At 37.5% G+C, this 113,437-nt stretch overlaps 3 protein-coding genes across 3 annotated transcripts; 1 reads left to right on the plus strand and 2 right to left on the minus strand.

Annotated features, from left to right (window-relative positions):
* Positions 1–10,435: 10,435 nt before the first annotated feature.
* Positions 10,436–96,715, minus strand: LOC123670400 (cytoplasmic dynein 2 heavy chain 1). Its single transcript, XM_045603898.1, has 77 exons — positions 96,679–96,715; positions 96,071–96,207; positions 95,837–96,001; positions 95,624–95,723; positions 95,425–95,554; positions 94,772–94,905; positions 94,253–94,497; positions 92,926–93,025; positions 92,672–92,811; positions 91,898–92,119; positions 91,246–91,389; positions 90,381–90,587; positions 89,254–89,439; positions 88,796–88,924; positions 88,565–88,710; positions 87,938–88,090; positions 84,610–84,822; positions 84,187–84,439; positions 83,724–83,867; positions 82,933–83,123; positions 82,064–82,179; positions 81,836–81,981; positions 81,591–81,758; positions 80,857–81,000; positions 79,896–80,008; positions 58,493–58,706; positions 58,126–58,371; positions 57,500–57,870; positions 57,117–57,258; positions 55,803–55,922; positions 54,743–54,922; positions 54,220–54,452; positions 53,691–53,873; positions 52,593–52,716; positions 52,413–52,520; positions 51,441–51,597; positions 50,486–50,693; positions 49,745–49,919; positions 49,430–49,582; positions 48,478–48,647; positions 47,869–47,971; positions 43,211–43,312; positions 42,023–42,162; positions 40,926–41,046; positions 40,735–40,848; positions 40,376–40,583; positions 39,497–39,582; positions 38,216–38,405; positions 37,578–37,743; positions 37,076–37,274; positions 36,564–36,778; positions 36,399–36,495; positions 35,513–35,649; positions 34,656–34,865; positions 32,286–32,499; positions 31,621–31,721; positions 31,343–31,499; positions 22,906–23,057; positions 22,302–22,489; positions 21,951–22,060; positions 21,337–21,612; positions 19,605–19,757; positions 19,381–19,500; positions 18,771–19,051; positions 18,403–18,416; positions 17,866–18,008; positions 17,334–17,474; positions 15,839–15,937; positions 15,357–15,501; positions 14,749–14,971; positions 14,153–14,400; positions 13,720–13,844; positions 12,037–12,159; positions 11,590–11,725; positions 11,041–11,166; positions 10,801–10,961; positions 10,436–10,594 (listed from the first exon to the last, which is right to left on the minus strand). The coding sequence occupies exons 1-77, from the start codon at positions 96,713–96,715 to the stop codon at positions 10,436–10,438; spliced, it is 12,330 nt and encodes a 4,109-aa protein (XP_045459854.1).
* LOC123670213 (laminin subunit beta-1) lies at positions 64,674–70,134 on the minus strand. Its single transcript, XM_045603722.1, has one exon. It carries the CDS (start codon positions 70,100–70,102, stop codon positions 64,751–64,753), a length of 5,352 nt encoding a protein of 1,783 aa, XP_045459678.1. The 5' UTR covers positions 70,103–70,134; the 3' UTR covers positions 64,674–64,750.
* A 631-nt stretch (positions 96,716–97,346) lies between the features above and the next one.
* Positions 97,347–108,049, plus strand: LOC123669902 (succinate dehydrogenase assembly factor 2-A, mitochondrial-like). The gene is made up of 3 exons (XM_045603418.1): positions 97,347–97,533; positions 104,082–104,215; positions 107,519–108,049. The coding sequence occupies exons 1-3, from the start codon at positions 97,516–97,518 to the stop codon at positions 107,787–107,789; spliced, it is 423 nt and encodes a 140-aa protein (XP_045459374.1). The 5' UTR covers positions 97,347–97,515; the 3' UTR covers positions 107,790–108,049.
* The last annotated feature ends 5,388 nt before the right edge of the window (positions 108,050–113,437 follow it).

Here is a 113,437-nt window from a genome sequence, read left to right on the forward strand (position 1 = left end):
ATAATACACTGACTGTTGCCCGCGACTAAGTTCACGTGGTTATGAAGACATGCATTACTATTAAGATGTTTATCGCAAATTATTTTTTAATTTCAGTCACTTAAAATGCTTATCACACTGAGTAACTTTTTAAAAGGGACAATTTAGTATAATTTAATAGTTATTTTTATAAAACCTCTCTATACACAACATTTTTAGTTTTATTTTCAGACTGCAGTATAAATAACCTATTAGGCGAACTTATAGCTGCTGTATATGTTTCATACCAACTACCAACCCCAATTAAACCCTATTAGCGGTGAAATATCGCAATATCCGTTCTTAGCGGACGTCTACTAACTATAATCTACCTCCCTGCCAAATAATGGATGGACCATCCAGCGGTTTTTGAGATCACGTGATGAGTGAGTCAGTGACCTTTCTTTTTTATATATATAGGTAGATTAAGATGCATTATTTGGACACCTCCTCACCATCTATAGACCATACATCTTAAATTTCAAGTCTCTATCTTCAAAAACATAGGACTTTCATACAAACTTCCAACCCCCGTTTTATCCCCTTAGAGGTCGAGTTTCGTAAAATTCGTTCTTAAGAGATGTTTACGCTCTATAAAGAACCTACCTGCTAAATTTCAAATTTGTAGCTGTTATAGTTTCGGAGATTTTGTGATTAGTGAGTCAACCTACGATCCCCCGTTTTAACCCCAAAAGGGATTTGATTTCTAAAGATACATTATTTGGACACCTTCTCACCATTTATAGAGCATACATTTTAAATTTCAAGTCTCTATCTTCAAAAACATAGGACTTTCATACAAACTTCCAACCCCCGTTTTATCCCCTTAGAGGTCGAGTTTCCTAAAATTCGTTCTTAACCCTCCAGTGCGCGCGCAACTTTTTGTGACACGAACAGTCGCGCGTGGGTCAAAAAGACCCGTACTTCCAAAACATTTTTTACTATGTATTAAAGGACTTTTCGTTTTTTTTTTTTTAATAATAAATAAAGAATGTAATAATACAATGCTGAGATATATCTTCAATTCTCATCTTCATTTCTCATATAAATAATTTCAACATTTTTTTACAAAAGTTGAAATATTTCGGAAAAATACATGATTTTTAACATGTACTAACAATTATCATAGAGAAACTTTTTTTTGCTACAGTAATAGTAAAAAAAACTTTATTTTTATAAAAAGTAATCTACATTACCCTAAATAGAGTAATAAAATTAAAGTTTTTACATAACAATATTTTTTTTTAATAAGGTTTCAAATTATCGTAAAAATCGAGATAAAAAAAATATTATTTATTATATAATTAATCTTATCACAGTCTAATGTTAATTAGTACTTAGTTTCTGACTACAGTTACTGCATAGAAATGAAGTGTGGTCCCCACAAATATAAGTATGACAATATTTGCCTTGGGTTTTAGACTTTCTGTTCTTTCTAGTAGGGCAGATCGAACGCCGCCCGCGAACACTACTAGGCCCTGGGACAGCAGAGGTCTCTGGATTATTTTCTTTGCCCAATACTTGAAACATTCTGTTTCGGAGGTGTCTGGTGTAAAAATGTTATAGAAGCCCTCTTTTCTGTCTGGTTTTACGAGGGTCAAAGAAAGTTCCTTTACGTTTCTTGGAGGCTCCTCAATATTCCAGTAAGTAGTGCCGTTCCTGCCTAGAAAGTATCCTTGACGGATGTAACTCAAAGGTATATCAACGAGATCAGGTCTTCTATGTAATAAACCGTCAGTCATATTTCCCCTTCTAGTAGGAACAGGTTCAGGAACATCGTCTTCACCACTTTAGCAAGAATCCGAGTCGTGTTCAAAGTCTTCTAAATTGTCCTCTTTTTTGGATGAAATTTCTCCCTCTATTTTATCTTCTTCCAAAACTTCTTTGGTCATCTAAATGATTTCGCAACATTTGCAAGCAAAAATAAAATAAATAATAATATGACAATAGTAAATAATTTACGTACACAAGACGTCGCACGTGGGTCGAAATGACCCATACTCACTTTAGACGTTATTATACTCCGAGTACCGAGCGCAAACTGGCTGAGGCGGAGTTTGTGGGCAGACTTTATACTAACTTGAAGGTACTGGGAGCGACAATTAGAAGTAACTAAAATTTAAAAAGTTATTGAACAAAAATCGAGGTACTGGGTCTTTTCGACCCACGCGCGCCCACTCGCGGGTTAAGAGATGTTTACGCTCTATAAAGAACCTACCTGCTAAATTTCAAATTTGTAGCTGTTATAGTTTCGGAGATTTTGTGATCAGTGAGTCAACCTACGATCCCCCGTTTTAACCCCAAAAGGGATTTGATTTCTAAAGATACATTATTTGGAAACCTTCTCACCATCTATAGAGCATAGATTTTAAATTTCAAGTCTCTTAACTTCTGAAACATAGGACTTTAATACAAATTTCCAACCCCCGTTTTACCCCCTTTAGGGTCGAGTTTCCTAAAATCCATTCTTAGTGGTAGTTTACGCCCTATAAGGAGACGACTACATGCTAAATTTCAGGCTTGTAGGTGTTATAGTTTCGGAGATTTCGTGATCAGTGAGTCAACCTGCGATCCCCCGTTTTAACCCCAAAAGGAAGTTGATTTCTAAAGATACATTATTTGGACACCTTCTCATCATCTAAAGAGCAAACATTTTAAATTTTAAGTCTTGTGCTTCAAAACCATGGGACTTTCATTCAAATTTCCAACCCCCGTTTTATCCCCTTAGGGGTCGAGTTTCGTAAAATCCATTCTTCACGAATGATTACGCCCTATAAGAAGCCTACCTGCCAAATTTCAAGCTTGTAGGTGTTATAGTTTCGGAGATTTCATGATGAGTGAGTCAACTTACCATCCCCCGTTTTAACCCCAAAAGGGAATTGATTTCTAAAGATACATTATTTGGACACCTTTTCACTATCTATAGGGTATACATTTTAAATTTCAAGTCTCTTACTTCTAAAACATAGGACTTTCATACAAACATCCAACCCCCGTTATACCCCCTTAGGGGTCCAGTTTTGTAAAATCCATTCTTAGCGATAGTTTACGCCCTATAAGAAGCCTACCTGATAAATTTCAAGTTTGTAGGTGTTATAGTTTAGGATATTTCGTGATCAGTGAGTCAACCTACGATGCTCCGTTTTAACCCCAAAAAGGAGTTGATTTCTAAAGATACATTATTTGGACACCTTTTCACCATCTATAGAGCTTATATTTTAAATTTCAAGTCTCTTACTTTAAAAACATAGGACTTTCATACAAACTTCCAACCCCCGTTTTACCCCCTTAGGGGTCGAGTTTCGTAAAATCCGTTCTTAGCGGATGCCTACGTCTTATAAGGAGCCTACCTGCCAAATTTCAAGTCTGTAGGCGTTATAGTTTCGGAGATTTCGTGATGAGTGAGTGACCTTTCGCTTTTATATATATTATAGATTATGTATATTCACCAAAATATTCATTGTTTTGAAATAAATAGTAATTTATATAAATAGCAGTTTAAACACGGTGGCGCTGTATTTTATGCAACATGTTACTAATTTTGTACTAAAACACAGTTTATATATTATTTTTCAAAAGAGTAACTGCGGAGTTTCTTGCCGATTCTTCTCTGCTGAATCTACATTGCGAATCGGTGGTAGCTTTACTTCTACAAATATAATAGTTGATTTTTAAAGTTTTAATTTGTAAAATGACCATTCGAAAGTGCTCTTGGAGCCTATTTGAATAAAGCTGTTTTTGATTTTAATTTTGATTATTTTTTATCTCTTAATGCAGAATTATTCGCCTGTGTTAACATACGTATTAGATAAGTATATTTGAAATTTAACATTCAATAGTAACTTATAAACATAGTTTTGTTCATATGTTACTGCTAATGAGTTTGATAACATCTACACACTACCTTTGAATAGTAGTAGGTATGAAGCATCATATTCTAATTTTCTTCTTAAACAGACACATACAAAGTTCAATATTGACTGTGGATGTAGAAAAAAAAGTAAAATTACCTCTTTGTCTCAGTTTTGAGTATTTTGTCCCATTTTTCAAAACGTAGGTACAACACGAAATATTTTCAAGTTTCAAACTTTTTCAGTGGATAGGTACCTAAGTTGTTTGTTTTATGTATCGATATTGTTTATGTAATTTTATTTCTAGAAACGTTCAACGTTATTTATACTTATATAACACATTATTATTTACTCCACAGTCCTCTGTGATCACGGCGCTTGCAATAGTGTCAAAATATCGGAAACACATAAATTTTTTATACACGACTAGGGTAGTAAACAAGCGTACGGCCCAACTGGGGGTAAGCAGTTACAATAGCTATAGACGCCTGCAATACCCGCAGGATCGCAAGCGCTCATCCAAGCCTACCCATTACCCGCCTTATGAGCTCTGGCCACTTTATTCACCACAGGAATATAAATTAGAGAGTAGTGTTGTTTAGCTGTGATTTTCTGTAAGGTTGATTTACTTATCCAGTTCCGATTCTAATAAGGATATTTCCCGTTGAGCCATACCTCAATAAAAAATCATAGAAATAATAAATAAATGGCTCATACTAAACAACCCTCACTCTAGGATTTATTCCTGTGTCGGGGGTCCGGAAACACATAATACACGAGGACAAACAATCAGAACACGGCGGACATCTGTATGGCCAATACAAATGTATGTCACGGTCGAACTCGTAACCGCCAGCGCACCGGCCATAAGCCGGTTCTGTGACCATTGTCCCAATGGTTTGTCAAAGAAGAACTGTTAATGTGGTTCGTAGAAGTTGTGTAACGATTACTCCCATCGACCAAATATCTAGTCACCACAGGAACACAATACTACTTTAAATGACGATTCAAAAGTGTTCATGGGGGCCTATTTGAATAAAGCTATTTTTGATTTTAATTTTGACAGTGTACCTACTCCCGTCCGCTACCTCCATATGGTCTAAGATCCCGTTATAAAATGACCTACACCGAGATGATTATTTCATGAACCGTTTTAAAAAAAAATAAAAAAAATAATCATATCCTAGACTGAAATTTGCTAGGCAATCCATATTCAATATTTATTGACATATTAAATTAAATATACGGTTCACGAAATAAACATTTCGGTGAAGGTCGTTTTAGATCCTATAATAATAGTAGGAGTAAATAATGGGTCTGTTGTGTGCAGAGTCGTGGCCGTTCATAAAGCGCGCCGCGGCCGAGCCGGGCGGGCAGGCGCGCGAGGCGGCCGGCCGCCAGGCGGCGCGCGTGTTCCACAACCCGCACTACGTGCGCGGCCCGCTGCTGCCGCCCGCGCCCGCCTCGCCGCCCGCCTCGCCGCCCGCTTCGCCGCCCGGGTCAGTCCTGACTTCATCATCATCATCATTCCAGCCTATTGCAGTTCACTGCTGGACATAGGCCTCCACAAGTTCGCGCCAAAAATGCGCGAACTCATGTGTTTTGCCCATAGTCACCACGCTGGGCAGGCGGGTTGGTGACCGCAGGGCTTGCTTTCTCGCACCGAAGACACTGCTGCCCGTCTTCGGCCTGTGTGTTTGAAAGCCAGCAGTTGGATGGTTACCCCCATCGGTCGGCTTCTTAAGTTCCAAGGTGGTAATAGAACCTTGTTATTCCTTAGTCGCCTCTTACGACACTCACGGGAAGAGAGGGGGTGGCTATATTCTTTGGTGCCGTAGCCAGACAGCACACTTCATCACATACTTTGGTTTTTACAACTAGCTCGACAAACATGCTTTATTATTTTACTGTGATCTTCTTTAAGGATTTTGTGTTAAAAATGTATACTTGCGAAGATTACCATGATCTTTTCGTAGGTAGTTTGATAACCTAGTTAAGTGATAATTGTCAATTAACCAAATGTATATTGTAATATCTTTATAACACGATACAATCATAGGGAAAGATTTTTTTTTTGTGTTTGATAAACTTTAAAATTAAACTATTTTTTGTATTCATCCCAGAAATAAAGGTTTTTCGAAAGCAAATGGAAAACAAAATGTACTACAAAATATCCCGCTAGATACGATTCATAAGAAACGAACGACTATATTAATTTGGCGATTAAAAAACATACAAGGGGTGAAAAATTATTATTTTTTTCGATTCGATTTTATATTAGAACCCGAACATTAACAAAATAACTACAAACCTACGTCGGACACTTTTATTTACATCTAGACGCACATCGATATTTCATTAGTATCAGCTACCGTTCGGATTAAAGCGAAATGTTTTAAGGGCCATGTCACGTGAAGCCAGAGATATGTCGTAACGTATATAAATCGTTAGCAGTTACTCGGCGGCGGGCGAGCAGTCGGACGCGGAGGCGGGCGCGCAGCTGGCGGCGGCGGGCGAGCGCGACGTGTTCGCGCTCGACGAGGACACGGCCGAGAGCACGTGGACGCCGGCGCCGTTCGCGTGAGTGCCGGCACAGGCCTTTGTCTGTTTCGCGGCTCGTACTAGCTTGAGAGTATCACGCTTGGTCACTAGGGCGGAGCTTCACGTACTACATATGCTCTAGAAAAATGTCACATTTTTTCGAGATATATTCAAATTTGGCACGCAGCGTTTAGCGCTTTTTAAAGTCACCGTAGAACAAAAAATGTAATAAACAAGGTGGCAAGTTTTCTAACAATGCGGTGTGTGTAGCGCGACGGCGGGCGGCGCCGGCGGCGACGGGTCCGCGGCGGGCGCGCTGCTGGCGGCTCGCGGGACGCGCTGCGCCGCGCAGGTGAGGGGAATTACATTTGCGTGCCTTTTTGTTATTGTCGGTAGATTATAATCATTTATTTTTAAATCTATTAATAAATGTTTGACTTGCTAAAAGATTTTTTCAAAAATTTTTGAATAGTTCGTCGCAGTAACTTTTTTAACATCTCTGTTAGGGCACCGATAGCGGCAGGAGTGCGGGTGAGCCGCTGCGGGCGGGCGAGGGCACCGCCCCCGGGGCCCCGGGCGCGCCCTCCTTCATCATCAACGTGCTGCAGAACATCAACGCGGTGCAGCAACAGACTAACGTCACGCTCTGAGCGTCACCGTCCAACGTCTCGTCACATTGCTCAAGTTTTAATCATCTCGACAACTTTTCCGCAACAGCGATTGACTTCAAGTCTATTTTTAATAAAATTTACAATTTTCAGAAAAATTTACACGAAAACTGGAGATATTATTTTGGAGTCAGTCAAATGCGAATTATGTAGAATGAGTTAAGCAAATATTTTGGGCTACCTATCAGACTCGGTCATCGTACAAAATTAGCTGCTTTGTTTGTTGTTAGGTGCTGTGCAATTATTACGTCATCGAGATTATAAGCATTTACTAGTGCTTAGTGCGGAGTGTAACATAGGTTAGTGGTATTATGAATTTTTTCTTAAGTTTTGTACGTTTTACATGACATACTGTTTGCATTTAAAGTATTCTTTTGCCAATGTTATGTTGGAGTGACAGAACACTCATTTGATATGTAAGTCTCGATACATGTTTATTGTTTACTCAAAAGTTATTACTCTTATTTAAAACTAGTTAGTTTAAGTAACATTATATTTTGGTACAATGGAGGCTTATTCAAACGGAATACTTGCTGTTGTAAGTTTAGGTAATCGTACATACACATATTTAAAAAAAAAAATTAGCAATTCAAATTATGTTAAGTCACAACCGTTTGAAAAACCCATTGTACAATGTAATGTTTATATAAATTTTGTATTCTTTGTTACTATTAGATTTAATTATGTTTAAAAAATGCTCAAATCTTGCTGATGATTAAATACTTGTTAATAAATTGCACATTTGATGAAGAAAGTTCTATAAAGAACAATTTGTAAATATAATCAAAAGTAAGAAATGTACGCCATAATCGTAAAACCAAATTGATAACAACAATTTTACATTTCATAAGTACTCAGTTTTATTGCTTAATATTTTGAATAATTCTAATTTGTATAGAAAGGAGTGAGTCGCAAAATACTAATTTTAATTTTTAATTTCGCAACGAAACCATTTTGATTTGTTTTTTGTTAAGTATTACGAATAATTGGTAACTCATTTAAATTCTAATCATTTCAATTGAACCATTTGAAGTGAAAAAGAACTGCAAATGTAGTATTTAGGTGGCAAGAAATAAAAATATAAGTTTTGAGGAAGTGCACTTGTTAAATTTTGTATCACTTTTAAGAGCAGTGCCATACAATAGCAATAACTGTATGTGGTAATCAATTTATATCACAAGATTATGATGTAATGTTATTTTTTAAGATTGCTCATAGACTGATATCCTTCTTAGTGTGCCTTATTACTTACTAGATGGTCACTTATTTACATTTCTTTCTTGAGAAATATATCAATTATAATAACTTTATAATTTTTATAGAAACCACAATAAGTACTTGGAGAACAGTCGAAATAATGTTTTTTAGCTTTTTGATGTACAATTTTACTTTGTTTCAAAAATTACAAACACTAGTTTTAAGGTTCGCATGTGATTTATAACAATATTTTAGTGTTAAATATATTTTTATTATTTTATACTAAGCGCAACTATTGATCTTAAAGACAGACAAGTGAGAGTTACATTATATGTTTGAAATCTGAGACAGATCTGAAATGTATGTATTTTAATGGTTACTTTCAATTACTTAACTGTTTGTGATTTTTCGAACATACAATTTAGTATTGTGACATAATTTATTTTGCATTTTATGTCAAGGTTGTATCTTAAGTAGCCGAAGTTACAAAAAGATGTAGTGGAAAGCATATGTGAAAAACAAAATTTTAAAAGTATAATATGTATTAATAAATATTTAAGTTATGAAAGGTTCATCCTGTATTCAGAGATTTTATGCATCTTACGGCAATTATAACGGTGTTTTACTTCTCGTAAGTGTAATTTTTGTCTTCCTAAATTTACAAAAAATTTGAAAAGTGTATCTTATAACATATATTATAAGTTTCGATAATAATTATAGACTGCATGCAGGTAAACATATTTTTTTTAAAATAATAATTAGCATAATGCTATGCCATTAGTAAATAGCGCCTTCCTAGTGTTATTGGTGCCTCTCTTTTAAATTTTCTCTAATCAGCAATTCATGTTAATTTAAAGTTGAGGCTCAATAAAACTTCATAGACATTTATTTACAATAATTGTATCGATTGCGGTTACGAGGTGCTTCGTTCAACTAATTAATATATGATCTCGTATGCTAAGACCAGTAATATTTTTTTTACAAAAACAATTAAATAAACTATCGGCCCTTATGCGGTTTCGTAGGTACTTCTTTTTGATTTTTATCACGGTCGTAAATTCGTAATACATATTTTGTTAAAATTTCATGTGTTCGGTTCCAAAGATGCGTGTGACAGACCGACAACGGTGTCTTTGTAATAGGTGATACACCATTTTGTAACAACTTAACAAAATATGAAAATCCTATGCTAATTAATATTAAAATCAATAAATTATTTATGAAACTTTATAAATTATATGGATATGACTTATTTTTTACGAATGAAGTTACTTGAGCCACGAAATTCAGAAGCTATAAATTAATTTTGTTTAATACGATACGATCACGATGACTGTATGACTTTAACTTATGATGGTTAAATGACAAACATTTTCAAGTGAAATAATAAATTCGTTAGAAAATTAATTAAATTTGTAACATTAATTCTCGGGGGCTTAATATTTGTTTTAATGGTATTTTTTATGGCCTTTCTTTGATAAAATTTATTTTTAGATATTTTCAACATTAATAGAAATGATAACTATATTATTCATATTTTTTAAATTGAAAACTCATATTATAATGTAATTGTTTTAAATGATATATAGTTAGTAACGCAACAAGAACGATTCTTCGATTAATGATAATTGTATGATTGTAAATGAATACGGTATGAACTAAAAATTTTCAGTATTTGATACAAAAGTACATTTATTACGATTTAAAAATACGTAAACTATATGAGAAACGAGTGCCTCAACGCAATGAACTGTCTGTGATGTACTTAATTAAATCGTTGTTGTTTATATTGTTTTAGTGTTAAGGATATTTTAATGTAAAAGGAATCCTTAGTGGTCGGTGTAAGTTATGAGCGAGGGCATTGTCTCTAGTCACGGCTCAGTAAAAAGATGAATGTATTGCCTTGTAAGGATTGTTTTTTTACAAATAAAACGATATTTCAATTCACACTTTGGTTTCATTTTATTTTCATATCTAAGTTAAGAGCAAAAATAGTAATAGCATTCACAAAATTAGTGATATTCGAGTGATTTTTGGTGTATTATCATGAAAAATCGTAAATAATAATAACTATAATCACTGAATAATCTATAACGCAGTGCTTTTACGTGCAAAAAGATCTGTCGCGTATATCTCGACCAGTGTAGTAGTCGGCAGCGGTCAGAGGTCGAGCGGCGCGACGAAGAGCGCGAGCGCGTGCAGCTGCGCCCGCGGCGGCGCCAGGCCGGCGTGCAGCGGCGCGCGCACGAGCGCCAGCCGCGCCTCGCGCGCCTCGCCGCCGTACAGCGGCACCGGCGCGCCCCGGCGCTCGCACGCACTCTGGCGACGGCAACCATATTGATAGTGATGAGTAACTCGTCATTTTAATTTGAGGATGAGGAAGCTCTTCATTTTAGCTTTTGAGGCCTCACCAGGTACCTCTCATTTGAGGCGACTTGAGTATCTGTGTAATTTTTTTTATTGCCGCCCGCCGCCCCGCACCCCGCCGATAAACAAGAGGAAGGCGGCACGTGAGCGCGACTCACCTCGGGCACGTAGCGCAGCAGCAGCGGCGGCGCGGGCGCGTGCGGCGGGGAGCGCGCGCGCGCGGCGCTCAGCGAGCCGCCCGCCGCCCCGCGCCCCGCCGCCCACTCCGCTCCGCTCAGCCGCAGCCCGCGCACCAGCACTGCGCCGTCCGTCGCCTCGGCTGTCACACGCGACTAGCGATTAAAACTTAGGTACTTTACAAATAGACGGCAATAGACTGACTGAGGCCAATGACGTACCGAGAGAGCAATCCCACTTGACAGACAGCGCGAGTGTCCGCAGAGGGCAGGCGCGTCGCTCGGCCGTGCGCGCTTGCAGTGCGCACAGCAGACGCTCTGGTCGCAGAAATTGTCGCAGGTCTACCTCTGTTTTAAATATTGAGTTAATGTTATTTAATATTTAAACTGTGTTCTGTTCTTAATAAGTTTTATTTCGAATTATCCCCAAAGATCTAATTTAAGAAAAAAAAAAAAAATTACATGTTGCATCCAGTTCCCAAAATTATGAAATAACAGCACAGTGATCTAAAAGTATGACACATCTTGTAAACCTGTCAAAATATTATCAAATCCTTAATTTTATTACTGTAAACTTATCATTTTCAGACAAAAAATCGTTATATTCACAATGACAGGCGACTGCAGAAGATACTAAGTCTTGAACTGCAACAACTAAAACAAACTTTAGTACTCTGGTCATTTCATAGGTATTTAAATTTAGGCTAGACCTTAGTTTGTATAATCAATAGAAAAAGTTAAGCAGTTTTACGAAAAATAAATAAATGCAACCTGCGGGCATATAATCCTCGCTAAATTCAGGGGCATTAATTCTATCGACAGCGGCACGAGCTCGGTGACAAAATTCCTTAATGTAAGCTTCCGGAGCACTCGGTCCCGACCACAACAGCTGCCACTCGTCTGGTACCTGTTCGATTGACATTCCCAACCGTTATTATTATCTTAATTATTATTTTATATTAATCGTTTAATGCTTTACAATTTTCTTATTAAACTTAAAGAAGCGTCAAAATAAAAAGTATGTGTATCAAGCACCGACACCCGACTAGTCTACTCCTTAAGTACGATTATCATTGTATTTAAAAACTATATTTATCTCAGGGCAGGTCAGCTTTACTATTTGACTCCCGACATTTTTTTAATACCGAGGGGCCTTAGATAGTTGCTAAGTGAACCGCAGTACAGTGATCGGTACGAGTGCAGGCAGTGAACACTTACCGCGAACAGGCGCGCGCCGGGCGCGTGCGCGAGGCGCGCGAGCTCGGCGTGCAGCGCGCGCGCGGCGGCTGCGGCGTCGCGCACTTCGCTCGCGCTCAGCGCGCCCCACCAGCCGCGCGCCGCCTGCGCGCACGACGACACCGTACATATAGGAACAAAATTATTACATATTGTTCAGTTCGCAGTTCTAAAAAATAAAATAAAAGTAGCTTTAGTTACTCCTTATAACATCAGCTATCTGCAAGTGAAAGTCCCGTCTAAATCGGTCCAGTCGTTTCCAAGATTAGCGGGAACAAACAGACAGACAAAACTTATAAAAAACGTTATTATGACATATTTTTTTCACTGTGTCGCCCGTTACTGATCAATTTATACAAACAAAAAATATACAGATGGCATACGCGACATACGTAGAGCACCGGTATGTGTAAGGCTACTTATGTATGTACTTAATGAAATAATAATAATACTCTTTATTGTAGACCATTAAAAGAAACAACAAAAAAAAAAAAAACATAAAATGCAAGATGTACAAAGGCGGTCTTATCACTGAAAGAGCGATCTCTTCCAGACAACCTTTGGGTATAGGACACGAAATAGAAACTGCAGTTAGGAAGTAAACAAATAATTGGTGTGCGAATTAAAATATTTGAATAAAGTACAAATAAATAATATATAATAAAAAACATACATAATACTTACATATATAATAAATATATATTATATTATCAAAGACAATATAGGCGATCATGACGTTTTCGGTGATAAATAGTGTAGTTTAAGGTATTTTTTGAAGGAGATGAGAGATTGAGATAGTCTAATAGGAAGAGGGAGAGAGTTCCAAAGTTGGACAGCTTTAACAGAGAAGGAATTAGAGTAAGAGTAAGTAGTATGAGACGGAGTATTAAGGATTAAATTGGTGTCAGATCAAAGAGAACGATCATGGGTGTCGCAAAGAAACTCGAAAGCGTTCCTTGAGGTAACAAGGTTAGTCAGGACGAAACAGTAAGAGGATATGAGTACTCCTGCGGAAGCGGATTGGGAGCCACTTCAGTTGATTGATGAAATTGGAGACATGGTCATATTTACGAAGACCAAATATGAACCGTATACAAAGATTTTGGAGAAGCTTAAGTTTATTTAATTGCTCCTCCTTAAGGTGAAGAAAGCAAGTATCAGCATAGTCAAGAATTGGTAGAAGGAATGACTGTGATAGCGCAATTTTGGTAGGTAGTGGAAGGAAATATTGTAGTCGACGAACTGAATTGATTGCAGCAAACATCTTACAGTTTAACCCGTTCAGCTGAGTTGACCAGGAGAGACAGTTATTAAAAATCACACCGAGGTTTTTTACTTTGTCACAGAAGTAAATAGCAGTTTTGTTAAAGATGACAGGTGGAACAAGTGACCAATCTATTCGACAAGCTAGTTTTGGACTGCCGATTACAATTACTTGACATTTTTTAGGATTAACATTTAGTCCATATGAGTTACTCCAACTATAGATTTTGTCCAAGTCATTGTTTATCTTATTTATACAGATAGGCAGATCACTCAATTTAGAATGGCAGTAAATTTGAAGCATTGATCATCTGCATACAAGTGGTAGAGAGAAGATATTTGGATTTTTTATTGAATTTATGAAAATTGAAAATAGGAATATGAAATATTTGAAGTTATTACCTTTTCAATACGATAGTCAGCTTTAATAAGGGGACATCCGGACATCAACCTCTTCCACAAAGATAAAAACGTCTTTATTGGTGTTGTCACATCAGCCATGTTCACATTGGTGGTTGAGTTTAATTCTGTAAATTAAAAATAAAAATTCTTTGTTAATTTATTTGATCGAGAGGACGGTATACATATTTTTTAAAATTACTTTTACCAAGTAATCCTTAACCGAACTGAGCTTCAGTCACCCAGTTTAATAAAACTAGTTTGTTAGTATGTTCAGCGATGAAGAAAAATGTCGAGCAGAAATAGACATGTTTTAGAAGAATTTCTACACACACAAAATACACGACTATCCCCACACGTCTGTCTACCCGTAGCAGTTCAGGAATCTTAAACTTAATAGCCAACGATCTCCTTTAATGATCGAAGAGGCACTTGCTTAGCAGCGGAATATTACTAGTAACTAGTATAGAACCTCGTAGGCCAGTCAGAATGTTATGCGCGGCGTTGTCCTCCCACGCCGCGCGGCAGTTGGCGGGTAGCTCCAGTAATTCTGGCGTGTCGATATCGGGCAGAACTTCCAGAGCCGTTATATAGTCCTGTGGAGACAGTTTGTTTATTCTCCTCGGTTCTCTGATATATTTCGTATTTTTTGTGAATAGAAGTTTTATATTTGAGTTTTTCAATCTACAATTTATAAAGTGAACTATATTTTTATCTTTTGTATTGAAACTCATTATGTGACTTTAGAACATTGTAACGGGTAAATAATAAATACACAGTAACCATAAAAACAAACATAAAAATAAGGTGCCTTTAAAATTGGGCTGGTCGTTTCTCATACGGCGACAAGCAAAGGTAAGGTTTGAACGCGTCGCCTAGAAAATATCTATTCACATTATCCAGGTAATAACTAAAATGAAACACGAATACTGGCAGGTTATTTTATATCTTAGTCGCTCTAACAGAAACGTGTTAGAGCGAGAAAGAGAGAGACAAGAGCGTGAGAAGCGCTGTCGTCAGGTGGAGCAGCGCCGGGCGACCTGTATGTGCTCGCTGGCGGGCAGCGGCGCGGGCGCGGGGTCCCGCAGGGCGCGCGCCAGCAGGCCGTGCAGCACGGAGCGGTCGGCGGCGCGGTCCACGCGCGCCGCGTACAGCGCGCCGCACAGCTCGCGCGCCGCGGCGCCGCGCGCCTGCCGCGCCACGGCGCCGCCCGCGCTCACGTCGCCCCACTCCCACTCGTACCAGCGGCTCCAGCCTGACGCAATGAGCCGTCAAACATTCCACTTACTTCGGTCAAATTAGACTAAAATATTAATCAAGTAACAAAAACTCTGACAGAGCTGAATTTTACTAAGATCTTGCCTACACCAGTAGAAATAAACTGCCAAAAGTCAACATCGATTCTATGTGTGCTAGAAAGTTATTAAAGGTAAAAGGTTAAACTTTCGATTTTTTAGTTTTTTGAATGTTTTCACGAACAATCGCTGCCACGGCTTTTAAAATTTGAACCGTTCTTATTCTTTTACGTTCACACTTTTTCATTTACGTTTTTTTTCATATCAGTGGTGACTTAATTTGTTTTGGTGATTGTGGACGAAACAACAGCTGACTCGTAGTCCTTTAAGAGCTAGTGGTCTCACCTTGTGGGATATATGCGCGGCGCTCCTGTGCAAGGGCATGAAATAGCGCGAGGCCGACAAGAAAACGCGCTACGGGCACTGGTTCGCGCGTGCCTGTCCACGCGCTCAGCGTGCTGCATGCGTTGCGCTTTACACCCTCCGGGGACTGTGGAGTGAGAGAGCGGGAAAGACTAAGGGTTAGAGCAACAGTTATGTCTGAATATCGTTCACAGCAGGACTTTGTCAATATTGTAATAACGGTAAAGTGTAGATGTAACGTTATAAGATCGTTAACAAGATTTGACCGGGCAGTATAACAATAGGAGAAAATAGTTTGTAAGTGCCTCCTTAGTTAACATTTTGTAATATGAATGAGACAGCCGACAGCCCTCAACCCCGCGTTTTTAATAGCTGTGATTCTCTCACAAATTCCATTTTCGTTTATAATCAAAATAATATAAATTTTCAGAAAACACCAAGCTCTATAAAAATGTGTAACTTACTTCGAGAACGACATGAACGCAGGTATTGGCCAAAGTTGAAGGAATCTCACGATCTTCAGCCAGTATCCAGAGTCGGAATTCATCATCGAAATCACTCGCCTAGGAATTTAATTAAATGATTTTAATAAGAAAACATACACGTACACAAATAAATACACTAAGGACATAATTAGTAATTCTCAGGTCATTAGTTACGTTTTAACTTGATCATCATCATCATTACAGCCTATACAGTCCACTGCTGGACATAGGCCTCCACAAGTTCACGCCAAAAATAACGTGAACTCATGTGTTTTGCCCATAGTCACCACGCTGGGCAGGCGGGTTGGTGACCGCAGTACGGGCTTTGTCGCACCGAAGACGCTGCTGCCCGTCTTCGGCCTGTGTATTTCAAAGCCAGCAGTTGGATGGTTATCCCGCCATCGGTCGGCTTCTTAAGTTCCAAGGTGGTTGTGGAACCTTGTTATCCCTTAGTCGCCTCTTACGACACCCACGGGAAGAGAGAGGGTGGCTAAATTCTTTAGTGCCGTAGCCACACAGCACAACTTGATATTTATGTATAATTATCACGTCAAATAGTAAACGAGAGAAGGTTAAGAGCTTAATGCACCACGCTGTTTTACTGGGGATTGACGGATATATTCAATAGTATGAGTAACGATCGCTATTAGGTATATAAATACTGCGCTATATGTAATGACTACGCTATTAGGTATATGATGACAATCGGAATCGACAGCTTCATGTACTCAGAGGCACGGTGGTAAACCCACAAGGACAGAAATTCAAACCGGAAAGAAATATTTGTACAAATACAAATATCTATCCCAAGCGGGAATCGAAATCGCACACCGTCGGTGTGAGGCGCGTCCATGGCACATGTATTACTGCGTCAGAGCGGTTGTTAGAAATTTAGAATATAGTCGGCGGAATTCGCGTTAATACAATTTGGGTTTAATAGTTGATATTGTAACGCACGTTGCTTATTAAGGGGCTACACTACCTCAGCTCGAATTCAGATTTCACCCGTACTAAATAAAACACATGAGAATTGAGAGCGCTTGGTTGTTCATCGCGCGAATGATATGTATTTTCTTCCCACAAACATTACCAATAGTTTTTTTTTTTTTAAAACGCAATATATATAATGTTCTTTATACTTATTTCAATTACCATGCTTAATCTCAAGTCCATAACTTCTACATTTACTGAGATATTAAAAGGTTTTAATACAAAAATAGAGGTAAATTTGCGATTTTTTGTATCGAGAAAATTTTATGGAATCGTGTTTTCGAAACATATGAAAGATAGTTTATGTCCTGAACTTTATCATACATAAATTTGAAACTTAAATATTCAGTAGTTTGGAAGATATGGACATCCTGTCGAGTGGAGACTCTTAACTATATATTATTTCCAGACAAACCAATTCTATTACGTAAATCGTTATATTATGGCACGTTAATGTAGACTATGATATTTTGTCCAGCCTTACCGGTCGCTCGGTCAGCGCAGCAACGAAGGCCAAAAGCTCCCTCGTGAGAGGCGCGGCGCCGACGGCGAGCGCGAGCCACGAGCCCGCGCGCGCGCGCTCCGCCGCCGCGCGCCACGCCGCGGGGCCCTGCTCCGCGCCCACCTGCGGCAGCAACCGGGAGCTATCGTCGTACAGTAATAGGTGCACTCTGCGCCATCTGTCACGCGCCTTTCGTTATCGGTTCCCATCCCTTGCTCCAGGGCCGCTAAAACTAGTAGGTACTAAGTAGTAGGTACCTATATGATAAATCTCTTATTTTATTGAATTAATGAGTTCACTTATGACAAAATGGCTATCACCAATTCCAATAGAATTCGTATTTTCTGAATGCAGATATAGGAATTTAACAATTTTGATTTTTGTGCAAAAAAAAAAAACTATTCTCTGTATGCGGCTACCTATTATGTGCGACACCGGCACGATGTGAAAAATATTTACATGACAGACAAATCAACGTAGTGTTTCTGGTCAACGAGCGAATACGAGGCGGTACCGTGAGGAGCGTGCGCGCCTGAGCGTGCGCCAGCGCCGCCAGCGCGTCGTGCGCGTGCGCCGCCAGCAGCAGCACGGGGCGGCGCGCGCCCGCCCAGCGCGCCGCGCGCTCCGCCGCCCGCCCGCCGCCCAGCGCGCCCGCGCCTGCACACGCACCAGCTGGCACTCAGCGGGACGCATCCTGCCCAGAATCTAGGCCAGCCCCACCCCTGTTTATCTCGACCTCGCAATACCGAGTGCATATATAACAATTGGAAACTGTTTTAGTTATTGATATTAAAATGTGCTTTGTATATAATTTAGTATCTACTGTTTGTTTCCATAAATAGGATTAAATATATAAGATAAAATAAATAGTAATAGATGATCACAGATCGCTTTACACTTCTCTCAAGTAATATTGCATTCCTGTGGTGTGTGAGGCGACCAGAGCTCCTGGGGGGGGGGGGGGGGGGGGGTCAGCAGAGCGCTTTCGATGCTTCTGATATTGCAGGCATGTATAACATGCGGTAACTGTTTATCATCAAATGAGACCTACGCTTGTTTGCAACCCTAATACAAAAAAAGCATATACACATAATTTATGCTTAGTTGTTATTCTATAACTTATACATAGATTTCAATGGTTATTTAATTCGCTGTATTAATAACATTTAAATTTTCCATGTTGACTATATTACTGCCTACATAATATTTTTTATTTAATAGTTTATTACATATTTAGAATTACATTGAAGAAAATAACAATATTCTAATTCAAAAAAGAGATAACTATCAATAGAGGCAATTTTATAACATTAATATAATGTGTATATAACACGCGGCAGCGTGTCCATAGAAATATAGGTAATGGTAGCGCATCACATGTATATATGAACCATTTCGTGCTATTTTTTACCTCTTCACAATTCATATATATCATGTGTTATAAATATATCACGAATATCCTTGAATTTAGTTGAGTGACATAGTACGTAACGTAGGAGTCTAGTACCTAAGACTTGATCGACAAAGCCGACTATAGCCCGGTACAAGCTGGCCGGCCGCAGCGCCATCACGGCTACGACACCCTCAAACGGTTCCAGGTTCAACTTGCTAACGAGGTGGAGGTCTCCGGATTGTTGAAACTCTATCCACATATCAGAGTTGTCGAGTGAGAGTTTATTGAAGAAATTTTCATCTTGAACCTGAAAAAAAAAATGAAATTTATTTAAATCACAAAAAACTTATTGGGTTTGCTTTGTCCGTACATTATTTAATAGCTTATCGTTCTAAAACTAAACAACTTAAAAATAAAGTATATGATATTTTAATTTCAGAACGAGATTTGAACAAATTTCCTTTATTGACAGCATAACCTACTACATTGATGATTATGTAAAAGTATTTATTATTTTCTTTTCGAAAACTTTCAATTATATTTAAATTCTATATGATTTACATAAAAAAATATTCTGACGTAAAAATCAGGGAGCAGTTAATTACTAACAGTGCCAAAAGTATGGTACACGTTTACCTTTATTTGTGCAACTTTTCTGATGCAAGCGTCGTCGATCCATTGGAATCGTTTTCTAATATCGTTAACCACACTCGTATCTTCAATAATATTTACGTCTCCTAGGAAAATTTGCCAGAGCTAGAAAAAAAAAACAACAAAAATCATAACTGTTCAATAGCGAATATTAGTCTGAGAACATATTTGTTTAGACATTAATCTTTTAGAATGAAAAACCGATATACTTTTTTCGGGATCAGATTGTCGTAGACCTGGTGCAGTAAATGCATAACAACGATATATTTATCCTTTTTGTGTAGGCTCAGTAGCACACGTTCTATTATCCTTCTCGTGAAGTGTTTCACAATCTCCTCATCGTTTATTTCGTTCGAGTTGCTCTAAAATAAACCAAAAATATTGTAATAACCTAAAATAAACTAAAAATATAAATTTATATTATATCAACATTGAAAAATGCCAGTGCATAACGTTCACGCGTAAATTGAATCCTATAAATTTCTTCTATCATTTTGATGGTAAAATAATTGATCGTACTAACCACATAAGGGACCTTGGTGTGTATTTTGATAGTAAAATGACATACTCGCTTCACAACTCAATAATCACGCAAAAAGCTTTAAAAAATCTAGGATTCGTTCTGCGCGCATGTAGGCCTTTTGATGACATGAATGCGATTATAACTGTTTATATCTCGTATGTACGAAGTGTTCTCGAGTATGCGTGTCCTATCTGGTCCCCACAATATAAAATTTATATTGATCGTCTTGAAAGGATCCAAAAAAAATTTATCAAACACATTCTGTACCGAAGTCGACAACCGTCCCTATCTTATTCTGAGAATTGTCACCTAAATAATCTTCTAACACTGGAGGAACGTCGCAAAATGCTTAGTCTTTCTTTATTGTATGACATTGTCCACGGCCGCGTGGATTGTCCCGAGCTTGTAGGAGCAATATCATATTGTGCACCCAAGCGTCGTACCCGACATACACCACTCCTATATGTGACCAAATGTAGTACCAATTACTCAGCCAATTCTGTTCTGTCTAGACTGCCGCGTCTGTTTAATGAGATGTGTAAGAATATGGATATTTTCGTAAACTCGAAATCTCAACTAAAAAAAAGTTTAATAAAAAATTTTAAGGAGTAAATTAGGAATCTCATATGCAATCATTATAAACGAAATAAATGTAATAGCTACATTCAAGTTATAAGTCTGCATGTTGTTGTGTTTGTTATATACTACAAAGTTTTGTTATCTATACAGATGAATGGAATTGCAATGTCTGTTGTTAAGTATAAATAAAATTATGTTACATTGGCTATTTGTATACGTTTGGACTCACTGTACTTATTCTACGTCTTGTTGTTAGTCTTTGATGCTTAGTGTGATGGGTCATGTATCTTTTATGTTACTATCATTTACGTGGCTATCCTATTAACTTAATTTTGTTTTATTTTTTAAGTCGTTTTAATATCGGCTCTTAATACTGCCCTTTTGTAACAGTACTAATATGTATAGATAGGAAAACCTATTACTGGCCTTATTATTGTTAGTATTGTGTTAAATGTCATATATATACGAATTGTAACGCTGTTGGTTTTCGAATAAATAAATAAATAAATAAATATTATTAAATCTATATCAATATATTAAAGAAAAGGTGAACGTATAACGACCGTACATATATTATGTCAAAATAAATTATTTCATACGTTAAATTTTTCGTTCCCATAGTTTCCCCTCCCATTTACATTAAATTTTTCATTTTAATTTTATACTATTTTGGCAAGAACCTTTTAAGTGAAATTCGATCCGATCCTTCCAATGGAAAGTGGCTCAGATTGCTGTAGAGACGGTTTTGTGTGGAACGATAGTGCTAGTTTATAAGATTGGGCAAGATTGAATATGGTCGAATGCACTGTAATCGGACGAATGCGGCTCGGCATAGTTACAGCGGAGTGGCGCGCGGCGGCGGAGGCGAACTCCTCGAGCAGCGTGGCGGGCGGCAGCGCGGCGGCGCGGCGCGCGGCCAGCGCCAGCGCGGCGGCGCGGCGCGCGCTCGCCTCGTACGCCGCGCACGCGCCGCGCGCCGCTCGCTCCAGCTCGCGCGCTGCGCTCAGCGCCGCCGCGACGGTGGCGCCCGAGCTCTGCGTGCTCTCCAGGGCCGCCAGTAGGCTCTCGTCGTGTAGGATGTCCGCCTTACCGGACAGATCGCGCAGCAGGTTCTCCTAGTGGAAATATTCGATCAGATTCCGACGGATTTTTATTTTTTTTTATACAATTAGGTCGGCAAACAAGCATACGGCTCACCTGAAGGTAAGCGATTACTGTAGCTTATAGACGTTTGCAACACCAGAAGAATCGCAAGCGTATTGACGACCCTACTCCCAAATCCCCACAGGAACTCTGGGCACCTTATTATCCACAGGAAAACAAAACTGTTTGAAAGTGGTACTATTCAGCGGTGACCTTCGGTAAGGTGGAGGTACATACAGTCAGGGAGCTCCAGATTTTAAGCAGGATACTTCCTGCTCAGCATTTCTTTCAAATGGGTTAAATAACTCACTTGCAACTCGTGGCGCTGCTTCTGTAGCGTGGCCTTCGTCAGTTTGATTTCCTTCAATTTTTCGGTCATTTCGGGGTTCTGCTTCTGCATCACGTAGTTTACGAGTTGATCTGGAAAAATACCGACCAATAACCGACCAGGTGGTAAATAAATTTCATTAATTATATTTAATTATGTAGTTATCGAATCACTTACGCTTGAGCCTGTAATATCCCATTATTGGGCATAGGCCTCTTTCCCCATGTAGGAGAAGGATCAGAGCTTAATCCATCACGCTGCTCTAATGCGTTATCAGTCAGTATAATCAATTATCGAATACTTAAAGTTTAATATTTATCGGAAGGTCCTTACCGATTAGCGTGTGCAGGCGCGCGGCGAAGTTCAACGGAGCTAGCGAGGCGCGTACGTACGGCGGCACAGTGAGCGCGTCCCGCCGTGCAACCAGCAGCACGCGCCCGCGACCGTTCGCTGAGCTTACTGCGCTCCACAACCACTCCTCGATGCTCTCCACCTCCGTGATCACAAGCGTGCGCCCCAGCCTGCACTCGAGATTCATAACATTTCTTGTAAAATTACTTAACGAAACTATCACAATTCGGGTTCTTGAATACTTGAAAATTTGCTGCCTGCTGTGAGAAGTAAATCCGAGACACTTGCATCCAGTCTACGGTAAAGTGGCCTGTGGTGTGGTTTCCTAAATAAAAAAAGATTGAGATATGCCACAACATAGAAGATCTCTGAACAATACTGTTCTCTGGGTAAAGGACCAGAGCTCCTGGGGAGGGTTGAGGATAGAGTCGGCATCACGCTTGCAATGCTTCTGGTGTTTCAGGCGTCTTTAGGCTACGGTAACCGCTGACCATTATGTGAGCCATACGTTGTTTGTCAAATTTAGTTGTATATAAAAAGGGTCAAATACATTATAGAACAATAAAGAGATGAGGCGAGGGCACACCTGAGCGCGCAAGATAGCGCGGTGGCAAGGCGCGGTGCATGTTGTGGCATTATGTCTGCAGGTGCGTTTGCTAGCGAGGCGCGAAGCCACGTTTCCGCCTCGCCGTCCGGGTCCAGAAGCAACGGTGTCAACGGCGTCAAACGTTCCAAGTACTACAACCGATATTATCGATCATCTACGGCGAATTGTTTTTACAGTTTCGCTTTCCTTAATTGAGGCAGGGCACAGCAAGAAATGTCCTGTTCAAAATCTGGAGCAACCCGACTGTAGAAATACCTTGACTGTACAGAAGATCACGACTGCGTTCAAGAATTGTTGTGTTTCTGTGGCGAGTGAGGTGACCAGAGTCCTTAGGGGATTGGGGGTATGGTCGGCAACATGCTTGCGATGCTTTTGGTATTGCAGGCGTCTATAAGCTAAGGTAATCGCTTATCATCAGGCGAGGCGCACGCTTATTTGTCAACCTAGTTGTATAAAAAATACCTACACCGTACATGTATACTGTGTGGTTACGGCATCAAAGAATATAGCCACCCCCTCTCTTCCCGTGGGTGTCGTAAGAGGCGACTTAGGGATAACACAGTTCCACTACTACCTTGGAACTTAAAAAGCCGACCGATGGTGGGATAACCATCCAACTGCTGGCTTTGAAATACACAGGCCGAAGACGGGCAGCAGCTCTTCGGTGCGACAAAGCCAACCCGCCTGTCCAGCGTGGTGACTATGGGCAAAACACATGAGTTCACGTGTTGTGCGGCGTGAACTTGTGGAGGCCTATGTCCAGTAGTGGACTGCGAAAGTCTGCTGTGATGATGATGATGTGTGACGATGCACATGTGAATGCGTGTAATCCAGTGCTTCGTAACCTTTTAGTGACGAGGGGCCATTTGTCAAAATGTATGACTTTTCAAGGGCCAACAACTGTTTTTGGTGTATTTATAGCCTAGACACACTCTGCTCCTCGCTTTTGGGGACCACTTCAGGTGCTTCAGCGGACCAGCAGTTAAAAACAACTCGTCTATAGTGCGTTCAACGAGCCCAGATACCAAACGTAAACAAATCAAATGCGAGGTCATTCAACTACGCAGGGTTTTGAAACCTTTTTTTACTTACACAAATTTTTAAAATGTAAAATATAGTTATATTTTGATAATTACTTAATTAAATATAATTATTTATATAAGCTTTGATAATTCTTAAATAATAATTATCAAAATATAAAAATCACCCCCAGCGTTTCAGGATACGGAATGAAATAAAAATAAATCATACAAAATCAAAGGGCCGTCCGCGATCCAAATGTTTTCAAAGCCAGTTAAAATATAGAAAGAGATGGACTGTGTCCAAACAGATTAAAATTTTGTGTTGTATACCTATAGACATGTTTATAGAGAAACTATCTATACGTGCATTTGTACAGTCCACTATGATGAATGATGGTCAAATCAGTCGCAAATAAACTTGCATTCAAACTACACGTCGTTTTCTTAAAACCAATCGCCGCAAGCAAATATCAACCTTATTCAAATGAACATTTGGTCCATATTCGAACCGGATCGTATTAAGATGCATCGAGCCCGGCCGACCCGCGAGAACAAAAGATTATAGCTTGTGTGCGATAGGAAGTCGTATAAAACGTTTTTACTTGTTGTTAATAATTATTCAAGTTATAGTTTTATAAAAGTTTGTTTTTAAAAAAGCGAATTATTACAGTGAAATCGATTGATGTGAATTTGTTATTTATTTAAAAGTTATAAGGTGACTTTTGGTGTAAATCATTATAACAGTACTTTGAGTGAGTGTTTAAAGAGATTAAAATAAACTGTTACTTTACGAGAACCAATTACCTAAAACAAGGGATCGATCGAAGTATTTGCTGTGATTGCTGTGCGAGTTTATTTGTTTTTACAATGGAGGCGCTTCTTTCGTTACAAGATGAGTTGTTAGATAATTTGATTAAGGCTGAGAGAAATTTCAAGAAAACTTCAAAAGAAAGAATTAAGCGTCAGTACTTAGAAACGAGATTGGAGTTGTTAGAGCAACTATTTAAAGATTTTAAGGACGGACACAAGGAGGTAGTTGCAAGGGCGAAAGGTAAGAAGGAAACATATTTTACTGAAGGAAAATATGAGATGTTTGAGGAGCTATATGTGCAGTATAAATCGAGTTTATTAGAAGCTTTGCAACCTTTTTTACCGTCAGTATCCGAATTACCTAGCCCAGTAGTTTACAATGGCGCGAACAATAATTGTAGTGATATAAAACTACCTCGCATACAATTACCTACTTTTCAAGGCAGATATGAAGACTGGCCAACCTTTTACGATATGTTTTCCTCATTAATACACAAAAATAAGAATATTTCATCGGTACAAAAATTACATTACTTGAAGTCTAATTTAAGTGGAGAAGCGTTAAATTTACTTAGTAATTTTTCAACGACTGATGCAAATTATGAGGAAGCATGGAAGCAGTTAGTTCGGCGATACAATAATAAGCGTTATAACTGTAATGCTGTTATGAGGACTTTATTTAGCACAAAGAAAATTCAAACAGAATCAGCCAATGCAATTAGGAGTTTGTTGGATACGACATCTACTTGTCTTAAATCTTTGGAGAACTTAGGCATTAGCACTGAATCTAGTTACGCTAACGCGTCTGTCGTTTACTTAGTCGTCTCAAAATTGGACACGGAATCTGTCAAACAATGGGAACAGCAGTTAAATATGAAATGTGATGAGTTGCCCACTTGGATACAATTGAGGGATTATTTAGAGTACAGATTTAGGACATTAGAAATGATAGATACAAATGGTAACCGCGCCGCGCAACCATCAAGGTCAGCTGCTAAGTCGAAATCTTTTCACGCGTCATTAGAGAAGGAAAAGGAGAAGAAGTCAAAAGCTAAACAAGAGTGTCCGATGTGTCATGAAATTCATTATCTCAACCAGTGCAAGCGTTTTAGCCTTATGACACCTAAGCAAAGACAAGACTTTGTTCAAACTAGCAAATTGTGTTTTAATTGTCTGGCACCAACTCATGCGGTTGTTAAGTGTCGTCAGTCGTTCAGCTGCAAAAAATGTGGGAGAAGACATCACACGATGCTACACTTTGAGAGAGAGAACCAGGAGCCAGCCAGTAACCTGGAACAGGCAGCCGCAGTGTCGTCGAGTGAACCACAACAGGAGAGGGCGAATACGTCGCGAGGTGACACACACATAACTACTGCATTTTCTAGAGGAGAGCTACAACCCGACTGCGTGCTACTTGCGACGGCGAAGGTTAAGGTATTCCATTCTAATGGTTTTAAATACATAATTCGCGCTTTACTTGATCAAGGGTCACAAGCATCTTTTGTGTCTGAGTCAACTGTGCAGTTATTGGGTCTTGTACGTAAACCGGTAAGTGGCTGGGTGTCAGGACTGGGGAATGGTCGTATGAAGATAAAAAACACGGTTACACTTCGCTTGGAATCACGTCATAATACAGCTAGTTACATCCTAGTTAATGCTTATGTGTTGCATTCATTAACGTCACTGCTTCCTTCTACCAACGTGAGTCTAGTTTCTAAATGGTTAGAAATTGATAAGCTTCCTTTAGCGGATCCTACATACTCGACGCCAGGTAAGATTGATATTCTGTTAGGTGCAGAGGTTTATAGCGAAATATTACTCGATGGCGTTATGAAGCATCCTGATTGTAATTTAATAGCACAAAACACAGTGTTTGGATGGATTTTGTCAGGAAGAATGTCAAAGGGAGATCGAGCGTTGGCAAAAGATAATCTCATTAGCATGCACATACATATGAAAGAGGATGAGTTACTTAAAAGGTTTTGGGAAATGGAAAATGAGCCTAATTTAATAAAGAAAGAGATGACTAATAGCGAGAAAGTATGTGAAGATTTGTTTGATTCAACTACAGTGAGAGATGACGAAGGGAGATTTATAGTGAGATTGCCTTTTGCAACGGACGATCCTAAGTGTCGATATGGTAATACAGAAGTGAGAGCAGTGAATAGGTTAGAAAGGTTAGAGAGAAAGTTATCGAAAGATTTAAAATTGAGAGAAGAATATAATAAGGTTATGAGTGAGTACTTGAGTATGAATCACATGAGAATGGTTTCTGAGAGTGAGTTTCAGAAATCAAAGGCTGTCTATCTTCCTCACCACGCTGTGGTGAGAGAAGATAAAGACACTACCAAGGTGAGAGTCGTCTTTGACGCTTCAAGCAAAGGTGACAACGGTGTATCACTAAATGACGAGCTTCTTGTTGGGCCAAGGTTACAACAAGATTTAAGGCACATCTTGATGAGATGGCGTCATCATAAAATCTGTATCGTAGCCGATATTGTCAAAATGTATCGAATGGTGAGAGTGGCGGACAAGGACACAGATTTTCAGAGAATCGTCTGGAGATTCGACCCGTCCGAGCCTATACAACGTTACAAATTGTTACGTTTAACGTTCGGTACAGCATGCGCGCCATATCTAGCGGTCAAGGTTTTGCACAGACTTGCTGAGTTAGAACAGAAAAGATATCCATTAGCTTCGGCAATAACAAAACAGGGCTACTATATGGATGATTTGATGACTGGTTCTGATACGGTTAGTGAGGCAATCAAAATTTATGAGGAGATGAATGAGTTAATGAGGAGTGGAGGTTTTGAGTTACAGAAATGGAACAGTAATAATGAAAGGTTTTTAGAACAGATTGGAAAAATTGAGACAAGTGAAAGGCAAATTATTAAATTAAATGATTTAATCAAGGTGTTAGGATTGAGTTGGAATAGGAAGAATGATAATTTTGAATACGTAGTAGACTTACCTGAACCTAAGGATTCAGTCACTAAAAGACAAGTATTATCGGAAGTAGCGAGATTGTATGACCCATTAGGTTGGATTGCTCCAGTGGTAGTTAATGCTAAGATTTTAATTCAGAAACTGTGGAAGTCTGGTTTGGAGTGGGATGAAAGTTTGACGGACGAATTACATGATGAATGGCTAAAATACAGACAAGAGTTAGTGGATTTGAAGAATCTCAAAATACCTAGATGGTTAAATTTTACACAAGAGTGCAAGAGAGAGTTACATGTATTTTCAGATTCTTCAAAAACAGCCTTTGCGGCAGCAGTTTACATACGAGTGATTGATAGATCAAATAGAGTGTACGTACATTTACTGGCCGCGAAGACACGAGTTGCCCCGATCGTCAAAGAAATTTCAATACCCCGACTTGAATTGTGTGGTGCCACTTTAGCAGCCAAGCTTATATGTGAAGTATCACAAGTTTTAGATATTCCTAAGAAACATCTCTATGGATGGACCGATTCCACCATAGTTTTAGCGTGGCTCCAAGGAGGATCAAGTCGATGGGCTACATTTGTTGGTAACAGAGTGTCCACTATATTGAATATAATGGATTACCAGCAGTGGAGTCATGTTTCTTCCGAGACAAACCCCGCGGATTGTGCTTCGCGTGGTCTGCAACCCAAAGAGTTGAGAGAGCATACGTTGTGGTGGAGAGGGCCGCAATGGTTATCAGAAGCTACTGTAAAAACAGAGAGCATACAAGTCGACACACATGAAGAGGAACGAATCAAGTCTTTAACCGTTTTATCTAACATTGAGGAAAATTTTATTTGGTCTAAATATTCATCTTTGAATAAACTATTAAAAATTGTTTCCTATTGTAGACGAGTTTTAAATTATAAATTAAAGAAAGATAATAGACCTAAATTACCTAAATATATCACATCAAGTGAAATGAACGAAACCTTATTAGGATGCATTAAACAAGTTCAGGAGCGCGAATTTTTATTTGAGATAAAACTGTTAAAGACTGAAGGATGTGTGCCTAAAAAGAGTAAATTACGATCTCTTTGTCCCTTTTTGGACCAAAAAGGGATATTAAGAGTAAGTGGACGCATAGCACAATCGGACGCGTGCTATGACATGAAGCACCCGATAATTATGCCTGGTAAACATCATTTTACCAAGGTTTTAATTGCAGATGCTCATGCCAAAACATTGCACGGTGGCCCACAGGCTATGTTAAACTTAATAAGAACCAAGTACTGGATCTTACGTGCTAAGGAACGTGTTAAAAAATATTTTAGAGAATGCACTATTTGTCTGAGATACTCAACAAAGAAGACTACTCCTATAATGGGCCTGCTTCCAGAGGCACGGTTGAAACCCAGTAAGCCATTCAAATCTTCTGGTGTTGATTACTGTGGTCCTGTCTTACTAAGATTTTCACCAGGCCGAGGAGCTAAGTCTTATAAAGGTTACATTTGCATATTCGTGTGTATGGTTACACGAGCAGTCCATTTAGAAGCAGTAACTGATATGACTGCCAAGGGTTTTATTGCTGCGTTTAGGAGATTTATTGCTCGTAGAGGCCATTGTCAGGATATATACAGTGACAATGGCACTAATTTTGTTGGCGCCGATAAGCAAATGCTAGAAATGTTTAATAGTGCCAAATCTTCTCTTCCTGGAGAAATAGCAGAGCTACTTTCTCTAGAAAGAACCAACTGGCATTATATTCCTCCCCACTCGCCTAACTTTGGCGGGCTATGGGAATCCTCGGTGCGTGGCACCAAAACCCATTTGAAAAAGGTAGTAGGGAATAGTACACTTACTTACGAAGAAATGTCGACTGTCCTGGCGCAGGTGGAGGCGTGTTTAAACTCGAGACCGATTTCTTTGTTAAGCGATGACCCAAATGATCCTTTACCCTTGACACCAGGCCACTTCTTGGTAGGCGAACCTCTGCTAAATATTGCAGATGAGGATTACACTAATTCTAATGTTGTTGGTTTGGATAGATGGCGCTTAACGCAAAAAATTGTAACAGATTTCTGGAATAGGTGGTATAAGGAATATCTAGTTAACTTAAATCAGAGGTATAAGTGGAACACTAAGCGTGATGAACCAGAAATAGGCGATATTGTTGTTTTGAAGGAAGACAATGTACCACCAGCTAAATGGTTACTTGGTAAGATTGTTAAAAAGTATCCTGGACCCGATAATGTAACCCGTGTCGTATCCGTAAGATGTAAAACAGGAGAATATAGGCGTCCAGTGAGTAAAATTTGTATTTTAACAAAATGAAATATATCTATTTATATAAATAAAAATGAATGTTGTTAATGGCATTATTCGAGAATGGTGCAACTAATTTGGATATTTTTTTTGTATTTATATTGTATTTTTGTTAGACAAAAAAAAAAAAAAAAATATATATATATATATATATTTATATTATCTTGTACTATGATGAATTTTCCCAAACCTACTCTTTACCTGTGTTGTTAAGTGCAGTGGAGCTATGCTCCTGTATTGCTATATCTAGTTATATTCTAATAATGTATCTGTAAAACCGGTTTGTTGTCGATATAACTAATTTCAATGCGTTGTCGACTGAAACGAACGCGTTTTGCGTTGATTTAATGTATTAAGTATTTATTTACTGCAATTAACAAGGATACTTGGGCAGGCTGTTATTCGATTACTTAAATTGTTTTTTATTAGGAATTTCTTAAGAGTTTGTATTTACAGTTAACACTTATTATGTTTTAAATTTGCGTTTATATTTACACTTAGGTATGTTTTAAGTTTACGCATAAGTATTTTTGATTTTATTTCGTAAGAGTTTTTGTTTACAGTAAATACTTATTACCTGTGTTTGAGTTTACGTTTGTGTTTGCACTTGTTATGTATTAGTTCATGCATAAGTATTTCTCATTTTTGTTAGAATATTAGAGTTGGATTGTTTTGTTAATATGTAGTTTAAAGAACTATGTTCTTTGGCGGGCGGAATGTCCAAACAGATTAAAATTTTGTGTTGTATACCTATAGACATGTTTATAGAGAAACTATCTATACGTGCATTTGTACAGTCCACTATGATGAATGATGGTCAAATCAGTCGCAAATAAACTTGCATTCAAACTACACGTCGTTTTCTTAAAACCAATCGCCGCAAGCAAATATCAACCTTATTCAAATGAACAGACTGTATTTTGTTTGTTCCGTTGTCTCACGAAAACATGATAGGCTTTGTTTACGTTTGGTATCTCTTCTCGTTGAACAGACTTTAAGCGGAATATGAGATCACGTGAAGTCATACTTAAAATTGCATTATGCAGCTCAGAAACGGTTCCGGTTGGCGGTCAGATCAGTTTGTTTAAAAGACAAAATAGACTGGAAAGACGACGCAGCGTTTTACTTCATAAACGGATTTTACAAAAAGAAAAAACGCGCGAACAAATATTACATCTTTATTTTAGAACACAAGAGCAATATACGCATTTTGAAATAATATAAGTCAATAAATAGCATACGCGATAAGCGTATAAAGCGAATAATTTTAAAAACCCATTTGTAAAAAATAAATTAACAATTTTATACACATTAGAGAAGTCGCGTACCTGGTCGATGAAAATGGCATTCTTAAACGCCGAATTATCTGATGGAAGGCCATCCGCTTCCCACTTTAATTGCTTCTCTGGTGTAGACAGAAAATTTATGATAGAAAATGAAGTATCTTCGAAGTTTATCAACGAGCACCATTTTGTCAAGTAGTCCCTGTAAAAAAGATACGATAAACAAATATGTACAATTATACGATCAATATTAAAAAAAATTTGTTAAGTAAACGTATGAATGAAAGTGACTTGACAATAAATACGGTAATGGTAATAATAACCTGGCTTGTAGTTCGGATAAATCAGGAAGAAATGTAAGGTAACCAGCCGCTAATAGTGAACGTTGATTCAGCTCCAGTATTTCTTGAGAAATGTTTTGTAACTGTAATAAATTTTGATGTAAGAAGACGTTTTTACTGTAAATGATACTGTGATGATATTTCACCATTGGTAAATAATTATTTAATCATTTTTTTGTCCAGGTTGTTCATGTTCCAATATATGTATACGTCGATTTCACTCGAATAGTTACGCATTAAAGAGCTAGTCTATTAGTCAAGTGGTAAAAATAATTTACTTCTTAGTTATGGGTTTTTAAAAAAGGTCCGCATTATATAACCTAAAACGATTAAGAAGGGTATTCAGTAAAAAACTATACAGCAACAATAGGCAATAATTTATCATCAGCCTATTACAGTCCACTGCTGGACGTAAGATTACCTAAGAGTTCAAAAACGGACGCCGCACATACAATTAATCTTTGAGCGTTACTCGAACAAACCGCGTTTCTCACAAACAACACAACGATATTCGTCTATATTTATACCGGAACACTACTGCCCGGTACACATGAAAATTATCAGAAAGTTACTTAACAGGTTGAGAAATCGTAAAAAAGTATTAAGTCCAAATAAATAATGAGCTGAATTGCTTGGAAGGGCCTCACATCGGCCTCCCAAGAGGCGTCCTCGTGCGCGAGGCGGCCGAGCAGCGCGCGGGCGGCGGCCAGCGCGCGCGCGGCGGCGGCCAGGCGCAGCTCCAGCGCCGCCGCGTCGCGCGAGTGCCGGCCCAGCTGCGCCTGCAGCGCCGCCACGCGCTCGCCCACGCTGGCCAGCCCGCCCTGCAGCGCCTCCGCCTCGGCCTCCGCGCGCCGCAGGTTGCTGACACACGCGCGCCGTTAGTGCCATGGCAGTGCGGGCAGAATACTAGCAGGGACTGCTATCAAAGGGTTATAAAAGGTATCGGTAGGCTCCGTCTCCTTCCCTAAAAATATATCCGAGGCCTAGGCAAAAAAGACTGCTGATAGTGTAGTCTCATGTAGTATCTGGTATCATCATCATCATCATTACAGCCTATACAGTCCACTGCTGGACATAGGCCTCCACAAGTTTACGCCAAAAATAAACTCGTATGTTTTGCCCATAGTCACCACGCTGGGCAAGCGGGTTGGTGACCGCAGGGCCGGCTTTGTCGCATCGAAGACGCTGCTGCCCGTCTTCAGCCTGTGTATTTCAAAGCCAGCAGTTGGATGGTTATCCCGCCATCGGTCGGCTTTTTAAATTCCAAGGTGGTAACGGAACTGTGTTATCCCTTAGTCGCCTCATACGACACCCACGGGAAGAGAGGGTATCTGGTATACGGACATGGATTAATTTTTCAGTTTCTTTTTATTAACTCCTGGCGCAAAATAAGTGGTGTTGTAAATTTGACGCTGTCTGTAAGTGGCATTGTAGATCTCGAGCGGATGGACCGATTTCGATGCGGTTTTTTTACGTGGAAGTGAGTTGTCTTGCGGCTGTAGATGTAGCAATATTTAGTAAAAATCAATTTAACAGTTTGAAGAATATCAATAATAACTTTTCAATTTTTAGGTATGGGAGCATGTACGAAGCAAGTCGTACATTAACCGATTTGCGGATCAGCGAATTTATTAAATAAATTGGTTATTAAATATAATAATTATTAAGTACGTTTAGATCTATCAAGGCAATCGCGCGTGCTCGCACACTGGGTCATTTGATCATAATCAAGAGATCAATAAATTAATTTATTTTAATTAATTGTGATTCGGGTTTATTTCCTATTAGCAAGTAAAAAGTGTGTAGAGTCAATCAAGGACGCTACGATATCAGTGTTTTTTTTTTAAATAGCATAGGGTATTTTCGATATAAAATTGAGCTATTTTTTAATTTCATGAGGGGTATTTTAACTTAATTCAAATATATTTCAGAAATCACCCTTTTTTATTTTTTATTTATAAAGCCATACACCTATAGAAGGTTAAGTCGGCTCGAAAATCACCTTCGAACTCGTTAAAAGTTAAGTTACCACCGATTCGGAATGTTGGCGAGAAACTTCGCAGTTAATCTTTAAAAAAATATGTTTTTAGTATAAAGTTAGTAAAATCCTGCACGAAACGTGGGGTCGGTCGGTGGTTTGGGTTTCCGTATAAAATGTAACCGCAACGTGCGCGTGCCGTGGGAGCCTCACCTGAGCAGCAGCCGCTGCTGCTCCTGCAGCGGCCGCACGCGCGCCAGAGCCAGCGCGTAGTCCAGGTTGGCGCGCACCCAGGCGGAACCGCAACGTGCGCGTGCAGTGGGAGCCTCACCTGAGCAGCAGCCGCTGCTGCTCCTGCAGCGGCCGCACGCGCGCCAGAGCCAGCGCGTAGTCCAGGTTGGCGCGCACCCAGGCGGAACCGCAACGTGCGCGTGCAGTGGGAGCCTCACCTGAGCAGCAGCCGCTGCTGCTCCTGCAGCGGCCGCACGCGCGCCAGAGCCAGCGCGTAGTCCAGGTTGGCGCGCACCCAGGCGGAACCGCAACGTGCGCGTGCAGTGGGAGCCTCACCTGAGCAGCAGCCGCTGCTGCTCCTGCAGCGGCCGCACGCGCGCCAGAGCCAGCGCGTAGTCCAGGTTGGCGCGCACCCAGGCGGAACCGCAACGTGCGCGTGCAGTGGGAGCCTCACCTGAGCAGCAGCCGCTGCTGCTCCTGCAGCGGCCGCACGCGCGCCAGAGCCAGCGCGTAGTCCAGGTTGGCGCGCACCCAGGCGGAACCGCAACGTGCGCGTGCAGTGGGAGCCTCACCTGAGCAGCAGCCGCTGCTGCTCCTGCAGCGGCCGCACGCGCGCCAGAGCCAGCGCGTAGTCCAGGTTGGCGCGCACCCAGGCGGAACCGCAACGTGCGCGTGCAGTGGGAGCCTCACCTGAGCAGCAGCCGCTGCTGCTCCTGCAGCGGCCGCACGCGCGCCAGAGCCAGCGCGTAGTCCAGGTTGGCGCGCACCCAGGCGGAACCGCAACGTGCGCGTGCAGTGGGAGCCTCACCTGAGCAGCAGCCGCTGCTGCTCCTGCAGCGGCCGCACGCGCGCCAGAGCCAGCGCGTAGTCCAGGTTGGCGCGCACCCAGGCGGCCAGCGGCGCGCACGCGGCGCTGGCGCGGCGCGCGGCGGCCGGCTCGAACGACGCGCCGCGCCGCTGCAGCAGCCGCTGGACCGACTGCAGCGCCTCCGCACTTATCTGGCTCGCATCCAGGCAGCTGTGGGTGTTCGCAGAGACTTTTATGAATCTTGTTTTTTTTTTTACACAAACAATCTTAGGGCCCACCTGATGGTGAGCGGTTACCCTATAGACGCCTATAAAAGTAGAAGCATCGAGCGCGTCGCCGACCTATCCCCGACCCTCCCTAGGAGCTCTGGCCATCTTACACCTTATATAAAATTGCATGAAAACAGTATTATTTAGTTGTGATCTTCTGTAAGGTTGAGGTGCTTCCCCAGTCGAGCTGTTTCAGATTATGTGCAGGATATGCCCGACTCCTACTGTGCTCGACCTCAATGATGCGCGAACTATGGATACGACTACATTTGGACACAGTGTTCACACTCGTAGCTATTGACATGGTAAACACATGTGAGAAAGTTTTTCTTTTTTCTATTTTGCTCCTTATTTGCGGTAAAATTGATGCTGCGAGTATTTATGGGCAGCAGTGGTAACTTAACGTATAGTGGAATACGCATTTGCTTGCCCTACCATATAGATATAAAAACAAACATGTACACTAGAACGTACAGATAGTAATTGACTTTAGGATTGCGGTACTCACTGTAGCCTTCATTTAATATTCTACCAGAAAGGGTGTCATTATAAATATAGAAAATCAAAAATAAAGAAAAACTGAGTTACCGAATGTCCTCCTTGACGCCTCGCTTGGAAAGAAAGTTCTTCATGGAGTGCCAGGAGGTGTCCGCGATGCCCATGAGCCGCAGCACGCCCTCCAGTACGTCGCGCACTACATCGGGCGGCGCGCGTAGCGACCGTACCTGCCATAGACATAATTTTTTACCACACATTCAACGGCCCTCACTACGATTAACTCCTGTGTCGAGAAACATACAATAATACACAAGTACAAACGCTCAGGTGACGGCAAACATCTGTACGGCCAATACAAATGTATGCCATGTGGGGGGGATCGATACCGCAACTGCTAGCGGAACAACAATAAACCGGTGCTGTAGTCGCTTCGCCAACGCTTCATTCTGTAATATACCACTACTGGGCATAGGCCTTTTTCCCCCTGTAGGAGAAGCATCAGAGCTTAATCCACCACGCTGCTCCAATGCGGGTTGGCGGATATATTCCCTACTATGAGTAACGATCGCTATCAGGTGTACATGATAACAACCGGGACCGGCGGCTTAACGTGCTCTGCGAGGCACGGTGGGGAGACCCACAAGGACTACATAAGCACCCATACCTCGGCAAACATCTGTATGGCAAATACAAATGTTTATCATGTGCGGAGATCGAACCCGCAACCGCCATAGCAACAGTCGCAAACCAGTGCTGTGACCGTTGCGCCAACGCGGCGTCCTAATTATCATGCTGATATTAGTTCATTTACAGTTAAAACATTCTATAAAATTCGATTTTTGTACACACTGAACTCGCCTATTAAGAAAACATTTTTATTGATAAGGTATTGATAAGCTAAGGTAATAGGCCACAATAAAAGTAAATTTGTCTAAGCAAGAACAAATTTGGACATAAGAATGTGCGCGCTACTCACTTCGCTCAGGGATTCAGGCTTTATGTCGCCGACCGCAGCCCGAGCAGCCGCTATGACGGGCTCGACCGAAGCTAACTCTTCTTCGATTTCCTTCTTTCTGCAACAAAAAAGAAAATTAGACTAATTTTTGGAGGTTAATATTTTTCTACGTTGACGATATCTTACCGAATCTGCAGCTTTTCGTTTTCCATTTCAATGTTCTTCTTCAATTGATGCATTTCTTCTTTCTTGTCAGTGTTGGCGCGGACGGTAGCTCCTATCTGATCCAGAGCTTGGTTGGCTTTCGCCTGTTTTTCGGATAGTTCGATTTCCTGTTCTGCTGCCTCTGTCTGTAGCCTCGCTACTTCGCTACGAGCGCGACGTAATGCTTCTACTCCAGCCTAATTGTTTAGCAAGAGATTTTGAAGAACTATTTCTTTAATGTGTTTGTTTATTTAAATCAGCGGATATCAGAATTCATTATTCTGGCTTTAAAAGTTATTTTTGTACGAAAAAGTTTAGTTATTGCGTGAAGGTATCTCTGTCTGTGGGGTAAGCAATAAAACACATAAAACAATGCTAATCTTACTGAATATGACATGTTTAAAAATTCAGAATTAGAAATTTATATTCAAAATATAATTGGGTATAATTTTATTTTGAAATGAGAATCTATAGTCATTGAAAATACTACTTACAGTTAAGGTATTGCTCCGTTGTAACAAAGTCTGTTTCTTAGTGCTGAATATTTTGTAAAACGTTTTTATGAAATGTGTGTACCGAGACGGCGTGCGAACTCGATCGTTATCCAAACTCTTGTATATATCTACGAATCCTTGCACTGGAATGTGTTTAAAGTCTTCCTCGGACATTTGTAGACAATTCTCTTTTGCGAGTCTAAAATAATATTAAACTGTAATAATATTTATCGAATTCATTATTTAAAAAATCCAGCTATTATCAGGTGCAATAAAATAAGTCACAAAATATTGCGATGAAAAACAACTACACATTTGCATAAATATAGATTTAATTCTTATAGATTTCTAATGCTTTTTAATTTAAGTTCATAATATATAACACTAATATCATATACTATATACTAATGGGTGAAGTGCATTAATATACTCTACCTGTGAGCGGTTGTAGGTGCAGTGAGTGTGCGTGCATGTGAGCTCACAGTGATACAGGGGACTGTACCTCTGAGCGATAAGCGTTGGTGTCTCTGCCAGCGTCGTATCCGACCAGTGCGTACACCAGCATAGAAGGCTTGCGTTGTAGAGCAGCGGGTACGAATCTAACAACTCAGCTAAGTTGTCCTGCTCTGCGTCCAAGCAAATCACTATACCTAGATTTTGTTTCATATCTGAAATAGTTTTAAAAAATCTTGTTAGGGAATGTTTCACTGGTTGTTGATAAAGTTATCTGACGTATATAAAGGGTATCGAAAAGAAAGTAAGTAGAAGTTTATTTTATGTTTCACCATAAAACTGCATTTTATCTGTTAGATACATACAATATTTATTCGTACCCTGAGAGTTTTTGAAAATTGTTGTTTTTAATTTTAACATTTAGAGGTCAAACAACAATAACATAGAATCAAATCATAGAGTCAAATAACATAGAATTTTGTTTTACAATTTTGTAGCTCACAAATCAATCAACGGATTATTTGCGCCACAATGACTTAGGAAACTGAATGATCTACCAAAAATGTCTTTTATGATTGTTAAAGTTAAATTTGTGCGATAATTGTATTTTTACTTTAATTTCAGGCGAACTAATGAAAGGTGGCATCAAATTAAAAAATATGTATACATAGGTAGCGAAGAAATTACTAGTGAACGTGCGCTGCGTCTGCTGCGCGGACGCCGGCGCCGGCGCCAGGGCGGGCGCCAGGGCGGGCGGCAGCGCGAGCGGCGAGCGCGCGCCCAGCGCGGCCTCCACGCTCGCCAGCGCGCCCGCCGTCGCCGCCGCCTCGCCCAGCACGGCCAGTGTGCGCGTGCCCTCGCTGGCGCTCGTCAGCGCCTGCCGTACCACGCGCATTGCATATACTGATGTTAAACACCTTCCAAATTTTGTCATTGTAGGTGAAGCCGAATATATCAAATTTAGGATGAATTTAACATTTTTCACTATACACGTGGCTATAGCATACTTATGGACTTTTGAGTTGCAATTCCAAATTTGAGATAATTTTTGTTGTGATATAAACTTGCCAGACGGCTACTATAATTAGACCACATCGTTAATACTTAAGGGAATCATACGATAAGTATGTGATAATGTTATAAATAACAACAATACAGTCCGAAGAGAGTATGCGACCTTATTCGAAAGAAACACATAAACAATAGTACGCTGTGGAAGGCGGCGTGGAAGGTGTCGGCGCGCTCCAGCGGCAGCAGGCGCGCGGGCGCCAGCAGCCGCGCCGCCGCGCGCCGCCCCGCGCCCGCGCGCGCCACGCACGCCGCCGCGCCGCCGTTCATCTGCGGGCGGCCTCGCTTGTACCACACCGCGGCAGACGTCCGTATGGCCAATACAAATGTGTGCCGTGTGCGGGGATCGAACCCGCTAACGCCAGCGCAACGGCCACGAGTCAGCGCTGTGGCCGATACGCTGACTTGTGGCCGTTGCTAACGTGTCGCCGAAAAAAAAGGGACGGATGAATTGTAATAAAAATAATGATTATATTATTATAATATATTTAACTGAGGTAGGGCACAGCAGGAATTTCCTGCTCAAAATATGGAATAGCCCGACTGGGGTAGTACCTCGACCTTACAGAAGATCGCAGCAAAATAATACTGTTTTCAAGCAGTATTGTGTTCCTGTTGGTGAGTAAGGTGACCAGAGCTCCTGGGGGGATTAGGGATTGGGTCGGCAACGCGCTTGCGATGCTTCTGGTGTTGCAGGTGTCTATAAGCTACGGTAATCGCTTACCATCAGGTGAGCCGTACGCTTGTTTGCCGATCTAGTGACAAAAAAAAAGATTATATGTCAAGAGATGATAATTAATTAATGAAGACAACATACAAATGTATATAATCAAGAAAGAGTAAAAAATACAAAAACACAGCGTTAGAATCTCATCAACATCTACTTAACATACAGCTTACCGCCAGTGCAATCACTGGACATAATACTGATAATTCCTTGCACACTTCAATACCGGTTTCGCCGAAACAGTTCTCATCGTCAGTTACTGAAAACAAAATATTGATAATAATAAATAACTTTAACATAACATATAAAAATTACATAACAATAAAGCTAGTAATAAGTAAATAAAGTATTGATATACATACGCCAACAGCAGTAGCAGCTGTTACACTGGCGGTCCTGGGTTTGATTTCCGCTCACGACAGTATCGACCATATAGATGTTAGTCGTGGTCTGGGCGTTGTGTTTGTGTATTGTGTGTGTTTCCGGACCCCCGACACAGGAAAAAATCCTACTGGGGGATCCGTTGAGTGCGAAGCGTTTATTTATTTTATTAATATAGTCGTTTTTAATACCATTCAACCTGTGATATCCCACTGCTAAGCATAGGCCTCTTTCTCCATGTAGGTAATGATTTAAGTTTAATCATTCTCCTACATCCTGCTCCACTGAGGGTTGGCGGGTATATTCCATACTACTCGTATAAGTAACAATCGCTATCATGTGTCTGTAATAACAACCGGGACTTCGGTCGGTCCCGGTCGTCGGTCTTGTGATGCGGAGGTTAACCTGCTCTCCGAGGCACGGTGGACAGACAGACCCAAAAGGACAGACATCCAAACCGGAATAAAAATATTTGTACAAATACAAATATCCATCCTTAATGGGAATCAAACTCTCAAACCGTCGGTGTTAGGCGCCTACACGCACCACTACACCAGAACGGTTGTTATAAATTATAAGTATTAATAAATTAATAATTAACATTTCGTAGAATTTTTAAGATGGACGTAGAGTCTAAGAAAAAAAAAGTTAAGAAACGAAAAGAAACTTACGACATTGGTTTATTAGCTTCTGAGTATTTTCGTACCAATCTTTGTAATCGACTGGTTCCAAGTAAATGCCATCGCTGCGCAGTTTTGGTTTGAAGTAAACATCATCGCTAGTTTTGAAACTGTTTCGAGCCATTGCATTATACTGAGACTTCTCATCGTCCGTGACAAGCCTGTTCCTAAATATCATATTCGCTACTGCGTTCACAGCCTTGAACAAATGACATGAAATAAATAATTAAGAAATTAGGATTCATAATCGATTTTCTATTTATTAGGGATAGTTTATAATATACGGTCCCAGAAAAGGTATGGTTATACAATATTTACAAGTTTGAAGAAGTTTAAAAAAAGTGTATTACCATGACAACTTGTGAGAAGTCGCAAGGAGAAAACCATTTTATATTCTCACACCACTGTTTAAGATGCGACGGGTTCCATTTGTAATGCGGTAGAGACTTGAAGGTCTCTGTCACCTAGAAATATCATGTAATGTATGTAACAAAATTAGTTATAATATAAAACAATTTGGACACACAAGAATATTCCTCACCTCTTTGTACAGTGTTAACATATTATTAGACAAACTTGAAATATCTGCTTCGGTTATATTCTTAGTATTCTCTGCTAGATAACTTTTCAATAGTTCCAGCAATTCGTCGTCGTCAGCTTCACTACAACAAAAGTATTAACCTCATAAATCATCAATTCTAGAAAAAATACTAGGCATAAGAGACAATTAAAATTGGTGTTAGATGTGAAAGACAAATTAACATTTACTAGTTTAGAAACTTGACAAGTTACCTCAGATAGTTAATCTCAGATAGCGAGCAAAAGGTTACAGAACACGCGAGGAACAAAATTAGAGCAGTATTCTTAAATTCGAAACTTCATAAAAGATAAGAGACTTTCATTAAACAAGGGACGCGGTTTGCTGTCCCTTAAAACACCTGTTGTTGTGCGAAACACATCGTAATATTTTAAAAAATAGGGGAAGTACCCATACTTCGTGATCCACTTTTTACAAATTTTCCCCCACGCCACCTCTCGGTGACCAACCGTAGTGTAGCTCAGAAATATGGTTTCCAATTTTTTTTCCCAAACAGAAAGCTAAATAAAATTATTTCCATCTTGAAGTTTAAAAAAAGGCTAAACGATGCGTGTTATATTAAAATATAGTTCGAAAAAGCGTGATATTTTTTTAGACGATGTTGACTACACGACGAAAACTTAAGACCACCCCTCGTACTAGTGACCAAGTGTCGTATTTTTGATGACCGTCTCCCCCTCTGACCCGATCATGTAGTATAGGTACGTTCTCTTAGGTTCATCATCATCATCATTACAGCCTATGCCGCAGGGCTGGCTTTGTCGCACCGAAGACGCTATTGCCCGTCTTCGGCCTGTGTATTTCGAAGCCAGCGGTTCGATGGTTATCCCGCCACCGGTCGGTTTTTTAAGTTTCAAGGTGGTAGCGGAACTGTGTTATCCCTTAGTCGCCTCTTACGACACCCACGGGAAGAGAGGGGCTGGCTATATTCTTTAGTACCGTAGCCACTCAGTACGACAGTAGTCTCTTAGGTTACTCCTCTATAATTGAGTTTGAAGCTAATGAATATCTTTATTGAAGGTAGCAGGGGCGTCACGTACGGGAGCATCACGGGGTAGAGCGCGGCCGCGAGGCGGGGCGCGAGCGGCGCGCGGTCGGCCGTGCACAACACGCGCACGCGCGCCGCCGTCCACTGCGGGCCGGCCTCGCCGCGCGCCCACCAGCCGCCGCCGCGCACCAGCTGCGGGCAGTTGCGCACACGACTGCGGTTAGACGCGAGCCGTAATATCTATGTAGTTATCGGTACCGATATTTTTTAACCGACTTCCAAAAAAGGAGGAGGTTCTCAATTCGACTGTATTTTTTTTTTTTTTTTTTTTATGTATGTTACATCAGAACTTTTGATCGGGTAGACCGATTTCGACAAATTTTGTTTTAATCGAAAGGTGGTGTGTGCCAATTGGTCCCATTTAAATTTATTTGAGATCTAACAACTACTTTTCGAGTTATATCTAATAATGCGTTTTTACTTGGCGCTTTTTTCGTCGACCTACGTTGTATTATACCGCATAACTTTCTACTGGATGTACCGATTTTGATAATTCTTTTTTTGTTAGAAAGGAGATATTCCTAGTTTAGTACCATGATAAGGAAACCAGGATCTGATGATAGGATCCCAGAGAAATCGAGGGAAACTCTTGAAAATCCGCAATAACTTTTTACTTAGTGTACCGATTTTAATAATTTTTAATTTAATCGAAAGCTGATGTTTGTCATGTGGTCACATATAAATTTTATTGAGATCTGATAACTACTTTTTGAGTAATCTTTGAAAACGAAATGTTACTCGATTATTTTTTCGTCGATCTACGTTGTATTACTCGTCGATGTAATTGAAGTCGGTTTTTTTTTTTTCGTTTGCGAGCAAACACAATTATTTTACACCTGATGGTAAGCGGTCACCGTATCCTGACGCCTGCAACACTAGAAGCATCGCAAGCGCGTTCCCCAGCCTACCCCTGAACCTCCCCAGGAGCTCTGGCCACCTAATTCACCGCAGCAACACAACACTGCTCGAGAGCAGTATTATTTAGCTGTGTTCTTCTGTAAGCTCGAGGTCCTGCCCCTGTCTGGATATTTCCTGCCGTACCCTGCACACACTCAGGACTACACAGCTCAAGTTGAGATTTTAGTTGTAACCGACCGTTTCCTGGATGTTCTCGAACGGGCTTACGGACACGCGATCGGCTGTAGTGACCGCAACAGGGGATACAATGAGCGGGGCAAACCTGCAGCAGGAAGCAGTGCACGGGCGCGACGCCCCAGCGGTCGCGGCGCGCGCGGTGCAGCGCCCGCAGCAGCAGCGTGACGCCCGCGCCGCGCGCCGCCGACTGACAACAACGGCGCTAATATACGATTCGGCCTGGAGCGCCCCACTGCTGGCCGGGGGGCTCCGCATAGTAGAAATATTATAAAAAAAAAAAATCCAAAGTAAGGTTTCGAAACCGTAAAGTGATTTTATTTTGAATAATTATTCCACAGTATTTATCATATTAAATTACTAAACTGTGGAATAAGCGTCATATCTGTTTTTCTTAATTATTGTCATTAAGAGGAAAGGGTACCGGGTCTTTCTCCATACAAACGTAGTCGACTGTTTTCTCCCTGGATAATGACACTAGATCAAATATTTTTGTGACATAGAACTCTTTGCTGCCATGACCATGCCCCTATGTTTTGATTTTTTTCATATTCTTATTATAATAGGAATTAGGAGACTTCAAAAACTCGAAATATTGCATAATTTTTTGTACATTTTCAGACACTCATTAAAAAAAATATATGCATATTTTCAAAAAAATGAAAACATAGGGGCATAGCCGAAGTCTTCTTTTATTTTCTAAAAAAAATTTTTTTAAAAAATTGCCATGTTTTGAGGAGAAAACAGTCGACTACGAAACACTGTTTTGGTCAAAAATTATATACCTAAAACGGTCTGAGCTGCAGTTGTCCCTTTCTTGCTTTTTGGGGGATAGGTCTGGGGGAGGGAAGGGTCAAAGCAATACGTATATACGCCAGCGAAGTGATGCCTGATAGTCGACAATTATATAGATACACTAGTGATGTTATTTTTAGTCGATATTTTCTAAAATTCGTATTAACAAAATTAAATAATTTCTCTTTTCATAACTACAATAAAACCGTATTTGTATATGCGGTTTTTATTGTAACACTGTGCAAACCTGGGCTAACGAAGGGTTTCGCTAACAAATAACAATGATAATTATGGTAAATAACTGTGTTGTTTGTTTTTGGTATCAAAAGGGCTCAATACAAGGATTTCAAAAAAGTATATTATGATTATTATTACCGTAATACTAATAAAAAATACAATAAGAAAGTTTAAAAAATTAGGACTGCTCTTTCCCATGCCTATGCCAAGCAAGCTGCGAGCCACGCTTCTTCCTCGCCTCCTAGGCGAAAAACAACTTCGGGGTTTACTCTTTCCAATATATTTTTTTATCAATTTCGGAATACTCTGTAAAAAGCTATGCATGGTCAAACATAAATAAATATAGGTACGTAGCGACTTCAGAACCTCCTCTGTTTTTTTTCATCGGTAAAAAATTGCTTAGTTGTTTTCTTAACATTATTGAGGAGCAGATTATTAAATTTGGTCGAATCTATGTACTTGGACTTCGTATTTGGACTTCGCAAATAGAATCATATTTCTGAATTGCGTAAAAAACTCAAGTGGCCCCACTAGCGTAGTATTCCTTGGAACCCCGGGAACCTTGGGACCCTGTATCAAAATTAGTGGGGGGGCAGGCAAATGATGGGTAAAGATTTCTCACAAAAAATGCTTGCATTGAATTAAAATAAATTTTTATTGATTCTAAGTTATAACTTCCTCCTAGAATAGACAATAGTGAGTGTAGTCTGCTGTAGCTGTTCCTGTTCCATCGAAATCCTTAGGTAATTTTTTATCAGTTTTAGTTTTGAAAAACATCAAGTTAATACCTCCGGAAAATTGGATGCAAGGCTATTGAATTTTATCAGTAATAATTCCATGAGTTCTTTAATGGAATGAATGTTTTGAATTTCGGATTTTAAGCTAATTTAAAGAGCTTGTAGTTCCAAGCTGGAGAGTTATTAGCCTTGACCTGCAGCAATAGATGCGGGGGATCGTTCGCTTCAGCCTGTGAGGCCAATACTATTAGTGAATTCCTATGAATTTTCCGCATCTATATGAGGGATTCACAGGCGCATAACCTGAAGAAGAGATTCAACGCTGCCTCCAGGTCTTATAGGTAGTAAATCGCTAGGGCAAAGTTCAAACACAGCAGAATTGGCGAGAGACTATTGGGCTTTCCAAATGGAACCCATGCCTTTTGTTTCTTACAAAAGCTGTCGAAGGTAACTTTTTTTAGTCTACACTTCCATCATTGCGCGAACCTGAAGGCTCTCTGGCATATTATGCGAAAAAGTAAGCGAAATTCCTTGCTAAAATTTGGGGGTTTTAAAGCGTCTAGTGTCTACATCTTTTCTCTAAAGGCCATGGGCGACGGTAGCCGTTATAAATCAGATGGCTTCGTCTGCTTGTGTGCCCCATTCTTATATAAAAAAGATTAATTCATTGTTCATAATGATTAACTGAATCCCGAAATAAACGATACAGAATGTTATCAACAATTGGGCGCACGCTTGACTCGGATAAAAGGGGACTGCTTTTCAGACTTCAGTCATTTCTGAAGTTAAAACTCTATAGGTATGTATATCTATGGTATGTATGACAGTTTTTTTATTCTTTTTTCCAGGAAGCACAAGATTAAGTGACATTGTGGATAGCATTTTACTAATTTTTGCTTACACACCTTAGGGGCCCTGTAATAGGGGGCATAATGTAATGTTACGCCCTGAGTGGCACCCAATTCCCTACTTCGGGAATACGTATATTCTCAACTTACTTTACTCTATTCTTTTTAATCCTGTTGTACCTGCTTATCTAAAACGACGATTTAAGTTTCTTAGTGATTCCAATGAACGCAGTTTTCGTTCTGAGGAAAGGTTACTTCTTGAATTTCCCTCTCACTCCTCTTTCGTTTATACTAAATCTTTCACTGTTCAAGCTTGTCGACTTAGGAATTCTATAGACGTGTAAAATCGGTTTCTATTTTTAACCCACTTCCAAAAAAGGAGGAAGCTCTCAATTTAACTGTATTTTTTATGTATGTTACTTCAGAACTTTTGACTGAGTGGACTGATTTCTACAATTTTTTTTTTAATCGAAAGGTGGTGTGTGTCATTTGGTCTCACTTGAGTTTATTTGAGATCTAACAACAACTTTTCGAGTAATATAAATAATACGTTTTTACTTGACTATTTTCGTCGACCTACGTTGTATTATACCGCATAACTTTTTACTAGGTGTACCGATTTTGATGATTTTTAATTTAATCGAAAGCTGATGTTTATCGTGTAGTTATATTTAAATTTCATCGAGATCTGATAACAAATTTTTGAGTAATCTTTAATAACGCGTATTTACTTGACTATATTTTCGTCTACCTTTGTTGTATTACATGTCGATGTAATTGAAGTCGGCTTTTTTTCCTTTGCGTACAAGTCGAACTCGGTCCACCCAGACAAAAGTTCTGAAGTAACATATATACAAAAAAAAAAAAAAATACAGTCGAATTAAGAACCTCCTCCTTTTTTGGAAGTCGGTTAAAAATCAATCTGATACGTATTATTATTTTCTGTTGGTGTTCAATAAAGTGTATTGTTATGTTATGTCATGTTAATCAACCACTCTAAAAAAAATCAATCGATTACGTAATTTGCCTAACTAAAAAAACATAAATAAAATAATAATTGAAAAAGTCGCCTTCATGATTTTTGTAAGTGTACAGTACATAATGTTTGAAATTGGTGTAATTTATTTAGCTATCTTTGTGTAATTATTGAATTTTTATCTTGTTCCAGCTTTTTCAATTGACTTTCTAATAGTTGTTCTTCACGCAGGCGGCTTTTCTTGTTTTTTTTTATTTATAATATTATTTTTAACCATTGTTATATCATGTACTACATGTATACACTATAATTATGTATGTATTTCATTACCCATTCTTACACACACCTCAACCATGTAATTACATACCTAATTCATAAATAAAGTACCTAAGTATTTCGATAATTACCCACAAAAATATAGACATGTATCAAGTCACAAAGAGTATCCAATTCAAAATAATAAAACATAAATAATAAGTAGTTTACGAAATTCAATAATAGTAAGCCGAGTCACAGCAATACGATGCAGAACAAATTCAATAAAACAAGCCAAATTCAGAAAAATAGCACTATGCGCTATATGTACTCGTAGTCAATCACAAACGAAAGATGCGAATACTAAAATATCGTCAACAATTAATAGCTGAATAGCCGGCGCACGCACACTAACAACACGACAGTCACACATAGAAAAAACGGGGCGGAGATGGCGCGGGGCGCGGTAGCGGCATGCAGCGCGACAGAAACATTTTATTCAAATACCTATTTTTGAAAAGTCTCTTCGGTACCCTTTCCTCTTAACTTATTTAACGATTCGACCTGTAACATCGCACTGCTGAGATCAGAGTTCATTCTCCATGTAGGAGAAGGATCGGAGCTTAATCCACCACGCTGCTCCAATGCGGGTAAGCGGATAAATTCCCTACTATGAGTAACGATCACTATCAATTGTACCTATTATATGATAACAACCAAAAAATATTACTGCTATAAAAATTGTTTATAAAGTATTTCTCAAACAGTCTGTAGAAACACAAATCTTGAAAAAAAAATGTATTAAAAATATATCAAAGGGAGTTAGTAAAGACTGCAGAGTTGAAAGTATTTAGTGATTAATTATAATTCTTAATATTTTTCTTTTACATAATCTCACCCGCTTCAATTCCGTAATGATGTCGTTCGGTTCCAGGTGCGGTGTGCAGTCTATTGTTACAACAGTAGAATTGGTTTCTTTTAGGATATACTCTGCTAAAAGCCTGTAAGGAAAAACTTATTTGTTAGATTGGTAAGTCTAAACACGAGTGTCTATTCTCATTAAACACATCACAATTTTTTAATTCTTTTTTCTGTAAACTATAATAAGTACTGTACAAGTATATATATTTTTTTATAATCAAATTATTTGACTATCAAAAATGAGCAAATACCGAAAATTAATTTATAGTTTACTAAAAATATTCGACCAAAATTATTAAATATGTAATATATTCAGGGAGAGGTGGAAACTGGATAAGGATAGCAGAAAGCTCGGATGTTTGGCGCGAACTTGGGGAGGCCTATGTCCAGCACTGAACTGCGATAGTGTGTCATTAAAAAAATGAAATGATATGGAAAAAAAACACAACTCTCCTGTTTACAGCATTTATCTTATAATAGATTTATCAAAACTGATTTTTGCACGAATTAATTCTTCTAATACAAAAGTAAGATGGCTGAAGGTACATTAGAATCAGAATGATCTAAATATAGTACTTATCCTCACGTTTTAGCGCTGGCTTCAGGCCCAATGATGATTGCGTGATGGCAGCGTATAGCGGCAAACAGAGCGGGTTCGAAGGCACGGATGCGCGTAGAGCGAAGTAGTGCGTCCGCCCACTCTCCTGTTCCCGTGTCGCCTCCCACGGCTAGGGCCCGCGCTGACGGTATTTCAAGCTGTAGCCGGGGGATGTTCATTAGAAGTTACTATTAACATTATTATAGTTTATTGAGGTATGGCTCTGGGTAGGCTGAATATAGTGTATATTTTACTCAAAACCTAGTCTGGAGAAGTACCCCAACCTTACAGAAGATCAAAGCTAAATAGCACTGCTCCAAATTAGTGTTGTCTTCCTGTGGTGAGTAAGGGACCAGAGCTCCTGCTCCTAGTGAGGGTAGAGGCGTTTGCGATGCTTCTGTTGTTGCAGGCACATATAAGCTACGGTAATGCTTACCATCAGGTGGTACGTACATCTGTTTGCCGATCTAGTTGTATAATTGTATATTAAAAAAAAAAAAAAAACTTTTGAACAAAACACTTATTCGTAAATATTTTCAACATCTTTTTAATAGTTTTAGCTGTTTATGGAATACAACTTTTGCTTATACTGCAAATACAATGTATGCATTTCAACTATGTGCTTACCTATTATACTTAATAAATATAGTGTCCAAACAGCACTCGTGGAGTTTAGTTATTTCGTACTTAACTCTTCTTATTTATTGTTTGTATACTAACAGCTCTTTACAACTATTAATAGATTACTCGCGTTAAAAGAATAGGGACCCATCGCTGGCACTAAGTCACGCTCTTTATTACCCAATTTAATCGTATTTAATTAGAATGGCATGTTCAACATATCCAGTTGAAGTATTTAAAGTTGAAAATAGTACTGCAATAGCATTGTTTAAAAAACTATTTTAAATACATTTTAAAATGATTAATTTAAAATACTTACTTCTTCATAAAAACTGTTAACAGCGTTTTCCTTAATCAACCCCATAACACTCTGCTGCACAGCCGACCACACCATTTCCTCCGGACTAGTAGGACCAGTGTTTGATGTAAATTCCGAGGCTATATATTCAAACTGCGCGATTATTTGTTTCACCTGAAAAGGGCTAAGCACTTATGCATTTCCTTGAACTGAAATTTTCAATCTTCATTTCATATATCAAAATTAATTAGTTACAAAGTCTGATATTTTTTGTCCAAAATTATGTATTTTTAAATTAAAATATAGTTAAAGGTAAAATAAATATAATTTAATTACCAAAGACATGTTACAATCTTTCACAGTGACGTCAGACCTATGCCCTGCCAGCCACTTCAAGCATCTCTTTACTGTTTCAGTCAGTAAGGGCACAGCTAATTTTGCATTATCATTATCGAATTCTTTATTTTGTGCCCAACTTTCCAAAATATATTGCGAACAGTTGTTTTCATCGCTGAAATAAAATAAATGTTTTATTAACAGTTAGTAAATTTTCTTTTATACTTTAACGGAACCATTAAACTCTTAAAAAGACTAAAACTAACACTACAAATTTTACACATTTTAATTGCATGTTCTTGTATATACATGTTTTTAAATTTCTACTAAATTTATCAAAATGTTTTCCTTCATTGACGAGCCCAATAGTTTATTTATTACCATTGTTTCACGAGAGTGGCGATCCTCTGCACCTTCAAGGCAGTATAAGCATGTAAATATAGTCATAAAACTACTGAACGACGTTTACTTCACCTATGTAAACAAACTTTGACCAGGTATTCATACAGCATTATGACAGCTGAAGGCGGAATGGAATTATAAGCTCAAAATTTACCACTTATAAAAGTTAGTGGCGTTTTAAGTGCTCGGCCGTTGGCTTTGATTACGTATACTATTTATGTATTTATTTTATAATTTATTGCACACCACAAACACATTATAAAGCACAGTTTAAAATTAACTTTTAAATCTTATTTCTGGGAACGTCAACGTCAGCTCAGTATAATAACTTGATCGAACCTAAAGAGTATAATCCCCATCCTGGAGATGGTGGCCGGCGAGGCGTGGTCGAGAGTGTGCGTCTCGAAGATAAAGTTGACGTGCGGCCCGAAGGCGATCCGCCAGCCCGACGGCAGCGTGAGCAGGCGGTTGTCGTCCAGCACCGAGTTCAGCGCTTCCACCCACTCGGGGTCTATGTCGCCGTCACACACTACCCACGACCACACGTCTGCGTACATACGCTAAATTACTTCTTATAATAGGGACTTTTTTTAAATTTACTTTCATCTATAAGAAAATCTTGAATGATATAAGACAACGTGTGGACAATGCCTGATATTTGTCACGGTTTTTCTGATAACTTTAGACGCAGCTGATATTTATGTACGGCCTTAGTACGGCCGACTAATACTAGAAAAGTTCTTGTCACACTTCACTGCAATAATTTTATCTTTAATTTATTTTATTAAATATTATTTACAGAAGTAGTGAGTACTTCTACCTTACAAAAGATCACAGCTATATAATATTGCTCTCAAGCAATATTGTGTTCCTGTGGTAAGGTAGCTAGATCTAATGGCTAGGCTGCCCCTACCTAGGGTCAGGGGTAGGGTCAGCAACGCGGTTGCCGTACTTCTGGTGTTGCTTAGCGTCTATATGCTACGGTAATAGCTTACCGTCATGTGAGACGTACGCTTGATTATCGACCTAATTGTATAAAAAAAAAATCCGCTATAGAGCAACGTGGTGGTTTTAGCTCCGACCCTTCTTCGTGAAGAAACAGGCATATATCAACAGTTGAATGTTACAGGCTTAATTGTATCAAATTGGATAGTTCTTTTTGGTGTCTTTATCGTCTAGATACGGTTTGAATAAAAAAAAACTAGTCCTTATTACACAGCATAAGGTGGGTCGAGTACGAAGTTTGGCGTGTCAGACGTTACAACACAGGGCGGGTAGTAAGGCGCGCGCGTACCGTCGGCCTGGTGCGACACGTGCAGCGCCACGGCGGGCAGCACGCCGTCGCTCCACTGGCGCGTGTCGCGCTCCACGTGCCCCAGCAGCTCGCGCCGGCTCATGGCCTTGGGGCAGATCACGTGCTCCACCACGGACTTGCCCCGCTGAGTCAGCGCCTGCGGTACGTCCCTCCATATTAGTTTATTCAGTATCGCTGTGGGTCTGTCCACCGCGCCTCGGAGAGCACGTTAAGCAGTCGGTACAGTTGTTACATCATAGACACCAGATAACGACCATTACTAATAGCAGGGAATATATTCCCTATATATATAATGGTGTGCAATAAAGAATATTATTATTATTATAATTATCCGCCAACCTCCAGTGTAGCAGTGAGGTGGATTAAGGATTATTATTATTTAATACGCTTCAGCCTGTAATATCCCACTACTGGGCATAGGCCTCTTTCCCCATGTAGGAGAAGGATCAGAGCTTAATCCACCACGCTGCTCCAATGTGGGTTGGCGGATATATTCCCTACTATGAGTAACGATCACTATCAGGTGTACATGATAACAACCGGGACCGACGGCTTAAGGTGCTCTCCGAGGCACGGTGGGGAGACCAACAAGGACTGCACAAACACCCAGACCACGGCAAACACCTGTATGGCCAATACAAATGTTTGTCATGTGCGGGAATCGAACCCGCAACCGCCAGCGCAACAGGTACAATCCATGGCTGTAACCGTTGCCCCAACGCGGCGTCGGCCAGGCTGAAGCGTATTATTTAATAACTATTTACTTTTAAACAAAATTATTTGGATCATTTCACAATTACCAATAAATTATTTTTCTAAATTGAATAGATTAAAATAATGAAATCAAAAAAAAAAAAAAAAAAAAATTTCAATGCAACAACTACAATATTAACATGTATTGATAATAAAAGAGTAAAATTAATAATATATATTAAGTGACAGTGAACTTACAGCTTTTAAGATTTGCCTAATAGTGGTTTTACCGGATCCCGGTGGACCAACAATGGCGACACCCATTCTTTGTTGCAACTGTTCATAGAGCTCCATGCATTTTTGAATCTAGAAATAATTAATAATATTTATTTATTGGCGTTTTTTTAACTTAACTTTATTATTTATAAGATCAGTTACCTGAAACTTATTATGCACTAGACCAAGTTGTTTTACTGTATTTTCGAGTGATAAATAAACCGGATCTGTGGTGGATTCTTTCTCCGGCACGTCCGCGAAAACCATGGCCAAGATATTTTCGAAACTGAAACATAAAACGATTAATTTGGTTAAAAAACGAATTTTCACTATATTTACCACGCAGAGATGTTTGTCTGCCTAGAAATACAAAAATATATTTTAAGAATTCGGAGTCTTTGTTTAATACATTATAAAAAATGAAGTCCTTTAAAAAAAACTTTTAGTCCAGGTTTTCTTACAATACACAATTTAACTTTGTATATAGTTTCTTTTTTGTTTGTCATCACATTTTCATTTTCATTTTATTAAGACACATAAAAAGAAAGAATAAAAATTATAAAGATAAGTAAGAAGCCATATAATTTTATTTGAATTTTACCGGACATTAGTGTCGTCATTAGGTGGTATTCATTAATTACGTGAGGTGATACGGAGGTTCTAACGTGGAGGAGAGGGTACTCTCGGTAAATATCACGTAATTTTTTTTAATTGTGATTCTATGCTACGTCATTAAAAATTTAAATACTAGTTTTATATTAGAAAAAAAATATAAGAAAACTAGCGGAACCGACAGACGTTGTCCTGCCCGGAAAACAGCTACCAAATTTGATTGCTTACATATCGATAGCAGCGCCATCTACCGGGTTCAATCGAGATGCAATCTACCCTATCTCCCAAGTTGGATTAAATTACAGATGCTTACGAAATTTGATAAAAATTGTTTCAGTGGTTTCGGAGTTTATCTGGAACATACATCGTGACACGAAATTTTTATATATTATTAGATTGTTTTTTAAAATAAAATTATTGAAATCATAGCGTAGGTAATCACACACAGATTATCTCATTTGCATAACAAAAGCACATTAAAAAAACTCACAACAATTTACCAGGAGAGGAGGGGGAGTCAAAATATCGGGAATCAGTAAAATACTCTCACGTAATTAATGGACGCCTCCTTACGAGTAGATACAATTTACATAGAATTGAATGCTAAGGCACATCGGACCAGGTTCCAGAGCGCATCGCAACCCGCACCATTGGGCGTCGTGGCTGGTGAGCCTGGGCACGGCGTCGCGCCGCAGCACGGCCCGCAGCGCCGCGCGCGCCTGCGCGTGCTCGCCGCCGCCCAGCGCGCGCAGCGCCGCGCCGCAGCTGCCCACCGCCGCCTTCAGCGCGCGCAGCCCCCAGTCGTAGTGGCGCTGTGCGCTCAGCAGCGAGCTGTGGGTGCGCTTCGTGTTGCTCACAACTTCTTTAGCAAGCCCTACTGTTCACGGAGAAACCGACACGATAACGATCCCTGTCAAACGGTACCCCGATCGACTATACACACACTATACGTCAAAGAATTTGTATCAAATTTGGATTAAAATAAACATAATATTAAGATTACTTATTATACACGCATTTATTATATTACAACATAAAAAACCCCAAAAAACATATCACGTCGCGTCGTGAACGTATCTTTATGTATTAAGCATCTATGATAAGAAAAACTAGAGGCATTCCATGTATCCAGAGTCTATACACTTCTGTCATAATCTAATAAAATACAGTGTCACACCTAGCAAGTGTGAATACTGCGTCCAAGTCGTCGGCGAGTGCATCGGGACGTAGGTGCGGGTGCGTGGCCTCAGCGGCGAGTAGCCGTGCGGCGAGCGCGGCGCGAGGGGGCGGCCGCAGCGCCAGCGGCCGCAGCACGTGCTGCAGGGCGGGCGGCAGCGCGCGTCGCCCACCGTACCCGCGCGCCGCCGGGTTCATCGTCGCCGCCACGCCGCACCACTCCGACACTTGTATCTGGCAGAATACAAACTTCACTAAGAAGCTATGTAGATAGTCATATTACACGTATACACAACAACTTTTTGCTTTATCGGTTTGAGGCTAACGTAAACTTGTACGTACATTTTTGTACGATGTAAACTTTCAAAATAGTTTAATTTTATCTATTAATTAGTATTTAATCTGTTTTATTGCATACAAATTTTATTAAGAATCCTGAAATCGATCGCAAGGCGATTTTATTATAGGAATTTCACTGTTCCAGTCGTGTGTGTTATAAGTGTAAGAAGGTGGCACGTGCATACCCGCTTGCCGTCGAGCAGCGCGGAGCGGTCGGGCGCGGCGGGGCGCAGCACGGCGGCCAGCTGCGGCGCGGCGGCGGCCAGCGCGGCGGCCGGCAGGCGGTTGAACTCGTCGAAGCAGCCCCACGCGCCGCAGCGCGCCACGCCCGTCAGCAGCCGCCCCAGGCACTGCCCGTCCATGGCCTGCGCGCCGCGCCGCGCTTAGTACGAGCACTGGACGACTCGGTCACAGCCGCGCTTATAATAACGGTTCGGCGGCTATGTGTCTAAGATGTTTTATCTTACGGCGAAAACAACGCAAAAATGAGAGGCCGTTAATAACTGAGATAAGGTACGGCAGGAAATATCCTGCTCAAAGTCTGAAGCAGCCCGACTGGGACTGGGATACTGCTTTCAAGCAGAGTTGTGTTTCTATGGTGAGTGAGGTGACCAGAGCTCCTGGGGGGTAGGATCGGTAACACGCTTTCGATGCTTGTGATGACGCCTATACCAACAGAAGCATTGCAAACGCGTTACCGACCCTACCCCCAATTATTCCTCCAAGGAGCTCTGGTCACCTTACTTACCAATAGAAACACAAAACTGCTTAAAAACAGTATTATTTAGGTGTAGTCTCCTGGAAGGTCGAGGTAGTACCCCAGTCGCTGCTCCATATTTCGAGTAGGAAATTTCCTGGTGTGCCCAACATCAGTTAAAGGGTTGCAGGGTGTTTGTTGGTTTTCTTTTTGATTCACAAATCGAGCGTTCACAAAATATAAATACACGTGATACGGGCTAATCACTTTCTTTTGAACCTGACGTGATTAAAAAAAATTGTTGTAAATGTATGTGATGCTTAGATTATGATTTTTTCACTTAGGCATAAATGAATTCGAAAATTAAATTCATTCAAAAAGCAAAAGACGATGTTTTTGGTTAAAAAAAAAAAAAAAAACAATTTCTTTGATAAAACGTTTGGATTGAGGAGAATATGTTAAGAAAAGATAGAACTGCGACATCACACATACATAATCACTATAAAGTGAATATTGAACTTTGTTGGATACTATAAAAATGAACTTACTTCATCACAATTAAAAACTAGCACCAAGCGACCAAATAAACTTCCTAAAGCTTTAACCGACTCTGTTTTTCCTGTTCCAGCGGGGCCGAACGGATTACCTACTAATCCAAGATGTAAAGACTGAAACAGAGGAATAAATACATTAATACAGACCCCCTTTAAAAAAGCACGTACTTTAAATGTTAATATACATTTAGTGCCATTTTATTAATGATTCACGCGTGTTATCATCAACGGATACAATTTACTAACGAAGGATATGAGAAAGCGGTTAGAACAAATTTGGATGAATTATTAATAAAGCAAAGTTATATTTATTGTTAACCGACTTCCAAAAAAAGAAGGGTATCAATTCGATTGTAATTTTTTATGTATGTTACCTCAGAACTTTTTACTGGGTGGACCGATTTTGATGATTCTTTTTTTTAATCGAAAGGTAGTGCGTGTCGTGTGGTTCTATTTAAGTGTAATTGAGATTTGACAAGTACTTTTCGAGTTATATCTAATAACTATCTTTACTTGACTATTTTTTCGTCGATCTATGTTGTATTATAGAATAAATTTATTTTCACCGGGTTTTACGATTTCGATGATTCTCATTTTAATCGAAAGCTGTTGGTTGTCAAGTGGTCCCATTTAAATTATATCGAGATCTGACGATTACTTTTTGAGTAATCTTTGATAACGCGTATTTCCTTGACTATTTTTTCGTATACTTACGTTGTATTACTTGTCGATGTAATTGAAGTCGGTTTATTTTTCGTTTGCGAGCAAACACAATTAAACTCCATATCTCTCGTTGTCTATCAGTTGAAACTGAACGTAACATATAGTTTTATAAAAAAAATCTTTATTGTTTAATTTTTAGCCGACTTTCAAAAAAAGGAAGAGGTTCTCAATTCGCCACATTTAAATTTAATCGAGATTTGACAATTACTTTTCGAGTTTTATCTAATAATGCGTACCTATTTAATTATTTTTTCAACGACCAACGTTGTATTATACCTTATAACTTTTTAATGGTTATACCAATTTTGATGATTCTTATTTACGTTGGAAGCTGATGCTTATGTTGTGGTCCCATTAAAATTTGATAGAGATCTGATAACTACTTTTTGAGTAATCTATGATAACGTGTATTTACTTGAATATTTTTCGTCTACCTACGTTGTATTACTTGTCGATGTAATTGAAGTCGTTTTTTTTTTGTTTGCAAGCAAACACAATTTTTGTTCAACAATTTTGTCTCGATGACAAATATAACAACAAATTTTGTTATTGAACCTTAAAATTTTCAATAAATGAAATACTTACTTGTGTTAGAATGAGAAAACTTTCATCCGTCGTTTCAGTTCGCACAAACTGTCCGGTGTTGACGCCGAGATATTCATAGGAGTACGAAATCTGAGCTAACCCCATTTTAGCTATAATTTCCGTACCATTTTGTAGGTAGAATCTGTAAATTTTAAAGTTCGTTCCATTACGAGAATATTTAGTTTTCGTTCCTTCATTTTATTATGATAATTCAATATACCTATCTTACAATTATTTATTAAGGTCGGCTCTCGACAGATAATCACTTTCGCAAACTCTTTACAATATTAAAGTCTATATATATATCAAATAAATGTTATGGTGATTAACAACGAGACATTTTGGTTTTATTTTAAAATATAATTAACCTACAATCGTCTTACCTTAGTTGTTTCTGCCAAAACCAATCGCTTGTAGTCACTACATTATTCTCAATTAAACTTTGCACCACGGACACATAATACGCACATTGCAATATCAAAGCTTGTTTCTTGTATTTCTCGCATTTATTTTCCGTTTCTGCTTCAGCGTAATACACATTTTCTTTTTCGATATTATCTTTTAATTTGTGCAGTTCTTTTGATATAATAGCCTTTTCTGTTTCTTCGGTGAATCTAATGTTCTGTGCTAAGCACAGTATTTGCGTCGGCAGCGAAAACGGATCTTGGTCTCGCAAAGTATTTGCAACTAAGCATTTTAGCGCCATGGTCTTCAACGACGAATGTATTTCTTGTTCTAATTTTTTCAACCAAACCTGCGTTTTTTTAAACTATTTGTGTACTCTTTACATTTTAATAAAGGTATTTATTATTGTACACTATGAAGAAATCGATAGTTGTAAAACAAAAACAAACAATTGTCTAATGTACAATTAGTAGCCATATAGTTAAATAGGGATCTTGAGGTTCAGTGTGCTAGTACCTATTATGATTTAATTTTAACGAAGTAAACCTTTGAACTAAATATGATGTCCAATGTTAATCAGATTTATTTATTGAATGTTACAAACCTCAACAGAGCAATCTATGTCAACCGGATGTTCTAGTTGGAACGTTTCACCGAAGTGGCTGCATAGAGACGTAATTGATAGTTCACCGGGGCCGAGGTGCACACCTGTGATACCCGGGAACAGCTTCTTTAAATGAGACTGCATTACCGTCTCTCTACCTTCAGCTCCCGCTCGTGCTTGACCAAGGAGTTCGAGTAAATCATCATCACTTAGAAAATATAATCTCGGAAATGTTGAACGTTTTTCCTGCAATTTTATAAATTAAACGACCTATTGGCTAATATAACTATCTCTTTTTTCTAATATGTTTTTATATTGCCATGATTATGCATAGGTTAACATAAATTTTATCAGGTTAGGTACTTACATCAATGTAGTCGTTCAATGCTGACTGGCAAGCGTTTAATTGCTCTAAAATAGTGTCAAGCATCGTCTGAGGTCTAGTAGACTGTAATAGAGCTGAAAGGCGAGGATCCGATTCTATAATCCGGGCCACTTGTCGGAACCCTTGGTCAACTTTGCGGAACTTGACTCCTAGATCTCCGTCAGCATTGCTAAGGATTGGTTCTAAATAAAGCCATCTGAAATATATAAATTTATAAAAATAATACATATATGTTTAAGTATTTATTATATATGGTTACTATTTCTTAGTACAATATGAATTGCTAAATTGAATAATGTATAAAACATAAAGGTTACAAAGCATCTATAATTAAATGGCTCTACCTAATACAATTATACCAGTAAAGTTCGTAAGCTCTAGCAATTTTCATTGTTAAGTAATTGTTGAGTGATTTAGACTTTCTACTAGCTGATATACGTGACTTTGTGTGACTTATCTTAATACAGAACGTACACACAAAACATATCTACAATAGTGCTCATGAAAATCATTTGATATAACATTTTAATAGCTTTACTTGGAATGGTCATTTATCATTTTTTTAGAGCTAATTTATTCAGTTCTTTATTTATTTATTAGTGATATGCGCATAACGATAGACATTTATCGTTTTATTTACATAGATAATTAATTAAAACGAGTCAGATGTCCATTATATGTGCCGTCCGTGATGTCCATTGTATGTACTGTGTGGCTACGGCACTAAAGAATTTAGCCACCCCCTCTCTTCCCGTGGGTGTCGTAAGAGGCGACTAAGGGATAACAAGGTTCCACAACCACCTTGGAACTTAAGAAGCCGACCGATGGCGGGATATCCATCCAACTGCTGGCTTTGAAATACACAGGCCGAAGACGGGCAGCAGCGTCTTCGGTGCGACAAAGCCAGTACTGCGGTCACCAACCCGCCTGCCCAGCGTGGTGACTATGGGCAAAACACACGAGTTCACGTTATTTTTGGCGTGAACTTGTGGAGGCCTATGTCCAGCAGTGGACTGTATAGGCTGTAATGATGTCCATTATATTGTATACCTACTAACTGTGCCAACGACGTCGTCCGCGTGGAATAGTGACTTTGGACAGCTTTTTTTGGATGTATCTTATGGTCTATATTCGTTTACAAATACCGTCGTTTGGGTATTAACACGTTCAACGCGATTCTTTAAATTGTCATACCTTTTTTACTTATGAACCGATTGACATGATACAAACATTAAATGTTAAGTGAAGCTTACCACAATATATTCGTGAAAACCGCATCTAAATCAGATAAGTAGTTTCTGAGATTAGCGTGCACAAACATATTACATTTACGTTTTTAATATATGTATAATGATTATAATTTATTAGCAGATCAGGCTCAAAAGCTTCTTGTACTAAACTGCCTTGTCGAGCAGTGAATTAGTAGGTACAAATTGTAACAGTCGTCTAGAATCATCAATGCTATTTCTATTATAAAAATAATATTTTTTTTTGCTCCTCATGGTCATTACGTACGTAGGTACTGAATTCCCATAAAACTATAGAGGCGAATCATCATAAAATTTAACCTGGCTACTTTATTACTTTGATAGTTATAGTTTATTTGTGCTCTAAAGATATTGCCTATACCTAAATAACAATGCAAAAGTAAACAAGTAATCATTACCATTGATGTACCTATTGTATTACAAGGCTAACAGGATCACGAGGCGATACCGACCGTAGGTAATTAGATATGTAAAAAGAATTTAGTTACTAATGAATTTAATTAGTTTAGCGTATGATTTTAATTGTATCATTTATCATTACTTTCCAGAAAAGTCAATAAGTTAGAAAATTTCATTTCAGTTTTAAAAAGCATTTAAGCTATGTCTATAATTATTAGATTGGGCAAAATCATCATATATTATCGAATTATAATTTTGTCACAAAAATGTCAAAAATGTCAAAAAATTTCGAGAACAAATTGTTAATATCTAAGAGTAACTATGATGTTAAATGAATCATATCCGATGATTGTTTTACAATTTATGTAATTACATCAAATATTGTTAATACGTTGCTCACAAATGTACAATGCAAGCGAAATAAATGAAAAGTCGGTCACATCAGATACAAATAGGTGTCAATCATACCACTTGTTGCTCAACTTTTAAGGTTTGGAAGAGGAGGCACACTTAGTACAATTACCTGAGACGTTTTTGCATAGAATATTGGACGTTGATTTTGATATAATTATTTGTTTCTATAAAATTAAAGATTTCATACCTGATTTAGCTTTCCAAAAATTGGGGATTGGAATTACTTTTATTTCGAATATACACCTGATCAGTTACACAAGAAATAAAACCTGTAATTTTTTTTTTCAGTTCTTATCTTATACTGTTAAACGAGCAATTCTTGTATATACTTATACATATATATAGAATCTGAATCTCGGAAACGGCTCCAATGATTTTCATGAAATTTAGTATGCAGGGAATTTCGGGAGAGATAAATAAATGTAGCTAGGGTTCATTTTTAGAAAATATCGTTTTAGCCCAGTTTTTAGACAATGAAAAAATATCGGTAGAATACGAAGGTGAATTTCGCAAGTATTAGTAAAGTTGTAATAGCTCAGGTGGGAAAATCGGCCGGTCGCGATCGACCGAAAAGACCATGGTTCAAATCCTCAATCGATAAATATTTTTTTTTTCTAATTGCCCTCGTTATTTTTTATTTAATAATCTATGTAAAATCGAAAAATATTATTTATATTTTATCATTATTTTTTTAATTATTTTTTTATATTTATTTATATTTATTTATATTTTTTATCATTGTCGGTGAAAATAAATATCATTCATATTTTATACTTAAATATGTAATTCGTATTTAAATATGATTTCCAAAAAACACGATTTACTAAAAATACCGAGCTAAGCTCGGTTACTATATTTTATGTCAGTACCTACTAGCTGACTAAGAGGCAAACGTTGTCTTGCCGCTAAACGCTATTTAAAAATAGGGGTTGGTGGTAGAAGGGTGAAAATTTAGGATTGTATGTATTTTTCAACGCCAAATCATAATAAAATAAAAAATAAATAATTTGTTTAAAATTTAAAAAAAAAATTAGGGGTGGACTACCCTTAACATTTAGGGTGATGAAAAATATATCTTGTTCGATTCTCAGACCTACCCAATATGCACACAAAATTTCATGAGAATCGGTCAAGCCGTTTCGGAGGAGTTTAACTACAAACACCGCGACACGAGAATTTTATATATTAAGATAAAGATAATAATTAATGAAAGGTATTTCCGTAGAAAAAAAATACAAATGGAAGGATTTAGAAAAAAAAGTAACCAAACATTTTTAATTAACTAAATTTTTAAACGAAAGAAACGACAAAGCAGGAATCATATTATTAATAATTATTACTAATTTATTTAAAAATAGTATAAGGATTATGTTGTTGTTTATTTATTTCGATACTTGCATTCCATAAACTGTATACCTACTTTTTATGACACAAGAAATACTTGTATCAAGTATCAATATTACATTCACAAATCAAGTATCTAGATAGATACAATAAAATCTTTGTATAATAAATACAACTTTTTAATTAAAGGAGCTAAGAAAAGAATCAATCTAATGACAATTTATCAATTACGGTAAGAGGCCATCCTTAAATTACATCACTTCTTAAGAGGGCGGCAGGGGATCCACGTTGTGTGACAAAGGGAGGGAGGGGGTCCAAAATTTTGTGTCATCACATTTCAAAATATAATATGTATATATATGATTGTTAGTACCATAATAATTTTATTTTTCGTAGCTATGTTGAATTGAGGATGATTTTATTGAAAAATAATTTAAAAATAAATGAAAATAATATCGAAACTAATATTTTAACTTAATAAATAATAATTTATAGGTGTGAAATTGCAAAATGTGACGTCACACTGGCTAAAGGGGTCTCATAAATATGACCATCTGGGATAAGAGGTTACAGTTTAAGGGTAAAAATCGTGAAATACATATAACTTTACTAAAAAGAACGGGTATATAATTTTATTATTACGCAAAAGTATTATGATAAAGAATTATGATAAAGAAAAAAACTATAATAAAAAAAAAAATCTACCTAATTGGGTTTACAACTTGTTAAAAGAAAAAAATAAAATAAAGGTAAACGTAGGTTGAAAACCAATTTTGTCTATTCAAATTGCCACGAATATTCGGCAATTATTCGGTATTCGGCTATTCGGCCTCTTTTTCTCGCTATTCGGTATTCGGCCGAATATGGTTAACCATTTGGCCGAATACCGAATAGCAATTTTTTTATTACTTACTAACTGTTTTTCCGCGACATCGCGTAAATTATAGCCCATGTCCTTTTTAAGGCTCTAGGGTATCTGTGTACCAAATTTCATTTAAATCGGTTCAGCAGTTTGGGCGTGAAATCATGATAAAAAGATTTACTTCCTTATTTAAGATAAAATACAGTAAGGATTACCAAATAAATTATGAAAAAACTCAAAATATTACTCACAAAGATATTTATTTAACCAAAAAAGAACTAACAAATTAATATTTAAAATCTACCAGTGGTAAGAAACAAACACAACAAACTGCTAGTTTATTGTCGTCACTATAAATTTTATAATAGTTCCAAATAGGCGATTTCTTATTAAATTGATCCATTTTGCTTTTTTCGAACAAACGATGATATTTCTTATGGTAATCAATCACGTTAAATGTTATATTTTAGTATACAGTACGTACGATGCACTAACGATCAACAAATAAAGCAGGTTGTGACACGACCGTGACCTAATCACAATCACAAATGAAAATATGAAACAAAACCGCCCGCGCCTACCAAACGTATTAGGTACTTCAGCGATGCAAGTTTAAACTCGTACGGTGACGAGTTGTGTCTTGTCGTCCGCGAAAAGTACTAAGTGTGGCCGAATATTCGGTTGCCGAATGTTCGGCGCTTCGGCCAAGAGCCTCGCCGAACATTCGGTATTCGGTATTCGGCAAAATTACTATTCGTGGCATCTCTAATTCAAATGAAGTTTAATTCCGTTGCTATTTATTCATAGGTTAAAGTAATAAATGAAATTAGAGTAAATAAAAACACTGTAATAGATATAATGATATTTATTTACAAACTAACGACAAGTTTCAGCCTCTATTGTGTGAATGTCTTCTCATGTTACAAAAACTTTTAAAAGTATATCTAGAGCCAGCAAATACAAACGTATTTATAGTAAGTGTAGTAATGATAATTATTTGAAGTTCAAACAAACATCACAATCTTATAATTAATTGTTCAACCTGCAAAATCAATAAGAAAAAAAAAAACCATAATTATGATTAAGTAAATGCGCCACGTCACAGTTATAACAACATATTGTGAAAATAATATTTTGTAGTATAAAATTGTTATTAACTATATAAAATACTTTCCCCTAACTTTATTTTGATTTAAGCTTCCACAACAATATGAAATATTTTCATAACTACACTTAAATGTATCTTAAACTTATTAAACTACTTTTATACATATAAACACAAGCCTACGACGTCTATTAAAATTTCTTTGGAATTCGTTAGATGAACGTTCATCTTAGGTCAATATATTTTTACATAATTATAACAAAATATATCAACATAGAAGTAAACTAGCGAACAAACAATGCATACATTTTCATAGCTAACGCTAAAATTAAATGTTAAGCAAACAAATGAACATATCATATCTATCATACTATTTTTCATAAAAATTCATACCTATCCTTAAACAAACGGTAATAAATGATCAAAAAACTAATCATTATATTTTTCTGCTAACACAATTTATTCTAGACTTTGTAACTTGTTCAAATATTAAGTAAATAAAAAAACAATAAAAATAATAATAAGAATGTATATAAAAAAATAAAATACAACATCACTTCAAATAAGTGAAAATAATTTGATACTTTTTTAAATTTTGTACAACTAGTGGTTAAATTTCTTTAGACCATGTGATGTTTTATAATTAGTTATTATTTCCGCAACATGATACTTGTAATTAATAAAAAAATAAAATATTTAAAAATTACAAATTATATTTTCAAATAATATTATTTAAATTTAGCAAATTTTTATGAAATAAACAAGTTAATTAAAAAATGTAAATGTTGAGATTTTACGGTACATTTTATAGCTTTTCATACAATTTCTTTTCAAAAATAAATTACTTGTTACGTAGTACAAGACCTATAATAGTCAGATCGTTTAGTAATTTCTGATACATAGTAGTTCATTTGAGTGTTAAGTTCACCTATTTCCTTTTCTAAGACATTTAATTGTTCGTTGTGATCGTTGTATAGTTCCTCCATATTTGCTAACAGCTTAAGTTGCGTCTGTGTATCACTAGCCAATTTAGTAGCTCGGTTAAGTAACAACTGAGCCCGTTCTCTTGAATTCGATGTCTGGCTAGCTCTTTCAGAAAGGGATATATTTGTTTGTTTAAAATCTTGTCTTAATTGTCTGGCCTTTTGCTCGGCCCCTTCGGCTTTATTAACAACGTCGTTAGCTTCTTGTTTCACTTGATCGGCATCACTTTCAATTTTGAGAATATTTTTCTGGAGATCGGACAGACGATTACGAAGACCTTCAACTTCTTCCATAGTTTCATTTGCTTTCTTTTGAGCTTGTTCTGTTTCTAATGTTATCGGTATTAAGTCACTTTTTGCAGCTTCGATATCATTATTTGCTTTATCTATAGCATCTTCTGCAGCATTCTGTGCAGCTTGCGCTTCATCTAAAGCTTCTAACACCTTATTAGCCATTTCCAATGTCAAATTCGCCGCTTTATTGACTGTAGTAGCATTTTGTTTAAGAGATTTCGCTCTGTCAAGATCTGGTTTCGTTTCAGCTATTATATTTTCAATATTAGTTAAATGTGATACAGTTGAATTAATGCGCTGTGAAAGTTCTGTGATTTCTTTAGGTTCAATGCTAATAGAAAAATTTAAAATTTCGGTGGCGAGTTGCCTAACATCTTCAGGTGTATTATATGTTTTGGATAAAAACTCTTTTAATTCAGAAGTAAGTTCTTTACTTTCATTCGTTGTCTTTTCAGTCGACGATTTAAATTCACTGGCTCTATTAAATAAATCTTTTGCCCTAGATTTTACTGCAACAGTATCTTGTTTAATTTGAGACACTGATCTGAATAAGTCCTCAGCCGTTAGTTCATGTTCTTTAATTCTATGTTCTGTTTTATTCGCAAAATCTAATGCCTGCTCTGCTTTTGTTATAGCTCCTTGGTCACAAGAAATTCCGCCACATTTACCGCAACCGGCTCCTCCACAAATATCACATGTATCACTTTCTTGACCACACATTTTTTCATTTATTTTTGGTAACTGCGATTCTAAGTCAGATAATTGTTGGCGCAGTTCATCTAATTTTTTGTCATTTTCGCTTTGAGTGTTATTGAAATTTGCATACTGCATTTCTATGAGTCTATCTGTATTCTTGATTTGTCTATCTGTATTAGCTATGACAGTCTGTACACTCTCAGCTTCATCTGCTGCTTTAACAGCTCTTTCCTTCGCTTCACGTGTTAAGTTTAGTGCACCCTCCAAGTTAGCCTCTTGTAATTTAGTTGCATTATTACCTAGCTCATACGCTTTTGCTTTTAAATTATCAATGCTTGATCTTAATCCATCTAAAGTCACGTTACCAAGATTAATTTTAGAAGTTATAGCATTCAAATGTTCATTACTTTCTTTTACTTTCTTCCCTGCTTCGTTTAATTGATCTTGCAATCTTGATATGTTACTCAATAATTCTTTAACTGTACTTTGGCCTAATTTAGCGCTTTGAAGTGAGTTTTCAACATCGGATAACTTTTTTGTCATTTCTTCAAAATCTCTTGTGTATGCCCCTGTTGAACCTATTATTTTTATTTTACTTGCATTCCCGATTGCGTATTCAGTCTGTACTCGTAAATCTCCAATAAGACGATCCCAGCTATCAAAACATTCTCCACAAGCGTAACATTCTGGAGCATTACCAAGGTAACCCCGAGCACAAGTATTACATTTATATCCTCCAATGCCTGGTATACAAATACATGATCCATTATCTCGCATACATTGTTGTGATACGGAACCATACAAATCACAGTCACATTCATGACACTCAACATTAGGATCGCCCCAGAAATTTTCTTGACATTGATCACATTGCCTTCCTCCGTGTCCAGGCTTACAATCACATTTACCAATATAAGGATTACATTGAGGTGAAATAGAACCAACAGGATCACATTCACATGGATCACAACCTGTACCTAAAGCTATTCGCCAATGATTCTCGGTACATTGATCACAATTTATACCAATAACGTTGTTAAAACAGGGACATTGCCCTGTCACGCCGTCACAGTTACCTTTGGTAAAGTTTGTACCTAGTACAGAGCAATTACATTTGTAACACGCTTTTTCCAAAGCATTTCCATAATATCCTTCTTCACATACTTCGCAATGATCTCCATCTGTGTTATGTAAGCATTGAAGGCATTGTCCTGTATATGGATCACAGTTGCCAGGCTTTGTTATGTCTATATTTTCATTACAATCGCATTTCTCACATGTTCCTTTAATAGGATCTCCGTAGTAATTGTCAGCACAAACATCACATAGAAGTCCAGCATAACCTTCTTTGCAATCACATACGACGTCTTTTGTATCAGGATCTAATTCACACCGATCAGCATGACTGCTTTTATAAGGATCACCTTTTACACCTGGACAAGGGCAAAGTCTACATGGTATATCAATGCCTAGTCGTGGATCTCCGTAGTATCCTTCTACACATCTTTCGCAGCGATGTCCTTCGGTGTAATCCCTACATTCTTTACAAGCTCCTGTCTTATCATCACATTCAATGGCGTGTCCATTGCAATCACATTGTTGACAATTTGGGAAATTGAAATATCCAGGTTGACACAAATCACAAGCTCGTCCATAAGTATTGGCTCTACATTTACATTGACCACTTGTTGCATCGCAGAAATTATCTAGTGAACCTATACTATTACAGTCACAACGTTTACATCCAAATTTGCTGAATCCATATGTTCCAGGAGCACAACGGTCACACCTGGATCCAACAATATTTTCCACACATTGACAATGACCTGTATAAGGATCACATTGATAACTTTTTGATCCCGATGGGTCGCACTGACAAGATTCAGATCCGTTTCTAATGTAAAACCCAATACTTGCATGATATTTTTTACAAACCTCAGGTATATTATCTCTATTGAGATCGTAATAGTATGAGTCACCACAGTTATAACGGTCAAATTCATCCCTCATTGAACTTCCATTTCTTAAAAACGGTAAATCCTCTACTGAAGGTATTAATACTATAGAGTCAATTAAAACTGATGCTCTATTATTTGTACTATGACCGTCTTGTCTACCTAAATATATACGAATCTCAGTTTCTTTATTTTTTTCAAGGCAAACCGCCGGTCGCACCAAAACACTTCTTCGATTTGCTGGCAAATTCGTAAATATTGTATCATCTTCAGGTCGTACATTAGCGCAAGGCGATTCTGAATCAATTGGTAAAGGACGTTTAACGAGAATTGTAGCCTCTTCCCAATTTAACGAAGATTGTGGTTCATATCTTATCAAAACATTATAATTCATACTTGTTTTTAGATTATTAATAACAAAAACTAAAGTACTACTTTCTGGTATTTTCATGAAACCGGGACCTGTCCAAGTTTCCTTTCGTCCATCTGGATAATTTTCCCGAATGACAACATGACAAAGTTGACTTTGTATAGCATTATCATCTATTTGAGAATCACATTGGCTGGATTCAGCTTCATAAATAATAGAATCAAGAGCCCCGACGAAAAAGTTTTGTATAGGTTGATCGCAACGGCGTCCTGTAACATTAGGACGACATTTACATTGTCCTGTTATAACGTCACAGTCTTTATCAAAAGAACCGCCAAGATCACAATCACAAGGTAAACAACCATCATCCCTTTCTGATAATCCATAAAATTCTGGTAGACACTGATCACAATTTCGTCCTGTGACGTGACGTTTGCAGAAACAGTTTCCACTTAAAGGATCACACCCTCTTTCATTTACAGTCCCTAATTTGTCACAAGTACAAGAGTCACATCCACGAGGGTTATTGGGATCAAAGTTCCAATACCCATCTTTGCATCTATCACATCTGGCTCCATCGACGTTCGATTTGCATAAACAGCGTCCAGCTGTTTTGTTATTAGCTAAATCAGTTTCATCGTCACATAAAATTTCTTTGTCTGTCGTTCCATCTGGATCGCAGTCACAGGGTTTACAAATATCAGGGCTCTGAATATCCAAACTTGGGTCACGATAAAATGTAGGCTTACAGCGTTCACAATTGACTCCCATTGTATTGTGTTGACAATTATCACAAACACCACCACTTATTTTGCCCGTTTTGTTGTACACAGCCGCGTCGAAATGACATGTAGTGGCATGATTGTTACATGTACATCTTTTACAGGCGTTTGAAGTTTTACCAACAGCAGGTTGCCACGGAAGATCATTATAGAAATCTTCACAATACTCACAGTTCAAGCCACGGGTGTTATGTGTACATAGGCAACGTCCATGTACCATATTTTCTTTGGCATCTACACCGGGCATAGGTAAGCATTTTGATGCATGTCCATAGCACGAACATGATCCACGTACTGTCATTTCATATATAGCGTAATAATATTTTTCTTGAATTTCAGGTCTGTTGTCAAGTAAATCATCACCAAGTGTGTGAAGCTTCGTAAAATTAATTCTTAAATTAGTCATACGTAGTAAATTTTGCACTTTTTCAGAATACGGATTGGTCACATTTATGTTTGGAGGTAGCACTCTGAATATCACTTCACCTTCAGTTGATGGCGCTACACCGGAATAACGAGACTCACAAACCACTTCAGTCAAGGTACGTTGAGTGTGCTTCGGCACAAATGGAAAAGCTTCATCGCAATTATGTGCAAAATATTGATACACTCGCCAAGTCTTGCCAAAATCGAATGATCTTTCCACCAACATAGCTTTCGGGCGAAACGTTTTAAATTGTATTATTAAATGTGTAAGATGAAATTCTGCTTCCATATCGAGTTGAATAGTTACATTCTCTTTTCCGTTTTCCGACTGCCACCAAGATTTTCTCAATGATCCAGGAATATATTTATATATTATGTTTTGAATTCGATGATTGAGCAACGGATTATTGAGTGTATTATTCGATGAATCGCACCAAAAACATTTTTTTCTGTCTTCAAGATGGGATACAATGCAATAGCGGTCACGTCCATGACTGCCGCACGTGGAAGACGCAGATAGTCGAGCCTCGCGACCGATAAGAAGGTTGCCAGTAGCGGGATAGCACGAGCTAAGTTCGCAAGCTCGATCTAAAAGTCTCGGATCGGCCCGCTGTAGAGCGCGGTCTCTATTGTATACAGCGTGTCCGCCGGCTATGAGCACGGGGAGAATAAACAATGCGGCGCTCAGAGCCATAACGCGGTCCGAGCTCTCCGCGCGTCGCTCACTGCACTGTCGGCTGCCACCCGCACCACTCTCGCGCAGTTCGCTGCCCCCGCCTCCCTTACTTCACCCGTCGGCACTACTATTTTACAGAGTCAGACTCAAAATTAATTCTAATAAAATAAATGATGTCACAATATTTATTAACAAGTATTTAAGATATAAAGAATTATTTTAATCATTAATAGATATTTAATTACCATGGTTTTAAAGTTGAATATTTATATTAACTCTAATACCAACAACCGTGAAATCGTCATTATGGGCAGTGGTTTTTTATATAAAAAAAAATGTTTATATTTCCGCTTTGACGTTCTGTACGTTTTTTTTTTTTTCTTTTAAATATTTATTTATTAACAATTATATTGAAATAAGTATATCTAATAATCTACTTCAAAGGGTTGGAGGTTTCTAACTCGAACAGAATTTTATTTTATGCATAATTACGCATAATCTATTCGTTTTTATTAATTTAAATCTATTAGTTTGAAAAGAAATCTTTCACTTGTAAGGAATAATAATACAATTTACAATTGGTCCTAAGTCATAATTAGTAATAAGAATTCAAGTGATGGTTTTACAACAGTTTATTACGATGAAAAGGCTGTTGACGGTTTAAAAATTTTTTAACAATATTCATTCTTGTTTAAGAGACGAGTCACGCTTTGTGAAAACAAGTCTAGCTGTTTAATAAAACCGGTAATAGAATGCGGCCCAGCGCGAGGCGACGACCGCTCCCGCCCGCGCGCCGCCCGTGGCGTTCTCCGAAATGGGCACTAAGCAACAAAAATAACGCCGCTTTTGGGATGTACCATTGTTTTTGTTTGGTCATAATTAAGGTATATTAGGTAAAGATGCTTACACGTACAAATTTTATTAATATTGACATTTTTTATAAGGTGATAATAATAAAATTTATCATTATGGCCGCGTTACATTACGCGTTCAAGGGGTTGGAACTCCAATAAATTCCAATTTAGTAGCTGGCAGTGATACTCAAATCGACAGCCGTCGTCCTTCCGTTCCCCGCATCCGTCAGTGATAAGACATTTGCGATTGTTACTACATAACTCTCATACTCGTATAGAAATAAATAGAAAATTTAATTAACACATTTAATTCATGTATGATAGTAAGTTCAAAAATTAATTAATTCTAAATCTTTCAGTAATAATTAGCAACAATAGTCACGATTAGTTTTTATATTTAAAAATCGATCAATCAAATTTGTTCATTGTTTATATGTATTTAATAACCATCCTTTAAACGGAGTAAGAAAAATAAACCTAAAACATACCAATAAATACAAACCAAACAGTACGTGTTTAATGAAGTGAACTTCACAAGTAAAGTTACACAGCAGTGATCATACGTTCAGCTTACACTTCAAGTATTACGAGACAATATTGTATACTCATATACTGGCTGGGTATGAAAATTATTGTATTTAAATATAAAACTAGGTCATCGAGACGCACTGTCATTTAGTAAACGACATACTGTAGAATCGAAATTATGCCTTTTCTCCTTGTTTTAAGTCATGTTATTTAATATAATATAGCTTATAATAGTTATTACATTATTAACTACTGTCATACATAAGACAAGTAGGCTTTACGCTTCGTCGTCAAAGATTTAGATTTAAATCTTTTTCTTCGTACTCGTTTTACCCAGACTACCTATGTTCTAGTATTTATTATAGAATATGCAATGCGAAAGTTCTGTCAGTAGGTATATACCTACTGACAGAACTTTCAAATTTATAGTATTACCATTTGATTTAAATAACATGTACTATTTTAGCATCAAAGATATTATAAGAATTTTAATAATTTGTGAAGTTATCCAAATTTCATATTTTCATTACATAGTATAAAACAAAGTCGCTTCCCGCTGTCTGTATGCTTAGATCTTTAAAACTACGCAACGGATTTTGATGCGGTTTTTTTTAGTAAATAGAGTGATTCCAGGAAGGTTTACATGCATAATATGGTAGAGGAACCCTAATAATTTTAGAGGATTCTAATGTGATGTCGTAAATAAACATATTTTTATGCGCTTACATTGCAAATATATATTTTATATTTAGTATCAGCATTCCACCCGGGAGAAGCCGAGGCGGGTTGCTAGTACAGTCGACTCTCGTTAATTCAAACCTGCCATAATTCGAACCTGTCTATAATTCAAAGTCATCACGATCATCATATTTCGAACTAAATCAATACATTTTTATACACTTGGTAATTCGAACGAAAAAACTATTGCCACGTAACAAAACGACGTGTTAATTCGAACTCATCGGCGTCAAACACTCGACACTTCAAAGTTGCAGAGAGAAAGAAACACAAAGCTTGTAAGTAGGTAGGTACATTTCGAGATAAGTTCAAACTTGGAAATACATGTAGGTATCATCGTACACGAGTCTTTTTTTATTATGATTAGTTTGACACACACTTCCGCACGAATTGGTTTGTTTAGTTTGTTTTAGTTACTGTTACTCTTTCGTTGTATACAGATTAAAAGTTTGTGTTAGTTATGAGTCCTAAAAAGTATAAATGCTTGACGATTGCTGAAAAGAAGAAGTTAATCGAAAAAGTAGAGGGAGGTGAAAAGAAAGATGACTTTTGTCATTGTTAAAAAATAGCAGTTAATAAATTTGTATTTAATAATTGATCAACACTTAATAATTCGAGGTTTTATTTATTTTCTCTCAAAAATTTCGAAGCATTTGATATTTCAAACACTCCATAATTCGTAATATTTTTCGAGTCCCCCTTGCGAGAGTCGACTGTATATTAATAAAGTAAGAATCGCAAAGTTAAACTGTCTTCATGACAAATGTATAAATTACTCGTTAAAATATTTTTTATAAAGCAAATTACAGTTTTGTGGTATTTTAACTAGTTAGATAACTTGTTACAATTTCGACAGTAGAGCTGATAACCCTTTATCAAAGTCAAGCCGAATAGAACAAAAATGTACCTACTGAGGCCACATCTATGGGTAGCGGATGTATTTGGGCAAGGGAAGCGTCTACTACAATATTCATTATTATATTCAAACCCATATTACTTGTGTTATTTAAATGAGGACAGCCGTTCTAAAAAAAGCTAAGAGTTCTGAAATAATTATTTTGTTTGTATTTGAATAATAAATACATAAGTAGTTATTGTTTTATACGACATACTTGAAATATAAAAAGAGGCCTTATGAAGGGAAAATAATTTTACAAACACAAAAAAAAATCCAGATAGCATACACTAGCAAACGTGCATACAATAGTAAAATTATATAAATTCCATAAACATTATTTATGATTCATAGTTAAGTAATCAAAACTATAAAGAATAGGTATACTACGTAATAACTTTTAATATCATAAGCAGAAATGTTGACGAAGTCCGTTTCATTTCAAACGTTCAGTTTTTTATATTGTTCGAGTAAAGCTCAATTGTTTGGAAGCTGGTGTGACTAAAAAACCTATAAAAAATATCTTTCACATCTGGTATTACATAAAAACACGCTTTTATTGGATAATCACATAAAAACCTTTACGATTTTACAGTGTGTCAAGCTCAATTTATATGCAATGTCATAATAATTCCCGAATAAATACAAAAGACAAATTCAAATACTTCTTTATAAAAATCGTGCGTTTAATCTAACTATACCATTCGAATACTCCATGGGTTACTTGAAAGACGTTTGATAGAGCGCAAAAAATTATAGGCCGTACGGTAAAATGTATTAGTAATGAACGATAAACTGGTTAGGACAGCCGGACTCCAGAGATTCAGTAAGAAACTTATTTCTATGCAACGAATTTATATAAATACGTATATATGAATGCTGCGTATATGGCTTTTATATAATGAATTAAAAGTAAAATCGATAAAGGAAAAACTTTATCGAGTATGTTAGAGGGACGTTCTTACTTCTTACGCTATGAATGTCCGTATTTTACAATCTTGTAGAGTGCGTCATCGCCACTGTGAATGAACGCTTTCGTTTTGATAAGAGTTCATCTTAAAATACGGTTATGGTGTCAAAGTTCAGAAGATAAGCACTCGGCTACTGCTCAAGTTTCTGTGTTACCTTTAATTTTTTTTATAATAACTTAAATTCTTAAAAAAACATTAAAGGTAATTTAAAAATAAAGACTACGATTCCAAAAATTTTTAATAACTGTTCTACAATATTTATCATATTAAATTACTGAACCGTATCATAAACTTATTTCATAAATATTAAATTAAAAACGGCGATATAATATTCAGGTTTGTTATCGCGTAGCATTATCGTACTACAATCATTTTGGGAAAAAAAATTATAGAAACCTTTGAATATTAATGTTTTGTAAATATGAATTTAGACTGAAGATAAATTGTGTAAACCTATCAGACGCAAGAGATAAACCTAATCTCAATCAATCAATGAATATTATGCCTATTATGATTATTTATTTTGTACAAACAATAAGAATACAGGGTTATATACAATCATAATTATATATATATTTTTAAAACATAACTCATCTTTGGCAAAAGTAGATACAGATAATTATTATAATTTGAATTTAGAGTCGATTATGACTTTTAGAGAGTTCGATTAAATAAGGTTTAAAATTAAAACACTTAGAACATATAAGGTGTGATACAAACATTTTTCCCCTTTTTAAAGAGAAGTTACAAATAAATTAGAGTTTAATATTCTTTATTGGTACAGAACTCCGCGTTCAAGTCGATTTGCTCTTGTTTTGAAAATATACGTTCGCGTGTACAGTTTTAATGATTAAATTAATCGTGTGTGAGATTAACGATGTTAAGATCACATTTACGTACATAACTTCCGTTGGTGATCTAAAATTATACATAATAATTTAACATGTGCCTAAAGATATCCGCAAGTAACGTAACTATACCTACCTACGTTTACGTATCTATGTAGCTGAAAAACGGTGTCGAGAGCTTTTAATATTTTAGTATAATAGAGAAGTTTAGCAATCCGAAAGTAATGAGTAACTTTAAAATATTAGTCTAATATAATACTCATAATACGCAAAAGGGAAAAAAGGGAATTTGTAATAAACTAGATCGAAATATAAAATAGTTGGAATATCGTAATTTAAAACATAAGATAAGAACAAATTTAATATTTACATTCTCACTTAGGAGTGTTTTCGGTGCGACAAATCCAGCCCTGCGGTCACCAACCCGTCTGCCCAGCGTGGTGACTACGGGCAAAACACATGAGTTTACGCCATTTTTGGCGCAAACTCATGTGTAACAAATTATGGGTTTGCATTAGGGAAACAAACCCTTAATTCCTGTTTCCAATCAACTAATAAACTACAACTTTTATATTCTCAAGTTGCAAATGAAAACATCTTAGAAAAGGTAGAGTTTGATGTTGTTATCTGTCCACCATTGTACGTCAGATAACTTTATCGAGTTAAATGTATGTATGAATGTCTCATGTTTAGATATAGTATCAAATATTGAACTAAATATTAACTAATAGATAATAATATACATATATATTTATCTTATTATCTACTAAATAAAACTCTTGTAAAAATATAAATAATTTACTAATATGAAATTTAATATATTGATATTGAAAGTTACTTACATTATTAGACAATAATGAGTTTAAGAGTAATTATCTAATAGAGAGAAATTTATTTTATACACGAGTTACTATGAATTACTTACGAGTATTTTAGCCTCTATTTGTGGTATACAATAATAAAATCTAAATGTTTAATTTTTATCAAAAAATCAAATAAGTACCATTTTTTATTAGGATTAAGGTCTTGACAGATTTTTTTAAAATTTATTTACATTTTTTAATACTACTTATAGTATACATGTGTAATTGATATAAAAAATCAATTATACGTGTGTAAGAACATATTTTAATATTTTTTATAAATATAAAACAAAATGTGTACACGTTAGAACCGTTTAAACAGAGCTCATTTAGCGGTCGACTATACTGGCTAGCTATCTTTATCTTTATTGCATGTCACCTAATTTTGGATGTTAGCTAGGAAGTATGAAACTTCAGTGTTCAGTGAACTCGGGTTATCGAGATAAGTTAGTTATACACTATGATCCTGTAACTTGGTCGACATATATCAATTATTACAATAATTTTGTAAAAAACGACTTTAATCACGGCGACAAGTAATAAAATGTAGGTAAAAGAACAGTAGTGAAGTAAATACGCGTTATCAAATATTACCTACTTACTCAAAAAGCTCTCATCAGATCTGAATGTAATTAGAACCACAAGACAAGCATCAGCTTCCGATTTAAAAAAGAATCATCAAAATTGGTACAACCATTAAAAAGTTTTAAGGTATAATACAAAGTAGGTCGACGAAAATATAGTCAAGTAAATACGCATTATTAGTGATGACTCAAAAAGTACTAATGAGGTTTCAATTTAACACGAAACGCAGCATCTTTCGATTAAAAATAAAAACGTCGAAATCGGTTCTCCCAGTTAAAGTTCTGAGGTCACATACCTACCTACATATAAAAAATACGCTCGAATTGAGGCTTTCCTCCTTCTTTTTTTTTTTTGAAGTCAGTTCATAAAAAAATATTGACTTAAAAATTTTTGTTTGAAACGTATACTCTCACCGATATTAGTATAATAATCAAAAAAGTTAACTAAAGCGAGGAATACTTTCTTTGAACGAATTGCTTCATTATGATATTATGATAGAAAAACTTTACCTTATTTACGAGTAGGTATTTATAGAACATCTAAAATCATTTACAAGTAATAAAGTGCAAACTGGACATAACCTATATGCCAAATATATTGTAGCTGGAAAGAAATAATTTTTGTATCACTCAAATGATCAAAACGTTAAAATTATAGTTAATTTATACAAATAAATAAAATTGGAGTGTCTGTTTGTAATATTAAAATAATCGCTTTTTACTAAATGCATATGGATGTATACACGGTACACATACAAAAATAACATTTTTAATTTAATTTCATGTCAGTATACAATACGTATCTATTTTCAAAGTACGCTACAAAATAAAAGCGTATGCATTTTTTTTAGAGTTCTGAGAAAGAGAAAGGATCAAAATTGTGACGACTTCAAAACATCTGTCGTCCACATGACGGCGCAGAGCTTGAACATAGAACCGCATGAGTGTTATCTAAATATACTTAATCTTAACTAGCAATACCCGTGCGAATAATTCGTACTTAATAAGTAAGAAATTTACCGACCGTCAATATGTTGACGTTGTTTCAAAATTAAAGCCGTCATTTTGAATAATTAATTAATTTACAAAAATAAAAGCCTCAACAAATTTTTTAGTTGTGAATGCCGGTAGTGTAAGCAATTATCTATATAATGATATATACTTTATGTGGACTAAATGTGAGGTTTATTCTCAAAAGGGAGGCAAATATACTAAACCTTAGCGTATTAATATATGTATATCTTAATATATATAAATCTCGTGTCACGTAGTTTGTCCGCGATGGACTCCTAAGCTACTTAACAGATTTTAATCAAATTTGCACACCATGTGCAGTTTGATCCAACTTAAAAGATAGGCTAAATTTAATTTTGATATAATTATGTAATTATTATATTTAAGAAAAAGAAAATAAAGCAGTACAAAGTTCGCCAAGTTAGCTAGTTAAATATAAAGCTTGTTACTATGTAGGAACGTTATCTGTTTCAGGGTAATTACCGTTTTCTGATTACATTATAATGAAAATATAGTATATATCGGTAAAGATGAAACATTGCTAGAAATAGTAAGACTTCGTACTTGTATCGGTTATTTTATAAATAAAGCTTATTTTTTTCAGCTTTCTTATTTCAGCATTCTTAAGCTTTTGATTAGAATTAAATTCAAGGTATGTGCAGATTTCACCTTTGGACATTTTTAAATAGAAATAAATAATAGTATGGCTACTTTATATACTCTTTAAACTTAAAATTATCAAATGAAATTAAAACTTATCTAAGTTCTTCTTTGACGGAGTTCAAAAAAGTAGGAGTCTCTACATATACACGTTACCTTTTAACTTTTTACTGGATGTACCGGTTTTGATAATTGTTTATTTTTATCATAATTTGATCGAGATCAAACGACTAGGTATTGTGTGTTTGTTCAACTAACGTTAATTACGTAGTATGTTGTATGAAAATGTCGATGACAATTCGATTTTTGACCAGCCCGCCTGCGCGATCAACAACCCGCCTGCCTAGCGTGGTGACTATGGGCAAAACACATGAGTTCGCGCCATTTTCAGCGTGAACTTGTGGAGGCCTATGTCCAGTAGTGAACTGCGAAAGGCTGATATGATGATGATGATGTGATGAGGATAAAATAGCATTTCACTATTTTTAATAAATTCCAACATAAGAGCCCAAAATAGGTAGTATTTACTTATGTGGTATAAAGCATTATAAAAAATGTATTGTAAGATAAATTAGCTTTAACATTTATTATTTAGTCGCGTAATAATAAAATAAACATATGGTATGTTTATTTCTTCATTTAGTACATAACATCTGAGAATCATTTTACTAATTTAGTAGCTTACGTAATCTCTAACTCGAAGTAGACTACAAGTGTCGGATTCAAAATTAAAAACGAACTTGTTTTTAAGCATCGTTAAAATAAATATCTGGAGGTACCTAAACAGTAAGGTCAGAGGAAATTGTTGAGGAGCTGTGTAGTCGAAAAGCAGTTTGGCATAGTATCCACTGAGCTACCGGCTGTTGCTCCCTCGACCCCTGTTCATGACAAATACTCGTACATAACCATATAGATGATTCATCATCTGGGCGTAAGTATAAAGCTTGTATATGTCTATTGGAGCTGAGACGGCCGAGTGACAAGCAAAAAATGCGCAGGATTTGACCAAAAGTTACATTGTCGAGTCTTAAAGCATTTAATTTTTTACATACCAACTTTGCTATTAAAATATACATTTTTAAATATGATACTACACGCAATGAGAAAATTATATTTTTCGAGGGATAATGAGATATGTGAGGTTAGAGTATCAGGTAAGTTACGATTAATATGTACTAATTGTTAGAGTAGAGGAGTTGCACGCAGAATTGCAGGCTATTACAAAATAAAATGTCATTTGTTTGAAACTGTTACAATCACATTGCTAATGTCCAGGCAATACTTATAGATAGGTACTACACAAGTACATGGTGGGATTGCGTCTTGCGCCAAGACAGTTGGCTGTTTTTAATCAACCAGAAACAGAAGTTCAGTTCCAGGTTAAGTTAGTTTATGTGTAAGATTGTATTGAGGTAGGCACAGCAGGTAATAATATCCCGCTCAAAATCGTGAACAGCCCGATGGGGAAGTACCTCAACGTTAAATAATATTGCTCACAAGCAGTATTGTGGTTCTGTGGTAAGTAAGGTAGTCGGTCCTGGAGAGGGTCGTGGATGGGGTCATCTTTAAGTCGCGAGTGAATAGGTTACTTCTAGGTAAGCGTGCGTCTTCGGTGCGACAAAGACAGTACTGCGGTCACCAACCCGCCTGCCCAGCGTGGTGACTATGGGCAAAACACATAAGTTCACGTTATTTTTGGCGTAAACTTGTGGAGGCCTATGTCCAGCAGTGGACTGTATAGGCTGTAATGATGAAGCGTGCTCCATCTTAGACCGCATTTTCACTTATCATCAGGTGGAATAGTGGTCAAACGCAAGCCTATCATTGTATAAAAAAAAAAAAAAAAAAAAACCGACCTGCGCTGCGCGAGGTGCGCGGCCCGCAGCAGGCGGCGCGCGGCGTCCAGGCGCGCCTCCCACGCCGCGCCCGCCGCGCCCGCCGCCGACACCACCCACTGCTGCTCCTCCACCTGCACGCCCACACACTCACCAACTCACTGGCGTTTTTTAACATTTAGCGCCGCGGGCAGTTTTAATTTTCACCCCATGATTTAAGAAAAAAGGCAAAAGTAGCGTATTTATTAGGATGTGACATTTCAGAAAACAATCGATTAATAAAATTATTAATCATCCTTAGTACGTATGCTCGGCAACAGGCCCGGGCAATGGCCCTTTTGGCCTTTACAGTAAATACACCCTTGCATCAACTGCCAACACCAATTGTGTGCATTCCAGCTCCAAAAAAAGGTCGGATAAACTTCCAAAAAGGTTTACAACCTGTTTCAATATTCTATCTATCTCTGCTCTATAGTGTTTGTCACTAAAGTCATAAGTCAACATAGATAATATACAGGATGTTCCGTAGGTAGTGGACTAACGGGTTATGGGGGGTAGTGAGATTTACTTTAAAGGTTGTATACTTGACGCTAGAAAACCGCCATCAAGCAATTTATTTTTCCCAGGCGTCTTATAAAGTAACAATAAAATCTATGAAAATTATATTCGTAATAATTTTAATGCGAGCTAATTGTGATGAAATTTGATGTATAATACAGCTGGAGATCTAGATTAACAATAAATACGCGAGAAATATAATCGACAAGTAATACAACGTAGGTGAACGAAACAGGTATCCCAAAAAGTACACGTCAGATCTCCATCAAATTTAAATAGGACTTGACAAGTACCAAAGCTTTAGATTTAAAAAAAGAATCATCAAAATCGATATACGCAGTAAAAAACTTATGAGATTTGTTAAAAAATACACTAGAATTAAGAACCTCCTCCTTTTTGAAGTCGGCTTATAAGAGACGGTTACCTTAGCGACGACTTCTTTGTAGTTGGAGACGATGTGGACGTTCCCCCTCGCAAGCAGTAGCAGGCGCGCGCCCGCGAACCACAGCTCCAGCTCGTTGATCGCGCTACGGACATTCGCTTCACTTGACGCCGTAGCACTAATTTTCTAAACCATTTCAAAACATTAACTAAGGTAAGGCATAGCATGAAATATCCTGCTCAAAAAAGACTAGGGATGTATCTCGACTTGGCTGAAGACCACACCTAAATAATACTGATTTGAAGCAGTGTTGTGTTCCTGTGATGAGTAAGGTGACCAGAGCTCGGGAGGGGGGGTTAGGGTTCTGGTGTTGGCAGGCGTCTATAAGTTCCGGTTATCAAAAAAATTTTCCTTTTTAAAAACTGATAGAACTAACTCGTTTTCAAGATGCTGAACTAGAAACTGGGTATTTTTTTTATTGGTAATTTGAAGATATTTTGTAATATAAGCTTGATAATGTTGTGGTTAGAAGGCTAGTCACATGTAATAAAGGTTTAAAAGCTAATTTGGATTTCATCAAAATTTCGATAACGACGATATATTGCGAAGCACACCCATGTTCTATCTTGACCGCATGTACAGAGACGCACGCCATATTTCACACTGTTGCACGCATCATAACAAATTCTCTTTGTACGTTAAACAATTATTGCTCCGAGGACTTCAAAACCTTTTTTTATTCGATAATAATTAAGTTAAATTCGGATTATTTTTACCTGTAATTCCTTCATACGTTTCTTAATATTCTGCGCAACGTTCAATAAATCTTTTAATATTAACGTTTCAGGCTTGACATATTCTATTTCAAGGAGATTAAATATTTCCCGCCAATGATTATCGGTAAAATCAGTCCCGCGTAAGTATTTTAACGCTGTTGTGAGTTCCTGTAAATTAACAATATCATTAAATATAATGTATTGATACTGACATACACTTGTGAAAAAGCAATCAAACATCTTACAAAATAGTTTTCCAAATCTTGCTTTATGAACAATGTGACTGTAGTATACGGTTCCAGAAGCCCGTTCCATTTTGACACGAAGTCATCAAGAAGATGAAGTTTCTTTTGAAATATTAACCATGCTTGGCCAGCGAGCTCTTCGAATTCTATGGAATGAAACGTACAATTATTAAATATTATATTACTTAAATAGTTTCGGTATTTTGTCTTTGGGACTATGGCACCAACCATCATTATAATCTTTTAATATCGTCCAAGTGCTTATTAGATTATCTTTAACTTTTTCTGCCTCCTTCCACGTGTCAGAAATTTCTAGTTTCATGTTGAACTTTTCACATTCGGCCCTGAAATATAACAATCATACAGTTGCGAGTCTTATTATAATACTAGCGACCCGCCCCACCTTTGGACGGGTGTAAAAACTATCAGCGTTCCTCTACTATATTATGCATGTATTATACATATAAACCTAGAATCACTCTATTTACTAAAGAAAACAGCATCAAAGTCCGTTGCGTAGTTTTAAAGATCTACAGCAAGCGGAAAGCGACTTTGTTTTATATTATGTAATGATTATTAACCATCAATTCTGCAATTCAATCTTAGGATGTAAAATGTCAAGCAACATGGTGATCGATATCGACTTAACCACGCAGCTCTACTGCGGGTTAACGGCTATATACACTAAGAGTAGCATTTGGATCAGGTATATTTAATAACAACCGAGTCCGACACGGGCACGGTGGACAGACCCACAAGGACAGATATCAAAACCGGAAAGAAATATTTGCACAAATATAAATATCTAAATTTAAATCTGTATACCACCTGTTCATCTGAAAAGCAATATCCCTTTCATTATCAGGTTGTCTGGAAGAGATTGCTTTTTAGCAATAAGATCGCCTGGTTGTACAATTTGTTACTATAATTGCTTGTAATTTTAATTTTGTTCTTTATTTAAATGTGCAATAAAGTATATTATTATTATTATCTATCCCGAGCGGGAATCGAACCCGCAAGCCGGGCGCTCTGGTGTGGCGGCAGAGGCCCCGCCACACCAGAGCGCTAGCTGCAGCGCTACTTAGGCCAGGGCTCACTGCAGCCGGCGCCGCTGCTCGGCCAGGCGCTGCGCATGCGCGGCCGCGGCGAGCGCGTCGGCCGCGCGCCGCGGCATGTCGTCGCGACCGCCGCCGCTCGTCACTTCGAAGCGCGCGCGCGACAGCCACGCCTCTACTTCTGCGTGCAGGTTCTCCCACGACCCTTTCAGGCTAGATTTCACCATTTCGGCCTGGTGGAAAACGTTACATATACATAAAAATATATGGGATGATATCATCATTACAGCCTATACAGTCCACTGCTGGACATATAGGCCTCCACAAGTTTACGCCAAAATAACGTGAACTTATGTGCATGTCATGCATGGGATGATAGCTGTGCATATATATGGACTTCTTTTGCTAAAAGAATAGGAAGACTTCAAAATTTTTTCTTTAGCAACTGAACTAAAACGATCTGTAGACATCTTGTCGTGTAAAAGCCTCCTCTCCAAAAAGGAAAAAAAATCCCGCGTATTTGTGTGCCATGCCCTGCGCTTTTACTTGCGTTAATTTGAGGAAATTATAGCCTATAGCCTTTCTCGGTAAATGGACTATCCAACACAAAAATACTTTTTCGATTCGAGCCAACAGTTCCTAAGTTTAGCAGGTTTAAACAAATAATTAAACTTTTCACCTTTTTAACATAAGTATAGATAAGACAATATGCCATTACTCAGCAGTTGAACATTTAGCACCTGTTGTCGATATAAATGTGCTTAGGATCTAACAGAGTACTAACTATCTTTTTCTGATACGTTACAGTTTATAAAGTCATAAAGAATACACACCTGATGTTCAAACATTTCCCGATGGCTCAAAATTTGCTCACGTAGTTTCTCCCACTCGCGTATAGTATTATCGAACGAAGAATCTCCGCCCCAGGTCCGAAGTAAATAGCCTTTTGTTTTTAAATCTTCCACTGTTTTCTCCATCTAAAGACGGATATATAAAAATTAATAGAGAAACTTGATTAAAATGTAACATTCTAAGATGACAGTCGACAATGCAATGCAGATGAAAATAAAGTATGTATAAATTCAAATCAGACGTGTAAATTACCTTAGTCAAAGCACAAATTGAACATAAGATTAATGTTAATATTGAAAAGGTTAGCCACAAAGTGAGTTCAACTTTTTATTACAAGATAGTTGTCATCAGTCTCCTACAATACTATCGGTAGAGTTTGGCGAATGAGAGAATGGCAAAATGGCGAACAAAGCGAAGTACTGTTAAAATATGAATTCAACCGACCTCAGGCATTTTCTCCTGCAGTGCCTGCTGTTTGGCACTTATTTCAGCCAGCTCTTTCGAGTTTCGGGGTAAAACTTTATCTTCTAGTGTGATAACAGCATTGGCCATAAAAGTGTCTAGCGCAGCGGCGTCGTTCCGACAGCTCGCCTGCAAGCTGGACATGAGACTCGCCCACAGATTACGCGACTGGGCTTCGAATTCACGACGCAAAGTTACCGTTCCAATAGTTATCCACTCTATTTTCTCGTCGTCACTAAGAAGGAGAAAGAATAAATGAATAAATATCTAATTATCTATAACATACACACACGGTCGTCTGTTCCTAAAGTAAGCAACTTAATGGTCGTATTATAGGCACCGGACTACCGGGCGACTGATACAGATTAACGTTTACGACAGAGTGGCGGCGGCACGACAACGTACAAGGTCATCTTGGCGACGGCCTGGCCCAGCGCCTTGCAGGCCCTGAAGCCGTCCGCCCAGTCCGCGGGCACCCGCAGGCGCGCGGCGCACAGCGCGTCCAGGTCGCGCGCACAGGCCACGGGCGCGCGCCGCGCCCAGCGCCCGCACGCGCGCTGAGCGCCTTCCAGCGCCGCTTCCAACGAGCGCACGGCGCGGTTGCCCAGCCAGCCGTGCCTGCCCGGCGTTTTATTTCGTTAATACTTTATTGCACGTTTCAATTTACATAGGCGGCCGTTCATAAAACACGTCACGTAAATTTCACGACTTTTTAGACCCTTCCCCGTCGTTGTCACAGATGACGTATTTATGAGACTCCCCCTCGACACTATTTTTATTTCCGTTTTAATTTATGTCAATTCGCCGACAAAACAATTTAAGAAAGTTTGAATTTAATTATTAATAGATTTTTTAAGTTAAGGATCTGCAGTTGAAATACCATGGTTTATTACTTTTTGTTAAATATATAATATTTTTGATGTTATGTCACAAAATTTGAGAGCCCTCGCCACCCCTTATCACACAATGTCACACTTCGTTCACACCCCCCCCCCTAACGTGTGGTGTTATTTATGGATGTCCCTGAAAATAACAATATACTAACTTAAAAAAACGAGTGTGGTTAACAGCACACGACTGAAGTAAAACTTCTTTAGCAATAGTCCTACACTTTGTCTTAGATATACGAAACGTAACTAGCTATGAGGGAAGATGTGTGCTCACACGTCTGTCTTTTGCTCCCTTCGCCTTGTCCGATCACACTTTTCGTAACGCTCTCGTCACGCATTCACCAGCTTACTCCCCAAGTCAAGCATGCGTAAAGAAGTTTTACTTCAAAAAGTGCAAAGGTGACTTATCACTAATAGTGATATCTTACATACAACCACTATCAATAGCGAAAATATGTATAGCACAAACAAAAAAGTTTTTTATATGAATACTAGCTGACCCGTCACACGTTGTTTTACCATATAAAAAATATTTAGGGGGGGGGGTCACCCTTATCATTTACGGGTATGTAAAATAGATATTAGCCGATTCTCAGACCTACCCGATATGCATACAAAATTTCATAAAAATCTAAATGCAGTAAATTATCTTTGCCAACAATGTTTTTAATTTTAATCGGCAATTTAATCGGTTAATTTAATTTAATCGGTTATGAATATTGTATATGTGTGTGTACTTTGATATAAATATCCTATGTTATTATTTTCCTATGTTTATTTTTGTTTTCTTTTATTTCTCTGTTTCTTTATTAATTATGTTTGTATAATGCTGTTTGATTGTATGGACTTTGTCTGAAATAAAATTATTATTATTATTATTATTATTAACCAGTTTTTACTGTGGTATTATAAGAGCCATTTCACAATTTTTCGCTGTGCAAGTTTAGGTAAATTTGGTCGCATCGCGCGGGTCGTACGCGCCGCCCGATCTTTGTGCTAGTTAGTATAGTGTGACAACCAAAATACCATCTTGATCATTTTCTAATGGATAATAAAAATTAATAACTATGGTATAAAATGTTTTTTACATACTAAATTTGTAAAAAATTTCAAGTATGTTATATAACAACAGTCAATAAATTTAAAATAAAAATCAATTTTATGAAACATTTTTTTTTAATTGATTTAATTTTTTGAGTTTACGAATGAATCTAATATTTACGATATAAATAAAATAGCATTTTATTATGCCCATTTTCTTGGGCATAATAAAATGTGTGTGAATGTGAGTTGCATAGTTTTGGATGAAAGTAGACCATAACATTTTGCCGTTTTCAATTTTTTTAAAAACTCAATGACACCGACAAACATATCATTTAACAAATAACAAGACAAACAGATTGAAATGCCTATTTGTATTGATAATGTGAGAAAAAAAAAATTAAATCATACATTTGTTTACAGAAATTATCATTATAGTATTTACAGTCATTTTCGTAATATGTTTTTATTTTTATGAAAGTATCAAATGCAGTTTATCACACTATAACAACAGGCGCTTGGCGCGTGTGAGCGAAAGAGACGGCTGCGCAGAATTTTGCGTGGACCTTACCTCTAAGAGCGCTGGCGCTCGACTGATTTACTGGGCTTGATGCGTGGTAATATATACTATTTTTTTATTATTTAATATAAAATGTATTAAAGTTAATTAATATTTCAAAATTGTACTTATTTGGAAAATATATTCGTAACTTTTTTTTATCGATTATTAGAGATACAAATGGAATAAAAATCTGTCCTATTATTCAACAAAATTATATTCCATATATTACCATATTTTTTTAAACGATTTCAACGTAGAAGTTATTGAAAAGTAGGACTTCAAAGTATACATTGCGACCGTTTACACAGGGAGGAGGCTGATGAAAAGGTTAAATAATATAAATCAAAATTCTGATCGGACTATCTTACTACAACAAAGGTTGCTCTATTATATTTCAGAAATATAAATTACATTATTGCATCCAACACTGAGATTAACGACGTCAAAATATTACAATTTCGCGGATTTTTACCGATTTTTGTGAAATGGCTCTTAATAGTTTTTCTGTTTCCTCGTACATTGTTTTCTTGTCAGGGGGTACCTATATATTTAGTATTAAGCTTCTTATAAAAGTTAGGGCCTAGAAAACTCGATTTTTTTTTAACGAAATACGTATTACACGTGGTTAAATTATCACATACATGATGTTTACGACGTCTTTGTAATAGCAGTGGATTGTAAGACTGTTATTAGTTGTGTTCGTTCAGGATAGCTCTAAGTATAAATAGCTGTCTGACTGTCAAAACCCCGCAAAACAGTAGGAAAATATACCGGCTTAAACATGCTGACTTTCAGAATAGCTCTTTGCGCGACCTCCAGTGCCTTTAGTCCCCCCCCCCCCATGACGAAATACAGTAGGAAATAAGGAACTGATACAGAGCCTGATATATTTGTTTCAGCAATGATGGATTTGCTACTTGACTTAGGTTTTCGAATATACTAATTTTCGTACTCTATTACAAAGGATTTCGACATATTCGTTAAAGTTAAGGTTGTTATCTAAAGTAACACCAAGGTATTTTAGGGAATTGATGCGTTCAAGAGATGGACATGCGCAACTATTTTCCAAAAGGCATTGGTGTGAAGTAATTTTACGATCGCGAGAAACATTTCCCGCCTGTCCAATGCTAAAACAAATATACTTAGTTTTATCTACGTTTAAAGTAAGCATATTACTCTCCAGCAATCCCTTTGCCGTATCAAACCCATTTTGTGCAATATAAAAATACAAGGTACTTACTTATCAACAATGGATGAAAAGATGGACTTTTCATCGGCGATATTAGTTCGCAAGCCGACGAAATGGTTGGGAAGCGCCACTAAGCGGCGTAGCTGGCCATAGTGCTGCACGCGGATTTGTTCGATCGGTGGCTGCAGTCGGACACTACAGTCGCTGGAATGTAACAACTGAACTGAACAGAGCTGTAATGTACCGCTGGAGGATAGACACCTCTCTCTATATAGAAGAAGAGTCTAATTATAAGCACCAATGCTGCTCCACTGAGGCGTGGTTTGCTCAAACGAAATAAAAAAAACTATTCCTCAACCGCTAATACTTAGGTGAGTATGCACACTACTTTACCAGAACGGTTGTGTGAAAATGTCATAATTTTTTTACAATATTACTAGTTGACCCCGCAAACGTTATTTTGCAATAAATGTTATGAACCCCCTTAATCCCCCCCCCCATAACCTATGGGTATGAAAAACAGATGTTAGCTGATTCTCAGACCTATCCGATATGCATACAAAAATTCATAAAAATCGGTCCAGCCATTTTGGAGGAGTATGTTAACTAACATTGTGACACGAGAATTTTATATACTCGTATAAGATAAATTTCTGTTATTATAATATTTATGCCTACCGTAGCACCATGTCCACCGTTACTTTAGGAAAATGCTTGTGAAGAGCGAGAAGCGTTTTGACATATTGATATTCAAGCGCCTTATACAGTTGGAGATCCCAGTGCGATCTCCAGATTTCAGTGTTCTTGTAGCCATTTGCTTCCACCTTTAAACATTAAATAATACATTAATTTTACAAATAAATAAATAAATAAGAATAAATTTCCTTTTTTTCTTATTTTTAATAATACCTTTTCTATAATATCTCTTATATCTTTTATCCCTTTCTTCCACTCATTTTGTTCGGCGAGAAGATCGGTATCTATAAGTTTTTCAACTATATTTCGTATGGCTAGATGTTGCCCTGTCAAGTAGGTATTCTGAAAATAGAAAATAAGATTTTTACTGATAAACTTTTAAATTATTTACTGCTATCCTAAATAAAATTGAAATATGCCGATTTAAAACACAAATTCACAATGATCATTGGTTTAAGTACATTTGATACTATTTATATGAATATTCGTTCCTGATTTTTAAGCATCACAGTCCGCTTCAGTGTTTCGCTAATAATTTAATGCGTGATACCTCTATTGAAGCTAGCGAGAGCTATTGAGCTCACCTGAGCTTCCAGTTTGAGCACCAGCAGCTTCAGTTACGCGGGTAATAAGCCGTCGCACTAATAAAGTGAATAGATGAGAAAGCTCACCTGAGCCTCCAGTTTGAGTACTACTCGCTTGAGACGCTCAGTGTATTCGGCGAGGCGTTGATCGTCGCTCCAGTACAGCGGTTGTTGCTCCTGGACTAACGCGGAAAGCTCCAGCGCAGCCGTCAGCATCAGCGGACGCGTCGACGGGATCATGCGCTCGCCCAGCGTGTTGTGGAACGACGCCACCTATAAATGATAATATGGTTTTATTGAGTTAGGCCACAACGGGATATAGCCTGCTTAAAAGGGGCCCCGTACACTGTCAAATATGTTTGTCAAACTTCATGTTTTCATCAAACAAAATCGCTTACGATCAAATAAAGTTATGACTCCTAGAAACCAAAACAACAAATACATAATAAATATAAATATTATATAATATTAATATGTATTTTTATGTTTCAGATACCCAAAACACACGAAAGTTGGAAAATATTGGCACGACAATTTAGAAATACATGGAACTTTGATAACTAAATTGGAGCTGTAGATGGAAATCATATCACTTTACTAAGACCTGAGCATTCCGGTTCCTATTATTATAAAGGAACACCCAGCTATTTCAGTTTTGTTCTCCATGGTTTCAAGGCGATAACTGAGATCTCACCTGACAAACACAGTTGCACACCATCAAATAGGTTTGTCAAACGCACCGTCAATCAAAATTTCCATCAGACACGTGAAACATTTACATTGTTTGACAAACACGTAAAACAAGCTAGTATCATCATTATAGCCTACACAGTCCACTGCTGGACATAGGCCTCCACAAGTTTACGCCAAAAATAGCGTGAACTCATGTATGTTGCCCATAGTCACCACGCTGGGCAGGCGGGTCGGTGACCGCAGTACTGGCTTTGTCGCACCAAAGACGCTGTTGCCCGTTTTCAGCCTGTGTATTTCAAAGCCAGCAGTTGGATGGTTATCCCGCCACCGGTCGGCTTTTTAAGTTCCAAGGTGGTAGTGAAACTGTGATGTCCCTTAGTCGCCTCTCACGACACCCACGGGAAGAGAGGGGGTGGCTAAATTCTTTAGTACCGTAGCCACACAGTACAAGCTAGTATACTTTCATAAAATTTGACAAATAATGAGAGCGTGCAGGGGGCCGGTCAGACGGCGGCGCGCACCCGGTGCAGCGCGCGCGCGTGCGCCAGCGGCGCGGCCAGGCGGCGCAGCGCGGCGGCGGCGGGCGGCGGCGGCGCCAGCGCGGCCAGCGCGCGCGCCTCGGCCTCGGCACGCAGCAGGCGCGGCTCGAAGCGCACCTCCAGCAGCCGCTCGGAGCGCGAGAAGCGCACCAGCGGCCCGGCGCCGGGCGACGCGGCGCGCGCCAGCGCCTGCAACCACACCGCTGGCCGCTCACCGCTCTCCGCGTGGGAGAAACATCGAAGCTTAGTCCATCACGCTACTCCACGGCAGATTGACGGATTTACATATTATAGGTATATCCACCATACAGTCGCCATATTGTTAGAAAGCTAAAAAGTACTACTAGTATTGTAAATTCGAAAGTTTTTATTGAGATAGGGCACGGCAGCAAATAACATACTCAAAATTTAGAGCAGCGCAAATGGGGAAGTACCTCGACCTTACTGCTCTTAAGTCTACGACGCGCTTGGGATGCTTCTGGCGTTGCAAACGTATATAGGCTACAATAACCGTTTACCATCATAACTAGAGATCAAAAATAACACATAATTATCATCATTCTTTTATCCCGTCATTTCTATGTAATTAGAAATTGCACGGATGAAACCGTAAGGCGCAGTCAATAAAATATTATAGTATTTACGTCACTTTCTCAGACAAATTACATACATAGATAGATCGGCGCAGCGGACTCGACTATTGTTGCAGACATTGTGGTTCGATTGCAGCTTATAATAAACGCTTGTAAAGGTAATACACATTTTTGTCATGATCTGGACGTTTATTTTTGAAAGCTTTCATCGGCGTCATGTAACGATTTCTATTGTTCCAGTAATTAAACGATACCTGAATATCCCTGCACCAGTCCTCGTGCAACTGCGTGTACATTGTCTTCAGATCGGTCAATAGTTTAGATGCAAGCTTAAGCGCTGTTGTGCTATTTTCAAATTCACCTAGATAATTTTCGATGCACATTTCTATTTCTTTAACCTAAGACATAATAAATAAGTGTTGATTATATTTATGCTTATAAAACAAAAAAAAAAATGACTAGTTGACTAGACTAATTGAGTCAAGCAATTTAGTCAGATTTTTTTTAAAGTTCTACCTTCGATGTGAAAGGTTCTAAATAGGATGTGAAAGTTTGAAATAACAATTTACAAAAGCATTGTACGAATACCAAGATAAGTTCATTTATATATATCAACCCGTTAAATGTATATATATAATATATACTATTATATATAATATATATTATTATATATAATAATTTTAGCCCTTACAGTAGATGGCAATTGAATAATACTGCTCTCAAGCAGTGTTGTGTTCCTGTGGTGAGTAAGGTGACCAGAGCTCCTGGGGTATAGGGTCAGCAGGGCAACACGCTTGTGAAGCTTCCGGGATTGCTGTCGTCTATAAGCTAGGGTAATCGGTTACCATTAGATGAGTTGTACTCTTATTCGCCGAACAAGTTATATGAAAAAAAGAAGAAAAAAACCTTAGCCTCCATCAGCTTGGCCCACTGGACTTTCTGTACAAGTGGCGACATCTCTACCGGCTGACACATCTGCATGTCGACCTCATCCGAGTCCAGTTGCTTCTGTATCGCTTTCAGCATCGCCAGGAGAGAGTTCACGAATATGTCCAGTTCATCATTGAGAGCATGTTTCACTAGCGGCCTGGTTATAAGAGTTTTGTATCTGATGAATTCATACAACATCTGAAATACAATAATAAATAATAATAAAATATATTTTATAATAATAAAATATATTTGGATTCTTAAGAATTATTGCATAAATAGTTTTAGGAACTTTACACAATACACGATTCAACCTGCAACATCCGCAGATGAGCACAGACCTCATTCTCTATGTAGGAGAAGGATCGGAGATTAAGCCACCACGCAACCCTACTATGAATAACGATCGCTATAGGGTGTTTTTGATAACAACTGGGAGCGATAGTTTAACGTGCTCTCCGAGGTACGGTACGGAAACGGTAGGCCTACAAAGACAGACAGCTAGACCGGAAGCTATCCAGTCATTATCAGCTACCCTCTTCAAATTATCGGTCCATCTGGCTGGAGGGCGCCCAACACTACATTTGTCGAGGCATAGCCTCTATTATACAGACACAAATATCCACTTTGAGCGGGAATCCAACCGCGAGCGCCGGTGATTAGGCGCCTTAACAGCACACGAGTCATTCCACCAGAGCGGTCATCACCGTCCGTTACTGGTAGTTAGTGACTTTCGTGTCAATAGTTTACCTGCTTAGTAGAGGAGTTGTTCATGCGTGGTTTCAATTTTTCAGTTATTTTCATTTCAGCAGGTCTTATTTTCGCTGAAAAACTTGCAACAGCTGATTCCCACATTGGATTCGGACCATTGTATATCCAAATATTAATATCTAAGAACAAAAGATAGTATAAAATGAACATTAATTTAGGAAGACACAGGAGTTATTATTGTTAGCAACCAGAGTTTAAACTTCCCAAAGCACAAAAGAAAAAAATGATCTTACTTCGAAAAGGTTCTAAAAACTGTTGGCTATTCAATTCGGCCTTCTCGTTCTCAGTTAAGAGTTTAACTAACTGATTATAAGTCGATCTAATGTTGTTAACCTGTAATTGAAAATTATTTGTCTGTGTGATATTTTAATGTACTATGTTATTTCTTCATCAAATTATAATTAAGAATAGAAATTAATTAGGGTAATTAAATCAACTTATCACATTATTTAAAAACAAAAAAAAACCTCAAAATATATATATACTTTATTGCACTCAAAAATAGATATAAAACATACAATAATAGAAAGGTTTATGGCAAAGGTGGACTTATCTCTGAAAGAGATTTCTTCCAGTCAACCCATGGTCATGAGTAAGTGTTTCATATAGCGAGGCAAACAGTGCAAGAAGTATTCATTCAGAAGAAAATAAAAAATAAATAATAAATATTAAAAAAAAAAACACCAAAGAAAAAATAAATAAAATAAAATAATTAAATTTATATATATATACAAAAATGTAACATACTACATATTAACAAATACATATAAAGATACATACCAAAATATAAATATACTTATACATATACATAAACATATACATATACATACTCACTATAATATATAAGTAAATACATACATATTCTATAATATACAGATGATTACACATTAGCTAGTGAAAGCAAGTGTTTCTTTAATTTATATTTAAAGGAAACAAGGGAAGGACTAGTTTGAATGACTCTTGGGAGTTTGTTCCATAGTATGGAGGCGCGTACCGAATAAGAATTTAACTTAAATTTTGTATTACATTTTGGTATGTCTAGCTTAGCTGTAATGCCAGAGCGCCTGGAACGAGTAGGAGAGGGCAGTAGGTGAAATCGGGATCGAAGATACGATGGAGCATTTGGATCGTGAAGGATATTAAAGAGAGTGGAAAGGATGTGCATATCACGCCGAAGACGAATGGGGAGCCATTTTAACTGAGCACGAAATTGAGAGATGCGATCAAATTTTCGCAGGCCAAAAATGAATCTTATGGCAAGATTTTGGAGACGCTCTAACTTTGTAAGTAGCTCCTCAGTCACATCCAGATAGCATACATCAGCATAATCAAGGATAGGCAGTAGAAGGGTTTGCGCAAGCATAATTTAAATATAGTACAATAAGAATGATTATACAACAACAATCAAGACATACTTACAAAAACTATAATAAGTCCTATAAAATATGAACTGTTATAAAAGTACTAAGTACTTTAAAGACATTTATAATTATTTTATTTATTGATCAACATGAATCGATTCTACAATCTAAAATAGTGAGTTCAAAATAGTTTTTATACCTCTTTAAGCCTGGTTTCAAAATTAATACAGAAGTTAGGAATATATGTTTCGCCTTTCCAAGGATGTAAGGCATAGTTCGGCCAATAAGTATCCGTAAGAGATTTACAAGCACTTATCCATGTTTGTACAACACTAAGCCCTTCTGCCAAAAGTACTAAAATCTCATTATCTTTAAAACAGTCATAAATCTTCCAAGGGTCTATTTTTGTTATGGTTTTTTGAGTAACTGAGCAGATAACATGTCCTTAAAAATAAGTAAATCATTACATTTGTGTTGTTGTGTTGTTACATATTTTGTGGAAAGCAGACCACATACTCTACACTACTACTTACATTACAACATTTTTAATTATTTTACATATCAAAAAAATCCTGTTAATTATTTTTATGTCTTCGGATATAAAAACACTTTGTATCTTTATAAGTTAAAATCACTAGTACATTGTAAAAATTTAAACCTTAATGAATATATTATTACATAGTGTTTACCCCATAAAGATTAAAAGTTTAATGCTTACCAATAATGTCAAAGATATGTATCATTCTTTCCATGGAATATGGGAGCACTGTGTATCTCCATACATCATCTAGTATTCCGGCAATATTCTCCGCTGAATCTTTTACTTCCTGCATTGGACTGACTTGTAAGGATCTAAAAACGAATTTGCAACATTAAAGAAGGTATTAAGTTAAATATATCAGTAAAATTACAAAAATAATTTATAAAATGATGTTTAATTTTTGGGTTATCACTGGTATCTGATATTAGTACCGAAAATAAAAGTCTTTTAAAAGAAAAAGAATATACAAATTTTGAACTAAAGGAATTCTGAATGAATTCACAAGGATAGCGTTATATGTAATTTGTTATATAATTTAAATAATATGAACTTCACCATCGAATTGGGTAGTACCCGTAATGATAGTTTTAAGTTGTGATTGAAATAAATAAACAAACTTTTATTATCACTAACACTATTTTATTTTATTTTGTATAACGGGATATTTGCCATGTCTATTTTTTATCATTCACTCACATGAGACTAGGCCATTACTATGGCTCTTGCAAAATTCCCAAAATATCAGGGTTTCAAAATGTCATGGCGAATAAATTTTATAGTAGGATGAATATACTCCTTTAAATAATTAAAAGATTAGGAAAATAGCAGACCTAATTTCTTCACAAACATCTTTAAATAGGACACAAAACGAAGAGGCAGCTTCTCTCTCTTTTTTATTGGCATCCCTATTTTCTGCCATCATTTTCCAGTAATCCACTTCATCTTGAATGGTTAAAATGACTGCAAGATAAAATTTTGACTTTAGTACAACATTTCGATCAGTGATTTTATAATGGTTCAGCTAAATACCTTTCGTGTTCTCCTGTTTCTTGCCATGGGTAAGCACTCTTAAGTGGGCTTCTAAATCTGAGAGATTTTTTTGAAGCTTATGTGAGTACAGATCTTCACCCTGTTTAAGTGTTATACATATTCTCAATACAATTTCATAGTCTCCTTTTTTAATATAGTTACATAACAAAGAAATCGTTAAAAAAAACCATCAGATTGTAAAATTGAACTTACTACGACAAGTAAAGGATTATAAATTTGTCTTAAAATTTGATACAAAGACTCCGCTGCATCAGTAGTCAAAGTAACCATATTTATAGCATTGAGAGAGTCTTGACCAGTCAAATCTTGTGATGAAGTTTTATAAAATATTATTGACTTTTTCATGCCTGGTTGTATCTAAAAAAAAAACATGGTATGATAACTAAATACTAATAATGATTTTGGTTAGAAAAAAATATAATTTACCTTTGTAGAAAATAAAAGTGACTGATCATTATCAATGCATGTTTGAAGAACAAATGTTTGAGAGTTATTAATGAAATCCAGTAATGCATCTTCGTTTTTTCTGTTTATGTCTTGTATCGCTGTGCAAAGGAACTTTTCTGAAATATTTTATCATAATCATTAATATATATTATTTTAAATAGTATTTTAATGACGCCGCGTTGGCGCAACGGTAACAGCACTGGCGGTTGCACTGGCGGTTGCGGGTTCGGTCCTTGAAGATCTCCCCACCATGCGTCGGAGAGCACGTTAAGCCGTCGGACCCGGTTACTATCATGTACACCTGATAGCGATCGTTACTTATAGTAGGCAATATATCCGCCAACCCGCATTGGAGCAGCGAGGTGGGTTAAGCTCTGATCCTTCTTCTACGTGAAAAAGAGACCAGCAGTGGGATATTACAGGCTGAAGGGTAGCGTGGCGATTTTAAAAACTTAATACAAATATATAAGAAATTTGAACAATAGTTAGCTGGTTTCGAATCTAGAAGAGTTATATTGTTTTAAATTGTTTTAAACTGCTATGATAAATTAAGCCAAAAACGAAAATTCGGTATCATAAAAATTCACCTGTCGCATTTAATATAAATTCACGAATTACGTTCATACTTTAAATATCAGAAAATTTTGATCAAAGCTTTTGCAAAGCTTTTGATCAATGACATACTTTGAAAAGTTGTGTTTAAGTTTGTTGTCATAGCAACCAGATCCAAATGACAGTCACAAGTGAATGTTTATAAAGGCTATGTTTCACTTAAGGTCCGCAACGCCATAGATCACGATCGCTGAAATTGCCGTTCCACTAACGTAAAAACTAAATAATGCTGTGTGGTTACGGCAGTAATGAATCTCCCCCGTCTCTTCCCGTGGATGTCATAAGAGGCGGCCAAGATAGACACAATTCCACTAGCACCGTGGAACTTAAAAAGCCAACCCATGGCGGGATAGCCTTCTAAATGCTGGCTTTTAAATACACAGGCCGAAGACGGGCAGCAGCGTCTTCGGTGCGATAAAGCCAGCCCTCCGGGCACCAACCTACCTGCCCAGCGTGGTGACTATGGGCAACACAAGTTCACGCCATTTTTGGCGCGAACTAGTGGAGCCATATGTCCAACCATAGAATGCAATAAGCTGATGTGATGATGATCTAACGTAAAAACGCCGTGGGTTTTGTAGGCAAATTTTGTAGGTAGTAAGCTTATACAAAACATATAAGCTTCTTGAACGCGGCCTTTGAGTGACAACTGTCAAAATCTCAAGTACTTTGACATTGATGCTATTCGGATCAATTGAATTTTGCTACTTGGATTTCTATTTTGGTTCTTGGAAGAAATTGATCAGAAAACAAATTGCCTTTGTTTTCTACATAATTTCTCATTTAAATTTAATAATAGTATTTATCCCATAATGTTGAGGACACGATCAGTAAGTATACTAAATTGGCATGCTGCTAGTTTCGTAACATTGTTTTTTCATAATCATTACAAAAATACAGTACTAGGCGGATAAATATTGTATCGATCTATGTAAAGAGACAATCGTCTAATTCCAACTTCGTTGAGCGCTATGGTCTCACCTTTCTTATTTTCTGATGGACAAAATGTATACAATGTAGTAGTATTGATGAGTACAGTGAACACATACAGTGGACGACTGGTAATTCGACAAACGCTTTGCAGGGCAGTGTCGAACTATGGAATTTGTTGGATTATAGATAATAGATATGTATAAACCATTTCATGTTATGCATAATAAATCCAAGTATATAAATAATAAAATAACTCACTGCTTAATCTTATGCAAAAAAATTAAATGCAGTTTTTCTTAACATAGACATAGACATCTTCACAGATTCATTAAGCCGATTTAAGGGAAAAATAATTAAAGTATTGATTGACTTTGATATATAATTGTAATAGTTTTCTTTTTTTCTCTATTTTTTTATAACAAATGTTATTTTTAGGTAAATTACACAAATATGATTTATGTCTGATTACAGTAGCGTTCTAATAATGTTGTGCAAACCTTTAATTTAAGTGCATATTGTATAACTTAGTGTTTTTGTAAACATTTTTGAATATCACATCAAAAATTGACCGCTCCAGCGGGAATCGAACCCGCGTCTCAGACTGACCGTGTCGGCACTCTAGTTAATAATGTAGCAAACTTTTTTATGTACTTAGTTGGTATGGCTTTATTAAATATATAAATAAACAAATAAATAGAGTACTGCCCAGATTTTTTTTACAAAACTACCTCGTAATTCAACAAATTTATAAATTAAACAACCCAATAGAGAGTGAGCTTGTTTCTTGTTTTATTATAAAACTGGCTGAGCCAACAGACTTTTTCATGTCTTAACTATGAATATTGAGTTTGATTTGGTATAATTAATAAAAAAATATTAAAAAAAACTGTTAAAACCAATCTTCTGTTAATTCTATGTCAAACGGCATAAGATTACATTAAAAAAGTTGATATTATCCAAAGCACTAAGGTTAGATTAGAAATAATTTTATATGTTGGTTAAGTATTCTTAAATTTTCTAATTTTTCGCACAATTATCTTAATTTTTTTTCTATATATATTTGAAAATTTTATATGAATCTTCTCCTGACAATAAAAAACGCAACAAAAAATGTATTAGCGAAATCAGTCCAGCCGTTCATGTGTGATGGTGTGAATAAGGGAAATAGGGATTAATTTTTATATAAATGGACATTAATGCCATGAATAGAACTTAAAAAATATAATTTTACATTAGGAAATAATTGTGTAAAAACAACAACATACCAACATTATAACATACTAAAAAAATCAAACATAATGGATAAAAATCGGGGGACTCTATGGTCGAGTGTTAGCTACAAGTGCTTTATATTGTTATTGTGTAATTATAGTTTATCAGCAATATCTGTTGTAATATCTGTCTGTTGGGTGTGTTGTGGTTTATATTGTGATTGTTTAACTGTAAGTACATATTAAATTTCATTCGCAATGGTTGTCGAACCGCCAGTTCCTGGTGCAGGTTATGATCCTGAAAATTTAACGATCCCATTAAGTAATAGAAAAAGGCGTCCGTAAAAAACGTGGTTATGGATGGTATTAAGAAGATAGGTCGTAATCGTATCACTATTGCGTTTAAGTCAGCTGAGCCAATACGTTTTTGGACTTACCAGCAATTAGTGCTGTGGGATACATAGCCTCGGTCCCCTCTTACAGCGTTTCTCATATGGGAGTTGTTAAAGAAGTACCCGTTAAATGGTCCATGGAGGAGTTAGTAGAAAACTTAGAAATCCCAAATAGTTATGGAAAAGTAGTAAGAGCACGGAGAATGAGCCGGAAATCATTTAATGAGAATAATGCCCCTGTATGGATCCCTACACAGTCTGTTGTCCTCACATTAACAGAGCAGAAACTTCCTCCTGGTGTATTTTGTTATTTAACATCTTTACCTGTTGAATTTTACATTTTACCTATAATTCAATGCAATAAATGCTGCCGTTTTGGAAACGTAAAGGCACAATGTTGGTCTAAAGCTAGGTGCTACAAATGTTTTGGAATGCATGATGGAGAAAACTGCTCAGTTCAAACCCTCTCTTGTCTGTTCTGTTCTGGTGATCATAAGGCCAATGATTCATCCTGCCCTGAACATTCTAGACAAAAATCTATTAAGCTTGTTATGTCGCAGGAAAGCATTTCTTATCTTGAAGCCTCTGCTAGATTCCCGCAGGTCAGGCGCTCATTTGCCGACTCATCCAGAACCAATTCTCCCACTTCACCATCTACTAGTGTTATAAGGCAATCATCTCCTATAACATTTTCTTACAAAAAAACTGTAGTTACACTGCGACGTCCCTTTTTGCCTACAAGCCCTGGTTATGATCATCAAGCCCACCAGGCAATTATTGAATTCCCTCCTTCACACATAATGGGTGTGCTTTCCCACAAAACGCAATCTCTCCGAACGACAATCTAATAGAACAATTAATTTCTCTTCTCGTTAACATGATTTCCCGGTTCAGTGATACCGGCTTACAGAACGATGCGCTTTAAAACTTAGCTGACTTCTCTGTTAACACAAAATGCCCAATCGGATCATTCAATAGAACTGTCGTAGTGCCCGAAATAAAAAACAATAATTAATTTACTTATTAAAAAAACATAATCCATTTATTGTTGCCATCCAGGAGACGTGGTTGAGCCCTGGTTCTCATTTTAGAGTTCCAGGCTTCTCAGTCCTCCGAAGATGACTGGAATGATGGCAAACCTGGATCAGCCATTTTAGTGTCCAGTAAATGTGTATATTCCTTAATCCCTACTTCATTACATAGTGGTGAGATTCGTGTTGTAGCGGTGCATATATTAAATGTATCTTTTGTTAGTGTATATTTTCTTTCTCTTCTTTCTCAACTTTCAACAATTTGGTCCTCGGTACCTTCTCTCATTATTGTTTTGGAGGATTTTAATTAGCACCATATGCAGCATATATAGCAGCATGAAAGTATTACTCCTTTCTCGCACCCCTCGTTAATTTGGAAGAATATTAAAGAATTTCGTTGCTCCTTTAGGGAAAGTAATAGCCTCCCTTCTAATAATGTATCAACCTGGATAGATGCCTACGCACAAAGGTTGGCACCTCCATATGTGCCCTCTTTAGAAAACTGTAGTAGTTACTTAACTCACCCACCAGCAGCTTGCAGTGACTTTGATGGCCCTTTTACTCTGGAAGAGTTTCGGCTGGTACTGGGTACCTTGAAGGACTCTTCGCCAGGGGTGGATTGTATCCAGTACTCTTTCATTGTAAATAGTGGTGAGTCTGCTCAAAGAGTCTGCCTGGCATTCCTAAATGAAATATTTCAATCCGAGACCCCTTCAGAGAAATGGAGAACCCAGATCATTATCCCTATACTAAAACCGGGTAAAGACTGTAGACCCTTCTTCCTATCGCTCAATTGCTCTATCCTCTACACTGGTCAAAATTCTGGAACACCTCACCAAAAATAGGTTAGAGTGGATAGTGGGGAATAAGGGTATACTAGCAAAGACTCAATTCGGTTTTCGGAAAGGTTTTAGTACAATGGATAGCCTTAGTATTTTTGTCACAGATATCCGCATCTCTTTCTCGAAGAACGAGAATTTAGTAGGAGTATTCCTTGACATATCGTCCGCATATGATAGTGTCCTACTTCCGGTGCTCAGGCAGAAAATGCTACAGCTGAGTGTCCTTATGAAGATAGTGAACTTCATCTATAAATATTTGTCTCCCCGTTCCCTCATAGTTAACTGTCAAAATTATTCCCTCCCTTCTAGATTAATTTGGAAAAGCCTTCACCAAGGTTCGGTTCTTAGTCCTCTCCTCTATAACATTTACACTCATGAACTCGACCTTTCAGTTAGTTGTTTCTGTAGTGTTTTACAATATGCGGACGATCTGTTGTATACTTCTTTTAAAAATATTACAGAAGGTTCGAACCGCCTTAATTCGGCCATTATCTACCTTAACGAATGGTTAGACAGACATGGGCTCTCAATGTCGGTAGAAAAGAGTAGCGTGGTCATATTTTCCCGCACAAGATCTGTCCCTGACATTGACATATTACTTCCAATAACCGTGTTTTATCAGTTAAAAATAAAAAAATTATTAGGAATATATCTCGACTCTAAAATGACTGGCATCCCACATATTGACCATGACCTTAAGAAGACAGAAAAAAATCTTAATATAATTAGATCTTTGTCTGGAGTCTGGTGGGGTTCCCATCCATACTCCCAGAAACTTTTGTATAATGCCCTAATTCGTAGTCACTTCGATTACCCTGTAGTAAATTATCATTAAAATTGTTAGATCAAATACAAGCTAAATCACTTCGGTACAGAATTGGTGCTATGGCATCTTTTCCAATTAACGCACTTCAAGCGGAGTGTGTCGATCCCCCCTTAGATTTTAAATTACCACCAGTGGCTTCTGTTTTTACTGGAGAAGTTTTGACCATTTTCGAAGCACTCAGATTTATTGAATCACATCATCTTAATAAATCTATTATATTTTCTGATTCTAGAACCTCCTTGGAAGCCATCCAGTCTAACCAATTTAGGTCCAAATCCAAATTTTCTCTTATTTTCAAAATTAAACAAATTCTTTTTGCTTGTCATTCTAAGAATGTTCAGATTGCTATTGCTTGGATGCCAAGCCATTGTGGCATTAGAGGAAATGAAAGTGTAGATTCCCATGCTAAGGCGGCTACTGTGTCCGGAGGTCTTAGCCAATTTAGGGTTCGCTGTCAGGACCTCATGCCACTAGCCAAGGCTCAATTAACATCAGAATGGAATAAGCTTTGGCTCCATTCTAGCAGAAACAAGGGCAAGCATTATTCAGATATACAGCAATTAGTATCTAGCAAACCTTGGTTTTTCAAATATAGAAAAGCAAATAAATCAGTTTGTTCCACAATATGTCGTCTCAGACTCGGTCATTCTTGTACTCCTGTTTTTCTGTCTGAAATTAGAGTGAAAGACAGTTCACTTTGTGAATGTGGACTGGACGAGGGCTCTCCTGATCACATTTTTTTTTTACCTGTCCAAGGAATCTATCCTCCCTTTACGATTATCTCCCCTCTGATATACCGCGCCCTATCGACCTTAAATCTGTTCTGTCATATGTACATACTCCATTTGTAGATATTTTATGTTCCTATATCTCACTAAATAATATTAGGCTGTAAAATTGTTTGTCTTATACTAACCCATATATGTTTGTGTTTTGTTTTAGGTGGATCAACAGATTTTAAATTATTCTCTTTCTCTGACATAAATTTGTAATCTCATAAAACCATCATATTTAGTAGAGTCAAGTTCATAATAACAAACAAATTCAGCCATTCGGATGTTGGCAAATCCTAGAGGAAGCTAGAATTTAAAAGAAGAAAAAGAAGGATAAAAATCATAATATGAATCAATCATTTTATGAATCATAAAAATATTTATTAATTTTTTGTCAAATTCAAACTAAGTAATCTTAATCATAACAATACCTACGCGTTGAACACAATAGTGGTGGCACATACAAGTTGTAACCTGCTCAATCACACATATACATTAGCGAGGACTGTCAAAAAATATTCAATAATAATAATAATAGACAAGTCAGATTACAGGCGCACCTGATTAGACTGATTAAATTAAATTACCTCCACTGTACCCGCTAACTGAGACCTAGGGTCAATTTTTTAATATTAGCTGCTATATGTATGTAAAAATGGTATTAAATAGGTAAATAATAGTACTAATATGGCTAAAAATAGAAAGCTCGTCTACTTTTTTTAACAAATGAGTACTGAAAATTTTGACTGCAATTTTATTGCTTCATGTAATCAATATAGATAAATATTTTCCTCTTTTTAACCGACTTCCAAAAAAGGAGGAGGTTCTCAAATCGAATGTATTTTTTCAGAACTTTTGACTGGATGGACCGATTTTGATGATTTTTTTTTAATCGAATGATGTTGCGTGTCATGTGATCCCATTTAAATTTGAGATCTGACTAGTAGTGAGTTATATCTAATAATGCGTATCTACTTGACTATTTTTTCGTCCACCTGTCTTGTATTATAATATATACCGCATAACATTTCACTGGGTTTACCGATTTTTATGATTCTTACTTTAATCCTAAGGTAATGCTTATCATGTGGCTCTTTTAAATTTCATTGAGATCTGATGACTACTTTTTGAGTAATTAAAATTTACGTATTTTATTACGTAATATTACGTAGTTAAAATTTACGTATTATATTTTTAATTAGACACGACTGCACTCTATCACACTTGAACAATAACTAACAAAACGTCACATAGATAGGCAGTGTGCCTCAGAAAAAAACGAAAAACGAAGCTGCATTAGCCGATTGACTCTTTCCAGAGATCAATGTGCAATTTTTATGGCTGGATATTATATTTGTTTTTATTTTTAGGTTATTAACGCTATTCGAAAATTACAAGCGGTTACGCTTTCAAGCGATACTACACAACATGTAGATACAACTTACATGGAAATCCCTCTATATGATATTGATAAACCACAAACATTAGAGAAAAGGAAGGCAAGGTATTTGTTTTTACTTATACATAAATGTACATACAGATAATTCTCATGAAATCTTGAAATACTTGTTCGAGCAGTTTTTACAATAAACCTAACCAAGTTAGGATGGTATTTTTTTTTTTCTGAAAGAACATCATCTAGGCTAAAAATGTTAATAACTTAGGAACCGTAAAGGCATATATAAGGATTACTAAATATATAGTACTCTGTAAATCATTCACTCACTATGTCCAGTACCTTCTAAACACATGGTTACAACTGCGATCGCCAACCCGCCTGGCAAGCGTGGCGATTACGCCAAATCCCCCTAATGATAGACACGACTAAAAATTGTCCCCTAGTACCCGGCGGCCCCGCTAGTCCTGGCTACGGTGGGAGCCACGGTAACGGCGGGGCAAGGGGCCATAATCTCCGGCAGAAGCCAGGCCACCACACCCAACGACGACAATTAGCCCTGGCAACATATAACACTGGGACGCTGGGGACCGACGCGAAGCTCTTTGAACTGGAGGAAGCTCTCAGGGGGTTAAACTGGAATATTATAGGACTATCTGAAGTCTGAAGAGAGGGAGAGGCCTCGATAACCCTCAAATCTGGCAACCTGCTGTACTACCGGGAGGGCGACCAACAGTCCCAGGGTGGTGTCGAGTTCCTCGTCCATAAGTCTCTCGTCAACAGCATCGACGTCGTCAGGAGCGTGTCGAGCAGGGTGGCGTACCTTATACTCAGAATTTACAAGAGGTATTCGCTGAAGGTCATACAAGCTTACGCACCGACCTCGACACATCCAGATGACGAAGTGGAAGCTATGTATAAGGAAATCTCTACAGCCGTACATCGCTCTAAATGCCACTACACTGTTGTGATGGGAGACTTCAACGCGAAGCTGGGCAGACGATGCGGTGATGAGCTGAGAGTGGGGCAATTTGAATACGGGCAACGTAACTCCCGGGGCCGGCTGCTGGCTGATTTCATGGAGAAGGAGGGACTCTTTATGATGAACTCCTTCTTCGGGAAGCCGGAAAGCCGTAAATGGATTTGGTAGAGTCCCGACGTCAGGAACGAGATAAACTTTATCATGTCGACGAACAAGCACATATTTAATGATATCTCAGTGATCAATGCTGTGAAAACAGGAAGCGATCACCGACTTGTCCGAGGCACATTGAATATCGATGTCAGGCTTAAGAGGGGTCGGCTGATAGGGTCTGCGCTCCGACCTGCGCCTGCTCAGATTCAAAACCCCGAGAGCTTTCAACTCAAACTCCAAAATCGCTTTGAAAGCTTGGCCAACAGCGCAGATGTGGACGAGCTCAACGACGGGCTGGTGGAAAAAGTCCGCGTGATAGGGTCTAAGTTATTCAAGACCCGCCGCCAAAAATCAAAGAAGCTCTCCGACCACACACTCCGACTCATGGCAGAAAGGCATGACATGCGGCTGCAGTCTTCGAGAGTTATTACGAACTGTATCGCACGTAAGTTTGACGACTTCCAGCTTCCCGAACAAGCCGGGTTCCGTAAAGGATTTAGTACCATAGACCACATATAAACGATGCGGCAGGTTATACAGAAGACCGAGGAGTATAACTTGCCATTATGCTTAGCGTTTGTGGACTATGAGAAGGCCTTTGATTAGATCGAGACATGGGCTGTGCTGTTGACTCTCCAGAGGTGTCAAGTGGAGTGCAGGTACGTCGAGGTGCTAAGGTACTTATACTCTAACGCCAAAATGTCGGTCCGATTGCAGGACCAGAGCTCGAAACCAATACCACTTCAGCGAGGCGTGAGGCAAGGGGATGTTATATCCCCGAAGATGTTTACCATCGCGTTGGAGGACGCTTTCAAGCTTCTGGACTGGAAAAGATTCGTCATCAAAATCAATGACGAGTACCTTACCCACCTCCGGTTTGCCGATGACGTAGTCCTTATGACTGAGACCTTAGAAGACCTGAACACAATGCTCGAGCATCTCAATAGTGTTTCCCAAAGAGTGGGTCTTAAACTAGACACGGACAAGATGAAAATTATGTCGAACGTCCATGTCGCACCCGCTCACATACGCTTTTTGACCATTACGTGTACCTAGGACAGTCAGTACAGCTAGGTAAGTCCAACTTCGAGAACGAGATCTCTCGTCGAATCCAACTCGGATGGGCAGCGTTCGGGAAACTATGGAGAATCTTAGCGTCCAATATCCCGCAGTGTCTGAAGACGAAAGTCTTCAACCAATGTGTGTTACCAGTGATGACATATGGATCCGAGACGTGGTCGCTAAATATGGGCCTCATAAGAAGGCTTAAAGTCGCTCAGCGGGCGACGGAGAGGGCAATGTTCGGTATTTCCCTACGTGACTAAGTCAGAAATGAGGAGACCTGTAGGAGAACCAAGGTAACCGATATTGCTCGAAGGATCGCACAGCTGAAGTGGCAATGGGCAGGACACATAGCTCGACGAACCAATGGCCGATTGGGCGCAAAGGTTCTCGAGTGGCGACCGCGTACCGGGCGCCGCAGCGTTGGCAGGCCCCCCACGAGGTGGACCGACGATCTGGTCAGAGTCGCGGGAAGCTGCTGGATGCGTGCTGCGCAGAACCGATCGTCGTGGAAAGCTTTAGGGGAGGCTTATGACCAGCAGTGGGCGTCCGTGAGCTGATGATGATGATGATGTTCACAAGTTGTAGTCGAGAGTCCTTATAGATTAAATGACAAATCGCCCCCCAAGCCTCTACACAACGGCACCATTTTTTTTTCTAGGCCTCTTACCGCCTCTTTAGTACTGTAGCGCCCACAAGGGGGCGTTATCGCCCACTTTGGGAACACTGGCTTAGGATCATAAGTCATGTGTGTAACATGTAGTCAACATGTATACCATGAAAAATAATAATCATTCCCTCGCATCATAGTAGTAGCAATAGTCGATAAGTAGGTATATTTTTGAGGACTTCAGTAAAAGTCTTATTAGTTTTTGATAGTAGGTAATATGGTCACTTATTCGGAATGGCGAATTGACTTCAAGACAAAACGACGATGAATTAATTCAAATATTTTTCATTCATTTACCGCTTCAGCCTGCAATATCCCAGTACTAGGCATAGGCCTCTTTCCCCATGTAGGAGAAGGATCATTCATTTATTGATATGACTGATTGATGATTGATTGATTCATTAATTTATTGATAGGTAATTACGGGATTTCATGAAAATTACCCACACACAATACACATATATATATTATATATATTTGTGTGTGTTTGAGTATATGTAGAATTTTTCGTTAGTCAGGTAAATGTTTATATTTATTTTTACAGGTTGCACTATCAGTCCCGAAAGAGAGGAATGTTGGAGAATGACCTGTTGTTGAGTACTTTTGCTAAAAAACATTTAGATAGTTTTACTGAGAAACAGACCATTATGTATGATCGACTCATAAACTCACCAAGCAATGACTGGGACATATTCTATTGGATTGTAGAAAAGAAACCAACTCCAAAAGAGTTTGATAATGAAATTATGGATCTTTTGAAAAAACATGCTAAGAATGAGAATAAAATTGCACTTTCTCAGCCACCCCTGTATTGAGCTTATAATTTACTTAATTTATTTATTTAAACATTATCTTGGACTTATATAATGTACAAAAGAAAAGTAATAGAATATGATTTGTTTGTTGAAAAATTAGATAATTTAGTATTTAGAAATATAAAGTATTAAATTTTAGGATTGTAATCAAATAGATGATTCAATGTAATTTTGCTTAAAAATGTTTTAATATATATATATATATATATATTCTTTATTGCCCAAAAAACATAATTATAATATAATAAAATATAAATATATAATGCAGTTTTAATAAAAAAAAATTACTAGCTTAACTTATTTTTTGTATAAATAGGTCTATAATTTGAAGCGACTACCGTAGCTTATAGATGCCTGCAACACCAGAAGCATCGCAAGCGCGTTGTCGACCCTATCCCCAACAGGAATACAATACTGCTTGAAAACAGTATTATTTAGCTATGGTCTTCCGTAATGTACAAGTACTACCCCAGTCGGGATGCTCCATATTTTGAGCAGAAAATTTCCTACTGTGCCCTACCTCAGTTAAAATAAAAGCTAAAAGAATACTACAAGATATTTTGTTACTATAGTCATGCTCTTTATTCACTTCGACTACTAACTTACAAGTTTGTCGTTTGTGAGGCTACAATATCAAAACTACGTACCTACATAACATATAATTTAACAAAAAGGGCCATTTTTCAATAAAGAAACCATAACATATTTTACGAAGAATCTAAATATGGCAAAAAAAAAAAATTGTTAACTTTAAAGCTTTTATATTTCAATTTAAAATTTTTGTTTATTTTAAACAATAAAAAAATTGTATCTCTGAAATTAAATTTATTTTAGTCACATCAGATCGGGGGGACAGATCCTCAATATCAACGGCAAATACATGTCTCATTTTCACATTTCGCCGACGATATCATCATCTTTATGCACACGTTGGTGAGCTAGGCCAAATGCTGGGCGGCCTAAATGAGTCCTCCCGACGAGTCGGTCCCGGTATGAATTTTGAAGCCGATGGGGATTCGGTTGGGCTGGGCGCCGTTTGACAGGCTTCCTATAGTCTTTACTTCAAAGATTCCGCAATGCAAACGCATTGCAATACGTCCTACCTGTTTTAACATACGGTGCCAAGATGTGGACACTGACGAAGGGACTATCTACTTTGAAAGTCGCTTAACGTGCAATGTTAAGCGACTGCAACAGGCTATGCTTGGGGTCTTTCTTAAAGATAGGATTACAAATGAGACTATTCGCGAGAGAAAGAAAGTAACCGACTTAGCCTACAGAATTAGCAAGCTCAAATAGCATTGGGCTGGTTACCTGTGTCGCAAAACCGATGGCCGTTTGAACAGACGTGTCCTGAAGTGGACACCGCGTGTTGGCAAACTCGGTGCGGGACGTCTTCCAGCACACGGGACCGTATATATATAGTATGTATGTATGTTCTGGGATACCTTCATCGTTTAGGAATCGATTTTGTTAATTCTTTTTTTTGTTAGAAAAAAGATATCCTAAGTGTTGTAGTATAGTAGTATACGTATAAGTAAGTTGTATACGTTCTAATTATTTAGTATAGGTATGTTGTATACCTTATAAGCCTTATATTTAAAGGTCAGTAATAAACATGCAGTAATGCTATGAACACGTCTTTTTAAATTAACACTCCTCAGTCCCATCCGTACATGGCGACCCTGCAAGTTGACGCGGCGCGTTTTCTCTAAGTGTATCAAATAACCGAGAACAATGGAATTGTGGCGGCGAACTTTTATTAAAATATAATAAAATGTGAACGGTGGACAGTATGATTCTAAAAACATGTGAGACTTAAGTTGTGGCGTGATAATTAAATCCATTTATTTCATTTTTTTTTTTTTTTTGAGAAGCTAGTATGTGTACCTATACAAATCCGTCATAATGTGCCAATCAAAAGTTGAGAAAGAGGATGTATTTTTGGCCCAAACTGCATCAGGTGGAGATAACGATGCACATTTACAGCAGATCAAGGCGCACATGTCCTCTATGAACGTGTTGTTGATCGTAATAACGATAGCACTGCTACTTGGAGGTTTTTTCGTTCTATTGCGATTCTACAAAAAATGTCACCAGAGCTGGATGAACAGCGCTTTGCGTGATGAATCTATTCGCCGATCTGTGAGCCGTCGGTTCCGTGAAGCACGTGAACGTGGAGCCAGTCAATATGAGTCTGGAGCTGGACCGAACGTATAATCGTCGATCGTCGAATCGTGAGTGTAATCGTGTGAGTAACTATAGTGAAGTGAAAGGTCATTAAAGTGTCTTTTTTTTTAACGCTAATAGTACCGCGTTTACATTGTGTATATCGAAATAACAACCACTATATTTTTATTAATACTTTATATTATTATTAATTACTTTAGAAGAATATATTTTGTACCCTTAAGTCTTTAAATTCTTAATTTAGATATTATTATAAGGAGTTTAATTTGTTAAGTTGTTCCAACCTTATACAATAAGTAAAATGGATATTTTAGTTAAGTAATCGCTAATAGGTTAAAAGAAATATATGCAGAATTACAAATATTGAGAGAAGCTATATGTAAACTAGGACCGTTAAGGAGAGTAGAACAAGTTGGTTAGTTAAAGTATAATTTAGTAGATCAATTATAATTATAACGAATATTAAAAATATAATATGCAAATTTAATTGAAAATGTATGTTTAAGTATACAGAAGTTGTATCGTAAAATTTATTCTTACGATAGGGAAAGCACCAATAAGGACAGCATAATGGCGAAATTTGACCTTAAAACTGCCGTGAGCTTAATTCCGGTGATGGATGGTTTTGAGGATATGACAAAACGAATGATAGATTCAATAGATTTGTATAGTACTATGATTGAACCGACAGAACAGAGTTCTCTTATCAATTTTGTTTTAAAAACACGTTTAACAGAAAGTGCAAAGTTGCGATTAGAAAAAACTTACACAAGTTGTTCAAGTTTAATTGCTGATATTAGAAAACATCTTCTTACAACAAAATCTAGTACAGCCTTGCACTCTCAGTTACTTACATGTAACCAAGGATTGCGATCTATTGAAGAGTACGGTAAGTCGTTAGAGGAGTTATTTACGCAATTGACTGTATCGCAGGCGAATGGTAATACGTCAGCATATAATATATTAAAGCCACTAAACGAAAAGCTAGCGGTTCATCGTTTCGCAAACGGTTTGCGTAACAAAAATTTAAGTTTGATTTTGACAGCACGCAACTACGACTCTCTCAAGGACGTTATTCAAGCTGCAAAAGAGGAAGAGCTGTCTTCAAATCGCAGTGAGCCGAAGGAGTCCATGTTTTACGCTCGTCGAGGGGGTCGAGAAAATTTAAACCAGGTAAGGTACTTATCTTACAATCAGCGAGGTCGAGGTCACGCAGCACAGAGAGGTAACCGTGCATATTTTAATAATTACTCGACGCGCAGTCCTTTTGGTCAGAGATGGACCTCTCAAAATTCTTCTAATTATTTCCAAAATTACTCAAGGTCAAACAATCCTCGGGGACAAAGACCTTTTGTTGGACAAAGGCCCAGAGGTGGTCAATTTTACCGATCACGTGGATCTTCGACTAGAGGCCACAATGTGCATTATTTACATAACAAAGAGCAAAGTCAAGTAACTGATAACAATAATACTACCGAAAACCAGTTTTTTCGATCCTAAATTTATAAATGCATTTACAAATAGCAATAGTATAGATACAATAGTAAACAGTTTACATTTCAAATGGATGGTCGACACCGGAGCGTCCTTATCAGTCGTGAAATATGAGGCGGTGCGGCATCTACCTATAATTAATGATGTTCAAGAAATTAAAGGAATAGGTGGTACAATTATAACGAAAGGTTTTATTAATTTGAAAGTTTGCATGCAAAATTTAGGGTTTATTCACACTTTTTATGTTATTGAAAATATGAATTTTCCGGAACATGGTATTTTAGGCCGCGATTTTTTACTAAAATATAATGCTATTGTAAATTATGAAACTAATGTCGTAACTTTAAAATTAAATTCAGAAACAATAACTATTCCCATGGATACAGGTTATGTAGGAAAAAATTACTACATAGATATTCCGCCACGTTGCGAGAAATTTTATTTTGTGAATACTAACTTCAAGGACGACTGTGTTGTATTTCCGAAACAGTTATGCGATGGAGTTTTTATAGCGGGTAGTATAAGTAAGCCAAAAAATGAAAAACTTAGAATACAAATATTAAATTGTAGAGATGAAACCATACGTTTAAGTTACTTTAATCCGGAAGTAGAACAATTATCAGAATACGTAATTTGTAACTATGAAAAGTATGAAAGTGATGGGAATCGAGTGCGAAGAATGTTTAAAGAGTTAAACTTAGATTCGTTAAATTTAGAAGAAAGAAAATGTATAGAAAATATATGTGCGAAATATTCGGATATTTTTCAATTGAACGGCGATAAATTGTCAGCCACAAATATTTACTCACATTCTATACATTCAAAAAATAATGACCCGGTATATACCAAGCCTTATCGGTTGCCTTATGCTCAGAGAGAAGAAATTGAGTATCAAGTACAAAATATGCTTAAAAGCGATATAATTGAGCCCGCAGCTAGCGAATGGTCGAGCCCAGTGTTACTGGTGCCTAAGAAAGATGATGGTAAGGAGAAAAAATGGAGGTTAGTGATCGATTTTAGGAAACTTAACGACCGCATAATAGACGACAAATTTCCACTGCCCAATATATCCGACATATTAGATGCTTTGTCTGGTTCAATGTACTTTACACATCTTGACTTATATCAATCATATTATCAACTAACGTTAGATCCAGAAAGCCGAAAATATACTGCATTCACCACCCACACGGGACAATACCAAATGAAACGTATGCCTATGGGGTTAAAAACAAGTCCCAATGCCTTTTCTAGAGCTATGACAGTAGCGATGTCTGGCTTAAATTATGAAAAATGTCTCATTTATTTGGATGATTTAGTATGTTTCGGACGAAATTTACACCAACATAATGAAAATTTAATCGCAATATTTGAACGACTCCGAAAAGTTAATTTAAAATTAAATCCGGCGAAATGTGTTTTCCTACAAAAAGAGTTACTTTATCTCGGACATATAGTTTCGTCTGACGGAATTCGACCCGACCCAAATAAGTCAAAAATAATAGAAAATTATCCCATTCCAAAATCAGCAGAAGAAGTAAAACGATTCATAGCATTTGCTAACTATTATAGAAAATTTATACCACAATTCGCTAAGTTATGTATACCTTTAAATAAGCTTACGCGCAAAAATGTAATTTTCTCGTGGGACACAAATTGCCAAGAAGCTTTTATTAAAATAAAAGAATTATTAATATCACCACCTTTGTTGCAATATCCCATACTAAACAATGACAACATATTTATATTACAGACTGCCGCTTCTGGATATGCAATAGGATCCGTTTTATGTAACCAAGACCGCCGACCGGTGGCTTTTGCAAGTCGCACGCTTAATAAAGCTGAATGTAATTACCCGACAGTAGAAAAAGAGTTGTTATCTATTGTATGGTCTATTAAATACTTTCGGCCATATCTATACGGGAGAAAATTTATAATTGAAACCGACCACAAACCTTTAATAA

Source organism: Melitaea cinxia, chromosome 4 (assembly GCF_905220565.1).
Source record: "Melitaea cinxia chromosome 4, ilMelCinx1.1, whole genome shotgun sequence".
Taxonomy (NCBI): Eukaryota; Metazoa; Arthropoda; class Insecta; order Lepidoptera; family Nymphalidae; genus Melitaea; species Melitaea cinxia.

Excerpts from the sequence above, each read along its gene's own strand:
- LOC123669902 (XM_045603418.1), top strand. Across the intron at positions 104,216-107,518 it reads TTAGAGAAAAGGAAGGCAAG|GTTGCACTATCAGTCCCGAA; the intron begins GTATTTGTTTTT and ends TTATTTTTACAG.
- LOC123670400 (XM_045603898.1), bottom strand. The coding sequence starts at position 96,715 with ATGAACGTAATTCGTGAATTTATATTAAATGCGACAG. Across the intron at positions 81,759-81,835 it reads AAGATTTGGAAAACTATTTT|GAACTCACAACAGCGTTAAA; the intron begins GTAAGATGTTTG and ends GTTAATTTACAG. Across the intron at positions 15,938-17,333 it reads CTGCGCTGACCGAGCGACCG|GCGAGTGATTTCGATGATGA; the intron begins GTAAGGCTGGAC and ends TTAAATTCCTAG.
- LOC123670213 (XM_045603722.1), bottom strand. The coding sequence starts at position 70,102 with ATGGCTCTGAGCGCCGCATTGTTTATTCTCCCCGTGCTCATAGCCGGC.